Source organism: Phalangium opilio, unplaced genomic scaffold (assembly GCF_054372755.1).
Source record: "Phalangium opilio isolate 3A_F unplaced genomic scaffold, DU_Popi_V2 ptg000041l_1, whole genome shotgun sequence".
Lineage (NCBI taxonomy): Eukaryota > Metazoa > Arthropoda > Arachnida > Opiliones > Phalangiidae > Phalangium > Phalangium opilio.
Genome location: NW_028324165.1, coordinates 2,417,037 through 2,551,556, shown reverse-complemented (window position 1 = coordinate 2,551,556; position 134,520 = coordinate 2,417,037). Strand labels below are relative to the sequence as shown.

The window sequence follows — 134,520 nt, the reverse complement described above, 5'->3', positions numbered from 1 at the left end:
AAAAAATATTCCGCAATATCTTAGCACCAAAAAAAATAAACGTCTCTTCGTTTTGAAGCTTTTACAAGAATGAAAGGAAAGGAATGCTGCCCCAAGCTAGTACCTTCTTTTAAAACTCTTCTCGATTTTTATAGAAACGACGTAACTTCTAGTAATAAACACCACCTTTCCAAATATAACGTCGGTATATAGTTCCTTTTGCTTTTTAAAAATCCCCCTCGATTTCTTTGAATTTTGAAATCGGGGGGTGAGATGAAAAGCGTGAAACCCTTATTGTTGACGGGTGACAGGAATTTTAAAGGGAGTATTAAACCTTCCATTTAAATTAAGCCAATACTAAATTCCTCTCTCTCTCTCTCTAGCTTTAAATATATGGAGCAAACGTAAACCACATTTCACAAAGCTTAACCTTACCTGTACAATTAAATGTATGCTTGCACTTACTATTATAATCCCCATCCTTTTAAAATACACGAACGAAAAATATCACCTCACCACAATTCTCTCACATTCACTCTCCCTTCAATGTCGAACGAAACGTTTTATACTGCCAAAGCAATAAAATAACCATTTCTTCGGTTAGCTCTGACTAACTATTTCCTTGGGTAACTCTGACCACATTCCAAATCGCGAAAAACTACTACGACCACCACCACTCTCACAGGCTCGCGGGACAAACTAATAGCCTCATCGTATATATAAGATGTGGCTAAAAACCAATGAGAACTTGTCAACGAGGGCGGAGCTAAAACTAGCCTTTGCTTATGCTAAGCTTAGCAGGGCTGTCAACTCCATCCCCTCGACTATGGGAGCATCTAGTGTCATTTGTTTGAACTAAACCATGGCCAAGTCTCGGCTATGGTTAAGTTTAAGCTCAAGTATAATTTTTTATTTGACTGTCTAATTGTCGTCAATAAAACTTGATTCGTTAAGCCTTGCCCTGAGAATCGTGAATAAAATCAGAAGTATATAATGCTTCGAGAGAGAAGTGGGGTAATTGTAACATGACTCTTCCCAACATCATTTTATATTTGGAACAAGGTTACTATTAAACCAAATCACACGCGTTAAATAGTTCCCTCATCATTACTCTATTAGCGCTGCTTAACTATTTGCCAAGGCGCATGCGCTTGTGGTCATTTTTGTCCCACGTCAAGACAATCAAGGTTTGTGCAGAGTTGATTGCTGAGGATTTAGCAAATTCCAAACAATTATAGAATTCACCCCCAAGTTGCGATGCCCATCTGAAGTTTGTTGAGCAGGAAAGCAAATGTTCAAAAAGGGGTCCTTCGCCTGGGAAGAATCATGTTACATATAACTAAAGAGTGTCATCCTTTTTCTATTATCCCCTTCTGATAAAATGTATTAATCTTTTATTGTTGTTGCTATATCAGTTTTTAACGATTTTTTATTTGGATAGTTCGCAAAGTATACCAGCTGAGATTACCAACAACATTTACCAAAGTCTGCTTAAAGTGGAAGCCACGAACCTCGAGCAATTTGGGATAGGTATGGTGTCACATTATCGTGATTCTGACACGCAACCTGATGTAGTTCCAGTTTGATGAAACTATTAGGGTTATTTTTTCGTTTTGATCATCAAGGTTCGTTGGTAAAAGCCGAAGGTGCTTGCAATATCGAAGGCACGCTGACTGAAGAAGACATTAATGAAGAATCACCTGAATGTGATGCGGAGATTGGCAAAGGAAACACGTCCCAAACTAAAACTACCTCAAAAAATGCGCGAATTACAACGCGAATTATGAAACTATGTATTCCTAAACTCAAATGCCGTGACGGTGTTCCTTTACTTAACCTTGAAGGCGAAGCGCAGTTCGAAATGTCTCCTGTCCCAACGACAGATTCGCCTCCCGAGAACAATCTTAGCGTTAACGATTCTTATCCCAAATCACGAATTTCTTCGACCAAGAGAGGAAATGAGAGAATAGCAACTCGATCCAAGAAATTGTGCCTTGAAAAACATGGGGAATTGTCGTCGCTTGACGCAAATAAGGAAAGCAATTCTCAGGAAGAAGCCCTTGAGGAGAATCTTGATGATAACCAGTCCAAAATCACCTTGACCGATTCAAAGAAAACTGATAATAGACAAAATCAAACTATGAAACTGTGCTTGCCAAGCGATTTACCAAAAGTACCGATTGAAGTTGAAGATAATACTTCAGTGTCCAGCTCTGATACACCCGAAAGTAGCTCGTCAAGTAGTTCCGAAAGTAATACAACTTCTGCCAGTTCGGAAATTGGTAAGTCATTTCACGTTTAGGGTCAACAACGATTTTAAGGACTTAAAAATCGTCAAAATTGAGCCACTTACAGTAGAATTTAGAAACCTCACCAAAAACAGGGGATGTTTCGGAATTTTCTAGTGGTAGTTCCCCTAATAGGTTTTTTAACCCCGTCCTTTCTAACTCTCATTACTTTCTGTCTTCCCTGGGATTTTTCAACCTCATCCTCAATCCTTAGCATGTTAAATCTTAAGTTTCTAAAAATTTTGTCTCATTTTAATTAATACGTTTTTAACTTTAAATTTAAACGCAAAATTGTCCCTGCGAATAATACTAAGGTCAAAATTTGATTGCCTAAATTCAGCGGTTCAGACTGAGCTCCGTGGCCACCGGAGGAGACAAAATTCTCTTTTAAAAATACAGGTACCCGGCCGTCCTTGGTGTTGGTGTCTTAAGGAGCCCAAGCAAACGTTGCTCAGATTGATAAGACCTTATTGCTTTACTCCCAATGGTCTTTGAAACTGTTTATAATTTCACCTAAAGAATATTTTAGAGACCTTATTCCGTCTCTATAGCAGTTCTCGAATCTATGCAAGCAAAGAGAATATACCAAGAGGAGCAGAAAGTCTAGCCTTTCACAAGGCTTTTGAAAGGCCCGGCCACAGTTTTGGTCGTAACTAGATCCGGTTTGTGTTGATTGGCTAAGCAGCGACGCCTTGCAAGTGGCCAATCGGTTCTTGAGGTAGTGTCGAAGGAACAGTGTCACCGAATAATTGTCCTTCGCGTGCTAGGAGGTTCTATAGGAGGCGTTTCGAATGTATCGTGTAGCTCACCTATGGCCCAAGATGCATACTTTGTGTGTGAAGCCTTACCGCTTTTGGTTTTACTGATAATGAAAGATGAAACTATCTATTATTGAAAACGTAATGGATACCATTTCTTATGTATTGAAAGTGACTTAATGTATGGGAAAAAAGGGTTTTAAAGAGAAAATGGTGTTAAGGTAAACATCCTTGAGATTTGGGTTGAGCCTTTCGGAAAAATGATGTTATAGTCGTTGCAAACTATCCAAGACGTTTTCTTTTCTTCTGACTCAATCGTTGCAATAAGTAAATCACGATTTTGTCACATACACCGCTTACGCCTCGGAGAAGTGGCCATCATATCCTAAAATTATGATGATATCCGACTTATCGAAAATTTTAAGCTTTCTCTACCATCATATTCAGTTCATAAGGGTAACGCCAGGGCCAAATGTTTCCCACACAGTCTTGAGTTAATTTGGTGTTACGTGTTAACGAATTGCAGTTACTTCCATTTAAACTCGATCACCTAGAACCAAAAAAGAGGAGAGGACATTATAACGCCTTTCAATAACGACAGTCATACCATTTTACCTTCCAATTTATTTTATAAGCATATTTATATTGCAATAGACTAAAACCTTAAATATTTTCTTAATAATTAACAACCATTAGTTTCCACTTTCTGATGGGTAAAATCTCGATTCGGAGTGGTATTAATTTTGCTTTCCAAACTTTGTTTTCTTTAACTTTGTGCCATTTTTGTCCTCGGCATGACCGGTTTTATCAAGTGCTATTGAACATAGTAATGTGTTTGATTCAAATTGTAAGGAAGTTTCAGTTTGTTTGCTTTCTGAAGGAAAATCCGAGAAGCAGCGTTCAACTCTTTGCAAATATTCTCCTGAATATAAAATTGATCTTGAACGTCACATTACAAATGGCACTGAAGAAAAACGCTTCAAACGTGATCAGTGCGACTATACTAGCTTTGAGAACAGTTCTTTGATCAGACGTGAACATTATTTAACTGCTCTGTGATCGACCTTGTTTGGCTTTCATCTTCCAAAAATCGCGAATGTGGGAGACACAGACTCCCTGCCGGAAAATCAGGCCGAAAAATTCCGCTTTAAAGTTAGATGAAAACTAATCTTGGGCAAAAGCCGCTAATCTATGCTAATTTTCAGTCGTTGTGGTTGTAACATATTTAATTGTGTTGGACAAAACGTTCACACTTTTTATGTTATTTTCAAGATTCTCCATAATTTGAACTGTAGCACTTGAATAATGACACAAACCCTTAAAATGATCCCTTTCCCAAGGATCTTCACTCTTATCTTATCATCACTGGTGCTTATTTCGGCCCAAAATACTTTTGCAATAGAGAGGGGGTGCAGTGGCGGGTTTAACGGTAAGCTGACTAAGCGGCAGCTTGGGGCCCCGGGATGCCGTGGGGTCCCGAATTGAGCAGAATTAATTGTCTTCCATTAACAATTTTTTTTTATTTTCGAAGTAAAAAATGGAAGAGACTTATAGTTTTAAAAGGAAATAAATGACGAATATTTTCCCTTTCAGTATTACCAAGAAGGGATTTATATAAGACTAGCTGTTACCCGCGGCGTCGCTCGCGTGTAATAAGAACTTCCATCAAAATGATATAAAGAATGGGTAGATTTTACTGATGACTAATACTTTTGTCGCACCCTAGGAGCGAAGGCACTCGGCGTTGCCCGTCAGCCCGTCGGGACATTTTTTATTACTTTCCACGCGGACACTATTCCATAAAGAAGGGTTTTTAAGTTTAAAGCAAGTAGTCCACTTAGCCTTGCGAAACCGTATCGTTACCGTTTTAAGTTCGTAAATCATCCAAAAGAGGGCGCCCATTACCTGAGTCCGAAAGCATTGTTTAAGAAACGTTACCAGATGACGTTCTGTTCGTATTTGGATACGTGACGTTACGGTAACGATACGGTTTCGCAAGGCTTAGTGGACTATTTGCTTAAGATGGCAACAAATCGAACCCAAAAGACCTTTCAGCCCGTCTATATTTTAAAGGAAACCAGTGTACTAAATCGGTTGAAACGCGCGGACTTTGTTGCATAGAGAAGATTTTTTACATTTCTGGTCGCCATTTTTTAAGATGGCTCGGATTGGAAAAATCTTTCTTAGTACGCGCCTACTACTTATGAGTAACGTTCCGGCAAATTTTCAGCCTTCTAGGCCAAGTGGTTTGGGCCGGGCGTTGATTATCAGTCAGTCAGTCAGTCAGGACTTTGATTTATATAGATATAGAAGACCTAAGTTGCGAGATTATACGCTTCTACTCTTACGCCGGTGTCAGTGCACAAGTAAGCCCCACCCCTTTCATGCCCGTCATTGCTCTGCGCTTTCCCATTGGATCCCATGGGGATAGGGCATACGGACGCGAATGACGTATTCCACCTAGAGAAAAAGCAAGCCTCGAGCAAAGGAAACAAAAAATGCAGTGCTGAAACGGTACGACGGTTGCTTTTAATTGCCATGAACAAGTTGGTTAAAGGTCTTGAACATATATAACTTGATGGATTTTGAATATGTGTCTCTACGTGAAAATCGTTCGTTCTGTAATTGTTTCTAAATTGAATCAAGTGTACTATTCCAATGATTTCATGAGTTCCAAAAACCAAAACAAGGCTAGCGTTTTGCTTTGCGGTAAAAACGAGCTGCTCCGAGACGGCGGCGCGTACAATGACCCAGTCGCTCCCTCCCGGTTTCCTCCCGGATTGATCCCAACCGCTCCAACTCTAGAGACGGAGCGCCTGAAAAAAACAGCTCTGAAAAAACTTTTGGCTTTCATTCGGAGCAACTACATTCGGTCCTCCGAGCTAGAGCGATGACGTTACACGTAATTTTGGAGCGATCTCGGAGCGCTCTCAGGCGACCCCAAAGAAAAACGGTATAAGATAAAATATTAAGTCCCGGCTCATTTTCAACCCCCTCCCACCCATCAAGGGAGGATTGTCGACTATCACGCGCGCACCGGACGCTATTTTAGGCCTTCTTATATAAATTTCTTCTTACAACTCCTATTTAATTTTAATATCTTGAGTTTGGGGGCCCAAAAATGGTTCCCGCTTGGGGCCTCCACTTGCCTTGAGCCGCCACTGAGGGGGTGCCAGAATAAATTGGAAATTGGTAACGATTTGATCATCCATCGACGTATTCACAGCGGTGAAAAACCCTTCAAGTGTGATCAATGTGAATATGCCAGCTCGCAGAGCTGTCATTTGAACGTCCATCAACGCATTCACCGTGGTGAAAAACCATTCAAATGTGACCAGTGTAATTAGGCCAGCACGCACAAGAGTAGTTTAATAATATATCAACGAGTTCACAGTGGTGAAAAACCCTTCAAATGTGATCAGTGCGACTATGGTAGTAATCGTGTGAGTAATTTGATCATACATAAACGCATTCACAATCGTATTGACAGTGCTGAAAAACCATTCAAATGTGATCAGTGTAGTTAGGCCAGCACAATGAAAAATCATTTGATCTGTCATCAACGCATTCACAGTGGCGAAAAACCCTTCAAATGTGATCAATGTGACTTTGGAAGCACTCAGAAGAGTAGTTTGATTGCACATATACACATTCATAGCGGTGATAAGTCCTAAATTGGTACATATCGGGCGGTTTAACAAAGTTTCTTCAGATAATGTAATGTGCAAAGCACATTAATGTCTAGTCACAATTATCTCTGCAAAGATTTAAGATGTGCGTTGTCTCTAAATAGAGACTCAGATGGTTCTATAAGTTCAACTAATCGAATCAGGGGGAAAGCTTCCATTCCTCCTTCCTGATCGAACCCGGTGACATCACTGCAAATATATTCAACAGTCAGATTTGTGCACCTCCTAGGTTCACGTGGGATATCATTCAAATAAATAATATAGAATGTGTTTTATAAGTATATTTTTATTACCCTACAATATTTTTTCAAGTTTCCACAATCTCAAAGCATATGTTGGGTTAGGTAAGTCTTTGGAGACACATGGATTATTTCTGTTTCCAAACTCGTTTTTTTATGATAATACATTCAGTGTGTGATCGGTGTGATTATTGTAGTACCCGTAAGAGTACTTTATCGCACATCAAGGCATTCATAGCGGTGAAAAACCCTTCAAACGTGATCCGTGTGATTTTCCACCACATTGAAGAATAATTTGATCAAACATCGACGCATTCGTAGTGGCGAAGGACCATTCAAAAATGTGATCAGTTGATTATGTCAGCACCCAAAAGAATAATTTGATCAAACATCGACACATTCGTAGTGGCGAAAGACCATTCAAATGTGATCAGTTTGATTATGTCAGCACCCAAAAGAATAATTTGATCAAACATCGACGCATTCGTAGTGGCGAAAGACCATTCAAATGTGATCAGTTTGATTATGTCAGCACCCAAAAGAATATTTTGATCAGATATCAACGTAACAATCACAATATATATAATATTGTATATAACCCTTTATTTAACTATAATAAACCATATTTGATATAACAAATGGTATAAAAGTAATTATATCTTCGCTATTAAAGAATAAAAATTTTACCATAATAATTGATTAATATGTTTTTGCTTTGAATATTAATTTGCTTCTTTAATAACTTTATCGTTGTCATCACTTCTTGTGCTAGTTGGTTTCAACAGAAACAGGAAAGACTGCAAAATTGTCTCTAACTTTACCCTTGACTTCATACTTGTTTTTTTCACTACATTGTACGTGTTATCATGCACCTACGGAGCTTTAATGGCAGAATATGGCTGTTCATATTGTCACGTGTATTTTATTATACGTTGATTATGCGAAAGTTTGCGTTCAGTCTTACCTAGGGTTCGAAAATTACGGTAATTTTGGAAAATGGTAAATTACGCCGTAATTTACCGCGTAAATTACCATTCACGGTAATTTACGAAATTCAAAAATTAAATTATGTTGATCGTTTATAAGCTTAATAATGAAAAATATCACTTGAACACAGCTATTATTTTTATAGCATAGTATCGTACATAATTTAAACACCGAGTTTTGATGTTTGCAGCTCCAAAATACTTTTGAACAGCAAGATCCACTTGCTTCTTCTTACCAATTTGGCGAATTATTGCTATTTCACGATTTTAGAATAAAATTCTAGAGAAGGGCCGAAACCAGTTTAAACTGATACCGATATATCGGTTTAGTCAAATTTCGGTACCGATATTGGTATTGGCCCATCTCTAGAAATTTCTAACAACTACAGCTTTCCAGCTGACGTAAACGAACTCGACAACAAGAATAGACGAGAAAATCAATTTTCATTTCCTTAATCAAATTTTTCCCACGCTTGCTGTTCGACCTTTTATGACTTACTCATGTCTCATGGGAAGAAATGTGTGCTTGCACGGGTAGAGCAAAATATGGAGCTTTTAGACCGTTTTCAAAGTGAAAGAATTGAAAATTCGGTGGTAAATTACCATCGTGGTAATTTACCAGCGTAAATTACCACGGTAATTACCAGGGTAATTACCGTTTTCGTAATTTACCCGAGAAATTCGTAAATTACAGTTACCGTGGTAAATTACCGTGTAAATTACCATGGTAATTTACCGATTTAGAACCCTAGTCTTACCTTATCCAAATTTCTAACGTATATATCAAAAACGGATTTATGGGATAAGAACGTCGGAGTTAGCGAATCCACTCCCCATCCTCGCATACTTTATTGAGAAACTTCGTCTGCTTATATTTTGACTCCACCCACAAATTCTGTATATAGCTACTTCTAGAGATCGAATTTGTGGGTGGAGTCAAAATATAAGCAGACGAAGTTTCTCAATAAAGTATGCGAGGATGGTACTAGAGGCTAAAGCTATGATCCGACGTTCTTATCCCATAAATCCGTTTTTGTATATATATATATATATATATATATATATATACATATATTTGAGAAAGTTGTTTGTTAGTTCTTTATGACATACACACGATTAGTTAATTTCCAAATTCGACCAAGCTGCGGAGTTGATATCAATGATCAGGAATTAAAAAATCTTTCACGTTCCAATGTTATCCCAAAGCGTAAGGTCAAACCTTTGGAAACCGCTATTTCGACTCGGACATCGGTTATTGTTTCTGAACTTGTTTTGTTTGCCTTTGTGTCTTTTTAAGCCTAGGCATAACCTGTTATAACAATTGCCTTTGAACATTGAAATGTTTGTGACGCGAGTTGTTTGATATCATATGAAGTTTTGATTTATTTCCTTTCTGTAGGAAAATCCAAGAAAAAATGTTCAACTCGATACAAATGTTCACCTGAAAATGAAAGGGAGCTTGAAATTGACAACCGAAAGGATACCAAGGAAAAACGCTTCAAATGTGATCAGTGTGACTTTGCAAGTACGCGGAAGAGTAATTTGGTCAAACATCAACTCATTCACAGTGGTGAAAAACCCTTCAAATGTGATCAGTGTGACTATGCAAGTACGCGGAAGGATAGTTTGATCAGACATCAACGCATTCATAGTGGTGAAAAACCCTTCAAATGTGATCAGTGTGACTATGCTGGTACGCGGAAGGATGATTTGAGCAGCCATCAACGCATTCACAGTGGTGAAAAACCGTTCAAATGTCATCAGTGTGACTTTGCAAGTACGCAGAAGAGTACATTGATCACACATGAACTTCTTCACAGTGATGAAAAACCCTTCGTATGTGATCAGTGTGACTTTGCAAGTACGCGGAAGAACGATTTGAACGTCCATCAGCACATTCACACTGGAGAAAAACCCTTCAAATGTGATCAGTGTGACTATGCAAGTACGCGGAAGTATCGTTTGATCATCCATCAACGAATTCACAGTGGTGACAAACCCTTCAAATGTGATCAGTGTGACTATTCAAGTGCGACCAAGAATGGTTTGATCATACATCAACGCATTCACACTGGTGAAAAACCCTTCAAATGTGATCAGTGTGACTATGCAAGTGCGACGAATGATTTGATCAGACATCAACGCATTCACACTGGTGATAAACCCTTCAAATGTGATCAGTGTGACTATGGATCCACGCAGAAGGGTAATTTGATCGCTCATCAACGAATTCATAGCGGCGAAAAACCCTTCAAATGTGCTCGGTGTGACTATAAATCTACACGGAAGATCAGTTTGATTACACATCAACGCGTTCATAGCGGTGAAAAGCCCTTCAAGTGTGAACAGCGTGACTATGGTAGCAAGAACAGGAGTACTTTGATCAAACACAAACGAATTCACAGTCGTGAAACACCCTTCAAGTGTGATCAGTGTGACTATGCAAGTGCGCGGAAGAGTAATTTGATCACACATCAACGCATTCACACTGGAGAAAAACCCTTCAAATGTGATCAGTGCGACTATAAATGTACACATAAGCATAATTTGATCAAACATCAACGCATTCATAGCGTTGAAAAACCCTTCAAATGTGATCGGTGTGACTATAAAGGTACGCAGAAGGCTCATTTGATCATACATCAACGAATTCATAGCGGCGAAAAACCCTTCATATGTGCTCGGTGTGACTATAAATGTACACAGAAGATTAGTTTGATCGCACATCAACGCATTCATAGCATTGAAAAAACCCTTCATAAGTGATCAGTGTGATTATGGCAGCACGCAGAAGATTAGTTTGATCAGACATCGACGTTATATTCACATGGACTAATTAAAGGATTGTAGTTAAGCATACTCAGCAATTTAAAACTTGGAAAGAACTATTTCAAAAAGTGTTAATTGCGCAACGTGTTTTCATTTTCGTTTCACACATTACCGTTCTTGACAACTGTAGTAGATGCTCACTAACAAAATGTTTTCGATCATAGAAAAACTATAAAAAACTAAAAAACCTGTCGTGACGGAATTGTCACCGGACAGGCTACACGGTTTTACAAAATTGTGGAATGTAACAAGCCTAACTTCTTTTAACGGAAAACTGGTAGTAATACGATGTTTGTGTTAGTTATTTATAAAACCTTCACGACGATATTTAATGTAAACTTTTTTTAAAAAATATAATTAACAATATTTAATATGACAAATGGTGTATCAGTAATTATATCTTCGCTATTAAAGAATGATATTTTTACCATAATAATTGATTAATCATATTTGCTTCTTTCCTTTCTTTAACTTCGTCATCACTTCTTGTTCTTGTTGGTTTCAGCAGAAACGAGAGACTGCAAAATTGTCGCTAAGCTTAACTTTGCCGTTGAATTCATGGTTGCGTTTTTTCACTTCTTAGTAGGTGTTATCATGCACCTACAGAGGTTTAATGGCAGAATATGGCTGTTCATATTGTCACGTATATTTTATTGTACGTTTATTATGGGGAAGTTTGCATTCTGTATTACGCGAGTGTCTTACGTGGGATCAAGTTTGAATCTTCCACGTTCTCAACGCGTATATTAGATTTGGTAAGGTCAAACCTTTGGAAACCGCTGTTTCGACTCGGACATCGGTTATTGTTTCTGAGCTTGTTTTGTTTGCCTTTGTGTCTTTTTAAGCCTAAGCATAACCTGTTATAACAATTGCCTTTGGATAGTGAAATGTTTGTGATGCGAGTTGTATGATATAATTTGAGGTTTTAATCTATTTCCTTTCTGTAGGAAAATCCGAGAAAAAATGTTCAGCTCGATACAAATGTTCACCTGAAAATGAAAGGGAGCTTGAACTTGACGACCGAAAGGATACCAAAGAAAAACGCTTCAAATGTGATCAGTGTTGCTATGCAAGTACGTGGAAGAATCGCTTGATCAGACATCAACGCATTCACAGTGGTAAAAAACCCTTCAAATGTGAACACTGTGACTATGGTAGCAAGAACAAGAGTAAGTTGAACAAACATCAACGCATTCACACTGGAGAAAAACCCTTCAAATGTGATCAGTGTGACTATGGTAGCAAGAACAAGAGTAATTTGAATAAACATCAACGCATTCACACTGGAGAAAAACCCTTCAAATGTGATCAGTGTGACTATGCAAGTGTGTGTAAGAGTGGTTTGATCAGACATCAACGCAATCACAGTGGTGAAAAATTCTTCAAATGCGATCAGTGTGATTATAGAGGTACGCAGAAGTATCATTTGATCGAACATCAACGCATTCACAGTGGTGAAAAACCCTTCAAATGCGATCAGTGTGATTATAGAGGTACGCAGAAGTATCATTTGATCGAACATCAACGCATTCACAGTGGTGAAATACCCTTCAAATGTGATCAGTGTGACTATGCAAGTCCGTGGAAGAGTGGTTTGATCAGACATCAACGCATTCACAGTGGTGAAAAATTCTTCAAATGCGATCAGTGTGATTATAAAGGCACACGGAAGAGTAATTTGATCACTCATCAACGCATTCACGGTGGTGAAAAACTCTTCAAATGTGATCAGTGTGACTGTGTAAGTACGCGGAAGAAAGATTTGATCAAACATCAACGCATTCACAGTGGTGACAAACCCTTCAAATGTGATCAGTGTGACTTTGCAAGCACGCACAAGGGTAATTTGGTCGCTCATCAACGAATTCATAGCGGCGAAAAACCCTTCAATTGTGCTCGGTGTGACTATAAATGTACACAGAAGATTAGTTTGATCGCACATCAACGCACTCACAGTGGTGAAAAACCCTTCAAATGTGATCAGTGTGACTATGCAAGTCCGTGGAAGAGTGGTTTGATCAGACATCAACGCATTCACAGTGGTGAAAAATTCTTCAAATGCGATCAGTGTGACTATGTAAGTACACGGAAGAACGATTTGAACAAACATCAACGCATTCACAGTGGTGACAAACCCTTCAAATGTGATCAGTGTGACTTTGCAAGCACGCACAAGGGTAATTTGGTCGCTCATCAACGAATTCATAGCGGCGAAAGACCCTTCAATTGTGCTCGGTGTGACTATAAATGTACACAGAAGCATAATTTGATCAAACGTCAACGCATTCAAAGCGTTGAAAAAACTCTTCATATGTGATCAGTGTGATTATGGCAGCACGCAGAGGATTATTTTGATCAGACATCGACTAATAAAATAGATTGTAGTTAAACATACTCAGCAATTTAAAACTTGGAAAGAACCATTTCAAAAAGTGTTAATTGCGCAACGTGTTTTCACTTTCGTTTCACACATTACCGTTCTTGACAACTGTAGTAGATGCTCACTAACAAAATGTTTTCGATCATAGAAAAATTATAAAAAACTAAAAAACCATTCGTGACGGAATTGTCACCGGACAGGCTACACGGTTTTACAAAATTGTGGAGTGTAACAAGCCTAACTTCTTTTAACGGAAAACTGGTAGTAATACGATGTTTGTATTAGTTATTTTTAAAACCTTCACGACAATATTTAATGTAACCTTTTTTTTAAACTATAATTAACAATATTTAATATGACAAATAGTTTATCAGTAATTATATCTTCGCTATTAAAGAATGATATTTATACCATAATAATTGACTAATCTTAATTTGCTTCATTCCTTACTTTAACTTCGTCATCACTTCTTGTTCTTGTTGGTTTCAGCAGAAACGAGAGACTGCAAAATTGTCGCTAAGCTTAACTTTACCGTTGAATTCATGGTTGCGTTTTTTCACTTCTTAGTAGGTGTTATCATGCACCTACAGAGGTTTAATGGCAGAACATGGTTGTTCATATTGTCACGTACGTTTATTATGGGGAAGTTTGCATTCTGTATTACGCTAGTGTCTAACGTGGGATCAAGTTTGAATCTTCCACGTTCTCAACGCATGTATTAGATTTGGTAAGGTCAAACCTTTGGAAACCGCTGTTTCGGCTCGGACATCGATTATTGTTTCTGAACTTGTTTCGTTTGCCTTTGTGTTTTTAAGCCTAAGCATAACCTGTTATATCAATTGCCTTTGAACATTGAAATGTTTGTGATGCGAGTTGTTTGATATCATATGAGATTCTAATCTATTTTTTTCTGTAGGAAAATCCAAGAAAAAATGTTGAACTCGATACAAATGTTCACCTGAAAATGAAAGGGAGCTTGAACTTCACAACCGAAAGGATACCAAGGAAAAACCCTTCGAGTGTGAACAGGGTGATTATGCCAGCGCGTGGAAGACTAGTTTGATCAGACATCAAGGCATTCACAGTAGTGAAAAACCTTTCAAATGCGATCAGTGCGACTGTGCTAGTACAGTACCTTGAAGAGTACTTTAATCAAACATGAGCGCATTCATAGCGGTGAAAAACCCTTCAAATGTGATCAGTGCGACTATGTTAGTGCCCGTAAAAGTACTTTAATCAAACATCAACGCATTCATAGCGGTGAAAAACCCTTCAAATGTGATCAGTGCGACTATAAATGTACGCATAAGTGGACTTTAATCAAACATCAACGCATTCATAGCGGTGAAAAACCCGTCAAATGTGATCAGTGCGACTATGCTAGTACCTGTAAGTGGACTTTAATCGCACATCAACGCCTTCATAGCGGTGAAAAACCCTTCAAATGTGATCAGTGCGACTATGCTAGTACCTCGAAGAGTACTTTAATCAAACATCAACGCATTCACAGTGGTGAAAAACCCTTCAAATGTGATCAGTGTGACTATGGATTCACGCAAAAGAGTAATTTGATCAGACATCGACGTTATAATCACATGGACTAATAAAATGGATTGTATTTAAGCATACTCACTAATTTAAATTTGGAAAGAACCATTTCAAAATGTGTCAATTGCTCAACGCTTTTTCATTTTCGTTTCACGCATTGCTGTTCTTGACAACTGTAGTAGATGCTCACTAAGAAAAAAGTTTTTGTTCGTCGGAAATTACAGTTTTGTTTTGCAAATTTATTTTTATTTATCAACTTTAAGACTTCGAAACCTTTTTAGTAAAATCTATTGCCAGGAATAAATTCAATTTTAGAAGTAGGAATGGAGAACGGTTAGTATTTACTTCCGTCCGACTCATAGCCCAGTATAGACTCCTCCCTCCAACACGAAACGAAAATTTTAAATTATCCTATTTGTTCACTTAAACTATGTTTTACCTCTATCACTATACGGGACTTACGAGGTTACCGCCCCCTTTTCGGAGAGTTGTTCTGCCAAGGCTACGGAGCGTGTTCGACGACAGGGAATGTCAGCCACTAACTAAAGGCCGCCGACAGGTTATGAGCCGACTCTTCTTTCATACCCCCCTTCCCGGGGAAGGGGGTCTGGGGCTTTGACGCGCGCCCATATTACTCTGTTCTCCATTCCTACTTCTAAAATTAAATCTATCCCTGCTATGGCAAAATTGAATGTATTGCAACACGTGTCTCAATGAAATTTCTGGTCATTCAAATCAATAGAATCGTCCGTGGGCGTATGATCGAGTGGGCTATGACTTTCCTACTTAGAGAAGAGAATGGGATGGAGACTTCATCTCTTTAGTAGCCTCTATATACACATCTTATTTATTTATTTGCTATTAATAGTACATATAAGCCACTAGGGCTCGGTTAGTACCTCAGAAAAAAAAAGAAAAAAAAAATAGTTAAATTTAAATATCAGTTTCTATGGCAACTACGTTCTCCGAGCATCCTCGCTGTTTCGGTATGGGGTATTAAGGTACGAAAACGTCAAAGATGCCCATTATGTCTTAAAAATAGAAACTACTCTCATACAAAGTACAATGGTGCTACGCGGCAGAACTAATTAATAATCAACTATGTGTTGTGTATTGACCGCACGCTTGTACGGTAGTTTCGATCGCTCTATCCAGATTTGGCCACCATACATAACTACGGGCTAGACCCTTCAGTCGAACGATTCCTGGATGGGAACCGTGTAAGATTGTAAGAACGTCGCACCGCAGATCCTCGGGAACAATGACTCGACAACCCCAAAGGACGCAATCACGATGGACGCTTATTTAGTGGCGTCTACGGTAGTAGGGAAGAAATCGCTCCTCTGGTACGGTAGGTGGCCATCCATTGAGAGACCACAAGGCCACGCGAGATAAGGTGGGGTCGGACTTGGTCGAGCGGGCTATGGTAAGCGCGTCGATGCGGTCGACAGGGACGTTCTCCAAGAGTAGGACTTCGGAGAGTTGCGGGACCTCAACGTCTGGCGTCGCGGCCGGCAACCGACTAAGAGCGTCAGCATTAGCAATTTTGGTTCCCGGACGGTAAAAAAGTTCATAATTGTAAGCCGATAAGAGGAGACTCCATCTTATAACCCGTGGTGAAACCATGGGCGGAAGCGGTTTAGTGGGAGTTAACAACCCCAATAGTGGCTTGTGATCAGTGTAGATTCGAAAGTGTCGACCATAAAGGAATTGATGGAACTTCTTTACGGCAGCCACTATGGCCAAAGCTTCCTTGTCGACTTGACTGTAGTTCCGTTCCGTGGGTGTCATGGTGCGCGAATAGTAAGCGATCGGCGCGTCCGAGCCAGTGGGAAGTATATGGCCCAAAACGGCACCCACTCCATAGGAGGATGCGTCGCAGGTAACAGTCAACGGCAGGACTGGATCGTAATGAACGAGTAAATCATCTTCTTGTTGAAGGGCTTTAGCTGCCTCGAAAGCTTTACTATGGCTGTCTGTCCATGACCAGGGCGTCTCCTTTTGCAGGAGCCGGTGTAGCGGTTCAAGGGTCTCAGCTCGATTTTTTAGGAAACAGCCGTAGAAATTCAACAACCCCAAGAACGCTTGCAAGGTCGTCTTATCGTAAGTTATGTATGGCGGACACCTTTTCCGGGGTAGGCTGTATGCCATTCGCATTGACTTTGAACCCTAATAGTTCTAATTCGGTTACGGCGAAATTACATTTCGAACGGCGAAGCTGAATACCCGCGCCATCGAAACGCTGAAGAACCTGTTCGAGTCGGTTATTGTGATCTTCCATTCCCCTTCCCTGGACGAACACGTCATCCAGGTATGGTATGACCCCGTCAATACCAGATAAAAGTTCTTCCATTCTTTTCTGGAAAATGGCCACAGCAACCGAGATGCCAAAAGGTAGTCGCAGGACGTTAAATAACCCTTTGAGTGTTCAAGGTCAGCATTTGCGATGTAGGTTCATCGACTGGGAGTTGTAAGTAGGCGTCCGTTAGGTCCAGTTTTGAGAAAACTGTTCCGCCATTGACAGTGCTCAATGTGTCCGTTACCGTGGGTAGCGGGTAAACAAATTGAATTATAGCCTGATTAACCGTGCTACGGTAATCACCACAGACCCGGATACTTCCGTCCGGTTTAATTACGGGAACTTATGGTGTAGCCCAGTCGGAATATGAAACCGGGGCTAGGATACCCTTTTTTGTCATCTCATCCAGTTTATCCGAAATTCGATCTCGCAACGCGAAGGGCACTGGGCGGGCCTTTAGAAACCGTGGCGGACACCTCTTCTCCACTTTTATGGAAATAGGTGGCCCCTTGAAGGTACCCAGCTTGTTTTGGGATAAGTGGTCGTACTTTTTTAGGATTGACTCGGTAGAGACCATCTCAAGTCGGTTAAGTTGTGGGTCCTGGATAACAGATATTCCAAGGCGTTTGAACCAACTTCTGCCGATGGGAGATTTACCTTTGCCTTGTATGACAACCAGAGGTAACTTAGCTTCCACCGACTTATAGGATACTGAAACGTCAGTATAGCCTATAATTTCCAGCTTCTCAAGAGTCCAAGTGCGCAGCAGCTGATCGTTTACAGGTAATAATGCAGGTGGTGTGACAGGCCAAAGCTTTACATAAGTGGCAGAGCTGATAATCGAGTGCATTGAGCCACTATCGACTTCCATACAATGAGCTAAGCCATTTAGTTTGACTGTGAGATCGTACGGTGGCGTGTCTTCATAAGATGATAGACTGTATATATTATGAAAACAGCTAGGTGTATCATATTCAGGTGCATGGGAAGTAATGGAAGTAGAACCAGTGACTTCTGGGGTAGTTGGAGTAGCTTCAACGTTATGCAACTTGCGGTTATGTTTAGGCTTTGGTTTCTTCATATCATGAGCTTTACTGTGGCATACTTTAGCGATATGACCCGTTTTCCTACAGTAGTCGCAAGTTACCGATTTGAATTTGCAATGGTCAGCCTCGTGATTATCGCCACATCGATAACAAGTGAACTTTCGAGTGGGCGCTTGTTTCTTTCGGGAAGAATTTGACTCGTTAGGTTTGAAATAATTCGTGTTACTTGCTTGATGTTGAAGTCCGCGAATTTCCAGGGTATTGTGCGTAGCGGCTTCCCCCGCTAAAGCCTGAGCAGTAGCAGTGGTTAAGGTGAGCGTAGCATCAGCCAAAAGGCGTCGTTGAATCGCGTCATCGCGGAGGCCGCAAACCAAGCGATCACGGAGCATCGAGTCCAAGTGTGTGCCGAAATTACAGTGTTCCGAGAGACGACGAAGGTCGGCGATAAATGTGGCCACAGTCTCATTAGGGAGCTGATCCCGTTTGTGAAACTTGAAACGAGAAAGGATCTCGCTAGGGACAGGAGCAAAATGACCGGAGACCGTAGCGATTAAGTCGGTGTAAGACACGGCACTCGGAAGGGCCGGCGAACGGAGAGAGCGATCGAAACTACCGTACAAGCGTGCAACACGTGTCAAGAAACGCGTAGGAACCCTCCGAAGGCACCAATTCACCCTTGGGAATGGACTGAAAAACCATGGTCTCGATTACACATAGACTTTGCCGGTCCCTACCAAGGCCAGACGTTCTTCTTAGTCGTGGACTCTCACTCTAAATGGCTCGAAGTTATGCCCTTGACTTCTTTGTCCGCCAAGACCACTATAGCGAAACTACGAACTCTCTTCGCTACGCATGGTTTACCAGACACCATTGCTTCAGATAACGGAACCACATTTTCTTCGGAAGAATTCCGCACGTTCCTACAATCGAACCTAATTCGACAAGTATTCGTCGCGCCATATCACCCATCGTCGAATGGACAGGCCGAACGCATGGTGGCAACTACCAAAGAGTCTCTCAAACGAATTATAAGTGGCGACTGGCAAACCAGATTAGCCCGTTTCCTATACTCACAGCACACACTTCCATGCACTACGACAGGGAAATCACCGGCCGAATTATTAATGAATCGCCGCTTAACTTCGCTATTGGATCGTCTTCACCCTGATTTAAATAAAGCTATGCGTGAGAAACAACAGGAGGTAACCTCTGCGGCACAGACCCACACAAAGATTCGGACGTTTTCACCAAACGATCCAGTATATGTTCGTAACTATACGACCGGCCCTCGTTGGACCCCAGCTACCGTAGTAGACGCCACGGGTCCTCTCTCATATCGGGCCGCCACTATGGACGGTACCGTTATTCGACGACACGCGGACCAGATTAGACAACGGGTTGACTCAACCGCGCATGAAATGCCTTCCATGCCCCCAACTACCGCACGATCACCATCACCTTCGCAACAGGTCGACTCACCCCGCGATACTCAACCTGCTCAATCCGACGCGTCAACAAATGCCGAATCTTCCGCGTCAACCGCCGTTACTCCTCGCCGTTCCCTACTTCCCCGGGTCCCTCCGAAATATCTTGCTGACTTTGTCCATCAATTATTGGGGGAAGGAGTGTTGTGTATTGACCGCAAGGCGGCGCCCCAAGAGGAACATCACGTGATAGAGTGATGTAGAGAGACAGAGCGAATGGAGAGACTATGCTACATAGACGTTTTTCTAAGTCGTGAAATAATCATTCTCAATATCTTTTGTTGTAACTCAATCAGTATTAAAGTATGTTCGTTAATTAAGTACCTGTGACTTTACTAAACACGAAACATAACACTATGGAAGGGTAGTGGTGTCCGCAAGGTACTCCTGGAGACTTTCATTTCTGCACATGTCCCACCAACATTTTACTCCAGCCCACCATCTCCTCCAAGTTAACTCATTGAGCTTCCATGGAGCAATGAAAATGGGAGAAGTATTTGAGGTCATCAGTTAAAGACCGTTTCTGTAGAATCAAGGTCTGCAATTTTTATTTTTCCTTGATAGCGCTCATTCGCCTTGAAAAGTTCATATTTAGAATTGAATTATTCACTCTTTGAAGCACTTTATTTAAAGGGAGCCATCGGAGGGTTTGCATTTCCCTCCCGCGGATTTCCGAGCCCTCTTCTAGCTACGAGGGGAGTGAATAGAAAGTATCCCCCCCATGGCCACCTAGAACCAGGCTTCTCCCACAGAAAACTGAAACAAAGTTGGACGTGCAGATTCAGCGCCAAAAAAGTGCAGCGTCGAAATTTGAAACGAATAGGCAGACTGGCTAGCATACCCTCCGGTGGCTCCCTTTAAAATTTCAAAGGGGAAATTAGGGAATGCCCGATTGCCCGTGCCAGGCTGCCAGCCCAGCCCAGCGTGGCAGCGTGCCGCCCTTATACCATCGTCTGCTACCTAGGGCCGTGCAGACTATTCGTTACTATTTGGTCGGACCAAATAATTTGGTCAAAATTGACGTTTACTATTCGCACCGACGAATCGAATAATGGTTTTCAAAATTCTAGAATACCAAATAATGAGCCTCGAAAAACCGACTATTCTATAGCGGATAAAACAATGTGAAAGTGAATGTTTTTAACAGTCTATTGTCCAAATTATTTGGTATTCGCAACCAGTTTTCGAATTTTTCTGTTGATTTTGTGAATTTGAGGACGCTGTCATAGAGATAGGAACATAAATGTTATGCTCCTATCCCTATGGGCGCTGTGATAGTGTCCGCTGGACCGTGGCCTCATAGATGACGCGACCTGGCAGACACAGCCTTAAAATTCTGACGTGGCTACTGGCTGTTAAGTATTACTCGCGTTCACCGAGTCGCGTGGCTATTGCTAGAATCAGCCACTCAGTCTTTAGAAGTTCATAGACAAGGATAAACCATTAAATGTTTTAAATGGTAATGGTTATTATCAACTTCTCGCTACGAAGCTAACTATATTTAACTTCCTAATAATATGTCACTACAGTATAACTATTAAAAAAAAATAGTATCATGGACATTGAAGAGGTCATACATTGCAAAGCGAGATGGGATATATTGACAGCTAACCTAATTTTGATTAAAATAAAACCTTTGATTCGTTCAAAAATAAGTTTTCAGCTGTTCAAAAGTACCATTCCGTGTAGGGCCGTGCAGACTATTCGTTACTATTTGGTCGGACCAAATAATTGGGTCAAAATTGACGTTTACTATTCGCACCGACGAATCGAATAATGATTTTCAAAATTCTAGAATACCAAATAATGAGCTTCGAAAAACCGACTATTCTATAGCGGATAAAACATTTTGAAAGTGAATGTTTTTAACAGTCTCTTGACCAAATTATTTGGTATTCGCAACCAGTTTTTGAACTTTTCTGTTGATTTTGTGAATTTGAGGGCGCTGTCATAGAGAGATAGAAACATAAATGTTATGCTCCTATCCCTATGGGCGCTGTGATAGTGTCCGCTGGACCGTGGCCTCATAGATGACGCGACTCGGCAGACACAGCCTTAAAATTCTGACTTGGCTACTGTTAAGTATTACCCGCGTTCACCGAGTCGCGTGATCTAGGAGGCTATAGCTGGAATCAGCCACTCAGTCTTTAGAAGTTCATAGACAAGGATAAATCATTAAAGGTTTTAACTTAACCTTTTATGAACTTCTCGCTGCGGAGCTAACTATATTGAACTTTCTAATAATATGTCACTATTTTATACCTATTAAAAAATATAGTATCATGGGAGAGGTCATGCATTGCAAAGCGAGTAGGGATATATTGACAACTAACCTAATTTTGATTAAAATAAAACCTTTGATTCGTTCAAAAATAAGTTTTCAGCTGTTCAAAAGTACCTTTCTGTGTCCCATTATTTATAAATTTGAAATTTGGTAGAATAGTTTTATAGAAATTTAAATTTGGTCGAATTTTTGAACTTCACACTATTTGGTCATTTTCCTATTCCGAGCCGAGAGATGGCTCCCAAAAACACTGTTATTTGGTATTCGACGAATACCTTAAAAAGTACTATTCGCACAGCCCTACAGTGCTACCATGACTGCTACACAATTTAAACCGAAATTGGGCCCAACATCAAGGGGTTCTGAATTTTCGCATTAAATTTTATTATTCTATAACTTGTAGCCTTTCTGTCTTCTCTCTCAATTTGTTTGGCAACTTTGGGGGAATGATTTTCGTAAAGGAAAAGTTATGTCTTTAGAGTCAGACATTTCGGAAATGAGTTTAATAAGTCTTCAAAGTGTGGCGCTTAAAGAGGTACTTGAGAAATTGTCCGTGGTTTGCACAGAAATTTTAAATTTCGAAAAACTGGACTTTATAGGAAATGGAGGCGAATGATTGTAACTGTGATCATGTAAGCAAAGATGATGAAATAAAGCAACTAAAAGCCAAGGTGAGTTTTAAAGCCTGTAGCGTTTTGGCCAGTACAGCATGAGCCATCCAATCTAGTATCCCTTTAAAGCGAGTCTCTGCTCTGACTGTGGTTTAGTGTAAAAAAACGGCACTAGATGCTCCCATAGTCGAGGGGTGGAGTTGACTGACCCAATAAGCTTATCAAAGGCTAGGTCTAGCTCCGCCCCTTGAGGATGATTTCTGATTGGTTCCTTCCTTTGGCTACGTAAAATTGGTGTGTAGAAGGTTGATCAGTGTGTTACGGGCGCCACAGTAGCTGATATTTGCTTTAAAGCATAAATCGCAATAGAAAAACCTCAAGTAAACCAATGTTTATTAGAAACACCATAAGCCTATGGTGATAGGCTTATGGAAACACATCCCTCGACCATGGACCAACCAATACTGAAGGACCGATGGCAGCCCATAGAGTCCCATACTAAGCGACTCAACAACCAATGATGTTAAGCTTACTTCCTCCCTTTCAGCCCCAAAATGTTGGAGGGTTATGAAAAATACTGAGTCAAATCCCGGAAAAAGCTAGCGCCATCTAGACAAAATAAGACGTAAGCTGCTTCCCTCTTTAGAACGTTTATTCCCCCATAACCCCCCCCTATCCGGTTTGCTACTATCTGCCGCTAGAAGGCGAATTAACAAGTATTTTCAACTTTCTCCCTCTGCCATCCGTCCTTCAGTATTGGTTCGTCCATCCCTCGACCATTTATAGCGTTATTAAAGGGCACCACAAAAGCCTAGTGGGAGCTGTATGCCCACACACACAAACTGCAGCCTTGCTTATAGTTCTTGCAAAGCTACCGCGCCCCCAAACCTCTGGTGGCGCCCTTGACGAAAAAACCCCTTTGTTGACGTCACTGGTTTCTCTGTTTTCTTTCTGGACGCTTTAAAAGACATTCTGCATAAAAGAAAGTCCTATTTTGAAATGCAGTCTATTTCCTTTTCAGTGTAATGGTTTAATATCAAACATGAAAGAAGTGAGAATGACAATTTTATTTGCGATAAATAAGAAACTGGAAGAAATTGAGCGGCTCAATGGGGTCATTAAGGAGTTGGAAAGTGAAATCAAGCATCTGATGGTTTGTAACATTCTTCATTTTCATAGTCGATGTGAAAGAGAATCAGGTTAAAAGTATTAGTTCAATTATTGTTAATTGTTTATAACATAGGAGGAAAGTGGAATACACGAAAGAGCCGACATTGAACGCGTGAAATTAGAACCTGTTGAAAATGATTCAGGACTGAATGAACAGGAATTATCTCATCCTGTTCTGATAAATCAACAAACAGAAGAACAAATACAAAGGTATTTAAAGCAAAAAACCAATGAGAACTTGTCAACGAGGGCGGAACTAAAACTAGTCTTTGCTAAGCTCAGCGGGGCTGTCAACTTCATCCCTCGACTATGAGAGCATCTAGTGTCATTTGTTTGAACTAAACCATGGCCAAGTCTCGGCTATGGTTAAGTTTAAGCTCAAGCATAATTTTTATTTGACTGACTAATTCGCGTCCATAAAATTTGATTCGTTAAGCCTTGCCCTGAGAATCGTGAATAAAACCAGAAGTATGTAATGCTTCGAGAGAGAAGTGGGATAATTGTAACATGATTCTTCCCAACATCATTTTATATTTGGAGCAAGGTTACTATTAAACCAAATCACACGCGTTAAATAGTTCCCTCATCATTACTCTATTAGTGCTTAACTATTTGCCAAGGCGCATTCATACGCTTGTGGTCATTTTTGTCCCACGTCAAGACAATCATGGTTTGTGCAGAGTTGGTCGCTGAGGATTTAGCAAATTCCAAACAGTTATAGACTTCACCCCACGTTGCGATGCCCATCTGTAGTTTGTTGGGCAGGAAAGCAAATGTTCAAAAAGGGGTCCTTCGCCTGGGAAGAATCATGTTACATGATATAACTAAAGAGTGCCATCCTTTTTCTATTATCCCCTTCTGATAAAATGTATTAATCTTTCATTGTTGTTGCTATATCAGTTTTTAACGATTTTTTATTTGGATAGTTCGCAAAGTATAACAGCTGAGATTACCAACAACATTTACCAAAGTCTGCTTAAAGTGGAAGCCACGAACCTCGAGCAATTTGGGATAGGTATGGTGTCACATTATCGTGATTCTGACACGCAACCTGATGTAGTTCCAGTTTTTTTGTTTTGATCATCAAGGTTCGTTGGTAAAAGCCGAAGGTGCTTGCAATATCGAAGGCACGCTGACTGAAGAAGACATTAAGGAAGAATCACCTGAATGTGATGCGGAGATTGGCAAAGGAAACACGTCCCAAACTAAAACTACCTCAAAAAATGCGCGTTTTACAACGCGAATTATGAAACTATGTATTTCTAAACTCAAATGCCGTGACGGTGTTCCTTTACTTAACCTTGAAGGCGAAGCGCAGTTCGAAATGTCTCCTGTCCCAACGACAGATTCGCCTCCCGAGAACAATCTTAGCGTTAACGATTCTTATCCCAAATCACGAATTTCTTCGACCAAGAGAGGAAATGAGAGAATAGCAACTCGATCCAAGAAATTGTGCCTTGAAAAACACGAGGAATTGTCGTCGCTTGACGCAAATAAGGAAAGAGATTCTCAGGAAGAAACCCTAGAGGAGAATCTTGATGATAACCAGTCCAAAAACACCTCGACCGATTCAAAGAAAACTGATAATAGACAAAATCAAACTATTAAACTGTGCTTGCCAAGCGATTTACCAAAAGTACCGATTGAAGTTGAAGATAATACTTCAGTGTCCAGCTCTGATACACCCGAAAGTAGCTCGTCAAGTAGTTCCGAAAGTAATACAACTTCTGCCAGTTCGGAAATTGGTAAGTCATTTTACGCTTAGGGTCAGCAATGATTTTCGGGACTGGAACATAAGACTCAAAAATCGTCAAATTTGACCCACTTACGGTAGAAACCTCACCAAAAACAGAGGATGTTTCGGAGTTTTCTAGTGGTAGTTTCTCTAACAGGTTTTTTAACCCCGTCCTTTCTAACCCTCATTACTTTCTGTCGTCCCTGGGATTTTTCAACCTCATCCTCAATGTTTAGCATGTTAAATCTTAAGTTTCTAAAAATTTTGTCTCATTTAAATTAATACGTTTTTAACTTTAAATTTAAACGGAAAATTGTCCCTGTGAATAATATTAAACTCAATACTTGATTACCCAAATTCAGCTGGTTGAGCCTGAGCTCCGTGGCCACCGGAGGAGAAAAAAATTCCCTTTTAAAAATGCAGGTACCCGGCCGTCCTTGGTGTCTTAAGGAGCCCAAGCAAACGTTGCTCAGATTGATAAGACCTTAGTGCTTTACTCCCAATGGTCTTTGAAACTGTGAATAATTTCATCTAAAGAATATTTAAGAGAACTTACTCCGTCTTTATAGCAGTTCTCGAATATTTGTGATTGGTTAATCGGTTCTTCAGAATAATTGTCCTTCGCGTGCTAGGAGGTTCTATAGGAGGCGTTTCGAATATATCGTGTAGCTCACCTATGGCCCAAGATGCATACTTTGTGTTGAAATTACTTAATGTATGGGGAAACAAGGATTTTAAAGAGAAAATGGTGTTAAGGTAAACATCCTTGAGATTTGGGTTGAGCCTTTCGGAAAAATAATGTTATAGTCGTTGCAAACTATCCAAGACGATTTCATGTGACTCAATTGCTGCAATAAGTAAATCACGATTTTGTCACATACACCGCTTACACTGAGTGTCTACCTTCCTCGGAGAAGTGGCCATCATATCCTAAAATTATGATATCGAAAATTTTCCACTTTCTCCACCATCATATTCTGCTCACAAGGGTAACGCCAGTCCAAATGCTTAATTTGGTGTTCCGTGTTAACGAATTGCAGTTCCTTGCATTTTAACTCTATCACCTAGAAACAAACCAGAATAGAGGACATTATAACGTCTTTCAATAATGGCAGTCATATCATTTTCCCTTCCAATTTATTTTATAAGCATATTTTTATTGCAATAGACTAAAACCTTAAATATTTTCTTAATAATTAATAACCATTAGTTTCCACTCTCTGATGGGTAAAATCTTCGGAGATAGTCATCTCGATTCGGAGCGGTATTAATTTTGTTTTCCGAACTTGTGTTTTCTTTAACTTTGTGCCATTTTTGTCCTCGGCATGACCGGTTTTATCAAGTGCTATTGAACATAGTAATGTGTTTGATTCAAATTGTAAGGAAGTTTCAGTTTGTTTGCTTTCTGAAGGGAAAATCCGAGAAGCAGCGTTCAACTCTTTGCAAATATTCTCCTGAATATAACAGTGATCTTGAACGTCACATGGTACTAAAGAAATACGCTTCAAACTTGATCAGTGTGAATAGTCACTAGCTCCGAGAATGGTTCTTTGATCAGACACGAACATGATTTAACTGCTCTGAGATCGACCTTGTTTGGCTTTCATCTTCCAAAAATCGCGAATGTGGGAGACACAGACTCCCTGCCGGAAAATCAGACCGAAAAATTCCGCTTTAAAGTTAGATGAAAACTAATCTTGGGCAAAAGCCGCTAATCTATGCTAATTTTAAGTCGTTGTGGTTGTAACATATTTAAATGTGTTGGACGAAACGTTCACACTTTTTATGTTATTTTTAAGATTCTCCATAATTTGAACTGTAGAACTTGAATAATGAAACAAACCCTTAAAATGCTCCCATTCCCAAGGATCTTCACTCTTATCTTATCATCACTGGTGCTTATTTTGGCCCAAAATACTTTGGCAATAGAGAGGGGGTGCCAGAATAAATTGGAAATTGGTAACGATTTGAACGTCCATCAGCGCATTCACAGTGGTGAAAAACCCTTCAAATGTGATCAGTGTGACTATGCTACTGCCCGTAAGTGTACTTTAATCGCACATCAATGCATTCATAGCGGTGAAAAACCCTTCAAATGTGATCATTGTGAATATGCCAGCTCACAGAGCTGTCATTTGAACGTCCATCAACGCATTCACCGTGGTGAAAAACCATTCAAATGTGATCAGTGTAATTATGCCAGCACGATGAAGAATCATTTGATCTGTCATCAACGCATTCACAGTGGAGAAAAACCCTTCAAATGTGATCAGTGTGATTAGGCCAGCACGATGAAGAATCATTTGATCTGTCATCAACGCATTCACAGTGGAGAAAAACCATTCAAATGTGATCAGTGTGACTTTGGAAGCACTCGGAAGAGTAGCTTGATTGCACATAAACACATTCATAGGATAGGTACATATCGGGCTGTTTAACAAAGTTTCTTTAGATAATGTAATGCGCAATGCACATTAATGTTTAATTACAATCGTCTGCAAAGATTAACGGCTCGGGCCGGATCGAAATTAAAATTCACACTAAGGCATAAAGCAGACTGTGCATTGTCTCTAAATAGAGACTCAGATGGTTCTATAAGTTTAATAAATCGAATTAGGGGGAAAGCTTCCATTCCCGCTCCTTGATCGAACCCGGTGACATCACTGCAAATATATTCAACCGTCATAGGTTTGTGCACCTCCTAGGTTCACGTGGGATATCATTGAAACAAATAATATAGAATCTGTTTATAAGTCTATTTTTATTACCATAGAATATTTTTTTTTTTGAAGTTTCCACAATTTCAAAGCATATATTAGGTTAGGAATCATCAAAATTGTCGCTAAGCTTTACTTTACCCTTGAATTCGTACTTGTGTTTTATCACTACTTTGTAGGTGTTATCATGCACCTACAGAGGTTTAATGGCAGAACATGGCTGTTCATATTGTCACGTATATTTTATTGTACGTTTATTATGGGGAAGTTTGCATTCTGTATTACGCGAGTGTCTAACGTGGGATCAAGTTTGAATCTTCCACGTTCTCAACGCATATATTAGATTTGGTAAGGTCAAACCTTTGGAAACCGCTGTTTCGACTCGGACATCGGTTATTGTTTCTGAGCTTGTTTTGTTTGCCTTTGTGTCTTTTTAAGCCTAAGCATAACCTGTTATATCAATTGCCTTTGGATAGTGAAATGTTTGTGATGCGAGTTGTATGATATAATTTGAGGTTTTAATCTATTTCCTTTCTGTAGGAAAATCCAAGAAAAAATGTTCAACTCGATACAAATGTTCACCTGAAAATGAAAGGGAGCTTGAACTTGACATTCGAAAGGATATCAAAGAAAAACGCTTCAAATGTGATCAGTGTGACTATGCTAGTACTCGTAAGAGTAATGTAATCGCACATCAACGCGTTCATAGCGGTGAAAAACCCTTCAAATGCGGTCAGTGTGCCTATGCTAGTACGCGGAAGTATCATTTGATCTAACATCAAGGCATTCACTGTGGTGAAAAACCCTTCAAGTGTGAACAGTGTGATTATGCCAGCGCGTGGAAGACTAGTTTGATCAGACATCAAGGCATTCACAGTAGTGAAAAACCTTTCAAATGCGATCAGTGTGATTATGCTTGCACCCGGAATTATGATTTGTTCAGACATCAACGCATTCACAGGGGTGAAAAACCCTTCAAATGTGATCAGTGCGACTATGCTAGTACCTTGAAGAGTACTTTGATCAAACATCAACGCATTCACAGTGGTGAAAAACCCTTCAAATGTGATCAGTGCGACTATAAATGTACGCATAAGATTAGTTTGATCTTACATCAACGCAGTCATAGCGGTGAAAAACCCTTCAAATGTGATCGGTGTGATTATGGCAGCACGCAGAAGATTAGTTTGATCAGACATCGACGTTATAATCACATGGACTAATAAAATAGATTGTAGTTAAGCATGCTCAGCAATTTAAAACTTGGAAAGAACCATTTCAAAAGTGTTAATTGCGCAACGTGTTTTCATTTTCGTTTCACACATTACCGTTCTTGACAACTGTAGTAGATGCTCACTAACAAAATGTTTTCGATCATAGAAAAATTATTAAAAACTAAAAAAATCTATCCTGACAGAATAGTCACAGGGCAGGCTACACGGTTTTACAAAATTGTGGAATGTAACAAGCCTAATGATAATCTAATTAATAACTTAGAGTCTGATATAATTTCATTGAAATCAATTTTGGAAAAACGTAACCTCATTTTTAACGAAACTAAAACTGTATTTATGATATTAGAACCAAAGAAATTTCAAGGTATGACAACTGAAAAAACCAAGCTCGGGTCTTTAGGTATCAAACGTGTCAGCTCATATTGTTATATAGCGACGAAAATTGATGATAGTTTCACATTTATGGATCATATCAGAAGTGGCCCAATAAACTAATTTAGCGAGGCGTCACTTTCTGGAAAATTTCGCGTCGTCCTAACTAGGTGATTTTGGCGGGAAAACGCGGATGAATACATGGATTTCCAGGATTGGTAGTAGTCGTCTGCTTCATTCCCAACCATACCATAGGGTTATTTTCACGCATATATTTCAGAGGAGTTGCACATTCATCAGACAAATCGGTACCTCATAGTTTTCTTTTAACAATCTGTGCCGCTGAATGTTGTTTAGCGCCAGAACACCAATTTCCAAATTAGTTCCAGGATTTTTCAAATTATTATCCTTAATTTCAACCCCTTCCCTATCTGCAAGCTCGCCAAGGCTTAAGTCTTCCGTAGAGATATTCTTAGTTTTCACATCTGGTTTGGTTTGACTTGCTTTAATTTTTCCTTTAAATACAGTTTGTGTCTTCTTCTCACTTTGATCTTTGTATGTAAGATCACATACATTGAAATATTCATATTTAGATTTGACGCACGGCACGCGAGTTCTCTAAGTATAGAATTTCACGACAGACGACTGAAATAGTTGAGAAGCTTATCACCAGGTAGCGATAAAATGAAAATGAAAACTACTTTCTGGGCTCCTCCTGATTGGTTTATTTAAAATATTGAGCGCGGGAACCGTTTTTGAGGGGTTTCGCGACGCCTTGCACTAGCCAAAGGTACAAAGGGCCACTTCTGCTATTTACTTCTGATCATATTGATTATACCCTTAATAAGGTCAACAAAAGATTATGGCTTGTCAACCCATTATATAAATGTCTTAATATTCATAGCAGAATCATCTTGCACAAGGCAATTATCCAGCCCATATTTAATTTCAGTGATATATTTTATAATGTGGGATCTAAGAAACATCTAAAAAGATTACAAGTAATTCATAATAAATGTACAAAAACATTGTTGCAAAGAGGGAAGAGGTCTTCTGCCACAGAGGCTAGAAATCATCTAGGTTGGATGACTCTGCTGCAAGAATATAAAATAAACTTGTTGATACTAATGCATAAGATATATTACAAACAAGATGACCCAGTCATATAGTTTTCACCGCCTTCTAGTGACAAGAATTAGTATTACTATATGCATTATAAGATGACCCCAGCTAATTTAGCATTTCGGGTTTTTTTTTTTCATTGTTTGTAAAATAGCATTCCTATTATGAATAAAATCAATCTAGTAATAAACTACAGTAACTTACTCATTAGGTTCATTTTAAACTTAACCTACAGAACTTTATCTTAATTAAATTACAGAATAATATTTTTTAAACTAGGGTCGGTACTGGTAAATGTGAACGATTCTATTTTTTCTTTAACATTTTGTAGCTAATTTTTGGGCGGCTTAAATTCCTTTTAAAAGGGCTCTATTTGTAGATTGAATATTGAGGATTACGATAAAAATGGTATGAACATTGTAGGAATACGTGGATGAAAGATACGAACCTATATACACACCAACTCGGACTAATCAACTTAAGTTGATGCCAATTTTAGGTGTTGCTTAATACAATACCATCGGGGAATAAGCTCTAGGAAGAGTTAAAATAATCCCACGATAACAAACCTTTAATCGTTAGATAGATCACGTTTTTCACTATAAAATTGATATTAATATCTGTGGTTTCGATTCGGAATTCGATTTTAGAGTTGGAAAAAACCAGGTAAAAATTCAATTGTTTCAAGGTTAATTAGAATCCTTTTTAAGCTATTTTACTAAAAAATAAAAGTAAAAGTTATAATATTAACTTTAAAATACATCATTGACCCAAAAAAGACTCAAATTTCGCGCCATTAGTAAGTTTATCAATTTAGCGGTAAGAGGGCGGTAGCTACGACTACTTATTGGGCGGGAAAGCGAGAAAATGAGACAGCTGTTATGCGAGGTATCGAAATAAATAGGACTTCTCAACAAATTATTGAACATTTTGACTCGGGTATTGATTTAACTATATTATCCTATTATCACTTATCACATCTGCGTAAACTTTAATCTAGGTGCATGGATTTAGGCCCTACGTAATGGTAGCTCCTTCAGGGTTGCCACGGAATTTTCAGAACCAAATTCCCTGACCTTTTTCTCAGATTTTCCCTGACCTTTTAGGCCGAAAAAGTGAATGTTTACTGCACGTTTCAAGTGGTTATAATTAAATAAACTCTCAACATTAAATTTTCCCATGTATTTGTTGCACCAATACAAATAAGAAACATTTTAACTATAAATAACAGTCTAAGAGAGCATTTACTTTACAAAAACAATTCTAGACATTTTTAAGGATTAATCTAGAGTTTTCTGTGTTGAGAGAGCATGAGGAGAAACCTTCATTACTCTTTCAATAAAGACTTATTCCCAGAAGTTTTACCCACTAAATCAAATTCCCTGACTTTTCCCTGACCTTTTCGGCCCATTTTTAAATTCCCTGACTTTTCCAGATTTTCCATTATTTCCAGGTACTGTGGCAACCCTGTCCTTTCCTAGGGCCTTTTTTATTCCTCCCATTTGATTATCATTGTTGTTCACATTTGGGTCCAGTGTTCATTCACTACCTCCTTCAGTATTTAGGGTCAGGGTGTTTACATTTACCAGTGATTGTTCACAATTGGGGTCCTCCGAGGGGATTGGGAAATAGGATATTGTGCAAAATTTAAGAGAGTTAAAAAGCTGAAAACAGCGAATTGTGTATAAAGAATCATATTTCATATCCTGAAAGTTTCTGGTGTCTAACGTTAGCTCCACGGAAGTTATTCAAATATTTGCAAAAAGTGTCCATAATTACCAGTACCAACCCTATAGTAACTTCCTCAATCGGTTAGTTTTAAACTTAACTAAACTACATCATTATTTGTAAAGTTATCATAAACTATAGTATCATGATAATATTAATTAAATTAAAGTATAATATTAATTAAATTAAAGTATAATATTAATTAAATTAAAGTAAATTCCTCAATTAACTTACTTGAAACATCATTATTTATAATTATCATTAATCTCACTCGTGAATTTATATTTATTTTAATCTTAATTAAATTACAGAATAATATATATTGAACTATTGTAACTTCCTCAATTTTAATTAAATTAAAGTATAATATTAATTAAATTAAAGTATAATATTTATTAAATTAAAGTATAATATTAATTAATCTACAGTGAATTCCTCAATTAACTTACTTGAAACATCATTATCTACCATTATGATCATTAATCTCACTCGTGAATATATATTTATTTTAATCTTAATTAAATTACAGAATAATATATATTGAACTATTGTAACTTCCTCAATCGGTTAATTTTAAACATCATTATTTATAAAGTTATCATTAATCTCACTTGTAAACGTGGACTGCTCGCTTAACTAAGTAGAGTAGCAGACGAGTTTTCAAGAGACGATATCATTGGTTAACTCATGGTGAACTTTGCCTGCTAATTCGTTTCTCTCTACATTCAAGACTGATAAGGTTTTAGGAAAAGAACTCTAAGCTTCAGACGTGACTTTGAGGCCGACTTAACGTCATATTAACGTGGTAGTGGGCGATTATTTAATTTCTCTCTCTTAGCGCGAAACGCCGCAAACGCGCCTAGACTCGAGATGGATTTCTATCCCAGCTTATATCTCATGAAAGCAAAGGTTTATATAAGCATTCTGTGGCTCAGTTCTAGCGTACCGGGTTTCCGAACTGTAGCGTTAACGTTGGTACGTTCGAATCCCGTCGGGGATTTGGAAATTTGCGAAATAAAATCATATGAAGCTTAGCTACCCTAGGTCCATCTGTTAGCGTTTTAGAGCATTATTTATAAATTATGAATAAATTTGAATAAATTAACGCGAAAAGGCGGGGTTAAGACGCCCAACCAGCCGTAACATAGGATATAATGGGGGAAAAAAGGGGGTAATATAGGGGGGAAAGGCACTAATAAAAGGGGGAAATGGGGGGGAAAGAGGGAGGAAAGGGGGAAAAAGTGGGGGTGAAAGGGGTAAAAGTGGGGGTAGTAAATCTTCGGTATAAATGCATTAGTTTTTAGCCCATCAATAGATGGCGCTAAAAACTAAAAAGCCCCAGCCTATATTTTGGACATGTTTGAAACTGTGACAAATACATACAGTACACGTGCCTGTCACACCTCTTTCTTACATCAACGCAGTCATAGCGGTGAAAAACCCTTCAAATGTGATCGGTGCGACTATGCTAGTACCCGTAAGAGTGCTTTAATCGCACATCAATGCATTCATGGCGGCGAAAAACCCTTTTCATGTGATAAGTGTGACTTTGCTATAGTCTGTCAAACGAAAGAAGAGCCCTGAGAAATTTGTCCAAATTGGTGTCGCCACCATCGACCCCATAGTGCTTTATCAACTTGTTTTGTCTTGTCAATAGTCGGCTGTAATATAGTCTGCTATAAACAGATAGGCTTAATCGCAATAGAACCAATACATTTTGCTATATTTTTTTTTTTTTTTTTTTTGTTCCTTTTCAGCGACGAGCTAGGGCTAAAACAGCCTTACAGCTCCAAAAATTTTTTATATATTTATACACATATTTATATGCTAGTTTAGGTAATTAATTGACAATAGAAGGTAATTATATATATTTAATATGTTTATGTTTCGTGATTTTTTACGATCATCGAGTATTAAAGAATAAAAAACAAAATTAACGACAAGACACCAGTTTTACCTTTGTTGAACTAGCATTGCAAAAATATTTTAATGACATAAGTTAAAGTACTTGTCCATAAGTAGTTCAGCATCAAAGCGTCTTCAGTCCACGTCTTCATCAGAGTCTTCGCTGTCTTCTTGCATATTAATTTTAAGAGGTTCAATTGTGGTTTCGATGATGGGATCTTTTTCCCAATACTCATGCATTATATTCTCGACGTGAACTTTATGAAATAATGAAGCGTCACAAGTCCAGAACCCTGAAGTACGAAATTGACGAGGTTGCTAAAAGTAGAGGTCACACGGTAGTGAGGATTCCACCGTACCATTGCCAATTTAACCCGATTGAACTAATATGGGCACAAGTGAAGAACGACGTTGAGAAGCAGAATTCTGGTTTCAAACTCTCGACGGTCAAAGATGCAACATTGAGGGCCATTGAACGTGTGACACCAGAGAATTGGCGTAAGGCAATAGAGCACGTCGAGAATATAATGCATGAGTATTGGGAAAAAGATCCCATCATCGAAACCACAATTGAACCTCTCAAAATTAATATGCAAGAAGACAGCGAAGACTCTGATGAAGACGTGGACTGAAGACGCTTTGATGCTGAACTACTTATGGACAAGTACTTTAACTTATGTCATTAAAATATATTGCAATGCTAGTTCAACGAAGGTAAAACTGGTGTCTTGTCGTTAATTTTGTTTTATATTCTTTAATACTCGATGATCGTAAAAAACCATGAAACATAAACATATTAAATATATATTGCAAAATGTATTGGTTCTATTGCGATTAAGCCTATCTGTTTATAGCAGACTATATTACAGCCGACTATTGACAAGACAAAACAAGTTGATAAAGTACTATGGGGTCGATGGTGGCGACACCAATTTGGACAAATTTCTCAGGGCTCTTCTTTCGTTTGACAGACTATAGTACCAGTAAGAGTGCTTTAATCGTACATCAACGCATTCATTGCGGTGAGAAACCCTTCAAATGTGATCAGTGCAACTATGCTTGTACCCATAAGTGGACTTTAATCAAACATCAACGCATTCATAGCGGTGAAAAACCCTTCAAATGCGATCGGTGCGACTATGCTAGTGCCCGTAAGTGGACTTTGATCGCACATCAACGCATTCATAGCGGCGAAAAACCCTTTTCATGTGATCAGTGCGACTTTTGCTAGTACCCGTAAGAGTACTGTAATCGAACATCAACGCATTCATAGCGGTGAAAAACCCTTCAAATGTGATCAGTGCGACTATGCTAGTACCTCGAAGAGTACTTTAATCAAACATCAACGCATTCACAGTGGTGAAAAACCCTTCAAATGTGATCAGTGTGACTATGGATTCACGCAAAAGAGTAATTTGATCAGACATCGACGTTATAATCACAAGGACTAATAAAATGGATTGTATTTAAAGGGTCTAACCGGCGCTGTTGGGGTGAAGTCCGCCCTTAGTTCAAGGGGAAAACACCCAGCTCTTTGGCCATAAGGAATGGCGCCACCGTCGCGGTGGGCGGGTAAGCAATATGCTAACAAACAGTTTGACCCCCCCTTCACCCCAACAGCTCCGGCCAGCCCCTTTAAGCATACTCACTAATTTAAAACTTGGAAAGAACCATGATTTCGAATTGTGTCAATTGCGCAACGCTTTTTCATTTTCGTTTCACACATTGCTGTTCTTGTCAATTGTAGTAGATTCTCACTAAAAAAAAAGTTTTCGTTCGTGGAAAAATTGTAAAAGCCTATCGTTACGGATTAATCACCGGACAGGCTATATCGTATTATAAAATTGTGGAATATAACTAGCCTAACGTCTTAACGGGAAACTGGTAGTAATACGATAGTGTTAGTTATTTATAAAACCTTCACCACAATATTTAATGTAACCCTTTTTTCAAAAAAATATAATTAACAATATTTAATATGACAAATGGTATATTAGTAATTATAACTTCGCTATTAAAGAATGATATTTTTACCATAATAATTGATTAATCGTAATTTGCTTCTTTCCTTACTTTAACTTCTTCATCACTTCTTGTTCTAGTTGATTTCGGCAGAAACAGGAGAGACAGCAAGATTGTCGCTAAGCTTAACTTTACCGTTGAATTCATGGTTGTGTTTTTTCACTTCTTTGTTATCATGCACCTACAGAGGTTTAAAGGCAGAACATGGCTGTTCATATTGTCACGTATATTTTATTGTACGTTTATTATGGGGAAGTTTGCATTCTGTATTACGCGAGTGTCTAATGTGGGATCAAGTTTGAATCTTCCACGTTCTCAACGCATGTATTAGATTTGGTAAGGTCAAACCTTTGGAAACCGCTTTTTCGATTCGGACATCGATTATTGTTTCTGAACTTTTTTCGTTTGCCTTTGTGTCTTTTTAAGCCTAAGCATAACCTGTTATTCAATTGCCTTTGAACATTGAAATGTTTGTGATGCGAGTTGTTTGATATCATATGAAGTTTTAATTTATTTCCTTTCTGTAGGAAAATCGAAGAAAAAATGTTCAACTCGATACAAATGTTCACCTGAAAATGAAAGGGAGCTTGAACTTGGCATTCGAAGGGATACCAAGGAAAAATGCTTCAAATGTCATCAGTGTGACTATGCAAGTGCGTGGAAGATTAATTTGATCAGACATCAACGAATTCACAGTGGAGAAAAACCCTTCAAATGTCATCAGTGTGACTATGCATGTAAGCGGAAGTATGTTTTGATAACACATCAACGCGTTCATAGCGGTGAAAAACCCTTCAAGTGTGAACTGTGTGACTATGGTAGCAAGAACAGGAGTAGTTTGATCAAACACAAACGCATTCACAGCGGCCAAAAACTCTTCAGATGTAATCAGTGTGACTTTGCAAGCACGCGGAAGGATAATTTGATCGTGCATCAACTCATTCATAGCGACGAAAAACCCTTCAAATGTACTCGTTGTGACTATAAATGTACACAGAAGATTAGTTTGATCGCACATCAACGCATTCACAGTGGTGAAAAACCCTTCAAATGTGATCAGTGCGACTTTTCAAGCACGCAGAAGATTAATTTGATCAGACATCAACGCATTCACAGAGGTGAAAAACCCTTCAAATGTGATCTGTGTGACTATGCAAGTACGTGGAAGAATGCTTTGAAAAGACATCAACTCATTCACAGTGGTGAAAGTCAAATGTGATCATTGTGATTATGGCAGCGCACGGAAGAGCCATTTAATCCGACATTAACGTAGGAATAATAAAATGGATTATAGTTAAGGATACTCAGCAAACTTGGAAAGAACATTTACTAAATGTATTGTACGACAAAATGTTTTTATTTTCTGAATAAATATTGTTCTTTACAATTGTATTAGGTAATCTCTAAGAAAACTTTCCATTCTTAGAAATGATGTAAGCACCCTTATTTACCGAATAATTACCATGCCGGCTCTATGGTTGTGTGCTTTATATATATATATATATAATATATATTATGGAGGGTCCTGGCAAGGAGAATGAATAAGGCGTTAAACACATGTATTCTTCAAAATTCCCCAGGTTAGGTTAGGTTGGGTTAGGTTAGGATAGGTTAGATCACTTGGTAAACATGTCAAATTTGAATTTCCTGCTATTTTTACACGATTTTTGAAATTTGATTTTCTACCATTAATAATCATTTGCGCCAAAAAATTTTAGCACCATATTTTTTTTCACGGTCTAACGAGTCTAAAACAAAACAAAAAAAAATATTGGCGGTGCAGGTACTATTTTTCAAAATTCCCGCGTTCGCAAGGTACTCCTGGCCTGGAGACTTTCATTGCCGCACATGTTCCACCCACATTTTACTCCAGTCCACCATCTCCTCCAAGTTAACTCATCGAGCTTCCATGGAGCAATGAAAATGGAAGTATTTGAGGTCATCAGTTAAAGACCGTTTCTGCAGAATCAAGGTCTGCAATTTTTATTGCTCCTTGATAGCGCTCATTCGCCTTGAAAAGTTCATATTTAGAAATGAATGAAAGAAAAAAGTTTTCGTTCGTGGAAAAATTGTAAAAGCCTATCGTTACGGATTAATCACCGGACAGGCTATATCGTATTATAAAATTGTGGAATATAACTAGCCTAACGTCTTAACGGGAAACTGGTAGTAATACGATAGTGTTAGTTATTTATAAAACCTTCACCACATTATTTAATGTAACCCTTTTTTTAAAAAAATATAATTAACAATATTTAATATGACAAATGGTGTATCAGTAATTATATCTTCGCTATTAAAGAATGATATTTTTACCATAATAATTGATTAATCGTAATTTGCTTCTTTTCTTACTTTAACTTCGTCATCACTTCTTGTGCTAGTTAATTTCAGCAGAAACAGAAGAGACACCAAGATTGTCGCTAAGCTTAACTTTACCGTTGAATTCATGGTTGTGTTTTTTCACTTCTTAGTAGGTGTTATCAAAAGTAGATAGGGAAAAAGTAAAGCACTTGGAAGATCCCCCGCGCCATGAAAACCTAGAAACCCCCTTTCCTCTCTCACACAGTTCCTACCCCATCGCGTAGGAGAGGCATTGCACATTGCCAGTGCCTATTTGCAACTGAAAAATAGGTCTGTAAACAGTTTTAAAAGGACTCCTACTAGCTAAGGCTTAACAAGATTGCATACGGATATACGGACGATACTGGAAGTAGATTAGTAGAATTAGAATATTTATCTGTATGAAAGGTAATGGATCCATGAATGAACTGTTATATGATATGATTTGCCCGTGTGATCTTCTTAAGTCAAAACATGAAGAAGATAGTGGTGGTTATTCTGCATTTCTTTTTGCCTGGACTAGGTGGATTAGTCAACTAAAATGGGCCCGACCCTGTAATTATATGTGACATAGGGAAATACAAAAATTAAAGGATAAAAATCAGCGCCCGAATTTTTAAACGATGTAACACTTGGTCGATTTAAATTTTCCTTTAGAGCAGATAATTTCACCGGCTACTGTCCCGGGGCGCTGCCGTCGCTATGAACTACCTCTCAAAAAAAAATCGATAAGGGGTTGGGGTGTTTTCTCAAACGTCATTGGCTAACTCGCATAGGGGGTAAGGGAGAGGAGATCACACATGAACTTATTCACAGTGATGAAAAACCCTTCAAATGTCATCAGTGTGACTATGCATGTAAGCGGAAATATGTTTTGATCACACATCAACGCGTTCATAGCGGTGAAAAACCCTTCAAGTGTGAACAGTGTGACTATGGTAGCAAGAACAGGAGTAGTTTGATCAAACACAAACGCATTCACAGCGGCGAAAACTCTTCAGATGTAATCAGTGTGACTTTGCAAGCACGCGGAAGGATAATTTGATCGTGCATCAACTCATTCATAGCGACGGAAAACCCTTCAAATGTACTCGTTGTGACTATAAATGTACACAGAAGATTAGTTTGATCGCACATCAACGCATTCACAGAGGTGAAAAACCCTTCAAATGTGATCTGTGTGACTATGCAAGTACGTGGAAGAATGCTTTGAAAAGACATCAACTCATTCACAGTGGTGAAAGTCAAATGTGATCATTGTGATTATGGCAGCGCACGGAAGAGCTATTTAATCCGCCATTAACGTAGTAATCACTAGGAATAATAAAATGGATTATAGTTAAGGATACTCAGCAAACTTGGAAAGAACATTTACTAAATGTATTGTACGACAAAATGTTTTTATTTTCTGAATAAATATTGTTCTTTACAATTGTATTAGGTAATCTCTAAGAAAACTTTCCATTCTTAGAAATGATGTAAGCACCCTTATTTACCGAATAATTACCATGCCGGCTCTATGGTTGTGTGCTTTAAATATACTGCAGTATATTAAAATGGCGGCCGGAACTAACCAAATGTCTTAACGGTCAACGCCGAACCTTTTTTTCTAAAAGTAGTAATAATAATATGATTTTGCTAGTTATTCATAAAACCATTACGAACTGATAGTAAAATTTATTTGTAACAATATTGTCTCAAAGGCTTTATTTAACATCAATTAATATTACAACTGAAATTACAGTAATTATATCTTCCCTTACCGTAATAATTGACTAATTTTATTGTTCATCTCCCTTTTAAATTTCTCCAAGGTATTATTTAGTTTCGTTGCTTCCATGGCAAAACTGACCCTCATACCGGAAAGTTGTTTTAAATTACGTTCAATATTTTTCTCAATTCTTGCCAATCTCTTCTCAAATTTTTTCATAACCTTTTCCTGTCGATTTTGGATACGTTTTTCGAATTGTTCCAAGCTCTTTTCCAAACGTTTGAGCTTTTCTTCTTTCGAACGAGTTCCATTTTTGCCCCCAGACTCCTCGGAACTTTCATTACCGCTTAAATTGTCTGAAGTTTCTTCAGGTTTTGGCGTAGTGCTTGCTAAAGGTCCTGGATCGTCATTTGCTTCTTTAATTACTTTAACTTCGTCATCAGCTCTGGTAGTAGATGGTTTCAAAAGAAACAAGAGAGACAGGAAAATTGTGACTAACCCTAACTTTACCGTTAGCTCTTGCTTTTTCAGTACTTAGTAGGTGTATCACGTATAGAGGTTTAATGGCTGAATATTACTGTTTGTTCATATTGTCACGTATATTTTATCATACGTTTATTAGGATAAGTTTGCATTCTGTATAATGGCTTAGGACCGTTTCAGAGATGAAATTTTAATCTAAACAAAGCTGTGTGGTTTAGAGTGGTTTGATTGAGTTGCAGGAGGTACTGTTTGGAACGTTTCCGTGTCTGTCTGTCTTTTATTACACTAGAGCGCGTTCGCAGATTGCATATGGAAGTAGAAGTGTTCACGTTTTCCGATGGTTGATAAAAATTGTATTTCACCATGTTAATTTTTCTACTTGAGTACCAATCCACACTATTCCTTCATCTGCCTAGTCTCTCGTACATTCCACATAAACCGAATCTGTTGCATTGGCTTCTGAATCCACCACCTTTTGGCGTCCATCTACTTCGTATATTTGAGATAAGCTTCTACTTCATCACCATCGTTAGGGGTACTAGGAACGTCTAGCCTCCAAGGGGCGGGGCTTACGCAAAATGTTCACGGAATTTCGCTATTCATCATCAAATGATTGCCTGCAAGTCTGCAACTCCATTATAATAGTTAGGGGTAAGATTACGGGAACTGTCTAACCACCACACGGAGGAACTTACGACAAATTTCGCGCATCTGTTCTTATCATGCTCTTTAATGATTCATAACTATTATGAACCTCGTATTTTTGGTATTAAATCAGTCCTACATACTTCAACATAAGTTTCATCTTGGAATAAGTTCTGATGAACCTGTCTTAAAACTATTGAATGAAAATTAATTTGAGAGCAAAGAAAAGTTGAAAGTACAACCTTTCTGTTTTCGAGCCAAGGTTTCCCCTCCATTTACGTTGATCTTGTCCCCTTTTTGTTGATATGCTCGTTTACTCATCGGCTAAGGCCTTAATCAACACTGTTTCAACACAAGGTTAGTGGAAAAAGCAAAAATTGCTATAATGGTTTCAACACACCTTTTTTATTCTGTAACACTGCGTTTTCGTACGCACTACTATGAAGTTCGCTTGAACGTTATTGTTTTTAAGCTGTTTGCCCATAGCAAAAAAAGCTTTATACGGCGACCCCTGGAAGCAGGCTTGCTGGCAGGCAGGCTGGCTGTTTCGCGTTCGCGTTCATTTTCGTAAATTTAAATTTCGCGGCAGAGCTCGCCGGAATTTGATTCTCCACCGCACTAGCGACATTTATACTAAATTCGATCATATTTTCGACGAGAAAATGCTGACACTCCGAGGCAGCGGGATACGAACTTACGAGTGAGTGACGACGCCGGTGTGGGGTGCGGATACTCAACGTCTGCGCCACTACGGATTGTTGTTAAGCTATCGATATTTTTCCTATACCTTTCCACGCCTTGCTTATTGGTAGCGGGAATCCCTAATTTCGGGTTTTGTTAAAGACAATATCACACTGCAAACAGCGTTAATATGCCTTGGGGCATATCTTGTTTTGATATTAAATTGTAAATGATGTTTGTGATTTTATATTTTCTGTAGGGAAATTGAAGAAGAAACGCACAACTGGGTTCAAAGTTTCAACTGAATATAAAAAGGGCCTACAACGTCGCATTAGAAAGGGTAAAGAAGAAAAACGATTCAAATGTGATCAGTGTGACTATTCATGCAAGTATGACTACGATTTCATCAAACATCAACGAAGGCATAGCGGTGACAAACCGTTCAAATGTGATCAGTGCGATTATGCATGTAAGCGGAAGTATGTTTTGATCACACATCAACGCGTTCACAGTGGTGAAAAACCCTTCAAATGTCATCAGTGTGACTATGGATTCACGCAGAAGAGTTCATTGATCAGACATGAACTTATTCACAATGGTGAAAAACCCTTCAAATGTCATCAGTGTGACTTCGCAAGTACGCGGAAGAGTGATTTGATCAGACACGAACGCATTCACAGTGGTGAAAAACCCCTCAAAAGTGATCAGTGTGATAGATATATGGTTTTTGGGTTTTGAAATCGCGGTCATCTTGGAAAATGGCTGCCATAAAAGTAATGAAATCGTCGTAGCGGGGTAACGTCTGTATATTTTAGCCTCTTTTACCGCTGTTTCTGGTTTGTGTAAAATCTTGTTAACTATGTAATAGAGATACATCGGTTTTTTTTCTGGTTTTGTTTTAATCCACGACCATCTTGGGAATTGGCGGCCAAAAGTAAGTAAAACGTAAAGGCATAACGTACCTATATTTTAACCAAATAGCTTTACACATGTAACGCGGGGGAACCTTTTCTTCTAGCTTCATAAAATTACACAACTATTTCCCTTCTTCAAGTTATGAACTTCTGGTTTTCTACATAAATTATATGGAAAATGAAATAGATTTTATACCACAAAAATTTAATATTTGATTAGGCCCACATTCAGCCTCGAACCACTCAACATGGCTGACGGAAATACGTGACTAGTCGATTCGTTAATCACGTGTTTTAATTATAATCAATAATTGAGACAAATTATGTTTAAAATGATAATTAGGGCCAGGGGCGTCGGAAGTGTTTTTAAGTTGGGGGGGGGGGCTTGGGCTCCGATGAAGACCAAGGAGGATGTATGGGTCCTGGGATGGCGCCCCAAACCTGCTCCGGAGCGTCTTTTGAAAGCTGTTGTCGTAATTTACACAAGTATAATTTTAAATAGTATAATTATAGATATACACCGGGGATGAGGCATGAGAGTGTAAGGGGATATTCACCGGGGATGAGGCATGAGACTGTAAGACGATATTAACCTGGACTGAGACTATGCATAAGGTATTCAGGGCTGATACTCACTCATACGCTCAATTTTAGTTGAATAAGTGACTAATTAATTTAGAAATAGTAAGCAAAAAGTGACTAAATAGGGGCAAATCAAGCTATAAAAAAGGGCCACTTGAAATGAAATGTTTTCAGAGATGACCGATTTAAAAGATATTTTAAAGGTCGGAGTCGTAATTAAGCCCAATCTATGGTCTTAGATATTTCCAGTCAAAGGAAAGGTCACCTCATAAAACGTCTACGGCGAAATTCAATTACAGAATGCAAAGCATTCAAAAATAAAACAAACATTCATTTGAATTGGATTAATTTAAAATAATAAGTTAAAAATTTGCTGAGCGAGCGAAGCGAGCTCCACGATTTTGGACTTTGATCAACTGTGATCTCGCTATTTTTGCGTTTAAACCGTCATAAGACAAATATATTACGTTTGTGGTCGAGAAGATAAATAACACCGAAATACTCAAAAATCCAAAAATAGTGACAAATAGTAACTAATTTTTGGAAAAGTGACTTTTAGTGAAAAAAGTGACTTAGTATCAGCCCTGGACCGTATTTCTCAAAGAAATTCAGAAAGTATAGCTAAAGTATACTTTACAATTTTTTGTAATGCAGTAGGTCTTAAAATATAGAAATTTTTTATTTTTAATCTAAAATTTAATACCTCACATTTCGTTATAGCAGGGGCTTGAGCCCTCCCTCCCTGCCCCCCCCCGGTTCCGACGCCACTGATTAGGGTTAAGAAAACGAACCTTGGATTGTTTATATTGTTCGTCGTTATAAGTGTGGCGTTTTACTTCACTTGCGGTCGTGATTACGTCATGATGAAATTTCAACCAATGACCGAAGAGGAAGATTTTGAATCTGATGATGTGGTTTATTATTCTATGGAGAATGATGATGATTATTTGCCTGTAAATTTTCCCACGGAAATTATTGAATATGAAGAAGAATTTAAAGTTCAAAAGGATGTTTTGTATCAGGTGTTTTTTTTAGTCAGTTTAATGACGTGGAACATTTTGAATTATACGAATATGTACGCGTTCGACAAGTGTATTTAATCAGAATTAGTAAACTTTAGGTGTACTATAATAATAATAATCTTGATTTTACTTTAACACACAAGAAATCAGAGCAGTGTAACTATCTATTGAATTTAAAGTTTTGTTTTGCAAATTAATTTTCATTTATCAACTTTAACACTTCGAAACCTTTTTAGTATAATCTATGGCCAGGGATAAATTCAATTTTAGAAGTAGGAATGGAGAACGGTTAGTATTTAGTTCAGTCCGACTAATAGCCCAGGATAGACCCCTCCCTCCAACACGTAACGAAAATTTTAAATTATTCTATTGGTTCACTTAAACTACGTTTTGATGACGTTGCTGATGGGGGCGTCGAAAAATACGTAATTCCTTTTTACCTCTATCGCTATGACCCGACTCTTCTTCGGGGCTTTGACGCGCGCCCACATTACTCTGTTCTCCATTCCTACTTCTAAAATTAAATCTATCCCTGATATGGCAAAATATAATCATGAATCTATATAACTATGAATATACAGCTCTATCATATGCCCCTTCTATCATGTCGTTTTGGTTTGGGTGTTACCCTTCCAGCTCAAATAGCCAATCACGAGACAAGAGGAAGTGACGTTTCGAATTTACACACCCCCGGACTCCTCCTCCCTTCTCCCGCTCCTAACACTAGCAGACACGTGACTGATGTCTCCTTTCGCTAAGCCCCGCCCAAACCTTATCGAGAGGTTAGACAGCGTAACGCAGCTGTATATTCATAGTTATATAGATTCATGATATAATGTATTGCTACACATGTCTCAATGAAATTTCTGGTCATTCGAATCAACAGAATCGTCCGTGGGCGTATGATCGAGTGGGCTATGACTTTCCTACTTGGAGAAGAGAGTGGGATGGGGACCTCATCTCTTTTCCTATAAAGTAGCCTCTATAAACAAATCTATGGCAACTACGTTCTCCGAGCATCCTCGATTCCTCGCTGTGTCGGTATGGGGTAATACGGTACGAAAACGTCAAAGATGCCCATTATGTCTTAAAAATAGAAACTACTCTCATACAAATACAATGGTGCTACACGTCATCAACTATGGAAGGGTAGTGGCGTCCGCAAGGTACTCCTGGAGACTTTCATTGCCGCACATGTTCCACCAACATTTTACTCCAGCCCACTATCTCCTCCAAGTCAGGGCCGGAAATAAGCACAGGACACTGGACATTGTCCAATAAAATTTAAAAATGTCCCATAATTTTTTTAAAAACTAAGGGGGTCACTGGACATTTTGACCAATAAATTTTCCGAAGTTTTGATAGCTTGACTATGAAGATGCAACACTATTTTAGCACACTCCAGTGGACAATGTCCAATAAATTTTCCAGTCAAATAGGGGGTCACTGGACACATGTCCTATAAGATTTTTTTCTTATTTCCGGCCCTGCTCCAAGTTAAATCATTGAGCTTCCATGGAGCAATGAAAATGGGAGAAGAATTTGAGGCCATCAGTTAAAGACCGTTTCTGCAGAATCAAGGTCTGCAATTTTTATTGTTCCTTGATAGCGCTCATTCGCCTTGAAAAGTTCATATTTAGAATTGAATAATTCTCTCTTTGAAGCACTTTATTTAAAATTTCAAAAGGGAAATTAGGGAATGCCCGATTGCCCGTGCCAGGCTGCCAGCCCAGCGTGGTAGCGTGCCCCCTTATACCATCGTCTGCTACCATGACTGCTACACAATTTAAACCGAAACTGGCCCCAACATGAAGGGGTTCTGAATTTTCGCATTAAATTTTATTATTCTATAACTTATAGCCTTTTTGTCTTCTCTCTCAATTTATTTGGCAACATTGGGGGAATGATTTTCGTAAAGGATTCGTTGTTTGTTTTTGATAAAATAGCTCTAGTTTGAAAAGTTACGTCTTTAGAGTCAGACATTTCGGAAATGAGTTTAATAAGTCTTCAAAGTGTGGCGCTTAAAGAGGTACTTGAGAAATTATCCGTGGTTTGCGCAGGAATTTTAAATTTCGAAAAACTGGACTTTGTTTATAGGAAATGGAGGCGAATGATTGTAACTGTGATCATTTAAGCAAAGATGATGAAATAAAGCAACTAAAAGCCAAGGTGAGTTTCAAAGCCTATAGTGTTTTGGCCAGTACAGCATGAGCCATCCAATCCAGTATCCCTTTAAAGCGAGTCTCAGCTGTGACTGTGGTTTAGTGTAAAAAAACGGCACTAGATGCTCCCATAGTCGAGGGGTGGAGTTGACTGACCCAATAGGGACTTGGCAATTCGGGCTTAACTCCGTCCCTGCGCCATTATGGTATGTTTTTTTAACAGAAGCTATATAAGCCCCTCCTCCTGGTATGTTTTTTAGCACTAATGGAAGGTAGCCTGACGTTGCATGACGTAGTACTGCCAAGTCCCAATAAGCTTATTTCTGATTGGTTCCTACCTTTGGCTACATAAAATTGGTGTGTAGAAGGTTAATCAGTGTGTTACGGGCGCCACAGTAGCTGATATTTGCTTTAAAGTATAAATTGCAATAGAAAAACCTTAAGTAAACCAATGTTTATTTGTGGGTGATTAGAAACATCATAAGCCTATGGTGATAGGCTTATGGAAACACATCCCTGGACCATTTATAGCGTTATTAAAGGGCTCCCACAAGGTGGGAGCTGTATGCCCACACACTTACAAACTGCAGCCTTGCTTATAGTTCTTGCAAAGCTACCGCGCCCCCAAACCATGGATTAACTAACGCTAGGGATTGTTCACTAACTTAGTTTTCCATGTAATGCTATCGCCAACTACATGTTCTGAATCATTCCTTGATTCCCCTCTTCATTCCCCCAATTTATTGAACCAAAACGGATGTAGACAGCGCCATCTCTCGGCAAAATAAATCGGTTTTTTTCCCAATTTAGGCAGTATTTCAATTTTGACGTCATGGACCACGTGATACTTGGTCCAATTTTCTTATATAACTTCTTGTTAAGGATAGTAGTTGTTGCTAGGGGGCGTTTGGAACATGCATGCGTTATCTTTTTGGGGGAGCGACATATCCCTAGCATTAGTTAATCCATGCCCAAGCCTCTGGTGGCGCCCTTGACGAAAAAACCCCTTCTGATCCCCCCTTTGTTGACGTCACTGGTTTCTCTGTTTTCTTTCTGGACACTTTAAAAGACATTCTGCATAAAGGAAAGTCCTATTTTGTAACGCAGTCTATTTTTTTCAGTGTAATGGTTTAATATCAAACATGAAAGAAGTGAGAATGACAATTTTATTTACGATAAATAAGAAACTGGACGAAATTGAAAGGCTCAATGGGGTCATTGAGGAGTTGGAAAGTGAAATCAAGGATCTGATGGTTTGTAACATTCTTCATTTTCATTGTCGATGTGAAAGAGAATCAGGTTAGAAGTATTAGTTCAATTATTGTTATTTGTTTGTAACATAGGAGGAAAGTGGAATACACGAAAGAGCCGACATTGAACGCGTGAAATCAGAACCTGTTGAAAATGATTTAGGACTGAATGAACAGGAATTATCTCATCCTGTTCTGATAAATCAACAAACGGAAGAACAAATACAAAGGTATATAAAGCAAAAAACCAATGAGAACTTGTCAACGAGGGCGGAGCTAAAACTAGCCTTTGCTTATGCTAAGCTTAGCAGGCCTGTCAACTCCACCCCTCGACTATGGGAGCATCTTGTGTCACTTGTTTAAACTAAACCATAGTCAAGTCTCGGCTATGGTTGAGTTTAAGCTCAAGCATAATATTTTATTTGACTGACTAATTCACGTCCATAAAACTTGATTCGTTAAGCCTTGCCCTGAGAATCGTGAATAAAATCAGAAGTATGTAATGCTTCGAGAGAGAAGTGGGATAATTGTAACATGATTCTTCCCAACATCATTTTATATTTGGAGCAAGGTTACTGTTAAACCGAATCACAGATGCGATAAATAGTTCCCTCATTATTACTCTATTAGTGCTTAACTATTTGCCAAGGCGCATGCATGCGCTTGTGGTCATTTTTGTCCCACGTCAAGACAACCAAGGTTTGTGCAGGGATTTAGCAAATACCATACAGTTCTAGACTTCACCCCACGTTGGGATGCCCATCTGAAGTTTGTTGAGCAGGAAAGCAAATGTTCAAAAAGGGGTCCTTCGCCTGGGAAGAATCATGTTACATGATGTAACTAAAGAGTGTCATCCTTTTTCTATTATCCCCTTCTGATAAAATGTATTAATCTTTTATTACTGTTGCTATATCAGTTTTGACGATTTTTTATTTGTATAGTTCGCAAAGTATACCAGCTGAGATTACCAACGACATTTCCCAAAGTCTGCTTAAAGTGGAAGCCACGAACCTCGAGCAATTTGGGATAGGTATGGTGTCGCATTATTGTAATTCTGACACGCAACCTGATGTAGTTCCAGTTTGATGAAACTATTTGGTTTATTTTTTCGTTTTGATCATTAAGGTTGTAACCGATTTGCTTAAAAAGCTGAGGTTTACAGAGTAAGAAATAATGAGACAAAATTAGGTGGCAAAATTCTATCTCGTTTATTATACCAGATCCTGGTTAGGTTAGTGTTATACATCAAAAAGATTATTTATGGGGTTAGTTAAATTTAGTAATAATTTATGATAATGCTATTTACAATGTGATACTTAAATTGGGAAGCGCCAGTAGGGAATGTCCGTACTAAAATAACATAACACTTACAGTGATAAGTAGAGCCATGTGAACTGTGTCTTTTGGTCTTGAAAACGGTACGCGACTAGTGTGAGAGCGCTATAATACAATAAACCGTTAGAGGGTCGGAAGGGGCGACCGTCTATTACTGCCGGCGACAGATCTTAGCCACTCGGGTGTTGAAGAGGAATCCCACTGACTAACTTACTAACCAAAGTACCACGGACTAACTAACCACCTACTAATAACTCAGCTCCTAAAAACAAACAATAAAAGATAGAACATTACATCTCCCTTTTCTTTAGAAAAATGTACATAACGTTTATAAGAACTAAATCTCATCGATGAGGCGTTTCGGAGCAAATCGATGAGAGCGAAGATTATACCGGGGTTGAGGTTGAGGTACCGGTGAGTTATCTTCGTTAGGCACTGATGGTGAGGTAGCAACTGCTAATGCTTCCGTTTGGAGGTGCGGTGGTGTGTTAGTGAGATCAGAATTATCACATGGTATGAGAGGTGTGTGAGTTGGTAACAGTTTATAGTACGACGCGTTTCGTGTGACTGATTGTCCATTCCGTTCCGCAGTTATCATTGATCCTTTGATTGCTGTGATGGAATAGGGTTCAGGGTCAAAATACGGTGACATTTTGTTGGTGTGAGAAGCTTTAACTAGAACTTGGTCGTGCAGCTTGAATTGATGGGGTCGTGCGTTCTTTTTGATATCATGATAAACCTTTATTTTGGTTTTCTCTAAACGATCGGAATCGGCAACCTTCATTGAGCGAGGTGTAGGTTGAGCTGGGGATGGTAGTTTCGTTCGTAGAGAACGTCCAAACATGAGCTCTGATGGTGGTACTCCGGTCGTACTGTGAGGGGTATTGCGATAGTTGAACAGGAAACGTTGGAGTTCATCGCGCCAATCGGTGCCTGCAACATCAGCAGCACGGATCGTTTTGTTAAGTGAGGCCATGAATCTTTCGGCCGTGCCATTGGCTTGAGGCCAATATGGTGTGATCTTTCGATGGTGTACTCCAAGTATTGACAAATAATCAGCGAATACGTGCGAGCTGAACGGCGGGCCGTTATCCGTTTTAATAACATCTGGTAACCCGCATATGGCGAATATTCTAGACAGAATCTTGACGTTGGCTTCCGCCGAGGTAGACGATACAATTTCTGCTAGAGGATAACGAGAATGTTCATCCATTATGACGAGTAGGTAATGTCCTTTAAAGGACCTAGATGATCCAATGCAATTTGTGACCAAGGTTTGGCTGGAAGTGTGGTCATTTGTAGTGGTTCCTTGACGGAGTGTGGAACAGAAGACAAACAAGGTACACAAGCTCGAATCACTTGCTCCACTAGTACATCCATTCTCGGAAACCATACTTTCGTACGAAGAAGTTGCTTGGTTTTAACCAGGCCAAGGTGTCCTTCGTGGGCTATCGCGATGACGCGGTTCTGTAGAGCGTGTGGTATATAAATACGATGATGTTTTAAGAGTATGCCGTCCACGACAGCGAGTTCCGATTTGATGGATTCAAAAACCTTTAAGTGGTCGCTGCGATCGGCATCAATAGATGAGCTTCGCCATTGGTTGGTACTAAGACAGTGGATTACTGCTTGAACGAGTTTATCTTCATTGGAAGCTGCTTTGATTTCTTCGTAAGTTACTGCCTTTGGTACTGCGTGATGAGCGATATGACGAATGTGAGCTTCGGTCGTTACGGACAGACACTTGTTTGGTTCTGACGTGTTTCGCGCTGGATGTCGCGACAGATAGTCTGCAGGATTGAATTTTCCTGGTTGGTATTCTAACTTCATGTCATATGGTGCAAGGCGGAGATTCCATCGTTCGATTCTTGCAGATGTTCTTGCCTTGGGATTTCCCAGTAATGTTAGCAGTGGTAAGTGATCAGTAATGACGGTGAACTGAGATCCATAGATGTACAAGTGATAGTGCTCGCAACTCCAAACAACGGCTAACGCTTCCCTTTCAGTTTGCGAGTAACGAGTTTCCACATCTGTTAGAGCTTTGCTAGCAAAAGCGATAATGTGGATTGTGTCTTTATCCTTTTGCGTCAAAATAGCTCCGAGCCCGGTCGGACTAGCATCAACATAAATGGTTGTGCATTTGGTTGGGTCAAAATATGACAGAATCGAGGCATTGGCAAGGTGTTGACGTAAGACGTGTAAGGCAGTGTCCTGTTCGTCGGTCCAATTCCAGGTTGCTTCTTTTTTCGTGAGTTGGCGCAAAGGACGTGTAACATCTGAGAAGTTGGGTATGAAACGAGAACAATACGTTGCCAAACCCAAGAGACTACGGATCTCGTCTGGTGTTGTCGGTGTGTCAATGGTTTGCAATGACTGGATTTTCGACTGATGGACGGAAACACCATACCGTCCAAAAACATGACCATAAAAGTCTATTTCCGACTGGCGGAAAGCGCATTTTTCTGAATTAAGCGTGACGTTGTGGTCGGACAGCCTTTGGAGGACTTTGTCCAGTGCCTCGTCATGGTCAGTCAAGTTTTTTCCAAAAACTAAAAGATCATCCGAGACATTTAGAGCGCCGTCGATGTTCTGGATGATGCAATGGATAACGTGATGAAAGATTTCGGCTGCCGAGCTTATTCCAAAACTCAGTCTTTTGTACCGAAAGAGGCCGCGATGCGTACTGAAGGTGGTGATATCTCGGGACGATTCATCTAGTAGTAACTGATGGTAACCTTTGTTAAGGTCTAATTTTGAGAAGACTGTGGATCCATTCAGTTTGTGAATCACATCTTCGATTGTGGGCATTACGTGACAGACTCGAATGATTGCGGTATTCGGGATTCTCATGTCGACACAGAGTCGTAATGGGATATTGCTGTCAGAGTTCTGTTCTGACGGTGGTCGCTTGACAATCAAAACTGCTGGAGTAACCCATGTACTTTGTCCGGTGACGGGTTCAATGATATCGTCTTGCTGGAGCTGGGTTAACTCTGCTTCTAGAGCTTCTCTCAGGTGAAAAGGAATCCTTCGATGCGGTTGGGTTACTGGTGTAATAGACTCATCTATGGCCAGCTTAATCTTGACATTTTTTATGAGTCCAATGCCGTGAAATAGCTTTGGGTATTTGTCGATAATATCTCTCGCAATCATGGAGTTGAGAGTGTGCTTCACTCTACCAGGTGGATTGATAAGTTGTAGATCACGCAGGCTATGATAACCTAGGATGGAGGGTGAGGAGCTTCCTTGATCACTGGTAACGTGAAAGCATCCGTGGGCCTGTCGGTTTAACATCTTAATGTCGGTGTGAAATTTGCCGATTAATTTGAGAGGCGTGTCTGAGCCATACGGAAATATCTGTAGCGAAGATGGAGACAATGATGGCTTGTCTTTCAGCGTGTGATAGCTTTGTAGGTTTAACAGGTTTACACTGGCACCTGTGTCCATCAGGAGGGTGACAGCCGTATTTCCGAGCGTAACGTCGACCAGTGGTAACGAGGCTGCTGATTCGTAACCATCAAATAAGGTGAATAAAAATTCAGTTTCGTCAGCTGTCTCAGTGGTAGGTTCTGCATCACCGGATTCGGTATATGTAGTTAACGTCGTGACTCGTGGTTGTTGATGACGTTTGTTTCCAGACGTTGTCCCTTGCTTGGTGAAGCGAGATGGTGTGAAACTTGAGGTAGAGCGACAGACTTTACTAAAATGATTCGGTATTCCACACTTATTGCAGGTTTTGCCTTTTGCGGGACAAGGGAACTTGGTATGAGGGTAAACTTCTCCACACAGACCACAAGTGGTGTGTTGATCAGATTTCTTTAAGTTATTGTCAAATTGACGATGTTGAGGTTGATTAACCCTTGGTTTATTTTGGTGATCCAATCGATGTGATTGTTTTCCTAAGTAGTGTGTTACTTCTTGGTGCGAAGTGACTTTCTTACTTGTATTCTCGATGGTTGACGCCTGTGATTCTGATATCTCCATCAGACGACCTTTCTCTAGGATTTGGTAAAGAGTTAAGGATGGATTCTCAAAAGCAGCTCGTCTCAGCTTCTTTGATATGCAGGTTTGCACAATATGACGTTTTAACTCCAAATCTAGATCAGCGAAGGTACAATAACTAGATAATGAACGTAAACGAACATGGTAATCATCGATTGATTCGTCTTCTCTTTGCCGAGATTTTCTGAATTTGAAGACCTCAAAATCTGCATTTTGTTTCGGTGCGAAGTGTGTGGTTAAAAGGATCTTGGCATCCTCATATGTTGCGGTATTTTCATTGCCAGGTAAAGCATAAAAAACATCTTGAACTTCATCACCCACACAATGCAAAAATAGAGCTTTTTGCCTCTGATCATCTCTAACGCCAGAAGCTACTAGATAGTTATCAAATTTGGTGGTCCATTTCTTCCAAGCAGCGTTAAGATTAGCGGTATCATTGTGCAGCGCAAAAGGTAGAAGTACAGGTAACGATAAAGCCATATTATTGTAGGATGACACAACGCATGTGATGTAAAGCAAATAAGCCTTGGCGGTACATTAAGAGACGACAATCGAAGATTTTGGCAAGTTAATTTTGATTAAAGCTTGCCTGAGCATTCCTCGGAGGTTCGAAAAAAGACTCCGTCGCCAATGTAGTGTTTGGTGATGATTATTAGATTAAATAATGACACATTATGTTAGAACGTAGGAAAACATATATTGCGTAGTTCGCTCCGCGAATCTCTCTTAGCTATATATCTTTTACTAGCCTAGATGGCGTTACAGACAATACAGTTTGTGGCGGGAAATATGATAGTGATAAAACAAACAATAAAAGATAGAACATTACAGCGAAGCGCAGTTCGAAATGTCTCCTGTCCCAACGACAGATTCGCCTCCCGAGAACAATCTTAACGTTAACGATTCTTATCCCAAATCACGAATTTCTTCGACCAAGAGAGGAAATGAGAGTATAGCAACTCGATCCAAGAAATTGTGCCTTGAAAAACATGGGGAATTGTCGTCGCTTGACGCAGATAAGGAAAGCAATTCTCTAGAAGAAGCTCTAGAGAAGAATCTTGATGATGACCAGTCCAAAATCACCTTGACCGATTCAAAGAAAACTGATAATAGACAAAATCAAACTATGAAACTGTGTTTGCCAAGCGATTTACCAAAAGTACCGATTGAAGTTGAAGATAATACTTCAGTGTCCGGCTCTGATACATCCGAAAGTAGCTCGTCAAGTAGTTCCGAAAGTAGCTCGTCAAGTAGTTCCGAAAGCAATACAACTTCTGCCAGTTCGGAAATTGGTAAGTCATTTTACGCTTAAGGTCAGCAACGTATTTCAGGACGTAAAAATCGTCAAAATTGAGCCACTTACAGTAGAATTTAGAAACCTCACCAAAAACAGAGGATGTTTCGGAATTTTCTAGTGGTAGTTCCCCTAACAGGTTTTTTAACCCCGTCCTTTCTAACCCTCATTACTTTCTGTCTTCCCTGGGATTTTTCAACCTCATCCTCAATCCTTTGCATTTTAAAGCTTCCAAAAATTTTGTGTCATTTAAATTAATACGTTTTTAACTTTAAATTTAAACGGAAAATCGTCCCGGCGAATAATATTAAGCTCAAAACTTGGTTACCTAAATTCAGCGGTTGAGCCTGAGCTCCCTTTTAAAATGCAGGTACCCGGCCGTACTTGGTGTCTTAAGGAGCCCAAGCAAACGTTGCTCAGATTGATAAGACCTTAGTGCTTTACTCCCAATGGTCTTTGAAACTGTGAATAATTTCATCTAAAGAATATTTAAGAGAACTTACTCCGTCTTTACAGCAGTCCTCGAATATTTGCAAGTGGTTAATCGGTTCTTGAGAATAATTGTCCTTCGCGTGCTAGGAGGTTCTATACGAGGCGTTTCGAATATATCGTGTAGCTCACCTATGGCCCAAGATGCATACTTTGTGTGTGGACTGTGAAGCCTTACCGCTTTTGGTCTTACTGATAATGAAATATGAAACGATCTATTATTGAAAATGTAATGGACACAATTTGAATGCATTGAAAATAACTTAATGAATGGGGAAACAAGGATTTTAAAGAGAAAATGGTGTTAATGTAAAGAGCCTTGCGATTTGAGTAGAGCCTTTCGGCAAAATAAGGTTATAGTCGTTGCAAACTATCCAAGACGATTTCATGTGACTCAATTGTTGCAATAAGTAAATCACGATTTTGTCACATACACCGCTTATGCTGAGTGACTACCTTCGTGGGAGAAGTGGCCATCATATCCTAAAATTATGATATCCGACTTATCGAAAATTTTCCACTTTCTCCACCATCATATTCTGCTCAAAAGGGTAACGCCAGTCCAAGTGCTTAATTTGGTGTTACGTGTTAACGAATTGCAATTACTTGCATTTAAACTCGATCACCTAGAAACAAAAAAGAAGAGAGGAAATTATAACGCCTTTCAATAACGGCAGTCATATCAATTTCCCTTCCAATTTATTTTATAAGCATATTTATATTGCAATAGACTAAAACCTTAAATATTTTCTTAATAATTAACAACCATTAGTTTCCACTTTCTGATGGGTAAAATCTTCGGAGATAGTCATATCGATTCGGAGCGGTATTAATTTTGTTTTCCGAACCTTGTTTTCTTTAACTTGGTGTCATTTTTGTCCTCGGCATGACCGGTTTTAGCAAGTGCTATTGAACAGTTTGATTCAAAGTGTGACAAATTTCAAATTGCTTGCTTTCTGAAGTAAAATTCGAGAAGCAGCGTTCAACTCTTTGCAAATATTCTCCTGAATATAACAGTGATCTTGAACGTCACATTAAAAATGGCACTGAAGAAAAACGCTTCAAACTTGATCAGTGTGACTATACTAGCTCTGAGAACAGTTCTTTGAAAAAGGGAAAGCTTTCATTCCCCCTCCCTGATCGAACCCGGTGACATCACTGCAAATATATTCAGTCAGATTTGTGCACCTCCTAGGTTCACATGGGTTATCATTCAAACAAATAATATAGAATGTGTTTTATAAGTATATTTTATTACCCTACAATTCTTTTTTCAAGTTTCCACAATCTCAAAGCATATATTGGGTTAGGTAAGATCAAGTCTTTGGGGACCGCTGTTTCGACTCGGACATGGATTATTTCTGTTTCCAAACTCGTTTTCTTTGATAATACATTCAGTGTATGATCGGTGTGATTATGCTAGTACCCGTAAGAGTACTATAATCGCACATCAAGGCATTCGTAGCTGTGAAAAACCCTTCAAACGTGATCAGTGTGAGTTTCCAGCACATTGAAGAATAATTTGATCAAACATCGACGCATTCATAGTGGCGAAAGACGATTCAAATGTTGTCAGTGTGATTATGTCTGCACTCAAAAGAATATTTTGATCAGACATCAACGTAACAATCACAATATATATAATATTGAATATAACCCTTTATTTAACTATAATAAACCATATTTGATATAACAAATGGTATATAAGTAATTATATCTTCGCTATTAAAGAATAAAAATTTTACCATAATAATTGATTAATATGTTTTTGCTTTGAATCTTAATTTGCTTGTTTAATAACTTTATCGTTGTCATCACTTCTTGTGCTAGTTGGTTTCAGCAGAAACAGGAAAGACTGCAAAATTGTCGCTAACTTTACCCTTGACTTCATACTTGTGTTTCTTCACTACTTGTAGCAGAAGTTTATGACTTCTTATCCTGGGAAGTATTGGACTCTAACCATATCCGGAACCATCTCTGTTAGCCAACTTCTTATTAGGTCCGATCACCGCGCCACCTACGGCGCTTCTCTCATTTTGTGCTGGCAGGCTGATTTGCGTGCCAGCAGCGGGCAAGTAACGAAACTTTAAGGTGTGTCCTGTGGTTTGAGGTAACGAATCAGAAACGGTGACAAGAACAGCTGTTAATAGAGTTTGCTCGAAATTCCGGTCAAACTAGTGTGGGGTCCTAGGCCCACGGATTGTAATGGATTTTCTAGCCAGACGGCTTTTCAACGATTGGCGCTGAAGAAGTTTTGAACACGCCCCAAAGTTTGAGAGCCACAGCCTCGCGGCGTGGGATTTTTTAAGTAGACTAGATCGTTTTCCTAGTGGGGAGGAAACTTTCGACCCTCTTTTACGAATGCCATAGGCAATTTTGACTAGCAGGGATGGATACTATATAAAGCCTTAGTGTCCAATACTTCCCAGGATAAGAAGTCATTAACTTTTGCTTGTAGGTGTTATCATGCACCTACGGAGATTTAATGGCAAAATATGACTTCATATTGTCAGTTTTACCCAAATTTCTAACGTGGGATCAAGTTTGAAATTTGAATCATATATATATATATAAGTTGTTTGTTAGTTCTTTATGACATACACAGTCACGATTAGTTAATTTCCAAATTCGACCAAGCTGCGGGGTTGATATCAGTGATACCATAAGAAAATAATAAATAACTCCCTATAAGTATGAAACGTAGTACATTTTCATACTACAGCATTTGCTTCCAAATTTCGCGCTTACGCTTTTACGCCCCGTGGGAGAAGTTACGGTACTACGAGTAAGGTGTCCGCGAAAGGCACGATGGGCCGGGGAAATATCGCCGCGCCCGTAGAGACACACGTAAACTCCTTACCTCGTACCAGTGTGGGCGCTAACCTCGTTCGTCAAAATCTCGCGCCATCTATTAATTTATTATGATAATTTTGACATGTACTTAATCAGTTATAATTATCATAATAATAACGTCTAGACCTTTAACTATTTAATTACAATATAAAATTTGAAAATTTTCTAAACAAATATTTCATCTTTTTTAACGCCAAAAACTCTTAATAGGTGGCATTAGAAACTTTTTACAAATTTCAATGGAAGAAAATGCTGTTTACATGGCTTAAATGTAGAGTTTCATACTTATAGGGAGCTATATATTATTTTCTTATGGTGATACCAGGAATTAAAAAATCTTCCACGTTCCCATGTTATCCCAAAGCGTAAGGTCAAACCTTTGGAAACCGCTGTTTCGACTCGGACATCGTTTATTGTTTCTGAACTTGTTTCGTTTGCCTTTGTGTCTTTTTAAGCCTAAGCATAATCAATTGCCTTTGAACAGTGAGATGTTTGTGACGGGAGTTGTATGATATCATATGAAGGTTTAATTTATTTCCTTTCTGTAGGAAAATCCGAGAAAAAATGTTCAACTCGATACAAATGTTCACCTGAATATGAAAGAGATCTTGAACTTGACATTCGAAAGGATACCAAGGAAAAACGCTTCAAATTAGATCAGTGTGACTATGGTAGCAAGAATAAGAGTAATTTGATCACACATCAACGCATTCACACTGGAGAAAAACCCTTCAAATGTGATCAGTGTGACTATGCTAGTATGCGGATGGTTTATTTGATCACACATCAACGCATTCACACTGGAGAAAAACCCTTCAAATGTGATCAGTGTGACTATGTAAGTACGCGGAAGAAAGATTTGAACAAACATCAACGCATTCACAGTGGTGGCAAACCCTTCAAATGTGATCAGTGTGACTACGCAAGTGCGCGGAAGAGAAATTTGATCACACATCAACGCATTCACACTGGAGAAAAACCCTTCAAATGTGATCAGTGTGACTATGCAAGTGCGCGGAAGAGTAATTTGATCAAACATCAACGCATTCATAGCGTTGAAAAAACTCTTCATATGTGATCAGTGTGATTATGGCAGCACGCAGAAGATTAGTTTGATCAGACATCGACGTTATAATCACATGGACTAATAAAATAGATTGTAGTTAAGCATACTCATCAATTTAAAACTTGGAAAGAACCATTTCAAAATGTGTTAATTGCGCAACGTGTTTTCATTTTCGTTTCACACATTACCGTTCTTGACAACTGTAGTAGACGCTCACTAACAAAATATTTTCGTTCATAGCAAAATTATAAAATACTAAAAAACCAATCGTGACGGAATAGTCACAGGGCAGGCTACACGGTTTTACAAAATTGTGGAATGTAACAAGCCTAACGTCTTAACGGAAAACTGGTAGTTATACGATGTTTGTGTTAGTTATTTATAAAACCTTCACGACAATATTTAATGTAACCCTTTTTTGAAAACTATAATTAACAATATTTGAAATGACAAATGGTGTATCAGTAATTATATCTTCGCTATTAAAGAATGATATTTTTACCATAATAATTGATTAATCATAATTTGCTTCTTTCCTTACTTTAACTTCTTCATCAGCTCTGGTAGTAGATGGTTTCAAAAGAAACAAGAGAGACAGGAAAATTGTCGCTAACCCTAACTTTACCGTTGAATTCATGCTCTTGCTTTTTCAGTACTTAGTAGGTGTATCACGTAGAGGTTTAATGGCTGAATATTTCTGTTTGTTCATATTGTCACGTATATTTTATCATACGTTTATTAGGATAAGTTTGCATTCTGTATAATGTCTTAGGACCGTTTCAGAGATGAAATTTTAATCTAAACAAAGTTGTCTGGTTTAGAGTGGTTTGATTGAGTTGCAGGAGGTACTGTTTGGAACGTTTCCGTGTCTGTCTGTCTTTTATTACACTAGAGCGCGTTCGCAGATTGCATATGGAAGTAGAAGTGTTCACGTTTTCCGATGGTCGAGAAAAATTGTACTTCACCATGTTAATTTTTCTACTTGTGTACCAATCCACACTATTCCTTCATCTGCCTAGTCTCTCGTACATTCCACATAAACCGAATCTGTTGCATTGGCTTCTGAATCCACCACCTTCTGGCGTCCATCTACTTCGTATATTTGAGATAAGCTTCTACTTCATCACCATCGTTAGGGGTACTATAGTCTGTCAAACGAAAGAAGAGCCCTGAGAAATTTGTCCAAATTGGTGTCGCCACCATCGACCCCATAGTACTTTATCAACTTGTTTTGTTTTGTCAATAGTCGTCTGTAATATAGTCTGCTATAAACAGATAGGCTTAATCGCAATAGAACCAATAAATTTTGCTATATATATTTAATATGTTTATGTTTCATGGTTTTTTACGATCATCGAGTATTAAAGAATAAAAAAAAAAATAAACGACAAGACACCAGTTTTATCTTTGTTGAACTAGCATTGCAATATATTTTAATGCCATAAGTTAAAGTACTTGTCCATAAGTCTAAGTAGTAAGTAGTTCAGCATCAAAGCGTCTTCAGTCCACATCTTCATCAGAGTCTTCGCTGTCTTCTTGCATGGCTGCGTTCAGTAACCGGCATCAAAAACATCGATGACTAAAAGATGACATCGATGTCTTACTGAACGGTTTTTCGCGTCTTTGGGCGTGACGTCATGATGCTCATCGGATGCCCATCAGAAAAATCAGCTGTGAGAGGAGGTTTTTTTGATGAGCATCGGATTCATGACGTAAATTTCGTCATTTTGCGCGGCGGAATAAAAAAAAATGGGGGGAACTACATCCCAATCTCCAATTTTAAATAATATTATGGATAATAATACTAAAAAGCAATATATTATTTCGGTAAAAAAATGGATTCTGACAGAATTTTGATTTAATTGATAACTTTAAGTATAATATCTTTGTAAATAGTTCGGATTTATTATTTAAGCCTCTGCCATAACGTTATCATAATATCGTCGCCATTATGAAAAGCATCGATTACACAAAATTGTGCCGTTCAACAACTGCAACGTCATCATGACGTCAAAAGAACATCGATTTCATTTTCCCAAACATCGATGTTTTTCCTGATGAGTGTTACTGAACGCAGCCATATTAATTATATGCATGAGTATTGGGAAAAAGATCCCATCATCGAAACCACAATTGAACCTCTTAAAATTAATATGCAAGAAGACAGCGAAGACTCTGATGAAGATGTGGACTGAAGACGCTTTGATGCTGAACTACTTATGGACAAGTACTTTAACTTATGTCATTAAAATATATTGCAAAGCTAGTTCAACAAAGATAAAACTGGTGTCTTGTCGTTAATTTTGTTTTTTATTCTTTAATACTCGATGATCGCAAAAAATCATGAAACATAAACATATTAAATATATATAGCAAAATTTATTGGTTCTATTGCGATTAAGCCTATCTGTTTATAGCAGACTATATTACAGACGACTATTGACAAAACAAAACAAGTTGATAAAGTACTATGGGGTCGATGGTGGCGACACCAATTTGGACAAATTTCTCAGGGCTCTTCTTTCGTTTGACAGACTATAGGAACGTCTAGCCTCCAAGTGCGGGGCTTACGCAAAATGTTCACGCAATTTCGCTATTCATCATCAAATGATTGCCTGCAAGTCTGCAACTCCATTATAATAGTTAGGGGTAAGATTACGGGAACTGTCTAACCACCACACGGAGGAACTTACGACAAATGTTCGCGCATCTGTTCTTATCATGCTCTTTAATGATTCATAACTATTATGAACCTCGTATTTTTGTTATTAAATCAGTCCTACATACTTCAACATAAGTTTCATCTTGGAATAAGTTCTGATGAACCTGTCTTAAAACTATTGAATGAAAATTAATTTGAGAGCAAAGAAAAGTTGAAAGTACAACCTTTCTGTTTTCGAGCCAAGGTTTCTCCTCCATTTAAGTTGATCTTGTCCCCTTTTTGTTGATATGCTCGTTTACTCATCGGCTAAGGCCTTAATCAACACTGTTTCAACACAAGGTTAGTGGAAAAAGCAAAAATTGCTATAATGGTTTCAACACACCTTTTTACCTCTCCGTGTGACGTAGTCCAGGAGAGGTTCTGTAACGGCCGGTTCTGTCTGTCTGTCTGTCTGTGTGCCTGTCTGTCCGTTGTTACACCCACGTGACCGCGTTCGCAGTTTGCGTATCAAAGCAAACGTGTTCGCCATTTCCGAACTGCTTTCACAGTCACGGAAACGGCTCCTCTACTTGAGTTCTCACACCACCATCTTCTGATCTTTGTCCATCCCACACGAACACCAGTCTGTACTTACTGGCTTCTAATCACCACCATCTTCTGCTGGTCTTTGTCCATCCCACTTGGACACCAGTCTGTACATACTGGCTCCTAAACACCACCATCAACTGGTCTTCCGTCTATTCCACATAGACACCAATCTGTATCATTGTCTTCTACTCCATTATCATCGTTTGGTTTTAGGATATACGCGGCGATCAGCTAGGGTTACGAGAAACGTCTAGCCTCCCTAAGGTGGGATCGCCACCAAAGGTTTTCGCAATTGCGCTTTTTCCTTACTATTATAATGGAAACGAATCGTATATATACCCCAAAATCTGAAGAAAGCGGGCAAGAGGGGTACCCTTCACTTTAAACGTCAATATTAGCAAAGTTTGAGATGATAATAGGCATAACTTTATTTTAAACGATTTAACTATTATTAATGTTAATTATTGAAGATTAAAATAATTAAAAATAATTATATTTATTTAATTATTAAAGATAAACCTCTCGTGCAAAGGGAGAGATTATCATTGCCTCCTATATCTACCAAGGCCCGTGCATGCGATATATTTCCTTCATTGCCTCCTATATCTTTCAAGGCCCGTGCATTGTGATATATTTCATTCATTGCCTCCTATATCTATCAAGGCGCGTGCATTGTGATATATTTCATTTATTGCCTCCTTTATCTATCAAGGCCCGTGCATTGCGATATATTTTTCAAAACAACAACAAAAATGGGAAGCTCCTCTCAGAAACATAATCATTTCTTTTCTCTGTATATGAAATGAAAATATGGATAATATTGCGCTCCTTCTTTAACGGTATGAATCCTTGCCTGTCTATTAATATTTTACGTAGGAGTAATACGTTTTTAGCGAAGTCTAGAGAGGATAAACATAAGCGAAATTGTTTCGAAAAAAAAACTACTGCTTCCACTAATGGGTTTATACTCCTTGTTACTGTTGTATAGAGTAATCATGATAAAAGCTTAAAAAATACGAGAGGACAGACCTTTTTTATCCTCTTGTTTTATTCTTAATAAGAATATAAAACATTTATTTTTTGATGCTAAGATTGCTTTAAAAAAATCCAAACGGTTAGGCATTGGTAAAAAAGACAAATGATATTTTTCAAATCTAATGAGATAACGCCCACCTAGTTGAAAATTGGCCTTTTTTATCCGCGGGAGCCATTCTTAATGAGAATTTCGATGCTAGTAGGTTGTCAATTAAACTACCGGTATATTATTGTTGTTGGAAATTGGATATTAAGTCAAATTAAGTGGTTGTAAAGAGCCAGCAGGTTTTTGCCACTTCTTTTTGTGAGTATTTGATTTTTGTATGTAAAATGGAGGAAGATAATGTTGAGAGTAAGGATGAAATGCGGAAGCGCAAAGCGCGGGAAAGGAAGAGGGAAAAAAGGTCGACGTTTTCATTGGATACTTAAGTTTATATAATCTTCTCAACACGGAGAGGTAATATTTTGGTTTTCCCAACTTGTTTATTCTGTAACACTGCGATTTCGTACTCACTACTATGAAGTTCGCTTGAACGTTATTGTTTTTTTAGCCATATCGTAGTATACGATAGGCTCTTAGTTTGACCCGAGCTGTCGTAGTAGTAGTAGTAGTAGTAGTAGTAGTAGTGGCCGGGGTTGTCGCTTCGTTATCGTCAGATTTTAGCTTAAAAGCAGAGGTGGATTAGGGGAAGTTACGAAAGAGGCCGAATTTCTGGATGGGCAAATGCTTTATAAAAGCGATGGGGGAACATAGAGCTACTCTTTATTTTTAAGCCCCCCCCCAAAAATGAGAGAGAATTCGCGAGGATAGCAGGGTAACGATATCGCCACCTAACGGATGGAAAATAGCGTCTGCTTTAGTGTATGATGTACAAGGCTTGCTCAGTCAAGAGTCGTTTATAGTTAGAAATGGAACAATCGTCGGGAGGCGCGGACTTTCCCATTATTAAGAAGTTAATAGAACAATTAAAAAATGATCTCAGCTATTTTGTGACTTCCTCTGAAACTAGAGTAGCGTTGGTGGCCCATTTTTTAAGTTTCAAAGCAGGGTAAATACCTTTCCGTTTAACATCCGATTTCTTTGGTGGTATTGTGACGGGGTTTATTAATATCAAGCACTGGGTTGAAACTGATTTAAAGCGCGGCAAAGGCTTAGCTATATTTTTCGATTTTTCGCTACTTTTTGTGGGTTTTTTATCTATGTTACAACCTACAGACTTATTTCTCATATTTTGTTTGACCATTAAATAAAAATTACATTGAGTTGATACTTCTTAATAACTTTTAGAGCTGTTAATACTCATAATAGGTCGCGAAGAGTTTTGAAGCTTAACTTCGGAGGCCATTTTCTCAATTTCCCGTGTTACTTCTCTTAACATCCACCAGGTAGAGACCTTAATCTTACTCCGTTGATAGAGGGGAGGAATTTTAACCCACCCTGCCGTTCCTCTTCCTCTCTCTCGTAAATAAAATGCCCCCACAGTGAGCCCTATGGCTCGTTCATAACTTCCCCTAATCCACCTCTGTTAAAAGGAACGTTATATTACCACAACCCACCCATGGGGGTTACTGGGCTCGGTTAGAGATTTAATTTTAATTAAAATTTTTTCAGGTCAGACCCTGGTTTCGAACCCGGGCCGCTGGTGTAGAAGACAAACACTCTACCCACTCAACCATAGAGACTTGATAGAAATCCCGAGTTTTTTATTATTTATTCTTATCTCTAAAATGTCGGGGTGATGTGGGGTGGGGTACCTCTTAATCTGTGGGGTCGGAAACTTTTGAATTTTTATCTGTGGGGTCGGATACTTATGAATTTGTATGTTTGGGGTTTTTATATATATATTTTTTTTATGTATGTGCTAACATGAGTTAATAATATGTTAGCTCCCTATAAGTTACTCAGGCAATTCATTTTTATACTCCAGCGTTTTCTCCCGCGCCGCCGGCTTCCCAATTATATGCGACGCTCTGCGGCCGCCACGTGAACGAAAATCTTATTTACTCTTCTTTCCGGGATTTCCCCTGAAGCGCGTGTAGTGGAAGCTAGTCAATGATATCGGAGCTATTTAAGCAGCCTAATATTTCGCTCGGTTAAGAAAGCAGTTAAGTGGATTGGATTTAGCTTAGTTGTATAATTTTCTGGTTTCAAGTCACAATAACAACTCATATCTTTAGAATTCTTTATCAATATCGGTATATTGCATTGAGTTCTTGCATTTTTTTGTCTCAGTACTGACACAAACGCCATGATTTAATGTTAAATTGTTAAAACATAAACATTCACGACTAAAACACTCGCTTGTTGAAAAAGCAGCCGACGACTCGAGGTCGAGGAGCCGTACGAGCGGGATTTTTTTCGACAAGAGAGAGCGCAACATTCGGATTTTTTCCCGCGCTGGCGAAATGAGAAGAAGTCGCTGGATACATTACGCCTATGGAGCCTGAGTAACTTATAGGGAGCTAACATATTATTCACTCATGGTGCTAATTAAATAGATAACGATTTTCCCCGTTTCCTACCTCGCTCCTCATGTGTTTCGTTCTCGTTCGGTAGCTATCGTCATCTATGTTATGTTTGACTGGAACGTTTTGGCGGTTAATTCAAATGTGGGTTTAGATAGAGCTAACATAGTGTTAAATGGGCGTTATGCGTCTGATCATTTTAGCATTGCTAAAGGTAATTCGAGGGGATAATCACTAAAATGCGTAATCACTATAACTAAACTTTCTCTTTCAAAAGTTTCTGGGCATAAGTCTTTGTCAGAAATTTATAAGATGCGATAAGTGTGCATCGGCATAAGTCTGTTGTAAACTCATCGAGGGGATTATCACTAAAAACTATCTGTTCTTCGATTCGCCGGAATATTAGAATTACAGCATAAGTAAATTTATACGGTTATAATTTAATCACTGTTTAGAGTAGGGAATCGAGGGGCTATTCACTCTGATTTTATGCACGGTAAATCATTTTAGCATTGAAAAAGATAGCGCTATTCACTCATTAGGGTAAGGTATAGAGGGGTTATCCACTCGTTAGGGTAGGGTATAGAGGGGCTATTCACTCGTACGATATGGCTACTATTACGAGCCCTTGGGCCGTCTTGTTTTATATTAAATTGTAAATGATGTTTGTGATTTTATATTTTCTGTAGGGAAATTGAAGAAGAACCATACAACCTGGTTCAAATATTCAACTGAATATAAAAAGGGCCTACAACGTCGCATTAGAAAGGGTAAAGAATAGGGGTGTGCGGGTAGTGATTTTTCAATTTCGAATCGGGTTCGGGTAATCAAAAATATTGTTTTCGGGTATCGGGGCGGGTACCCGAATTTTTGTCGGGTATTCGGGTAATTAGGCTTAGCCGAAAAATGGTTGTCGGGTAATAGTCGGGTATTAAAAGTTAAGACTAATAGTTATCGTGGTGGGTACCCAAATGTTTTTCGGATAATTAGGGTTAAATAAATAGATACTCCTTCAAAAATTCCCTTCAGTACAATATTTTTACAGTTATATCTGAATTGAAGTCAATTCTAGGTGTTATAGGGACTTGGCAATTGGGGCTTAACTCCGCCCCCAGCGCCATTATGGTATGTTTTTAAGCATTAGTGGAAGGTAGCCTGACGTTTCATGACGTAGTAATGCCAAGTCCCAGAATACTGGCAAGGGGATGATATAGGTGTGTCGCGCTGTGTGCGGTGATTCTAGTCTTTCTCGGAAAGAAACTATCACCTTATGTGAACCATATTTCACCTTGAAACAGTGTTTCTGGGCATTTCGTCATTCTTAAAAATTCCGATTATTTTAAACTGGACCTCTGATTCCTATTTTTCTACCCGCGAATAACCTGTTTCGGCTTGACACGGGTAATGGGGGGAGTATTTTTTACTACCCGAGTAGTTTCGAATTGTTGGAAAAGTCATTGTCGGGTATCGGGGCGGGTACCCGACCCGATACCCGAACGGGTAATCTTCGGGTATCGGGTACCCGCACACCCCTAGTAAAGAAGAAAAACGATTCAAATGTGATCAGTGTGACTATTCATGCAAGTATGAGTACGATTTCATCAAACATCAACGAAGGCATATCGGTGACAAACCGTTCAAATGTGATCAGTGCGATTATGCATGTAAGCGGGAGTATGTTTTGATCACACATCAACGCGTTCACAGTGGTGAAAACCCCTTCAAATGTGATCAATGTGACTATGGATTCACGCAGAAGAGTTCATTGATCAGACATCAACTTATTCACAATGGTGAAAAACCCTTCAAATGTGATCAGTGTGATAGATATATGGTTTTTGGGCTTTGAAATCGCGGTCATCTTGGAAAATGGCAGCCATAAAAGTAATGAAATCGTCGTAGCGGGGTAACGTCTGTATATTTTAGCCTCTTTTACCGCTGTTTCTGGTTTGTGTAAAATCTTGTTAACTATATAATAGATATATATGGGGTTTTTTTTTTGTTTTGTTTTGTTTTAATCCACGACCATCTTGGGAATTGGCGGCCAAAAAGTAAGTAAAACCAGGAGTACATAATAACCCCCCCTTCGGGGGGAAGTATGAAAGCAGCTATACTTATAACGTTAAATTTCGCGTCCAACAAGATTCTTCTGCTGACTATATAAGGGTGTGGGACTTGTAAACTGTTGTACTTTAATCGTTAGTCCGTGTTTTAATAAACCGGAAGTTTTCTCCCACGTCAATGAGGTCATGTTTTTTTGGCGCCAGCCGCGCCACTCTCACGAGAATAAAATGGCGACGATGAGGCATGTACAAACTCAATGCGACTTTACTATTAAAGATACGGCAAATAAATTTGTTCAGACAGTCTTAAAATTAGAAAAAAGAGAAAAGAGAAGTCACGGATGTTTAGACTATAGTCTTGAAGGTTCTAGTTTAACGGTTAAAAAGCCCAAAGTGGAAGAAAACGAAGCGGTAAGTTAAGCCTTTGCCTACTCTGCTTAACTGTATGAATACGAATTTTCAATTTCGGTCTGCCAAAGAAAGTGAATTATTTCTTGACTTTATGTAATTAAAGGCTGTCAATTTCCAAATAGCTTGCACCTGAGTATTTTAGATCCCTCAATGGAAAGAGTATGTTTCAGTCTGTGAAATCGTGGTTGTTTTCTGAAGATATGAACAGAAATCTTATTAACTGTTTGGAACTAGTTGAATATCGTTCGTCAAAGGTATGGAAAACTTTTTAGAATTGGAGAATAGAGTTAGAACGATGTTATTTATTACGCTATTTGTAGGTTTATTTGGAAGTTACTAGGAAAGATCACTTTATGCCTGAATGTGGAATGCAGCCGATTAAAGTGGTTATTGATGAAGATGGTTTTGCGTCTACTTTCTTAATCTTTAAGGGCCTTGTTTCAAAGCAACAGCTATTTCAAGAAGGTTGTTTTATGGAAGAAATTGCGTCCACAGTTTTCCAGGGAATTCTGCAAAGATGTTACATGCTTTGTCCCGGTTTATCAGAAGAAGCGGTTTTGAACGTCAAAAAGCTTCCGTTTACACCGGTAAATGTTGTGATCGTTCATAATCCTATAGAAAGATACGCATCTACGGACTGTTTAATCTGGTTTAAGCCTCCAGATAATGCACCTATAGCAGAAATAGAAACCGCGAAATATCCGTGCACAAAATGTAGATATGTTTCCCGATATACCAATGGGCTAATTACCAGGCGTGAAAACAAGTCAGAAATACGTTTAAACTCACGAACATTAACTACTAAATACAAAACTTCACCATCATCAACTCACAAGTTGAAGTATCTATCACCAAGATCCCTTAGAGTGCGACAGCAGAAGTTAAGAGTTAGAAGAACTCGATTATATAAAGTTAATGAAAAACTTTCAAATAAATGTGCGAAACTTCAGCTATATCTCAGTGATAAAAAGAATGAGCAAATGATCTCAATAACAGGAATTATAAATAAAGACTTTAAGGATGAAGTAGATAAGGTGCTATCTGAACTCCCTTCGGCAAATCAGAATGATGCTGAAATTAAAAGTTCCCTTAAAGAAGCATGGATTAATGATAGCAGACAGCAAGAACAAAAGGATAAGTTGAATTTTCAAAAGGACCAAGACCGTAATTGTAAGTCCTATTGCTAATATTTTGAAATTAAACAGTTTTATTACATAAAGCGTTTTACTAGCACCCGGAAGGAAAGCAAATCGTTGGAGCGCGATAACTTACAGAATGGCACAAGCAATTGCGTGTAGAAGCAAGGCTGCATATTTAGCACTACAAAACTTTAAGATTTTAAATCTTCCGAGCTGGAGAAGTGTACAGACAAAAATGGAGCACAACTATGAAGAACCGGGAGTGAATTTAGAAAGGTTAAAGCGTCAAAAAGAAGTGTATGACGATTATGTGAAAGAGCAAGTGGCGAAGGGATTGAAAAAACCATTAGCAGACGGTGTACTGATTTTTGATGAAGTCAATGTAGCACCGAAAGTCGCCTGGAACAGCAAAAGCCACAAATTAATTGGTTTAGCCATGTCACCTCATCAACTGGGGACGTTAGATGATATTTACGAGCAAATGAGTAGTGAGGAAACAATTCCCAAGGCTGGCTACATGTTGCAGTTCTTGTGGCGTGATCTAACATCAGATTATGATATCATCGGCCCGTATTTTGCGTCTGAAGGTTCTACCAATAGCCATTTTATTTCAGCCTGCCTCTTTGATGTTCTGAGGGCGTTTCACAATGTTGGATTTAAAGTTTCTGTCATATTGTGCGACGGTGCAAGCTCCAACTTAAGCCTCATGAAACTAACACAAAATTATTCTGGAGCATATGGCGTCAAAATAAACCCCGTGTCTGAGAATATAGATGTTGAAATAAAGCCTTGGTTCAAGAACCCATTTTGCCTGAATTACAACATCTTTTGGATGATGTGTCCGTCACATGAGGTGAGTTTTGTTTTCCAACATGCAGTGCCAACACCGAATACGCTACATGAATTGTCTGAAATTTCCATTTTATTTCCAGCTTAAAAATTTGATTAACGCCCTCTTTGCGTCTAAGGAAAATGGGAGTCGGTGTTTCAAAAACAATGGTGTAACATTTGGTTGGAAATCTATTATCAAAATGAAGAGAAGGGAAGATAAGAGAAGAGATGAAGACATTCCCCGTTATATTCCCAAGTTGCTTGAATCGTATATTACTAGAGACGCTTGGACGAAATTGAATGTTAAACCGGCAAAAATCATGCAGGTAGAGTTTTAAAACTGTATTGAAGTTTAAATATGTAATAATAAGACATTTTGTACTTAAAGCAGCAAGATGATGTGTTAGCTGAATTATATGAACATGCAAATCCTGACCATGAGGAACTACCAGGCGATGCCTTAGAAACTATGGAAACGCACAATTACTTGAAGGCTTGCAACTTGTTGTTCGAAAATGGCATGTTGTCAAAATCAAAAGTATATTCCTCAAGTGACCCTATCATGAAAAACATTGATGATGGCTTGGAATATTTCAAGATGTGGCTAGTAGATCTCAAGAGTGAGTAAACATCTAATGGTTTTACGCTTACAATTAAAGTAAAATGTCACTCATTTCTAGGCAGAGACGCAAAGTTCAATTGCATGTACCCTGGTAAGGAATTTCTGTCGTGGCAAGTATGTTGAAAAACTTGAAATATCTGAATCTGATTGTTTCAATAACTAAATTTGTTGCCGTTAATTAATTTAAGACATGGGATCTTTTGAGGGTGATGGTGTTTGGATTCAAAGGTCTTGTAAACTACTACACAAAGGAATATCCAGGATATTATCTCATGCCAATTAGGCTGAATGGCAGCGCTGTGGAAAGCCTTTTTTCACAGTATAAATTCAACGCAAATGGAAAAATTACAAGTATCAATTTCGCCTATGCAAGAAAAGCCTTATTAACTAAGGAAGACGTACATGGGCATCATCATTCGGGAAAAGGGTATAGAGATGCGGCGCTGTATGTGAAGCAAAACTTTGCTAAAGACTTGTAAATTTGACTAAATGATTCATACTTCTGAATTTTGCTGGAAAAAAGATTATTAAACTATATGGACAAAATGTTCACTATTTAAAAATTAAACCTACCATGTGGTCTTACATTTTAATTTTTAAAACAACAATTTATTGACAGATCAGGTACAAAAACTAAATTTGGTAATCACAAACATATTTGGTATTTGGCCAGTGTGCTTTAAGGAACATTTACGTTGGAAGTAAAATAATAAATTTGACAAAAATATTTGAACGGTTTCCCTTTCACTTTAAGGAATATTAATACTGAAACTAGGATATTTTTAATTTGTACTTCCTTTGCCGTGAGTGACATTGAAATTCGCAATTATATTGTTACTGATTGACTAATATTTGGGTTGAGGTATTTGGTTTAGGCGTACAATGTGCGAATTTAAACTTTAACAACTATATTTCATAATCGCGTAAGTGCCTTGGCATGACTCGCCTTCTTTTGTTGGACTTAATTTCAGTTTCTGGGTTAGAAGTTGAGATACTGTCAACCACTGTTTTCACTTTCTTATCTAGGGTTGCAGCTGTAGTTTCCTGTTTGGGTGAAACTGTCTTGGTGTCCATTTCATCACAGTTCTTTTTATCACAGCTCATTCTTTTGTGATCAATAGGATGATGTTTATTATTTGGTTTTTTCAAAATCTTGAAATTGTTTGCTTTCTCATCCTTATTGAGATGTTTTAATTTATTGGATTTTTCTTTGTTTTTCACGACTTCTGGGCTTTCTCTTTCCTTGTTTTTGTTTTTAGCGTTATCATTTCGTTTCAGTATTTTTGTAGGTTCTTTTGAGGTTTTATGATTTTGTTTTTCAAATTTTCCACATTAGGTTTTTGGCACAGTTTTCATTTCTCCTTTGCATTTGGTTGACTCAACAAATAATGTGTCTCTAAGAGACGCGCATCCTTTCTGCGCCTTGTTGCCTTTTTCTGAGAGTTTTGCGTCCCATGCTGTTAGCACTTCATTGGTTGTTGCGTGCAACAATTTTCGTTGCCATTCCTTATGAAACAGAAGTTGATTCGTTTTTGTTAGATGTGGACTTAAGGCATGAGAAGCTGTTAAGAAATCTCTTTCAAGGTTTTCATCTTCGTTCACAGCCTTTGCTGCTGCCTAAATCATGACAGTAACGGAATTGGTTACCATTTTTATTAATAATGAAATACTTTTGGCATGCACACTTACTTTAGCTATATTTCTTCCATGAATCTTAATACCATCAAGAGTCAAAACCTCCCTCATTCGCTTGTTAAGATTTCTTAAATATGTTTGAAATTCATATTTAGGTATAAAAAAGCCGCCACGATCTCTTTTTCTGATCCCAGAAAACCGTATTTTCTTCTTTTCACTTTGATTCATCCGATACTTCATGCAACACCAATATAATACCCTAGACTTCCTCAGTTGTGCCTTTGAGAGCTTTCGTCGTTTGTACATTAGCCGTTGTTTGGATACTTTCCAAATTTCTCCAATACAACCCCCTCCAATGCTTAAGAGTGACTGTTATATAAAGAATGTTAAATCTCAAATTCTTATGAGTTCAAATTGTTCAAACTAGATGGCGCCTAGTAAGGTATAAAATCAATACAGAGAATAAACGGAGTTACAGGTTTTTAGGATAAGCAGATATAGAACGAACCTTACTAGTCATGTCATGTATTTTTTCTCTTGTGTGAGTTGGAATGATTCAAATATGTCGTCCGCTTGCGGTCCCATGAAATATATCAATGCGTTGACTTGTTCCTTGTCTTCACTACGACTAAGTCCTGAGGCTTGTCGAAACCTTTCAAATCGCCTAATCCATTTAGGCCACTCTCCTGCATTTGGTAATGCATCTGGAGGGGTAATTTGAAATGGAGGAGCAGTCATAGGTCCTCTTTCTATAATGGAAGCAGCATCATCATTTTCCTGAATTTCCTCTTGTAGTGACATTCCAACGAGGGGTGTGGTGCCGACTTTCTAGCCAAGGCTTAGTTTGTGCAATATATGTCAAAGTAAAAGTTTTAAGCATGCGAAACTAACACTACCACTCCACACGCTCTTCTCTGAAAAGTGAAGACGAGGATGCGAGTTCTGACACCATGTTACAATAATCGATTGTACGAGCTTAAAAGTTTAATACTGTTTATTTAGTCTTAATAGAAAAAATACATGACATGACTAGTAAGGTTCGTTCTATATCTAGTCAACGCATTGATATATTTCATGGGACCGCAAGCGGACGACATATTTGAATCATTCCAACTCACACAAGAGGAAGAATCAGACTACAAGACAGTAAAGGATCGTTTTGAAGGCCACTTCGTGGTTCGAAGAAATCGTACTTTTGAACGCGCGAAATTTAACAATCGTCAACAACATGAAGGTGAGACCATAGAAGAATATATAACAGCTTTATACGCGTTATCGGAGCATTGCGAATATGGGAAAATGCGAGACGACCTCATGTGTGACAGATTAGTCGTTGGTATAAGGGATAAAGCCCTTTCGGAGCGTCTACAACTTGATAAGGAGCTTACTTTAGAGGGCGCGATTACAAAAGCGAGACAAAATGAGCAAGTTAAGCTGCAACAACAAGAGTTATATCCTGAAAAGCAAGCACATAATCTGGACAGAATTCGCACAGCTAAACCTAATCCGAAACCTGTCCAGCAGTACAAGAATAGAGCAAAGGGTCCTGTTCATTCTCAGGCTCCGCCAAAGCCATTCTGGAAAAATGAGCCAAATGTACCACAACAGTACAGTCAGCAAGAAGGTTGCAAACGATGTGGACATGGAAGATTTCATCCTCGTGAGAGATGCCCAGCCACAAATGCAATTTGTCACAAGTGTCGTAGAAGAGGCCATTTTGCCAAGAAATGTCTAAATAACTCCATTAGGGAAGTTACAAGTGATGAAACGAGAGCTGATGTTTTTTTGGGTTCGGTGGAGAGCTATCCTACTAAACCTTGGTATGTGACAGTGAAGATTAACAAACAAAGAATCAAATTCAAAGTAGACACAGGCGCTGATGTAAGCGTCCTTCCTGAAGCCACTTTTCGAGCAATGCACATACCAGAAAGCCTCCAGAAAACCGATCGTACCTTATACGGTCCAGGACATAGAAGAATAGAATGCAAGGGTCAAATATCGGCGAGAGTAACATATCGAGATATTGAGATCACTGAGAAGATCTACATAATACCTAATTTAGAAACTCCTTTGTTGGGATTACATGCGTGTGAACAATTACAAATTGTTGCGAGAGTCGATAGCATGGAGGAAGTCAATAAGAAGAGCGTCCCTTTAATGGATGATTATCCTCAGCTCTTCACTGGTCTTGGAAAGTTGCGCCAACCATTTACCATAAAACTGGCGCCAAATGCGAATCCTTCAGCATTACATACTCCGAGAAGAGTGCCTCTCCCCTTAATGCAGCAAACCAAAGAAGAGTTACATCGCATGGTGGAAGAGGGTATTATAACGCCGATTGACGAGCCCACGGATTTCTGCGCTCCTATGGTCATTGTCCCTAAACCAAACCAAGGAATCCGGATTTGTGTCGATCTGACGGACTTAAACAAATATGTTAAGCGAGAGCGGTTCCAGTTGCCGTCAGTCGATCATACATTGGGACAATTGGCGGGTGCAAAATATTTCTCGAAACTCGATGCCAACAGCGGTTACTGGCAGGTACCGTTGGATCCCAAATCAGCCAAACTGACTACTTTCATCACGCCATTTGGAAGATATAACTTCAATAGGATGCCCTTTGGTCTGAGCTCAGCGTCCGAGCATTTTCAAAGAGAAATAAGCTTATGCATAGAAGGTATCACGGGCACGGTAAATCTACAGGATGACATCCTGGTATGGGGTTGTACCCAGAGGGAACATGACGAAAGGCTAAAGGAGGTTTTCCATCGTTTATACAAAGCCGGAATTACATTAAACCGAGACAAGTGCGAGTTTTCAGTAAAACGGGTCAAGTTTCTAGGACACGTACTGGATGAAACAGGCATACATCCCGATGAATCGAAAATTGAAGCCATAACAAAGTTGCCGCCGCCAGAAACACTTACAGACCTAAAACGATTCTTAGGCATGGTTAATTACCTTGCTAAGTTTGTACCAAACTTGTCTGGCGTACTCAAGCCTTTACATGACTTGCTGAGTACAAAGAATGAATGGTCGTGGGGACCTTCGCAAGAACAAGCCTTCCTACTGATCAAGAAGCTCTTGACCGATCACCCTGTATTAGCAGTCTATGATCCTTGCTTGAAGACCATCGTAACGGCCGATTCATCTTCCTTTGGGATAGGAGCTGTATTGAGTCAAGTCCACAAAGATGGTCAGCGTCGAGTCGTAGCTTACGCCTCGACTACATTGTCCGACGCTGAAAAGCGCTACGCGCAGATTGAAAAGGAAGCCACTGCGTTAGCATGGGCGTGTAACCGATTCCGCGATTATATAACCGGAATTCAGGTGGAACTAGAAACAGACCATAAGCCCTTGATAGCGGTACTACAAACGAAACAAATCGATGACTTGTCTCCACGGTTACAAAGGATAAGGTTGCGCATGATGCGCTATGACTATCACATTACCTTCGTTCCAGGAAAGGACTTAAATGCAGCCGACACCCTTTCCCGTAGTCCGCTCAGAGAAGGCCAAGTCACTTCCGAATTGGAAGAAGAAATCTTAGCTCATGTCCAGTTTATCAGATCTACGTTCCCTGCTTCGGATCAGCGCTTGCTGGAAATAATGGCAGCGCAACGGAATGATCCTATTTGCACGCAACTATCGAAGTATATTGAGCAGGGTTGGCCGTTGAAAAATCATATACCCTTGCAGTGCAAGATATACTACGCATATAGAGCCGATCTATCCCTGCAAGATGGACTTCTTATGAAAGGTCCTCGGATACTAATTCCAATGTCTTTACGCGGAGAAGTTTTAGACCAAATACACCAAGGACATCAAGGTATTTCGAAATGTAGGGCCCGCGCACAATGTGCAGTTTGGTGGCCTGGATTGTCGAAGGATATCGAAGACAAAGCTAAACGTTGTTTGGCTTGTATTCATGAATCACGTAACAGGAACGAACCGTTGCTTCCCTCAGACTTTCCTGAACGTCCTTGGCAGACAGTCGCCATGGACTTATTTTACCTTGAGAAACAATGGTATATTGTAGTCACTGACTACTATTCGCGTTATTTCGAAATACGTCCTCTAACGGATTTGAAGGCTGATGCTGTAATTACGAAAATAAAGTCAATCTTCGCCACTCATGGCATACCCGTCACAGTCAAGTCTGACAATGGACCGCAATTCGCTCCCACTCAAACGTCGGCATTTCGACAGTTCGCAAAGGACTATGGATTCTGTCACATAACGTCCAGTCCCCGCTTTCCGCAGAGCAATGGTTTCGTGGAAGCGGCGGTGAAAGTGGTAAAGAAACAATTGAAGAAGTCAGACGATGCGTACAAAGCTTTGCTAGCCTATCGCACGACTCCACTGGCCAATGGGTATAGCCCTGCAGAGTTATTGATGGGAAGGAAACTACGTTCTACGGTACCATTAGCACCAGCACAACTGACACCGTCCATTCCTCCACGTGACCAAGTAGCAAAAGTAGAAGAAGACCATAAGGCGAAACAGAAACGCTATTACGATATTCGCCATAATGTCACGTCGCTCCGAAGCCTTGAGAATGGGGAATCGGTGTGGATTACAGACATGCATCTTCAAGGGAAAATTGCTGACAAAGCACCTGAGCCCCGCTCGTATTATATAACGACACCACGAGGAACCGTTAGACGGAATAGAGTACATCTAATACCCATATCACCTGAAGTACAAACCCAAGTGGAACGTCCTCCAGATACTTATACTTTCACGGAGTCAGAAAGTCCTACTGCCGCGTCTCAAGAAGCAAGCAGAACAGAAGCAACAACACCACTCAAACAACAACATATTTAATTTAAAACGGTTGCAGAACCATATCGCACAAGAGCAGGACGCATCATTCATCCACCTAAGAGATTAGATTTATAAACTAAAGAGAAGGATGTTATATAAAGAATGTTAAATCTCAAATTCTTATGAGTTCAAATTGTTCAAACTAGATGGCGCCTAGTAAGGTATAAAATCAATACAGAGAATAAACGGAGTTACAGGTTTTTAGGATAAGCAGATATAGAACGAACCTTACTAGTCATGTCATGTATTTTTTCTATTAAGACTAAATAAACAGTATTAAACTTTTAAGCTCGTACAATCGATTATTGTAACAGTGACCTCTCATATTTTTTAAAATCTTCAGTAGGTTTTAAGTTGTTAAGGTTGAATTCTTTTGGAGGTATTCTTTTCGGTAGATGATCTTTAATGGTACTATAGACAGCTCTACCGTATGCGTGCAATATCTGTAGTTTCGTGTTGTTATCAACATCAGCTTCGGCACAATCATTATAGTTGAAATAAGATGATAGGCAATTAAAATCATTTGCTATTGAATTATGCCAATCAATCACGGTTTTCGTGTTCTTCTCAACATTCTTTTTAAGTTTACATTGACTAATATTTTGATAAATATTTAAAAAGTTATTGCACAACCTTTTCACGAGCCCTGTTACTCCAAAGTTTGGTCGTTCTCCCGCTGCTGCAGGATAATTATTTGTAAATCTTAAGTGGAACTCTCTTTGAGATTCATTTCCAAAGTTTTTATCAAAATTGCGGTCGCTTAATTCTAATACAATTTTATGAACAACCTCGTTTAGCTTAAATTGTTCCATCTAGCCGGTAATCAGAAAAAATATCACAGTTAACGCCACAATTCCACTAATCTATAAGCCTTTGCATTAGTGAGTCTAGCAGACTACGTACAATAACACTAAAAGCAGTGCCGGAACTGTACATGGGTCTTCTTGAACTATTTTTTAAAGAGTAAAGCGGCCAGGTTTATTGTCTGAATCCGCGGAGTTTCACGACGAATCTTTGTTGGCACACGATTTTTAACGGCTTTCATACTTCCCCCCCGAAGGGGGGTTATTATGTACTCCTGGTAAAACGTAAAGGCATAACGTACCTATATTTTAACCAAATAGCTTTACACATGTAACGCGGGGGAACATTTTCTACTAGGTTCATATAATTACACAACTATTTCCCTTCTTCAAGTTACGAACTTCTGGTTTTTGTACATAAATTATATGGAAAATGAAATAGAGTTTATACCGCAAAAATTTAATATTTGATTAGGCCCACATTCAGCCTCGAACCACTCAACATGGCTGACGGAAATACGTGACTAGTCGATTCGTTAATCACGTGTTTTAATTATAATCAATAATTGAGACAGAAATTATGTTTAAAATGATAATTAGGGTTAAGAAAACGAACCTTGGATTGTTTATATATTGTTCGTTGTTATAAGTGTGGCGTTTTACTTCACTTGCGGTCGTGATTACGTCATGGCGAAATTTCAACCAATGACCGAAGAGGATGATTTTGAATCTGATGTTGTGGTTTATTACTCTATGGAGAATGATGATGATTATTTGGCTGTAAATTTTCCCACGGAAATTATTGAATATGAAGAAGAATTTAAAGTTCAAAAGGATGTTTTGTATCAGGTGATTTTGGAGTCAGTTTAATGACGTGGAACATTTTGAATTATACGAATATGTACGCGTTCGACAAGTGTATTTAATCAGAATTAGTAAACTTTAGTTGTACTATAATAATAATCTTGATTTTACTTTAACACACAAGAAATCAGACCAGTGTAACTATCTATTGAATTTACAGTTTTGTTTTGCAAATTAATTTTTATTTATCAACTTTAAGACTTCGAAACCTTTTTAGTAAAATCTAAGGCCAGGGATAAATTAAATTTTAGAAGTAGGAATGGAGAACGGTTAGTATTTACTTCAGTCCGACCATCCGACTCATAGCCCAGTATAGACCCCTCCCTCCAACACGTAACGAAAATTTTAAATTATCCTATTGGTTCACTTAAACTACGTTTTGATGACGTTGAGACGTTGCTGATGGGGGCGTCGAAAAATACGTAATTCCTTTTTACCTCTATCGCTATGACCCGACTCTTCTTTCATACCTCCCGTCCCGGGGAAGGGGGTCCGGGGCTTTGACGCGCGCCCACATTACTCTGTTCTCCATATCTACTTCTAAAATTAAATCTATCCCTGCTATGGCAAAATAGAATGTATTGCAACACATGTCTCAATGAAATTTCTGGTCATTCGAATCATTAGAATCGTCCGTGGGCGTATGATCGAGTGGGCTATGACTTTCCTACTTGGAGAAGAGAATGGGATGGAGACTTCATCTCTTTACCTATAAAGTAGCCTCTATAAACACATCTATGGCCACTACGTTCTCCGAGCATCCTCGCTGTTTCGGTATGGGGTAATACGGTACGAAAACGTCAAAGATGACCATTATGTCTTAAAAATAGAAACTACTCTCATACAAATAAAATGATGCTACGCGGCAGAACTTAATAATCAACTATGGAAGGGTAGTGGCGTCCGCAAGGTACTCCTGGAGACTTTCATTGCCGCAGATGTTCCACCAACATTTTACTCCAGCCCACCGTTTCCTCCAAGTTAACTCATTGAGCTTCCATGGAGCAATGAAAATGGGAGAAGTATTTAAGGTCATTAGTTAAAACCGTTTCTGCAGAATCAAGGTCTGCAATTTTTGTTGTTCCTTGATAGCGCTCATTCGCCTTGAAAAGTTCATATTTAGAATTGAATAATTCTCTCTTTGAAGCACTTTATTTAAAATTTCAAAAGGGAAATTAGGGAATGTTGGCAGCGTGCCCAGGGCCGGAAATAAGCACAGGACACTGGACATTGTCCAATAAAATTTAAAAATGTCCCATAATTTTTTCAAAAACTAAGGGGGTCACTGGACAGTTGACCAATAAATTTTCCCAAGTTTTGATAGCTTGACTAAGGAGATGCAACACTATTTTTGTACACTCCAGTGGACAATGTCCTATAAATTTTCAAGTCAAACAGGGGGTCACTGGACACATGTCCTATAAGAAATTTTTCTTATTTCTGGCCCTGAGCTGCGTGCCGCCCTTAAACCATCGTCTGCTACCATGACTGCTACACAATTTAAACCGAAATTGGCCCCAACATGAAGGGGTTTCTGTATTTTCGCATTAAATATTGGTATTCTATAACTTATAGCCTTTATGTCTTCTGTCTCAATTTATTTGGCAACATTGGGGGAATGATTTTCGTAAAGGATTCGTTGTTTGTTTTTGATAAAATAGCTCTAGTTTGAAAAGTTATGTCTTTAGAGTCAGACATTTCGGAAATGAGTTTAATAAGTCTTCAAAGTGTGGCGCTTAAAGAGGTACCTGAGAAATTATCCGTGGTTTGCACAGGAATTTTAAATTTCAAAAAAACTGGACTTTGTTTATAGGAAATGGAGGCGAATGATTGCAACTGTGATCAGTTAAGCAAAGATGATCAAATAAAGCAACTAAAAGCCAAGGTGAGTTTCAAAGCCTATAGCGTTTTGGCCAGTACAGCATGAGCCATCCATTCCAGTATCCCTTTAAAGCGAGTCTCAGCTGTGACTGTGGTTTAGTATAAAATAACGGCACTAGATGCTCCCATAGTCGAGGGGTGGAGTTGACTGACCCAATAAGCTTATCAAAGGCTAGGTCTAGCTCCGCCTTTCAGGACGATTTCTGATTGGTTCCTGCCTTTGGCTACATAAAATTGGTGTGTAGAAGGTTAATCAGTGTGTTAAGCCCTGTTTTCATCAAAGCTAGAAGCGAGAAAAATTCGCGCTAGAGCGAGAAGAGTTTGCTAGAACTTTGTCTGGCTTCTAGCAAAGGTGTTTTCATTGCCGCGGGAACCCCTCGCTAGACGCGAGAAAACGCAAAACTAGAGCGAGAAAATGACGCTAGCTCCGATCTGTCAGAGACAGATATTTTCTAGCGTCCCGCTTAGCGAGAAGCGAGATGTAGCGGTCACGTGACATGGAACCACGAATCAGAAAGCAGTGGGGGGGTCAACATTTCGGTTTTTTAAAATGGATGGCAAAACCTCGAAGAAAGAACTTAAAGAAAAGTTAAAACAGGAAAGGGAAAGAAATAAAAAGAATGAATTTGCTAAAAGGGAGCAAATTATTAACAGTATTAGAATTAATTAGGGATGGGTTGTGGAACCGCAAATTAAAAGAAAATAGAAATAGGGAAATTAATGAAACATTATGGGAAGAAGTAGCCACAGAAAACAACATGACAAGTAAGTTGAACAGTTTCTATTGTTTGAAAATTGACAGCGAAGGCATGGTGAAGGTATTAAAAGTATCCTTCTAGCTTCCTGCGTTGCCATATGGGATGAACCCACCACCGTTTCTTCTAATATCGAGTTGATTTTATAGCCGAGTTTTTTAAATAAAGCCCCTTTAAAATGATTTTTTCCTTAAAAGCCGCTTTCTTCTACTGACCGCCATTTTAATGCAATAATTATTTGGAATCGCGCCAGATGACGCCACTTTCTCGCTTCGATGAAAACACCCCAGGGGGATACCACGAGCGAGAAAGCTTCTAGCATTTCTGGCGCGGGATTTGAAACTCGCGGAAGCAACACGCTCCAAGCTTCTCGCTTAGCGAGAAGTGATTTTCTAGCTTTGATGAAAACGGGGCTTTAGGGGCGCCACAGTAGCTGATATTTGCTTTAAAGTATAAATCGCAATAGAAAAACCTTAAGTAAACCAATATTCATTGGTGGCTGATTAGAAACACCATAAGCCTATGGTGATAGGCTTATGGAAACACATCCCTGGACCATTTATAGCGTTATTAAAGGGCTCCCACAAGGTGGGAGCTGTATGCCCACACACTTACAAACTGCAGCCTTGCTTGTAGTTCTTGCAAAGCTACCGCGCCCCCAAACCATGGATTAACTAACGCTAGGGATTGTTCACTAATTTAGTTTTACATGTAATGCTATCGCCAACTACATGTTCTGAATCATTCCTTGTGTAACGGAAGAGATTTTACTTTGTCCCTTCTTTCATTCCGTTAACAAGGCGTTCAGTCAATCCTTATAAAAGGAGGACCGTCGTCACAACGCTAAGTGTTAAAATCATATTACCCAGGCTCTTCTTGGTTGTGCCGCTTTTCTGAGATCCGTGATGGGAGACTAACTTTTTAAACCGTAATAAATTCAAACGACATATTGATAATCAAAAACTCTTTGACTTTTATTAACATAATAAAAATAAATTAGAAAAAGAAATGAGTCTGAACCATGCGGTTCAGAAAACTGGAAACGACTACATTCTACCCGGGTGTGAATGAGAATGTTTTATACAACATAAAATCTTTCTTTTAATTAAGAGCAGTATGAAGTCATATCTAAGAGAGCTACCGCTCTCTCAGAATATAATCCCAGAGGGATGCTAACTCCTATCCGAAAAAGGGGGAAGGGTGGCAATCGGAATTAATTGGATATTTGGGGTTAAGGTAGTTACAAGACGGCAGTGGACTGAGCATAAACCAGCGGTTTGAAAATTTGACGCTTCCGTCCACTGTCGTCTGCAACGGTAGGCCTAAACCGTTGCACTTGATTCCCCTCTTCATTCCCTCAATTTATTGAACCAAAACGGATGTAGAAAGCGCCATCTCTCGGCAAAATAAATCGTTTTTTTCCCAATTTAGGCAGTATTTCAATTTTGACGTCATGGACCACGTGATATTTGGTCCAATTTTCTTATAACTTCCTGTTAAGGATAGTAGTTGCTGCTAGGGGGCGTTTGGAACATGCTTGCGTTATCTTTTTGGGGGAGCGAAATATTCCTAGCATTAGTTAATCCATGCCCAAACCTCTGGTGGCGCCCATGACGAAAAAACCCCTTCTGATCCCCCCCCCACCCTTTGTTGACGTCACTAGTTTCTCTGTTTTCTTTCTGGACACTTTAAAAGACATTCTGCATTTAAGAAAGTCCTATTTTGTAATGCAGTCTCTTTTTTTCAGTGTAATGGTTTAATATCAAACATGAAAGAAGTGAGAATGACAATTTTATTTACGATAAATAAGAAACTGGACGAAATTGAGCGGCTCAATGGGGTCATTAAGGAGTTGGAAAGTGAAATCAAGGATCTGATGGTTTGTAACATTCTTCATTTTCATAGTCGATGTGAAAGAGAATCAGGTTAAAAGTATTAGTTCAATTATTGTTAATTGTTTATAACATAGGAGGAAAGTGGAATACATGAAAGAGCCAACATTGAATGCGTGAAATCAGAACCTGTTGAAAATGGTTTAGGACTGAATGAACAGGAATTATCTCATCCAATTCTGATAAATCAACAAACAGAAGAACAAATACAAAGGTATATAAAGCAAAAACCAATGAGAACTTGTCAACGAGGGCGGAGCTAAAACTAGTCTTTGCTAAGCTCAGCGGGGCTGTCAGCTCCACCCCTCGACTATGGGAGCATCTAGTGTCATTTGTTTGAACTAAACCATAGTCAAGTCTCGGCTCTGGTTAAGTTTAAGCTCAAGTATAATATTTTACTTGACTGACTAATTCGCGTCCATAAAACTTGATTCGTTAAGCCTTGCCCTGAGAATCGTGAATAAAATCAGAAGTATGTAATGCTTCGAGAGAGAAGTGGGGTAATTGTAACATGATTCTTCCCAACATCATTTTATATTTGGAGCAAGGTTACTATTGAACCGAATCACACGCGTTAAATAGTTCCCCCTCATTATTACTCAGTTAGGTGCTTAACTATTTGCCAAGGGGCATGCGCTTGTGGTCATTTTTGTCCCACGTCAAGACAATCAAGGTTTGTGCAGGGTTCGTTGCTGAGGATTTAGCAAATACCAAACAGTTCTAGACTTCACCCCACGTTGCGATGCCCATCTGAAGTTTGTTGAGCAGGAAAGCAAATGTTCAAAAAGGGGTCCTTCGCCTGGGAAGAATCATGTTACATGATATAACTAAAGAGTGTCATCCTTTTTCCATTATCCCCTTCTGATAAAATATATTAATCTTTTATTACTGTTGCTATATCAGTTTTGACGATTTTTTATTTGGATAGTTCGCAAAGTATACCAGCTGAGATTACCAACAACATTTACCAAAGTCTGCTTAAAGTGGAAGCCACGAACCTCGAGCAATTTGGGATAGGTATGGTGTCGCATTATTGTAATTCTGACACGCAACCTGATGTAGTTCCAGTTTAATGAAACTATTAGGGTTATTTTTTCGTTTTGATCATCAAGGTTCGTTGGTAAAAGCCGAAGGTGCTTGCAATATCGAAGGAATTCTGACTGAAGAAGACATTAAGGAAGAATCACCTGAATGTGATGCGGAGATTGGCAAAGAAAACATGTCCCAAACTAAAACTACCTCAAAATATGCGCGAATTATGAAACTATGTATTCCTAAACTCAAATGCTGTGACGGTGTTCCTTTACTTAACCTTGAAGGCGAAGCGCAGTTCGAAATGTCTCCTGTCCCAACGACAGATTCGCCTCCCGAGAACAATCTTAGCGTTAACGATTCTTATCCCAAATCACGAATTTCTTCGACCAAGAGAGGAAATGAGAGTATAGCAACTCGATCCAAGAAATTGTGCCTTGAAAAACATGGGGAATTGTCGTCGCTTGACGCAGATAAGGAAAGCAATTCTCTAGAAGAAGCTCTAGAGAAGAATCTTGATGATGACCAGTCCAAAAACACTTCGACCGATTCAAAGAAAACTGATAATAGACAAAATGAAACTATGAAACTGTGCTTGCCAAGCGATTTAGCAAAAGTACCGATTGAAGTTGAAGATAATACTTCAGTGTCCAGCTCTGATACATCCGAAAGTAGCTCGTCAAGTAGTTCCGAAAGTAATACAACTTCTGCCAGTTCGGAAATTGGTAAGTCATTTTACGCTTAGGGTCAGCAATGATTTTCGGGACTGGAACATAAGACTCAAAAATCGTCAAATTGACCCACTTACAGTAGAATTTAGAAACCTCACCAAAAACAGAGGATGTTTCGGAATTTTCTAGTGGTAGTTCCCCTAACAGGCTTTTTAACCCCGTCCTTTCTAACCCTCATTACTTTCTGTCTTCCCTGGGATTTTTCAACCTCATCCTCAATCCTTAGCATTTTAAAGCTTCTAAAAATTTTGTGTCATTTAAATTAATACGTTTTTAACTTTAAATTTAAACGGAAAATTGTCCCTGCGAATAATATTAAGCTCAAAACTTGATTGCCTAAATTCAGCGGTTGAGCCTGAGCTCCGTGGCCACCGGAGGAGACAAAATTCCCTTTTAAAAATGCAGGTACCCGGCCGTCCTTGGTGTCTTAAGGAGCCCAAGCAAACGTTGCTCAGATTGATAAGACCTTAGTGCTTTACTCCCAATGGTCTTTGAAACTGTGAATAATTTCATCTAAAGAATATTTTAGAGACCCTACTCCGTCTCTATAGCAGTTCTCGAATCTATGCAAGCAAAGAGAATATACCAAGAGGAGCAGAAAGTCTAGCCTTTCACAAGGCTTTTGAAAGGCCCGGCCACAGTTTTGGTCGTAACTAGATCCGGTTTGTGTTGATTGGCTAAGCAGCGACGCCTTGCAAGTGGCCAATCGGTTCTTGAGGTAGTGTCGAAGGAACAGTGTCACCGAATAATTGTCCTTCGCGTGCTAGGAGGTTCTATAGGAGGCGTTTCGAATGTATCGTGTAGCTCACCTATGGCCCAAGATGCATACTTTGTGTGTGAAGCCTTACCGCTTTTGGTTTTACTGATAATGAAAGATGAAACTATCTATTATTGAAAACGTAATGGATACCATTTCTTATGTATTGAAAGTGACTTAATGTATGGGAAAAAAGGGTTTTAAAGAGAAAATGGTGTTAAGGTAAACATCCTTGCGATTTGGGTTGAGCCTTTCGGAAAAATAATGTTAAAGTCGTTGCAAACTATCCAAGACGATTTCTTTTCTTCTGACTCAATCGTTGCAATAAGTAAATCACGATTTTGTCACATACACCGCTTACGCCTCGGAGAAGTCGCCATCATATCCTAAAATTATGATGATATCCGACTTATCGAAAATTTTAAGCTTTCTCTACCATCATATTCAGTTCATAAGGGTAACGCCAGGGCCAAATGTTTCCCACACAGTCTTGAGTTAATTTGGTGTTACGTGTTAACGAATTGCAGTTACTTCCGTTTAAACTCGATCACCTAGAACCAAAAAAGAGGAGAGGACATTACAATGCCTTTCAATAACGACAGTCATACCATTTTCCCTTCCAATTTATTTTATAAGCATATTTATATTGCAATAGACTAAAACCTTAAATATTTTCTTAATAATTAACAACCATTAGTTTCCACTTTCTGATGGGTAAAATCTCGATTCGGAGTGGTATTAATTTTGTTTTCCAAACTTTGTTTTCTTTAACTTTGTGCCATTTTTGTCCTCGGCATGACCGGTTTTATCAAGTGCTATTGAACATAGTAATGTGTTTGATTCAAATTGTAAGGAAGTTTCAGTTTGTTTGCTTTCCGAAGGGAAAGTCCGAGAAGCAGCGTTCAACTCTTTGCAAATATTCTCCTGAATATAAAATTGATCTTGAACGTCACATTACAAATGGCACTGAAGAAAAACGCTTCAAACGTGATCAGTGCGACTATACTAGCTTTGAGAACAGTTCTTTGATCAGACGTGAACATTATTTAACTGCTCTGTGATCGACCTTGTTTGGCTTTCATCTTCCAAAAATCGCGAATGTGGGAGACACAGACTCCCTGCCGGAAAATCAGGCCGAAAAATTCCGCTTTAAAGTTAGATGATAACTAATCTTGGGCAAAAAGCCGCTAATCTATGCTAATTTTCAGTCGTTGTGGTTGTAACATATTTAATTGTGTTGGACAAAACGTTCACACTTTTTATGTTATTTTCAAGATTCTCCATAATTTGAACTGTAGCACTTGAATAATGACACAAACCCTTAAAATGAACCCTTTCCCAAGGATCTTCACTCTTATCTTATCATCACTGGTGCTTATTTCGGCCCAAAATACTTTTGCAATAGAGAGGGGGTGCAGTGGCGGGTTTAACGGTAAGCTGACTAAGCGGCAGCTTGGGGCCCCGGGATGCCGTGGGGTCCCGAATTGAGCAGAATTAATTGTCTTCCATTAACAATTTTTTTTTATTTTCGAAGTAAAAAATGGAAGAGACTTATAGTTTTAAAAGGAAATAAATGACGAATATTTTCCCTTTCAGTATTACCAAGAAGGGATTTATATAAGACTAGCTGTTACCCGCGGCGTCGCTCGCGTGTAATAAGAACTTCCATCAAAATGATATAAAGAATGGGTAGATTTTACTGATGACTAATACTTTTGTAGCACCCTAGGAGCGAAGGCACTCGGCGTTGCCCGTCAGCCCGTCGGGACATTTTTTTATTACTTTCCACGCGGACACTATTCCATAAAGAAGGGTTTTTAAGTTTAAAGCAAGTAGTCCACTTAGCCTTGCGAAACCGTATCGTTACCGTTTTAAGTTCGTAAATCATCCAAAAGAGGGCGCCCATTACCTAAGTCCGAAAGCATTGTTTAAGAAACGTTACCAGATGACGTTCTGTTCGTATTTGGATACGTGACGTTACGGTAACGATACGGTTTCGCAAGGCTTAGTGGACTATTTGCTTAAGATGGCAACAAATCGAACCCAAAAGACCTTTCAGCCCGTCTATATTTTAAAGGAAACCAGTGTACTAAATATTTGCGAAATCGGTTGAAACGCCCGGACTTTGTTGCATAGAGAAGATTTTTTACATTTCTGGTCGCCATTTTTTAAGATGGGGCGGATTGGAAAAATCTTTCTTAGTACGCGCCTACTACTTATGAGTAACGTTCCGGCAAATTTTCAGCCTTCTAGGCCAAGTGGTTTGGGCCGGGCGTTGATTATCAGTCAGTCAGTCAGTCAGTCAGGACTTTGATTTATATAGATATAGAAGACCTAAGTTGCGAGATTATACGCTTCTACTCTTACGCCGGTGTCAGTGGACAAGTAAGCCCCACCCCTTTCATGCCCGTCATTGCTCTGCGCTTTCCCATTGGATCCCATGGGGATAGGGCATACGGACGCGAATGACGTATTCCACCTAGAGAAAAAGCAAGCCTCGAGCAAAGGAAACAGAAAATGCAGTGCTGAAACGGTACGACGGTTGCTTTTAATTGCCATGAACAAGTTGGTTAAAGGTCTTGAACATATATAACTTGATGGATTTTGAATATGTGTCTCTACGTGAAAATCGTTCGTTCTGTAATTGTTTCTAAATTGAATCAAGTGTACTATTCCAATGATTTCATGAGTTCCAAAAACCAAACCAAGCCTAGCGTTTTGCTTTGCGGTAAAAACGAGCTGCTCCAAGACGGCGGCGCGTACAATGACCCAGTCGCTCCCTCCCGGTTTCCTCCCGGATTGATCCCAACCGCTCCAACTCTAGAGACGGAGCGCCTGAAGACGTCACAAAACAGCTCTGAAAAAACTTTTGGCTTTCATTCGGAGCAACTACATTCGGTCCTCCGAGCTAGAGCGATGACGTTACACGTAAATTTGGAGCGATCTCGGAGCGCTCTCAGGCGACCCCAAAGAAAAACGGTATAAGATAAAATATTAAGTCCCGGCTCATTTTCAACCCCCTCCCACCCATCAAGGGAGGATTGTCGACTATCACGCGCGCACCGGACGCTATTTTAGGCCTTCTTATATAAATTTCTTCTTACAACTCCTATTTAATTTTAATATCTTGAGTTTGGGGGCCCAAAAATGGTTCTCCGCTTGCCTTGAGCCGCCACTGAGGGGGTGCCAGAATAAATTGGAAATTGGTAACGATTTGATCATCCATCGACGTATTCACAGCGGTGAAAAACCCTTCAAGTGTGATCAATGTGAATATGCCAGCTCGCAGAGCCGTCATTTGAACGTCCATCAACGCATTCACCGTGGTGAAAAACCATTCAAATGTGATCAGTGTAATTAGGCCAGCACGCACAAGAGTAGTTTAATAATATATCAACGAGTTCACAGTGGTGAAAAACCCTTCAAATGTGATCAGTGCGACTATGGTAGTAATCCTGTGAGTAATTTGATCATACATAAACGCATTCACAATCGTATTGACAGTGCTGAAAAACCATTGAAATGTGATCAGTGTAATTAGGCCAGCACAATGAAAAATCATTTGATCTGTCATCAACGCATTCACAGTGGCGAAAAACCCTTCAAATGTGATCAATGTGACTTTGGAAGCACTCAGAAGAGTAGTTTGATTGCACATATACACATTCATAGCGGTGATAAGTCCTAAATTGGTACATATCGGGCGGTTTAACAAAGTTTCTTCAGATAATGTAATGTGCAAAGCACATTAATGTCTAGTCACAATTATCTCTGCAAAGATTTAACGGCTCGTACTGGATCGAAAATAAAATTCTCACTAAGGCCTAGCTAAACATCTGAAGGTATAAAGCAGACTGTGCGTTGTCTCTAAATAGAGACTCAGATGGTTCTATAAGTTCAACTAATCGAATCAGGGGAAAAGCTTCCATTCCCCCTCCCTGATCGAACTCGGTTACATCACTGCAAATATATTCAACAGTCATAGATTTGTGCACCTCCTAGATTCACGTGGAATATCATTCAAACAAATAATATAGAATGTTTTGTATATTTTTATTACCCTACAATTTTTTTTTTCAAGTTTCCACAATTAGGTAAGATCAAGTCTTTGGAGACACATGGATTATTTCTGTTTCCAAACTCGTTTTTTTTATGATAATACATTCAGTGTGTGATCGGTGTGATTATTGTAGTACCCGTAAGAGTACTTTATCGCACATCAAGGCATTCATAGCGGTGAAAAACCCTTCAAACGTGATCCGTGTGATTTTCCACCACATTGAAGAATAATTTGATCAAACATCGACGCATTCGTAGTGGCGAAGGACCATTCAAAAATGTGATCAGTTGATTATGTCAGCACCCAAAAGAATAATTTGATCAAACATCGACACATTCGTAGTGGCGAAAGACCATTCAAATGTGATCAGTTTGATTATGTCAGCACCCAAAAGAATAATTTGATCAAACATCGACGCATTCGTAGTGGCGAAAGACCATTCAAATGTGATCAGTTTGATTATGTCAGCACCCAAAAGAATATTTTGATCAGATATCAACGTAACAATCACAATATATATAATATTGTATATAACCCTTTATTTAACTATAATAAACCATATTTGATATAACAAATGGTATAAAAGTAATTATATCTTCGCTATTAAAGAATAAAAATTTTACCATAATAATTGATTAATATGTTTTTGCTTTGAATATTAATTTGCTTCTTTAATAACTTTATCGTTGTCATCACTTCTTGTGCTAGTTGGTTTCAACAGAAACAGGAAAGACTGCAAAATTGTCTCTAACTTTACCCTTGACTTCATACTTGTTTTTTTCACTACATTGTACGTGTTATCATGCACCTACGGAGCTTTAATGGCAGAATATGGCTGTTCATATTGTCACGTGTATTTTATTATACGTTGATTATGCGAAAGTTTGCGTTCAGTCTTACCCAAATTTCTAACGTGGGATCAAGTTTGAAATTTGAATATATATATTTGAGAAAGTTGTTTGTTAGTTCTTATGACATACACAGTCACGATTAGTTAATTTCCAAATTCGACCAAGCTGCGGGGTTGATATCAATGATCAGGAATTAAAAAATCTTTCACGTTCCCATGTTATCCCAAAGCGTAAGGTCAAACCTTTGGAAACCGCTATTTCGACTCGGACATTGGTTATTGTTTCTGAACTTGTTTTGTTTGCCTTTGTGTCTTTTTAAGCCTAAGAATAACCTGTTATAACAATTGCCTTTGAACATTGAAATGTTTGTGACGCGAGTTGTTTGATATCATATGAAGTTTTGATTTATTTCCTTTCTGTAGGAAAATCCAAGAAAAAATGTTCAACTCGATACAAATGTTTACCTGAAAATGACAGGGAGCTTGAACTTGACAACCGAAAGCATACCAAGAAAAAACGCTTCAAATGTGATCAGTGTGACTATGGTAGCAATAACAAGAGCAATTTGATCACACATCAACGCATTCACAGTGATGAAAAACCCTTCGTATGTGATCAGTGTGACTATGCAAGTACGCGGAAGTATCATTTGATCATCCATCAACGAATTCACAGTGGTGACAAACCCTTCAAATGTGATCAGTGTGACTATGCAAGTACGCGGAAGTATCATTTGATCATCCATCAACGAATTCACAGTGGTGACAAACCCTTCAAATGTGATCATTGTGACTATTCAAGTGCGACCAAGAATGGTTTGATCATACATAAACGCATTCACACCGGTGAAAAACCCTTCAAATGTGATCAGTGTGACTATGCAAGTGCGACGAAGAATGTTTTGCTCAGACATCAACGTATTCACACTGGTGATAAACCCTTCAAATGTGATCAGTGTGACTATGGATCCACGCAGAAGGGTAATTTGATCGCTCATCAACGCATTCACAGTGGTGAAAAACCGTTCAAATGTCATCAGTGTGACTTTGCAAGTACGCAGAAGAGTACATTGATCACACATGAACTTCTTCACAGTGATGAAAAACCCTTCGTATGTGATCAGTGTGACTTTGCAAGTGCGCGGAAGAACGATTTGAACGTCCATCAGCACATTCACACTGGAGAAAAACCCTTCAAATGTGATCAGTGTGACTATGCAAGTACGCGGAAGTATCGTTTGATCATCCATCAACGAATTCACAGTGGTGACAAACCCTTCAAATGTGATCAGTGTGACTATTCAAGTGCGACCAAGAATGGTTTGATCATACATCAACGCATTCACACTGGTGAAAAACCCTTCAAATGTGATCAGTGTGACTATGCAAGTGCGACGAATGATTTGATCAGACATCAACGCATTCACACTGGTGATAAACCCTTCAAATGTGATCAGTGTGACTATGGATCCACGCAGAAGGGTAATTTGATCGCTCATCAACGAATTCATAGCGGCGAAAAACCCTTCAAATGTGCTCGGTGTGACTATAAATCTACACGGAAGATCAGTTTGATTACACATCAACGCGTTCATAGCGGTGAAAAGCCCTTCAAGTGTGAACAGCGTGACTATGGTAGCAAGAACAGGAGTACTTTGATCAAACACAAACGAATTCACAGTCGTGAAACACCCTTCAAGTGTGATCAGTGTGACTATGCAAGTGCGCGGAAGAGTAATTTGATCACACATCAACGCATTCACACTGGAGAAAAACCCTTCAAATGTGATCAGTGCGACTATAAATGTACACATAAGCATAATTTGATCAAACATCAACGCATTCATAGCGTTGAAAAACCCTTCAAATGTGATCGGTGTGACTATAAAGGTACGCAGAAGGCTCATTTGATCATACATCAACGAATTCATAGCGGCGAAAAACCCTTCATATGTGCTCGGTGTGACTATAAATGTACACAGAAGATTAGTTTGATCGCACATCAACGCATTCATAGCATTGAAAAAACCCTTCATAAGTGATCAGTGTGATTATGGCAGCACGCAGAAGATTAGTTTGATCAGACATCGACGTTATAATCACATGGACTAATTAAAGGATTGTAGTTAAGCATACTCAGCAATTTAAAACTTGGAAAGAACCATTTCAAAAAGTGTTAATTGCGCAACGTGTTTTCATTTTCGTTTCACACATTACCGTTCTTGACAACTGTAGTAGACGCTCAGTAACAAAATGTTTTCGATCATAGAAAAACTATAAAAAACTAAAAAACCATTCGTGACGGAATAGTTACCGGACAGGCTACACGGTTTTAAAAAATTGTGGAATGTAACAAGCCTAACTTCTTTTAACGGAAATCTGGTAGTAATACGATGTTTGTGTTAATTATTTATAAAACCTTCACGACAAAATTTAATGTAACCCTTTTTTTTAAAAAAATATAATTAACAATATATAACAAATGGTATATCAGTAATTATATCTTCACTATTAAAGAATGATATTTATACCATAATAATTGACTAATCGTAATTTGCTTCTTTCCTTTCTTTAACTTCGTCATCACTTCTTGTTCTAGTTGATTTCGGCAGAAACTGGAGAGACAGCAAAATTTAACTTTACCGTTGAATTCATGGTTGTGTTTTTTCACTTCTTAGTAGGTGTTATCATGCACCTACAGAGGTTTAATGGCAGAACATGGCTGTTCATATTGCCACGTATATTTTATTGTACGTTTATAATGGGAAAGTTTCCATTCTGTATTACGCGAGTGTCTAACGTGGGATCCAGTTTGAATCTTCCACGTTCTCAACGCATGTATTAGATTTGGTAAGGTCAAACCTTTGGAAACCGCTGTTTCGGCTCGGACATCGATTATTGTTTCTGAACTTGTTTCGTTTGCCTTTGTGTTTTTAAGCCTAAGCATAACCTGTTATTACAATTGCCTTTGAACAGTGAAATGTTTGTGATGCGAGTTGTTTGATATCAAATGAAGTTTTAATCTATTTCCTTTCTGTAGGAAAATCCAAGAAAAAATGTTCAGCTCGATACAAATGTTCACCTGAAAATGAAAGGGAGCTCGAACTTGACATTCGAAAGGATACCAAGGAAAAACGCTTCAAATGTGATCAGTGTGGCTATGCAAGTACGTGGAAGAATCACTTGATCAGACATCAACGCATTCACAGTGGTGAAAAACGCTTCAAATGTGATCAGTGTGGCTATGCAAGTACGACGAAGAATCGCTTGATCAGACATCAACACATTCACAGTGGTGAAAAACCCGTCAAATGTGAACAGTGTGACTATGGTAGCAAGAACAAGAGTAATTTGAACAAACATCAACGCATTCACACTGGAGAAAAACCCTTCAAATGTGATCAGTGTGACTATGCAAGTGCGTGTAAGAGTGGTTTTATCAGACATGAACGCTTTCACAGTGGTGAAAAATTCTTCAAATGCGATCAGTGTGATTATAAAGGCACACGGTAGAGTAATTTGATCACTCATCAACGCATTCACGGTGGTGAAAAACTCTTCAAATGTGATCAGTGTGACTATGTGAGTACGCGGAAGAAAGATTTGAACAAACATCAACGCATTCACAGTGGTGAAAAACCCTTCAAATGTGATCAGTGTGACTATGCAAGTGCGACGAAGGGTAGTTTGACCAGACATTAATGCATTCATACTGGTGAAAAACCCTTTCAATGCGATCAGTGTGATTATTCTTACACACGGAATAGTGATTTGTTCAGACATCAACGCATTCACAGTGGTGAAAAACCCTTCAAATGTGATCAGTTTGACTATGCAAGCACGCAGAAGGTTAATTTTATCAGACATCAATTTATTCACAGTGGTGAAAAACCCACATAATTTAATTAGTGCGAATATGCTAGTAATCGTATGAGTAATTTGATCATACAATGTTGAAAAACGCCTCAATAGTGATCAGTGGGACTATGTATATGCAGACAGAAGTGTCATTTGATAGTACATAAACGTAGAAGTCACATGAATGAATAGATGGATTTACATTTTAAATGTGTAGGACAATAACCATGTTTCATCGGCTTGTGTAATGAATGGTCCGAAACTGTGTATGTAACAGTCCATTAAATTTCTCCATTATAAATTGTATTAACGGAAGCGCCGCTCATTTTCAGAGACAAGACTCTTGGGGCACTATACCCAGTTGTAACACCGCCATTTTCAGAACTAATTTTATATTAAATGTAATAAAATTCACATAGACGATGCAAAAATAAGCCATAATAAATTTTGGATACGTTTTTCGAATTGTTCCAAACTTGTTTCCAAACGTTTGAGGTGTTTTCTTTCGAGCGATTTCCATTTCCGTTATCAGTCCCCTCGGAGCTTTCATTAGCACATAAATTGTAGGAAGTTTCTTCAGGTTTTGGCGTAGTACTTGCTAAATGTCCTTGATCGTCATTTGCGTCTTTAATTACTTTAACTTCGTCATCAGCTCAGGTACTAGATGGTTTCAAAAGCAACAAGAGAAACAGGAAATTTATCGCTAACCCTGACTTTACCGTTGAAATCAGGCTTGTTGTGTTTTCAGTATTTAGTAGGTTTATCACGTATAGAGGTTTAATGGCTGAATTTTACTGTTTGTTCATATTGTCACGTATATTTTATTATGCGTTCATTAGGATACGTTTGTATTCCGTATATTGTTTGAGGACCGTTTCAGTGATCAAATTTTAATCTAAATATATTTTCGGAAGTTGTTTCTTTCTTTATGTTTATTTTTTCCGAATTTGACCGAGCTGCCTGGTTTATATCGGTAACACTATTGGGAAGTTTTAAAACTGGTTTGATTGAGTTCTTCTATAGACTGGTAAGAACATACTCTTCTGGATCCGTAACATCTGAGCTTAAAAAAAAAATAGAAACAATGGGGGCAATTCTTTAACTTTTTAAGCGAGTTATCTCAAGTGATAACTTTCGTCTAAAGGGTTTATGCCAACCTCGTGCCGTCTGTGAGAGCGCGAAATCTAAATAGGTGATTAGTCATAGGCAGGCTTGGAAATAAGGTTTATTTCTGAACTAGTCCTCTGGACCAGTGACCCCTGATGTCTTAAATATGAAACAGGTCCCGGAACCAGTGACCCTTCCCCAATTTATTTTTCTACTGGTCCCAAGACTTGTGGTCGTTCTCTCTTCCAAAAAAATCTCTCTCGGCTTAGGGTTGTATACACAACTGAACTCCTGGAATCGAAATTTATGTTAAAATGAAAATAATTAAAGAGGTCCCCATACCAATTTTTCATAAAAGTAGGAATTAATTAACTAGTCATTGGGACCAGTGACCCTCGCGTTTTGAATAAAAGAAGTGGTCCAAGCTATTAATAAACTGGTTTTTGACCTGTAAACCTGTCTTATTTCCTAGCCTGGTCATAGGTGTCGTCAAACCTTGAAAAACAAGATGGCCCAAGGGCTGGGCCTTAATAGTAATTTTACACGGCTCACGTGACCCCCCGTATAGTTGATCTCCAATAAATCGTACAACTAAAAACATTTCTGAAACACAATCGTGTATCCCCTTAATTTCTAATAACGTCACATTTCAAATAATATTAATGAAACTAAATTGTGCACCCCACTTAAGACTTAAGTATAATTTTTAAAAACCATACGAATCAAATAATGTATCTAAAACAAAATCCTGGATCCCCTAAGCCAGAAATCACTATGACCGTAAACCGTCCCCTCTATTTTACGAAACCTAACTTAACCATCCAGCATAATTTCTGATGTATCACGCGCACAAAGTGCAGTAGTGCACGAAAATTATCATCTTGTTTCCCTTCACTCAAAAAAGCCCGCGAGATTTAAACTACATTTCTTTCCTCTCTCTCCTCTCCGAGCGGAATGCCCCTCTCCCTCTTCCCCCTCTCACTAATATACCAGGCAGGCAGTTCTCTCTCAACGCGGAGCTTCGTATCGCCATCGCGTACGCCAGCGATCTCTCTCTCTCTCCCCACCCCGGACACTTTCGTTTTTCCCTCTCTCTCTCATCGTAAGCGTTCGTTTCGTGGACGCGGCTCCCTCTCTCTCTCCCCCATCGTAAGCGTTCGTTTCGAAACCGGTTTCGCGGACGCGTCCGGCACAGGGACAGGGGTTTGGTGCCGTTTCTTAAATTTTAACGGAATAAAATTCCGTGTAAAATTAAAAAGTGGCGGATGTTTCGTGAATTCCCCTCGTGCTAATAAAAAAAAAGGTGGTCAAGTTAAAATTTCACGGTCTTTAGTTATAAAGCAAGCGAAAACTTATGGACCAGTTTAACACTTTCGATAAGTTACCACTCTCTCTGGTTTCGAGCCAAGGTTTCTCCTCGCCATTTAAGTTAATCTTCATCACCTTTTTGTTGATATGCTCGTTCACTCATCAGCACTGTTTCTTTTCTTTAACACTGAGTTTTCGTAGAGGCCTCAGCATTACGTTTTTTTTCTTTTAAGTTCGCTTAAATGTTACTGTATTTTTGATACTAAATTATAAGTTATGTCGTTTTTATATTTCTTTTATATAGGTAAATTCAAGAAGGAACTTCGGGTAACGTGTTCTACTGAATATAAAAGGGATCTGCAACGTCACGTTAGAAAGAGTAACGAAAAAAAACACAAATGTGTTCAGTGTGACTATGCACACAAGTATAAGAGAAATTTGATCAGACATCAACTTGTTCACAGTGGTGAAAAACCTTTCAGATGTAATCAGTGTGACTTTGCAAGCACGCGGAAGGGTAATTTGATCGTGCATCAACGCATTCATAGCGGCGAAAAACCCTTCAAATGTACTCGTTGTGACTATAAAGGTACACTGAAGATTAGTTTGATCGCACATCAACGCATTCACAGTGGTGATAAATCCTTCAGATGTAATCAGTGTGACTTTGCAAGCACGCGGAAGGGTGATTTGATCGTGCATCAACGCATTCACAATGTTGAAAAACCCTTCAAATGTGATCAGTGTGACTTTTCAAGCACGCAGAAGGGTAATTTGATCGTGCATCAACGCATTCACAGTGGTGATAAACCCTTCGTATGTGATCAGTGTGACTTTTCAAGCACGCAGAAGGGTAATTTGATCGCGCATCAACGCATTCACAGTGGTGATAAATCCTTCAGATGTAATCAGTGTGACTTTGCAAGCACGCGGAAGGGTGATTTGATCGCGCATCAACGCATTCACAGTGGTGATAAACCCTTCAAATGTGATCAATGTGACTTTTCAAGCACGCAGAAGGGTAATTTGATCGTGCATCAACGCATTCACAGTGAAGATAAACCCTTCAAATGTGATCAATGTGACTTTTCAAGCACGCAGAAGGGTAATTTGATCGCGCATCAACGCATTCACAGTGAAGATAAACCCTTCAAATGTGATCAATGTGACTTTTCATGCACGCAGAAGGGTAATTTGATCGTGCATCAACGCATTCATAGCGGCGAAAAACCCTTCAAATGTACTCGTTGTGACTATAAATGTACACAGAAGATTAGTTTGACCAGACATCAACGCATTCACAGTGGTGGAAAACCCTTCAAATGTGATCAGTGTGACTATGCAAGCACGCAGAAGAATAATTTTATCAGACATCAATTTATTCACAGTGGTGACACAGTGGTGAAAAACCCCATGGAATTTAATTAGTGCGAATATGCTTGTAATCGTTTTAGTAATTTGATCATACAATGGTGAAAAACGCCTCAAGTGTGATCGGTGGGACCAGGGAGGAGGAATGTAGAGGAGTGGCCAAAGGTATTACGGAGAGGTCTCCATTTAGCGGTCTGGAGAGAGAGATCTACCCGAGGCCGACTAGTAGCTACTACCAAAAGTAATATAAGAAACCTCCCTTCGGGAGGAAAGTATACAAAGGCGAATTTTTCCCGATACATCCTCGTACCGTGAATGTCCCCGCGCACTTATACGGCCGTAAACAAAGTTTAAAAAATAGGGCCGCGCCGCGTAGAGCGTAGGAATACATTCTCTGATCTCGCGATTGCGTCGGCTGCTTAAGTTAAGTCAATTTCACAGACTCATAGTAATTTTAAACTTTTCCAGTAAAATAATTCATGCAGCATTTTTAGATTTTGATGATAATCAATCGTTAATAAACAGGCAGTGACTCTATTATAGGATTTTCATAGGTCTTTGCATAAAATTTGAATTAAACCCTTACCTTGCCAAGGTATGTGACTAACACTATACATAGATAGATTTTAAAATGGTGTTATCATGGATGAAGGATGCGAGTGAAAAACATTCGACGCTCAACAGGATGTGCAACTCCCTATACTAAAAAGTAGACAAGTCGATACTAGCGCCGCCTGGCTATCAGCGCTGGAAACCCTCGTGGGAAAAATGAAAAATACTGGACACGAGAAAAAAACACGCGCTACCGTTGATTTTTTCCTTAGCGTCGTCTGCTAGAAGCAAAACAGTGACTTTTTTCTTATGTCCAGTATTTTTTATTTTTCCCGCGAGGGTTCCAGCGCTGGTAGCCAGGCGGCGCTAGTATCGACTTGTCTACTTTTTAGTATAGGGAGTTGCACATCCTGTAGAGCGTCGAATGTTTTTCACGCGCATCCTTCATCCATGGTGTTATTATCTATATCGAAATTTTGTCTTGTATTCATAATTTTCTTCTTCTTGGCTTCACAACAAACTAGATTTTCGTTTCGAAATAACCGTATGTGAATATTTATTAGCAAAATCAGGAATCTTCTATTTCTTTACGACAGACGGCTAAGCAGACTACACTAGTTTGAAGCGCTTTTTCCTCTTTCCCTTTCCAACGACCATATCAAAGGTCCGACTAGGATCTACCGTACCTTGTCCATGAGCAATAGTGTCTGAATATGGTATTTGGCGGTTCGAGGATGTCTCGCGTGTTATAACGTTATGCCTATGGCGTCTTGTATACTTCCCTCCCGTAGGGAGGTTTCTTATAGCGAATTCCACTTACTGCTCTCGGAGCGCTCCCATGGAGCAATAAATATAGGAGACCCTGATTTAGCAAAAACAGTCTTTAACGAAGCCGAGAACTACTTCTCCCATTTATATGGCTCCATGGGAGCGCTCCGCGAGCAGTCAGTGGAAATCGCTATTATACAGGGTGATTCTAAAATGGTGGTATAACCGAACTACTGCGGGTTCTATGAGCGATTTTAAGTCGAAAATGTTCTATGGCATTTTGTCATCCAGGCCACCGTTTAAAAGTTATGATAAGGATCATTCACGGATGACCCCTTAAAATTAATTAAATTCGAAAACAAAAGCCCAGCGGGTTGAATACATTTTTAAGGGGACTCACTTGTTTAGTAATCGCGCTCGCGATTTACTTCCCCGTGAACTCCATAAAGAAGTCCTCCACCAATGTAAGCTTGAAAATGGGTTCAAATGGGAAGATTCATGCCAAATTGAGAAAAACCTAACCCAATGGGGAAATGCATTGAAAATTTAATAAAAAAGGACCAAATGGGAAGATTCTTGCCGGATTGAGAAAAACCTAACAAACAATCAACAAAGGTTTAATGTTTTATTTCCACTCTCTTCTGAGAATCGTGTTTTGTTATGCTCTTCTGTCTACTTTGTTTATATAACTTTCTCGTTACTTATGCCTTAAATGAGGGTCAGTATTAACGATTAACAAATATCTTTATTGAGGTAGTGGGTATCTACATTTTTACTACTTCCTAATCCTGACCTACTCCACTGAGTAGTGGTTAGTCCTGTCACGGACGGAGAGGGAACTTCCTTCCCCTCAAGTACTGTAAAGGCCCTCAGGAAACGTAGACACTATTTGTCCATAAAAAGGGGCACATTTTTAATCCCCCCCTCGGTTTTCACTGGTAAAAAATTGGAGCCTATGTAAACAACAAAGATGGCCGCCTTCACTCGTTCGTAGAAAGACATAAGCCTCGGACTTTTTAATGTTTAATTGCTATAATAATTGGTATAATTTTAAAAATTAAAATGGATTGCGATTACAATCAGTTAGTTTGTAAAAAGGGGAAGAAGAAGAAATGTGTTTACGGAAGCTGTAGAAGCGATTCACGATATAAATCGTCCTTTTATGGCCAGGAATTAAAGTTTATAGTCCGTACCTTTTTAGTCTTAGCAGGGAGAGAGGCTTTTGTCTCCATTTGTATAGTCACAAAACCTTTATTTTCAACATAATCACGGAGCTTAATATAATCTGGAGTTGTTCAGAGCACAACGGAGCTACACGACCACGTTCAACGTCTTCAAACTTTCAACGGCGGTCGCGTAAGCCTTGTCTACAAGCAGGCGTCGCGTTCCTCCAACTTCCTTACGACAAGAAAATGACGTCAGACTTTGTTTACTTCGGCTCAGGGTGCGCGCGAGGAATGAAAACGGTGCGCAGAACCGAGGTACGCTAAGAGCGAGGGGGAAGAGACCGAGTTTCCTCTCCCTGTAATAGAAGCTCCGTGGTCCTGTTGCTCTCTCTCTAGTCTTATAGAGAGAGATTACTAGTTCGGTTCAGTTCAGTTTTGTTAAATATCAGATATTGGAACATCCCGTTTGTTTAAACGACAATTAATACAAGTACAAAATATCACTATTACTGTAACAATAAAAAATAGCTTCTCATTAAATAGCTTCTCACTAAATATAGTTATAGTTAATTAACCTTAACTACAATTTTAATTTGTAGCATAGTCTTTCAGATAGGATGGTTTCTTTAACATACGGCCAGATCTGGATTGTCTTAGTGTTGAAAGTGCAGACGGAGATCGTGAGATTTGGTTCTGGTTGTCGGTGTTGATGAGATCGGGTGTAACAGATCCATTATCTGATTCTGTGGTTGACCTCTCCGTATCTCGACAGATAGGAGGTCTCTCCGGTATTCTCGTATCCGTTTGAGTGTGGGGAGACGGTGGTTGAGTCGTGTGGTCGGGTGTGCGTTGGTTGTGATCATGGGCGAACGCAGTTCCAGGTATGATGCGAGGTGCTGGTCCAGCCAAAGGCATTGGTTTGCTAAAAGAACGATTTGCAGGTCGCAGATCGATTCTATTGCGGCGATAAAGACTTCCTTTGATGTCCACAACGTACGAGCGATTATCGAGTTTTTCATGAACAAAACCCATAGTCCACGTCGACTTGGTTTCGTGTGGATAAACTTTGACCCAAACGGGCTCTGCGGGCCTTAGTTCACACAAAGATTTTGCATGTTGATCATATCCCTCTTTACAGTGATCTCGTTTCTGTTCTAGCGTAGTCTTGACATTCTTAATGACTTTTGGTGTCAGGAGACTCTGGTTAACTGGCAGTGTGGTCCTTGTTCGTTGAGACATGAGTCTCTGTACTGGACTTGCTTTGACAGCGTCAGTTGGGGTGTTACGCCACTCCAATAGAGCAAGATAGAGATCATCCTTCGATTTGTCAAGTTTCTTTAACATAGTTTTGGCTATTTTAACGGCAGACTCTGCTTTGCCGTTGCCTTGAGGATGGTAGGGAGACGATGTTAAGTGGGTGAATCCCCATAAATCAGCAAACTCGCGAAATTCAAAGCTTTGAAAAGGTGGTCCGTTGTCTGTAATAACGGTTTCCGGAATTCCAAACCGTGAGAAATGTTTCTTACACACCTCAACGACAGCGGCAGCAGTAGTAGTTGGCATCAGATCCATTTCCCAATAGTCAGAATAAAAATCAACCATAATCAAATACTTTTTCTTATTGGCTTCCATGGTGAAAAGATCCATGGCGATTTTCTGCCAAGGGAGAGAGGGAAGAGGCACCGATATCATTGGTTCTCTTGTTTGGGATTTTTGATATTCATTACAAGCATGACATTGTCCGACGGTATTCTTTATATCTTCGGAGATTCCAGGCCAGAAGACTACATCTCGAGCCTTCCGTAAACACGCTTGTATGCCTAAATGGCTTGTATGGAGAATTTTTAAGATGTCTTCTCGCATGCTTGTGGGGATAACAACCCGTTGACCCTTATAAAGAACTCCGTTGTCCACTGTGAGTTCATCTCGGTATGTCCATAAGGGACGAACGTTACTAGGCGTGGCTGATCTATGTGGAGGCCAGCCGCGCTTCACCATGTGGATGACGGCTTGCAAGGACGAGTCCGTGTCAGTGCCGACTTTAATCTTTGCCAGTCTGCGATCCGAGACGCGTAAATAGGTAGAATGGTCTATTGTTTCCAACAAAGTTTGGTGACTGGTCTCCGAGGTGAGTTAGTACATGGGACGATCTTCATGTGCTTCGTGGGCATTCGGGAGATGTGCCACAAAATTACGAGATAAGCAGTCAGCCACAAACATCTGTGAGCCTTTTATGTATGTGACATCCAAATTATAATTTTGCAGTTTGAGCAGCATGCACTGAAGTCGTTTCGGTGCGTTGAGTAAGGGTTTTTTCCAAATGGTTTCCAGGGGTTTATGATCTGTTTCCACAGTGATTTTGTCGCGACCTCCAAGATATTGATGAAAACGCCCGCATCCAAAAACAATTGCGAGGCATTCTTTCTCAATTTGAGCGTATCTCTGTTCTGTGGGGGTCAGCGCTCGGGAGGCAAAAGCAACGGGTTTGCCCTCCTGAAGTAAAGTAGCTCCGAGACCCACATCACTTGCGTCACATTGGAGAGTGACTGGTTTGTGTACGTCATAATATCGCAGGACCGGAACACAAGTGACGAGTTTTTTAATGGTCTCAAACGCTTGTTGTTGGTCTGTTGACCAAACCCATGGAACACCTTTATGGATAAGTCTTCTCATCGGCTCGAGACTTTCCGAGAGATGCGGCAAGAATTTCGCTAAGTAGGTCGTGAACCCGATAAAACTTTGTAGTTGTTGTACATTGGTCGGGGTTGGCATATCGACAACAGCTTGCACCTTTTTAGGGTCAGGTGAGACTCCTTCAGCGGATAAGATATGACCAATATACGGACTTCAGTCAGCCGAAGACGCATTTTCTCTTTGTTGAATTTCATATTTATCTGGCGAGCTCGATCCAACACTTTGATCAGTTTCCTGTCGTGATCTACAATAGCTTCAGCCATAGTGGTTCCACTACCAAAAACAACGTCATCATCTGCGATGACTGCTACTCCTTCAAGCCCCTCAAAAGCTTCATGTTGGCGGCGCTGGTACTCCTCGGGTGCAGTGGCAATTCCGAAAGGCATTCTTAACCAACGGTAACGACCAAAAGGGGTCCAAAAAGTCGTCAACATACTGCTATCGTGATCTAATTTGACTTGCCAAAACCCATCTTTAGCATCCAAGATTGTGAAGACTTTTGCGTTGTTGAGTTTCGGAAGTATATCTTCAATGGTAGGAAGTGGGTACTTTGGTATTTCAAGTGCCTTGTTTAAATCTTTAGGATCGATACATATTCTTAGATCCTTGGGCTTGACTGGTAGATGTTGTGCTTCTAACGGCTGTTTAGGGTCTACTTGCTTAGTAGGTTTCTTTACTAATACCATGCTGGAAATTCATTCCGTAGGTTCGGTGACTTTCGCTATGACTCCTACTTGTTCCAGTTCAGTTAGCCTTTGTTTTAATGGTTCTTGTAATGCAATTGGTACGTTACGAGGACGGTGCTGGACTGGTGTAACATCTTTATTAAGGACAAGATGACATTCTCCAGGAAGGCGACCCAACCCTTCAAAAACATCAGCATAGTCAGTTAAAATTCGCTCTTTAGTGAGAGTACTGGGAACTGATTGTCTTGGGGTGGTGATTGCATGAACATCAGCAGCAGGAACATGCATGGTAATTAAGCCAAGTTGGATACAGGTAGAGCCTGATAGCAATGATGGTTTCGGTCCTTTTACCACTTGAAACTCAATGTCATATGGCTTATTGTTGCAGAGGCATCTAACAATGGCGATTCCCGTAGATGTCATGAGTGAGCCATCATAGCATCTGAGTGAAGTTTTGACCTTTCTGAATGTCTTCTGGTCTGATGGTAGCCGTTTGAAGTCAGCTTCACGTAGACAGTTACACGTTGATCCATTATCCAGTTGACATATTAGGTCTGAATCGCTATTTTGGCCAGAAACCTTTAACGTGACAGACCATTGTTGACCACGGCAATTTATCGCAGGAATGATGTTCACTTGTTCAAGGGCGTAAACTTCATCCATCTCATCAGCCTGAGGAGTGCCATCCGAGTCTGTAGCTTCAACTTCCTCGGAGTAACTGGTTTGATTGACTTGTGGAGGTTTACGTTTTTTATAGCTTTGCGCCTTGTTTTTAGTTGAAGAAGGTGTGCCTCGATTTGGTTGACGGCAAACAGTTGCAAAATGATTTGGCTTACCGCAGACATTACAAATCTTTCCATTAGCAGGACATTGATTCTTATCACGAGCGTGTATCAAAGCGCAGTAGTTGCAAGGACGTGATAGCATTTCTTGTTGTTTCTTGACTGGTGGTACCTTTTTTCTTTAAGTGTGATAGGACTTATTCTCTACCCGATGAACTTGTGCAGAGGCTGATTCTCCAGGAGTTGTAAATTGTCGCTCAGCTAACTCATTTGTACGACAAATGTCGATAGCAGAGGCTAGTGTCAGTTTTTGATCTTTGACCAATTGAGCGCGAGTACTTGGATCTTTGTTTCCAACGACAATTCGATCGCGGATAAGTTCATCTTCAAAAGTTTTGTAGTTGCAAGACCGAGAGAGATGCCGGAGTCTATTGACATACTGATCAATAGTTTCATGAGGTTCTTGAGTTGTTGAATTGAAGATCATTCGGTCATAGATAACATTCGAGAGAGGTTCAAAGTAGACATCGAGAGCATCTAAGATATCCTTAAGCTGACCTTTTTGTGCTGTAGTTAGCGGAAGATTCTGATAAATTTTGAAACATTCATCACCCATGAGAGAGAGAACAGAGGCGATGCGAATGGCTTCATCCTTTTTATCCAGACCAGTGGCTATTTCATAGTTAGCCCATTGAGCTCGGAAAAACTTCCATTTTTCGACAGCTTGCCCATCCGAAAGTGAGACGGGAGTCGGAGGCGGGATGTGTAAAGACATGTCCGGGACGAGAGAAAGGGCGGACACAAAGAGCAGCGAAAGATCCCAACAAAGAAAGGCAGGTAAGGCTTAGCAGGAACAGGGTACGGCAGCAAAAAGGCCGCGTTCTGACACCATGTTTTGTTATGCTCTTCTGTCTACTTGTTTATATAACTTTCGTGTTACTTATGCCTTAAATGAGGGTCAGTATTAACGATTAACAAATATCTTTATTGAGGTAGTGGGTATCTACATTTTTACTACTTCCTAATCCTGACCTACTCTACTGAGTAGTGAGTAGTGGTTAGTTCTTTTGCTCGCTCTCTAGTCTTATAGACAGAGATGTCTAGTTCGGTTCAGTTCAGTTTTGTTAGATATCAGATATTGGAACAGTGGCCAGTCCAGAAATAGTTTATTATTTCGGACACTAAGGGGGTCACTGGTCCCAAGCAGCGTGGGAAATAAGGCGGTGGCATAGGGCGAATGACCAGTTTAAAAATTGCCTGGACCCGTTTAAAAATTAAATCGGAGGGGGGCCAGTAGTGTACTTCACCACTAATAAAATTCAAGGGTAACTGGGTAACCAGAGTCCAGATGTTATCTCAACTATTTTAATTATCCGCTAAGTGGATTCCACTTCTTCATCATGGTCATGGATCAATTTATTTATTCCAGACCAGGGAGGTGGCTGGCCCAATGTCCAGTTTTAAAAAATCATTATTTCCCAAACTGTACTCCCAATTAGGGTGAGAAATAAGGCGGTGGCACTGGGCAAATGACCAGTTAAAAAATTGCTTTTACCAGATTATTTATTAAATTTCAGGGGGTCCAGTGGTCACCGTGACCACTTTTTAAATTCCCCATCTTTAGTAAAAAATAAATTCCCAGTAGGCTTAGTGGGTTATAGGAATTAATACATATAAAACAAATAGACAGTATATAAAACCTAGAACCATTTCAGGGCAGCTCTGACTTTATGTAAAAACATCAAGTGGTCATTGACCAGTATTTTAATTGAAACCCTTAGGCTCTACTGGGAAAATGACCAGTTTAAAAATTTCCTTATTTCTCACCCTGCTCCCAAGTATTAGTTTAAAAAATATCCTTATTTCCCAGACTGATTGACGGCGGTTAGGAAAGCTGTCTGCTAGCCGTTCCCTTTTTTTGGCGTTTGTACTTTGTAGTGATTAGTGAACAGGGTGAGAAATAAGGAAAATTTTTAAACTGGTCATTTGACCAGTAGAGCCCAAGGGTTTTAATTAAAAAACTGGTCAATGACCACTTAATATTTCTATATACTGTCAGAGCTGCACTGAAATGGCTCTAGGGATGGTTTTATTATACTGTTTATGTGTTTTATAAGCATTAATTTCTATAACCCACTTCTGGGAATTATTTTTTACTAAAGAAGGGGAATTTAAAAAGTGGTCGCGGTGACCACTGGACCCCCAGGCATATAATAAATAAACTGGTCAAAGCAATTTTTAAACTGGTCATTTGCCCAGTGCCACCGCCTTATTTCTCACCCTGTTAGTGAATCCCTTCCTTTGTTACGGTAACGGTTCCTCCTTTAAAGGCTTTAATGTATTTTTATTGATTATAAATAGCAACGGCCATTATAAAATTGTGAAATGTAACTAGCCTAACGTCTTAACGGGAAACTGGTAGTAATACTATGTTTGTGTTAGTTATTTATAAATCCTTCACCAACAATATTGAATATAGCCCTTTATTTGACTATAATTAACAATATTTTATATTAAAAATGGAATATAATCTTCGCTATTAAAGAATAAAAAGGTTACCCTAATATTTGATTAATATGTTATTGCATTGAATCTTAATTTGCTTCTTTAATAACTTCGTCTTTGTCATCACTTCTGGTGCTAGTTGGTTTCAGCAGAAACATCAGGAGAGACAGCAAAATTGACGCTAAGCTTAACTTTACCGTTGAATTCATGATTGTGTTTTTTCACTTCTTAGTAGGTGTTATCATGCACCTACAGAGGTTTTATGGCAGAACATGGCTGTTCATATTGTCACGTATATTTTATTGTACGTTTATTATGGGGAAGTTTGCATTCTGTATTACGCGAGTGTCTAATGTGGGATCAAGTTTGAATCGTCCACGTTCTCAACGCATATTTTAGGTTTGGTAAGGTCAAATCTTTGGAAACCGCTATTTCGACTCGGACATCGATTATTGTTTCTGAACTTGTTTTGTTTGCCTATGTGTTTTTTTAAGCCTAAGCATAACTTGTTATATCAATTGCCTTTGAACATTGAAATGTTTGTGATGCGAGTTGTTTGATATCGTATGAAGTTTTAATTTATTTCCTTTCTGTAGGAAAATCCAAGAAAAAATGTTCAACTCGATACAAATGTTCACCTGGATATAAAAGAGATCTTGAACTTGACATTCGAAAGGATACCAAGGAAAAACGCTTCAAATGTGATCAGTGTGACTATGGTAGCAAGCGCAAGAGTACTTTGATCACACATCAACGCATTCACACTGGAGAAAAACCCTTCAAATGTGATAAGTGTGGCTATGCTGGTGCGTGGAAGAGTGATTTGATCAGCCATCAGCGCATTCACAGTGGTGAAAAACCTTTCAAGTGTGGACAGTGTGATTATGCCAGCGCGTGGAAGACTAGTTTGATCAGACATCAAGGCATTCACAGTAGTGAAAAACCCTTCAAATGCGATCAGTGTGATTATGCTTGCACGCGGAATTGTGATTTGTTCAGACATCAACGCATTCACAGTGGTGAAAAACCCTTCAAATGTGATCAGTGCGACTATGCTAGTACCTTGAAGAGTACTTTAATCAAACATCAACGCATTCACAGTGGTGAAAAACCCTTCAAATGTGATCAGTGTGACTATGGATTCACGCAGAAGAGTAATTTGATCAGACATCGACGTTATAATCACATGGACTAATAAAATGGATTGTATTTAAGCATACTCACTAATTTAAAACTTGCAAAGAACCATTTCAAAATGTGTCAATTGCTCAACGCTTTTTCATTTTCGTTTCACACATTGCTGTTCTTGACAACTGTAGTAGATTCTCACTAAGAGAAAAGTTTTTGTTCGTGGGAAAATTGTAAAAGCCTATCGTTACGGATTAATCACCGGACAGGCTATTTCGTATTATAAAATTGTCAAATGTAACTAGCCTAACGTCTTAACGGAAAACTGGTAGTAATACGATGTTTGTGTTAGTTAATTTTAAAACCTTCACGACAATATTTAATGTAACCCTTCTTTTAAACTATAATTAACAATATTTAATATTAAAAATGGAATATCAGTAGTTATATCTTCGCTATTAAAGAATGATATTTTTACCATAATAGTTGATTAATCATAATTTGCTTCTTTCCTTACTTCTTCATTACTTCTGGTGCTAGTTGGTTTCAGCAGAAACGAGAGACTGCAAAATTGTCGCTAAGCTTAGCTATACCGTTGAATTCATGATTGTGTTTTTTCACTTCTTAGTAGTTTTATCATGCACCTACAGAGGTTTAATGGCAGAATATGGCTGTTCATATTGTCACGTATATTTTATTGTACGTTTATTATGGGGAAGTTTGCATTCTGTATTACGCAAGTGTCTAACGTGGGATCAAGTTTGACTCTTCCACGTTCTCAACGCGTATATTAGGTTTGGTAAGGTCAAATCTTTGGAAACCGCTGTTTCGACTCGGACATCGATTATTGTTTCTGAACTTGTTTTGTTAGCCTTTGTGTTTTTTTAAGCCTAAGCATAACCTGTTATATCAATTGGCTTTGAACATTGAAATGTTTGTGATGCGATTTGTTTGATATCATATGAGATTTTAATCTATTTCCTTTCTCTAGGAAAATCCAAGAAAAAATGTTCAACTCGATACAAATGTTCACCTGAAAATGAAAGGGAGCTCGAACTTGACATTCGAAAGGATATCAAAGAAAAACGCTTCAAATGTGATCAGTGTGACTATGCTAGTACGCGGAAGGATGATTTGATCAGACATCAACGCATTCACAGTGGTGAAACACCCTTCAAGTGTGAACAGTGTGACTATGGTAGCAAGAACAAGAGTAATTTGATCAAACACAAACGCATTCACAGCGGCGAAAGACTATTCAAATGTGATCAGTGTGATTATGCCTTCACGCAGAAGATTAATTTGATCACACATCAACTCATTCACAGTGGTGACAAACCCTTCAAATGTGATCAGTGTGACTATGCAAGTACGACGAAGAATGGGTTGATCAGACATCAACGCATTCACAGTGGTGACAAACCCTTCAAATGTGATCAGTGTGACTATGCAGGTGCGCGGAAGGATGATTTGACCAGACATCAATGCATTCACACTGGTGAAAAACCCTTTAAATGCGATCAGTGTGATTATGCCAGCACAAAGAAGAATGTTTTGAACAAACATGAACGCATTCTTAGCGGTGAAAAACCCTTCATATGTGATCAGTGAGATTATGGCAGTATGCAGAGGTGTCATTTGATAGTACATAAACGCATTCCCAATAAAATGGAATACTCGGCAATTTACAACTTGGAAAGAACCAATTCTGAATTTGGTAATTGCGCAACATGTTTTCATTTTCGCTTCACACATTACTGTTTTTTACCACTGTATTAGATACTAAGAAAAAAGTTTTCGTTCGTTGAAAAATTGTAAAAACCAGAAGGGAATAAGTAAAAACCTATCGTCACGGAATACTCACCGGACGGGCTATATGGTATTACAAAATTGTGGTATGTAACTAGCCTAACGTCTTAAGGGGAAACTGGTAGTGACACTATGTTTGTGTTATTGAATATAAGCATGAATTTAATCATTAACAATATTTAATATTAAAAATGGAATATGAGTAATTATATCTTCGCTTCTAAAGAATGATGTTTTTACCATAATAATTGATTAATATGTTTTTGCTTTGAATCTTAATTTGCTTCTTTTCTTACTTTAACTTCGTCATCACTTCTTGTGCCAGTTGGTTTCAACAGAAACAGGAGAGGGACCGTCCATAAACTACGTCACACTCTTATGGGGGGGAGGGGGTTTGTAAGTTTGTGACGGTCCGTGACGAGGGGGGAGGGAGGGGTCCTTCGATGTGTGACGTCACATTTCAATTTAATTTTATTACGATGTCAGTAAGAGGTCGATTGACCCATTTGTTTTGGAAGAAAAAAACGCAACGTTTCAAAGTCCACCGTGAGAACGACCTCTACTATAATTTAACACAAATTTTTATTCCATCATCGCCTAAATAGTAGAAATTGTATGCAATGATCACCTACTTACACGTACGTGTAGCCAATTTAAACAGCGCATTTAAAATAAAGTGACCCGTTCTCTGCAGAACTAGCTACACGTACGCATAAGGACTGCTAAATGTAGTGTCAGCTTTAACGCTCAAATGTCACTGTTAATTCGCCACTAGCATTAGCGAGAATGAATCGGATCCTCCATCCGATATAAATGGTTTCGTTTCTTTCGCACATTTTTAAAATCTGAATCGCAAGCTCGATTAGCCTAGGTTTTCAAGTGACAATGTCGAAAACTATTAAGTGTGCTAAGTGGAAAATAATGTTCTAAAGCTCAATCAGAGGCAAACGATGTTTGTAAAAGCTTAAAACGGAAAAGAACTTTGACTTTCAAGTCGAGCAAAAAATGTCTGAGCGGAAAAGAAGAAAGAATCTCTTTTTAAATTAATCAAATTAAATTGGTAAATTAAGACAAATAATAGTCCGTTGAGGGGGGGGGTCAAAGAAATGTGACGTGGTTTTCAGGGGAGGGGTCTTAGAAAACGTGACCAAGTGTGATCAGGGGGGACGGGGGGGTCAGAAAATGACATTTTTTGCGTGACGTAGCTTATGGACGGTCCCAGAGACTGTAAAATTGTCGCTAGGCTTAACTTTACCGTTGCTTGTGTTTTGTCACTACTTTGTAGGTGTTATCATGCACCTACAGAGGTTTTATGGTTGTCACGCATATTTCACTATACTATATATATATGTATATTCAAACTTCATTCCACGTTAGAACTTTACGTAATGCAGAATGCGAACTTTCCCATAATAAACGTATTGTATATATATATTTGAGAACGTTGTTTGTTTTTTCTTTATGACATACACAGTCACAATTAGTTAATTTCCAAATTCGACCAAGCTGCAGGGTTGATATCAGTGACATGTGGAATTCAAAAAATCTTCAACTCGCCATTTTCTGGGCCCTTCTGATTGAATTAAAGGGGAGGAGATGTAGAAACACTCACGTCACACCTAATGTATTTGATGTTAGAAGCTAAGTGACATACGTAGCTATAGACCCGATTGTAAACAAGTTATCTTTGCCTTGTGTGAACGAGTAAAAGAAGGATAAAAAGCCAATGAAACGCGAGGAAGAAGGAGCGGGCGGTTTAGCAATGTTTTAAGCCCTTCCCCTTCCCCTATTTACTTCTGCTTCTATCAGATATTTATATGCAGTCTATGTCCTCTTAAAGATCCCAAGTGAACCGATGGTGGAAGCCCTGCCATTGGGAGGCTAGACGTTTCTCGTAACCCTAGCCGATCGCCGCGTATATCTTAAAACCAAACGATAACGATGGAGAAGAAGCCGGAATGGACAAAGACCTGAATATGGTGGTGCATAGAAGCTGGTGTCAATGTGGGATTGACGAAGAACAGAAGATGGTGGTGCTTACGAGCCAGCAAGTATAGGCTAGTGTCCATGTGGGATGGACAAAGACTAGCAGATTATGGTCCTTAGAAGCCAGTTAGTAAAGACTGGAGTTGGCAGATGAATGGCCAAATTTCCGTGAACCGCGAACGCGTTCCGGAAATCGGGTATTTGTTTGCTCCGATTTGTAAACTGCGAACGCGGTCACGTGGAGTCTGACAGACAGACACACAGACAGACAGACACGGCCGGTGTAATACCTCTCCGTGACATACGTCACTCGGAGAGGTAAAAAGGATAAATAGCCAATGAAACGCGAGGAAGAAGGAGCGGGCGGTTTAGCAATGTTTTAAGCCCTTCCCCTTATACCTTCTATCAGGAGCAGATGACAAAGGAGTCTCGGACGCTAGCTTCCACAATATAGAGGGCAATGGCACCCGCGTACGTCACAGCTGTAGCGGTATCGTTTGCCCTAGAGGCGCTATCAGACATTATAGCAGACGATGTTTTTGGTGGACTATATCTGGCACCAAAGTCTGCTGGGAATTTTTTTTTTGTAATAACGGACTAACGGTGGCTACTGAGGTTCGTCTTATCCGATCGCGACATAAATATACACAATATAATTACTTTATTCAAACAGCTGTAACCGTTGGTATTAAGATAAAAGATAAGACTACATTTTGTGACTTCAACCTACTAAATAGTCAAATTAAGTCCAAACTAGCTGAGAAACCCAGGTAAGCCAATGCTTAATTAACAATCTGTGCCCACTGGAATGATTGGGTTTGGGTTTTCAAAAGATAAAAGCAAGGTTTTAAAAGATGCCGAAACACAATGTTATATATGTGTTTTGGGGCCAAAATATTCCGTATTTCTTTTGAATTAATTGACTGCTACAAGAGGTTGGAAACGAAATCACTGTCTCTTACTTTTTGGGTTTTAAAAGATCGTGAGTGATTTCTTTTCCCAACCTCTTGTAGCTATCATTTAATTCAAGAAGAAATTTAGAAAAAATGGCACTGAAACACATTTTAGTTTTTTAATAGTGTACATACGTTACTCGCTGGGTTTTTGATTATGAATTTTAGTCCCAAAAAAGATTAAAAAGCCGTTGAAATCCATATTTTAACTCTAATACTCGCTAAGCCTAGGCTAATTATAAGCAGACGATACGCATTTTTAAAGAGAGGCTCCAGACGCGATTTCCCAGATCTCCTTTCGAGACTTTGCAGCCACGCTATTGGTTGGAAAATAAAGCTCAAATTTCCTACGAGTGGTGGCACTGGAATAATGATTTTGGTTAATAACCGTGACGTTCGCGGATCCCATTGCCCTCTACATTATGGAAGCTGGCGTCCGAGACTCCTTTGTCATCTGCTCCTGCTTCTATCAGATATTTATATGCAGTCTATGTCCTCTTAAAGATCCCAAGTGGATGAAATTTTATGTATTTCTGTTTATTTTTTAGATAATGTAATGTACAAAGCTCATTAATGTTTAATTGTCTCTGCAGAGGGGATTTGATCGAAATTAAAATTGGCACATGCTAAACATCTAAAGGCAAAAGCAGACTAGCGTTGTCTCTAAATAGAGACCCTGACGGTTCTTTAAGTTTAATTAATCGAATCAGGAGGAAAACATCCATGCCTCCTCCTTGATCGAAACCGGTGTCATCACTGCAAATATTTTTAACAGTCATAGATTTGTGCACCTCCTAGGTTTACGTGGAATATAAATCAAACAAATCAATATAGAATCTGTTTTATAAGTCTATTTTTAATACCTTACAATTTTTTTTATTATTTTTTTTCCACTTTCTCAAGGTATGTATTAGGTTAGGTAAGGTTAAGTCTTTGGAGACCGCTGTTCGACTCGGACATGGATTATTTTTGTTTACGAACTTGTTTTCTTTGTCTTTGTGTCTTTTTAAGCCTAAGCATAACCTGTTTTATCAATTGCCCTTCAACAGTACAATGTTTTTGAAGCGTGTTGTATGATATCATCTGAGGTTTTAATTTATTTCTTTTCTGTAGGAAAATCCAAGAAAAAATGTTCAACTCGATACAAATGTTCACCTGAAAATGAAAGGGATCTTGAACTTGACAACCGAAAGGATACCAAGGAAAAACGCTTTAAATGTGATCAGTGTGACTATGCAAGTACGCGGAAGGATGATTTTATCAGACATCAACGCATTCACAGTGGTGAAAAACCCTTCAAGTGTGATCAGTGTGTTTATGGCAGCAAGGAGAGGTATAATTTGATCAGACATCAACGCATTCACAGTGGTGAAAAACCCTTCAAGTGTGATCAGTGTGATTATGGCAGCAAGGAGAGGTATAATTTGATCAGACATCAACGCATTCACAGTGGTGAAAAACCCTTCAAATGTGATCAGTGTGACTATGCATGCACGCAGAAGAATGCTTTGATCAGACATCAACTCATTCACAGTGGTGAAAAATCTTTCAAATGCAATCAGTGTGATTACTCTTTCACTCGGAACAATGATTTGTTCAGACATCAACGCAATCACAGTGGAGAAAAACCCTTCAAATGTGATCAGTGTGACTATGCATGCACGCAGAAGAATAATTTGATCACTCATCGACGCATTCACAGTGGTGAAAAACCCTTCAAATGTGATCAGTGTGACTATGCATGCACGCAGAAGAATAATTTGGTCATTCATCAACGCATTCACAGTGGTGAAAAACCCTTCATATGTGATCAGTGTGATTATGGCAGCAAGGTGAGGTGTAATTTGATCTGTCATCAACGCATTCACAGTGGTGAAAAACCCTTCAAATGTGATCAGTGTGACTATGCAAGCACGCAGAAGATTGATTTGATCAGACATCAACTCATTCACAGTGGTGAAAAACCCTTCAAATGTGATCATTGTGATTATGGCAGCGCACGGAAGAGTCATACATCAACGTAGTAATCACTAGGAATAATAAAAGGGATTATAGTTAATGGTACTCAGCAAACTTGGAAAGAACATTTACTAAATGTGTTGTACTACAAAATGTTTTCATTTTCCGAATAAATATTACTAGAGAGAGTAGAGGCCAGTTGACCGAATTAATTCGGTCAACTGGCCTCCTTTACGTAGCCCCATTTGTTGCCCCCCCTTTTCTATCTATCTCTTTCCTCTGGATGGTACAGGACCTGAAGGGGGAAAATATTGTTAAGGGGGGGGGTTGATGACGTCACGTATCACGTGATTTTGTTGGCGGGAAATTTGAATTTATAGAGGATTTTTGGTGTATCGGTATGACGTCACGTAATTTATTGGTGTTGAAGGTATTCAGTGTCACTTAACTCTAGTGGTATTTTAGGATATTGTGTACATTTAGGGGATGATTTATTGGTAATTCTATAGGTTCTGTAGGCCCTTTCTACACCCACCTTTCCCGTAATGCTATTCTCTGTATGATTTTAAGGTATCTCCATGGATTCTTATGTTATTAGTATATTACAAGAACTAGATTTAATTGAGATAAGGTTTACACTGCAAAAGGTACCCATTAAGCTACGACTAGGTTCTAGGTGTACTCATGTTTTGTATTGTTATTATTTGATATATCTTTATGATATTGTATACATTTATGGTGTGATTTATATAGATTCAGTAGGCCCTTTCTACACCTACCCTTCCCTTGTTGTTATTATTTGTATGATTTTGAGGTCTCTCCATGTATGCTTATGTTATACTAAAGAACTAGTTTTAATTGAGATAGGGTTTACATAGTTTATTGAAGAAGGTTCGAATACGACGCGGTTCTAGGTGTACTCCTTTTGTGTATTGGTTATTGAGTTACAGGGTTAAAACAATAGCGCATTTTAATATCATAAAAGGGGAATTACGGCAGTTTTTACACAACTTGGTAGCTGGCAATCAGTTAAAATGAACAAATATTACTATAAAACATCATAAAATGCTGATCCTAACTAAAGTATACACGAATATAGCTAGACTGCTTCATATATTTTCTAATTAGCACACATTTTAAGCGACATTTTAATCAAAAAAGAATTACATATACCGCAACACATGATTTCCTACTAACCTTGTCAACAACCTTTCTCTCCAGAGTTCGGAAGTGAAATGACTCTCTATAGTTTACAAAATCCCCTTTTGGCCACCCAGGTGTGTGTTATATGACATTAACGGGGATGAGGGGGTCGAACATGGTTCATAACAAAAGAATTTATCCCAATCTGTTTTTTTTTACTTATAGGTAAACACGTTCAGACGTGTTGTAATGGCTTTGAGGGGGGGGCAGTGCCACTAGATTCCTTGCATTGCTATCAATGGAATTTATATTTAGAGTGATTTATGAATCACTACCAACGTGTTAAGACATTCCATCTGTTTTTTAGTTATACGTAAACATGTCCAGGCGTGTCTTAATGGCTTTGGGGGGAGGGGGTTGAACCATTTGTATTGAATCAATGGAATTTATATTTAGAGTGATCTATTGCTTTATTAATAGGGGCTGGTGATTCATCCTACGAGGGGGTTTCAAGCATTTAATTGATTACAGGTGTTTGCCCCGAGGGCATTATTAGGACGAGTCTCAACAAGTTTGAGATGTTTCCGTTGCGTCAACAGAAAGGCAATATATCATTAGACCGAAGCATTGACCTAAACGTACTATATTTATCAAAATTATCGGCAGCGTAAATCAAAAATTTGTGGAAAACGTAAAAACGGTATTGAAAGAAGCATCATTCACAACGCATTTCGTGTTAAAAGTAAAAAACAATCGAAACGTTTTTGATCAACCACGTTACATTTTTTCGCAACGAAATTGAGCATTTAAAATTCTTAAAAACCCATAGGAATACATGGTAAATTGAATAGACCACCGACACGAAATCAGTCATGCACGTGACAATTGACTGACACGGAACGAGTCATTTGAAAAACATTTCAAATTAATTAAAACGTTTCGATAAATTTTAGCAAAATTTATCAAAATTACTCTATGTTTCACCATAAACACTTTTGATTAGGAAAATTTCACCAATTTTTTTCTATTTAAATAAAAATTTAATACCTCTTAACCCCCCCCCTCTTCGCAGTAAATAGTATAGCAATGTTTTACTATACAGAGACTAAGTTAATTAAACAAAGTATTTCTTAGGAAACGTCCATCCATTCGAGCACGAGTATTAAAATACCCAAAGTATATGTTTACAATGTCGAATCATCTACATAGTTTCACACTAGAATATCACTGTTATTTACACTGTTCTAGGGAAAAACACAGATTTTAACTAACACCTTTAGAAAAAACATACTTCCCTTTTTACTAAAGCAGAATATAGCACCAGCGAAAAGTTCAAAGTACAACACAGAGTGTCATTTAGCTAATGTCAGTGCATGAATCGTGGATCTCTAGCAATAGAAGGAAAAATTGTTCGCAACATTTTTCTATAAAAAATGCTTATTTGGGTTTCCTAAATTCCCCAAAGAAGTGCATACAAAGTTTGAAAAAGTACTGACTTCAGTTAATCCAACTCACTTTGTTTCTTTAGTTGCCTTAAAATGACGAAACGAGTCATTTGAAAAAGAGTTCACATGACTAAAAACGTTGCGATGATTTTCGCAATATATTTATCAAAATGATTCGATGAAAAGCATATTTTCATTAATTTCAGAATCATTAATTTCAATACATAACGCGATGGTGTTGCAGACTTAAGGAATTTAATTTTCTATACCTCAAAACTAACTTTACTCTTATCGTTGCAATTTATTTATTTATTTAAGAAGGCTCGAGGGATAGGGTCGTGAAGCCTGCAGGGCTTGGGTACGACCCCCTCCATGGCACAAGAGTCTAGATACAATACGAGAGTATACAAACGGGGGAATATTACAAACCGAAACGTACAAACGGACTAACAAAAGAGAGAAATCTTACGAAATGGTTAAGTTTAAACATTCAGTTATGTCATTAAAATTGTTCCTTACTAGTAAATTTGAATATCATGAAAAATACGGGTTTTGACACCAATAGTTACAAAATTTGACGACTGCTTTGATTAAATTTAAGATGATAACACTAGTATTAGTGGTTAGGGTCGCTCATTCTTGATATGTTCAGACTTTAGGGTGGTGCTTCCCTCGATTGTTGTCTGATGCTCATAGCTTTTTTTAGATACATTGGAATTTATTGTCCTTTCTTTAATTGGACCACCCACCTGGTTTTATGACATTAAAGGGGGAAGAGGTCGAACTTGATCCATAACAAAAGGATTTATCCCCATCAGTTTTTTATTTATACGTAACCTCGTTCAGACGTGATGGCTTTTAGGGGCATGGTCGAACCATTTGTATTGTTAGGAATGGAATTTATTTTTTGATTTATTGTTTTGTTAGTTGATGACTCTTCCTACCACGAAACATTTAATTCAAGGGGTTTGCCCCGCAGTCATTATCCTGACAAGTTTAAAAGGCCTTTTTGGTGCGTTAACCGAAACCATGAAAATATATGAGTATTTTTCCAGAACTATAGACTAGGAGACTAATTTCGTTCTTTTTTTAAAGATGCCCGAAATAACGCTCTTTTATCATCTTTAACATAGCAAATAATGTAACAAAGCTATCCTAAATACCCCATTTTACCTTCAATCTGTCAGCTAAATCAAAAACTTTCAGTGCTTACATCTCAAGTAAATGATGTATCAATCTAGGATTAATCAAAACATTTGTTAAAAAACAGTACATTTTTTAACCTTTTTATCGCAAACCATACAATATATTGTGATTTTCCCGCTCGACGAAGTCTCTTAATCCGATATTAAATAATTGGGGGTTCAACATTGTTAACAAGTTGGGTCGAGTAAAACATTTCTTGTCAGATATTTACGCCTATACAGAACTTTGATGAGATTAAGATTGATTTTGCAGAAAAATCATGCTCAAATCCTTTTGTTTCTCACAAAGTCTTTGATCTTTTTAGTGGGATTAACAGGTGTATTCAATTAGGGTTTACAAATAAACGTTAGAAGAAGAAACATTGTTCTGTGCTGTTTTTATTACAGAATGATAAACTATACGTCCACATGATACGAATGCGTTAACATTTTTAAAATTTGGTGTTCCAAAGTCTTAACCCCTTTTCAGGGTTAATTAATAACTAGAATTCTTTGTACATATAGGACCAAATTGCTCTGGGTTTAGCTTTCTTTATTTACAAACCTTTCACAATCAATTGTGTCCCTTTTAAAGGTACTACAGTCTATCACTACACTAGCCAGTAGCTAAAATTATCTTTGTACTCTGAAATCATCCCAATCAACCTCAATTATTATACACATTTACGCCTTTTGTTATACGAGTTTTGTATACACATCGGTGGAGAAAGGAAAGGTCTTTTGTTCTAATCCATGCGAAAGACGCCTAATGTTTGCTATTCGACTTGTTTTGAGAATTTCATTCCTTTGATAAACCTTTTCATAACGAATACTAGCTCAGTGGCCACTGTCTCTTCTTAAAAAGTTTAGAAATTTAGCCTCTTAAGGAATTAAATACGTTATATTTAAATGTCTAGTTGCTAGCTGGTTAATGAAATATTTTATTACCTATTCTGTAAACACGTTCAGGCAATGTCTTTAGGAGGTGGTTGACCCGTGCTATTGCATTGTTATGAACGGAATTTATTTTGGGGATTTAATGCTTTTTTTAATTGTGTAGGCTGACTTCTCTCCTCCACATTCATAGTGTTATTCATGACCGTGGGAAACTATAGGGTCATAGGTTAGCTTAAGGTAGAGTTGAAAGTAACATTTTGAAATATGTACAATGGTTTTATGACCTGTTAGAGAAATTCGGAATGTTGTTATTTAACAGACTTGAAGATAACAAAGGATATTATCAGATTTGAGAATCTCTAGACACACCATGTTTTTTAATTGATTTATTACAAGTATTGTCCCTTATTTGCGGTGTTTGTAAGAAAAATCTATTTATATCCCACTCTTTTGTTGACATTTTATTTGACATAAAGCAAATCCATCGTTCTTTTGTTATAAAAATGGTAAACTGTTGACAGTTGTGTGTCAAAAATGCACAGTTAGAAAACATCTGGTGACTGATAAGATCAAGCAATAAATCATGCTATTGTTAAATGATTGAGGAATGTGGGCGTGTCTATTATGAAATTTCGTTAGCTTAAGGTAGCATTTTTTTTTGAAAAATGTACAATGGTTTTTATGACCTGTTAGAGAAATTCGGAACGTTATTATTATTTATCAGACGTGAAGATGCCAAAGGATATTTTCACAATTGAGAATCACTAGAAACTTTTTTACACACCATGTTTTTTATTTATTACCCCAATAAAATCGTCCCTTATTTGCAGTGTTTATAACAAAATTCTATTTAGAGGCCACTCTTTTGTTGTTAATTTATTTGACAAAAAAGCAAATCCAGCGTTTTATTTTATTATAAAATCGGTAAAATATTAACAGGCTTGTGTCAGAAATGCATTGTGAGAAAACATCTGGTGTCTGCTAAGCAATAAATCAGGCTATTGTTAAACGATTGAGGAATGTGGGCTTGTCTATTAAGAAATTTAGTATAAAAGGGGCCGAGGAAATGATCAAAATACACAGTCGATCTTCAAACACCGAAAGCTAAACATGGATCCTGAAACTCTTCGTAGAACGTTGAACGAACTGACTATAAATAGACCCTGGCCGTTACGTTTAATATATGAGTTTTATTTCTACCTATGCGCTTATCTGCGAATAGATCCGTTGTACGGACCGCAGACTCCACCACAACTCGTAGTACAGGATGACTTAAATGCTATTGAAGCTTGCCTCGACTTACTCGAGTATATGAAAACAGTTGCTCGAGTACCAGAGGACTGTAATACTATAGATGAATTGGAAAACCTAAGGAATCTGATTCCGAGTCCCTTAATAACAGAATACGTAGATCGCATGGCTAAACGACAAGAAGAAATTGAGCTTGGTATACAAGAAGCTCAAATCGTCGACTTCAACAACTCGCAACATGATAGAGATATAGCCGCATTTTTAGACGGAAAAGATCAAGGACCACCCGCAAAGGAGATAGTATTGAACGATACCTTACCGAGGGAGCACGGATCTGAAGAGACGCTTTCTGACGATGATATCGACGTACAATGGGGAGGAGGAGAAACGGACCAGCCCATACCTATTGACAACGTGCCCTCTTGCGAGATAATGGGACAAAGTGAGAAATTTTACAAGCATTTTAACATGTATGGTCGGGAGGTAGTTCTTAGAATTACTGAAGACCCCGTAGCTAGTGTATGTACCGTAACCAAATGCATCCTTAGTAAGTACCTACCCACCGATTACGTTCAAATTACTTTAAAGAGTGCGGCAAATATTTGTAGGTCCGAACTAGAATTATCTTTTAGAAGAGCAGATCAAGTCGACCCTAATATTCTTTTTGACCAGCTTAGTGTTATGCTCTATGATGACGAAATGGAATCATTTTTCCTTGGTCCCGTTAAAATGTTTTTTAGCATTGTAAGATTGCCTGAGGGCCAAGGGCGCTCTGTAGCCCGAGGGATTAAACCCTTCAATCTATTCTGCAAAGATAGACGTGGTATTGTACGCATAGTCAGTTCTGATAACCTGTGTTTAGCCAAATCCCTTTGTGTAGCTATAGCGCATAGAGCTTACGCCGACGATACATCGGGTGACAAGACGCTAAAAACGCGATATGCAACTATATCTAAAATAGACCCAAAAGGCACACTACAAAGAAATGAGGCTTTAGATTTATGTTATAAGGCCGACGTAAGGGTTAGTGAGTGTGGGACTGTCGAATCGTTTGAAAGGTTCAAGTCTTATTTAAATCAATATTCGATTTTCGTATACAAATTCGAAAATAGCGTCCCTGTTTTGATTTTAGGCGAAAATGATCCTGATGATACTAGGCCCCGCCTCTTTTTATTGAATGAAAATAACCATTATAATGTTATTACAAATTTAAAGCCCCTTTTTAATCACGATCGATTCTGCGAAAAATGCCTCATCCCCTATAGGCGAATACAATCGCATAAATGTAACGACTTTTGTTTTAGATGCATGAGACCCACTATCTGCCAAGGCCCCAAGATAGCTTGTAGATTTTGTTTACGAAAATTCTTAGGCGATGACTGCTATCAAAGCCACTTAGCATCTTCCAGCATTAAAAGCCGCTATGTGAGCGCCTTTTTCACTGTAAAGACTGTTTAAAAATTATTGATTTTTCCCGAAGAACTGAGTTGCATACGTGTGATGAGATATTGCCATGTCTGTAAGAAATATCAGCCGAGCAATCACTTATGTTTTATTCAAATTATCACAGACAAACCTCTGAAAGTGCCATCCGTTAAAAAGCCTAGACCTAATCAGCCAAACCTTATGTATATTTTCTTTGACGTAGAATGTATACAAACGAAGGCATGTCAGGAAAAGTTAGGAGCCTATGAACACCAGGCTATCCTGTTAGTCAGTATAACCGTGTGTGAGTTTTGTATAGATGAAACATCCCTAAATTTTAACTGTATTATGTGCGGGCAATTCGGACCTCGTAAACAACATTTCTCGGGTGGAAATCCTATATCTCTATTTCTAGATTACTTAATGCAATTGCATGCCGTTAAGAACGTCATCATACTGTCACATTTTGGCAGTAATTATGATAATCAGTTACTAATTAGGGAAATCATTAATAGAGATGAAAAATTCGTTCCGTCTTTGAAAATTAATGGAACTCGAATTTTAGAAATGAAATTGTTTAACTTGCTATTTCTGGATTCTTATAATTTCATCCCTGTAGCTTTAGCAAAGTTTCCCGCTACTTTTGGTATATCAGACGCCGCTAAAGGGTATTTTCCACATTTTTTATTCAACGTAATAGAACATAATTTTGATGTTAATAGACAAAACGAAACCAATTATGTTATAGAAACTAATCTCCCCCCTATCGAAGCTTATGGTTGTCAATATTTCACAAGGAAAAATCTAGATGCCTTCTTAAAATGGCATAGCTCCGAAGATAGTAATGGTAAAGGTTTCGACTTCGTGAAGGAACTCAATTATTATTGTGAGAACGACACGGTTTTACTATTCCTAGGATGTTTAACTTTTCGTACACTACTCTTAAAGTAACAAGCGTAGATCCATTTAATTGTGGCGCAATTACTCTTCCTGGCGTTTGCTCTTACGTATTTCGCAGGAATTATCTTAAACCCGATACTATAGGTATCATACCCGCTAATTATTATAGACTTAGCGAAAATCAGTCAATAGGAGCTATAGAATGGCTAGAGTGGACCGCACACAAACGAAATATATCTATCCAATCTTCCTTTAGAGGGAGAGAAACCAGAATACAAAAACTCAAAGTAGACGGTTTTTGTGAAACCAACAAGGAAATATTCGAGTACTGGGGGTGTTTCTATCATGGGTGTAAAATACACTTTCCTTTAAACAGAAACAAGGCTTTGCATGGAGACCCTGCTCAAACTCTGAATTCCAGATATTTTAGTAGTATGAACGTGTTAGCCAAATTTGAATCCCTCAATTATAGAGTAAATGTCAAGTGGGAGTGTGAATGGCAGCAAGAAAAAGCAAATAAACCAGAAGTAATAGAGTTTTTAAAATGTAATGACATTATGCCTAAAATAGCGAAAAGGTTGGACTCTCGTGATGCATTCTTCGGAGGAAGATGTTGCGCCACAAAACTATACCATAAAACAACAGGATCAGAGCGAATTCATTACGTCGATTTCACAAGTTTACACCCTTTCATTAACAAAACATCCAAGATACCTATAGGACATCCTGAAATCATATTAAATAACTTTCCTGACATATCTTCGTTTGATGGACTTCTTAAATGTGACGTCTTACCGGCGCAAAACCTAATTCATCCTGTTTTGCCTGCTCGTATTAATGGAAAATTAACGTTTCCATTATGTTACACATGTTGTAAAACCCAGTTTCAAGGCGATTGCGAACATACTACAGAACAAAGAGAATTGCGTGGTACATGGGTAGTAGACGAGTTACGTCATGCAGTAGAGAATGGCTACAAAATCACACGAATGTACGAGGCTTGGTCATACAAAGTTACACAGTACGACCCCAAAACAAAACAGGGAGGGCTGTTTAAAGATTATGTTAATACCTTTTTAGAGTATAAAACCCTAGCTAGCGGCTTTCCAGCAGATTGCCAGACTCAAGAAGATAAAGAGAAATACGTTAAAAGCTTCAAAGACGAAGAGGGCGTCGAACTAGATATCACGAAAGTAGAGAAAAATGAAGGCCTGAGGTGCCTTAGCAAACTCATGCTTAACTCTTTTTGGGGTAAATTCGGCCAAAAAACAAGACACACCTCCACCGAACTAATCAAAGATGCCTACAAATTATACGCACTAATATTAAATCCGGATATAGAGGTTAAAAGTCTATTAACAATTAACGAAAGCACAGTACTTGTAAAGTACGAACACATTATCGAAAACGAGATTGTGCACAAACACACAAACGTAGTTATCGCTTGTTTCACAACAGCTATGGCCCGATTACATTTATTAAAACATCTTGAAAAGGTCGGAGAGCTTTGTTTTTATTATGACACGGATAGTCTAGTGTACCTCTCGCCAGACGGCGCTCATTTGCTACCGACAGGCGATTATTTAGGGGAGCTCAAAAATGAATTAGAGTCCTATGGACCGGATGCCTATATTTGTGAATGGGGGAGTGGTGGACCCAAGAACTATTCTATGGACATTCTAGACCCTAAAACCGGCAAAATAACTAACATTATCAAAGTTAAAGGATTTTATTTAAACGCCTCTACAGAAAATTATATAAATTTTGAAACAATGAAGAAACTACTGGGGGTAAACAATGAAAGTGAGCCTCTAATGAACTCGGTTCAAGTCCCTATTGGCCCTCAAATCAGACGTCTGCAAGATCACACTCTGATCACGATCAACCAGACCAAAACATATCAGGTCGTAGTGGATAAAGTTAGAATAATATCTGATAATAAAACTGCCCCATACGGTTATATTAAATAGAATCATTGACATTTTCAACATAAGTTACTTGTATATATTTTAGATACCCAGTATCAGTATTTTAATTAGTATCTCAAGTATTATTTATAGTAATATTAACGTATTTCAACTAGTAACATGTAACAATATTTTAACGAATACGCAACGTTTTTGGTCCTATTTTTTTGCATTTAGTAAGCTTTTTTAATTAATATATATTAGCACTTTAGTCAATAAGTATTGAATTGTTTTGTATACGTGTAATTTTTATTTTTCGATGATAATTATAGTAACGTTTTTAGCCATATCGTAGTATACGATAGGCTCTTAGTTTGACCCGAGCCGTCGTAGGTTTTTTAGTAATATTTCGATATTTTTATCAGTAATCGTATATCAATATTTTAGCGTGTATAGAAAAATATATTTTTTCGTCAATCCTGTGAACCTATTAGTTTAATGACTAGCCTAATATTTGTACTAAAATCGTATAATAACCATTGTAGCCTTTAAATCCTATTAAAAGTAGTATTGCTATATTTTCTATGAAGGTACAAGGGTATATATGCACTTAATAATCTCGCATGCAGTAATATTGTTCTATTTTCTATGATTGTATATATGTGCTTAATCAGCTTGTTCTACGATTTTTTGAAGCTGTATTAATTTTGCATTTTAGTGAATTCGTTTGTTATCAAAACCATTGTAATTCGTATTTTCTAATGATGTTTTTCAGTAATGATTGCGTATTTTAACTGTATATCAATATTTTAGCGCGTATGAAAAAAATATAATTTTCAGTCAATCCTATAGAGGATTTTTAGTTTAATAATAATTAGTATTGTGCTTATGTGTTGTGTGTTTGTACGACTACACAGGAGTTGATACTTTTAAAACTATGGTTTTATTTACAATGATTTATACATGATCGAGGTCCGAGATAGACTGAATTTTTAACACAGAGAGGGGGCCTTTTTATACACGAGAGATTAGATAAATAATAGACATTAAGCTAATATGGGGCTGTTCATAAACTGGCCTACTAATAATACAAAGCATAATGTCACATCCCTTTTTTTTATACAAATAAGAATGAGTTTTATAAATTTAACTTAGTCGATGGCTTTGAGATTCTTCCGGATCGTGTTACTGTCCCTTTGTCGTCTTTTGGCAATTTGCTTCTTGTCTTTCTCTTATTCGTACATTCCGGTGACCTCGTGGTATTGGACTCAGATGGATCAGCTCGCAAGTTCTCTCTGTCGGTCTCTTGAATGTTTTCAGCATTGCATGGATGATTGTCGTGGGCTGGCTCAGAGACAGGTTCCTCTCGATCAATGATGTTTGGTGGATCTATGACGTCCTCTGGGCCAATACTTGATTCCGGAGTGAAAGACTTGATTCCGTGATTTTGATGACTGTCCGGTAGGGGAACTATATGGAACCGGTTTCTTCGAATCCTTCCTTTAGACGTCTCGATTATATATGATCGGGGCTCCTCTGCTTTCTCGACAACGGTTCCTTCTTTGCGTAAATCGGTTATCCATACCCTTTTCCCAGGATCTAATTCGTGTAGCTCTCTGACTCTATGGCGTTGGTCGTAATTTCGTTTCTGAGTTTGTTTCTGCGTTAGTGATGTTTCTTTGATACGTTCTGCTGATAAGATCGTCGGGACAAGCATGTTTGACGGTAATGGGAGCGTTGTTCGGAGATGGCGACTCATAAGCATTTGTGCTGGACTGAAACCATTGGACGTCGGTGTAGATCGGTACGCCAAAAGTGCCAAAGGGATGTTGTCAGATTTCTTTAAAATGGATTTCGCTGTCTTTACTGCTGCTTCTGCGAACCCATTACTTTGAGGATATCTTGGGCTGCCCGTGATAGATCGAAATCCATATTTCTTGGAGAATGCGATGAATTCCAAGGTTCTTGTCGCTGATAAATTAGTGCCATTATCGCTGCGGACCACCTCTGGAATTCCGTGTCGTGCAAATATATCTTCGATGATCTCGATGACAGTTTTTGTAGTTTGATCTTTCATTCGAGCCAATTCCAGATATTTTGAGTAGTAGTCCATCATGACCAGGTACCATTTTCCCCCATGATGTAGCATATCTATGGCAACTGCTTGCCATGGTCGTTCGGGTAAGCTTGTTGGCTTTAAGGGCTCATGAAAGTTGACTGATTCTTTGAGACATCGTTCGCATCTTTTCACCTTATCTTCGATTTCCCGTGAAATTCCAGGCCACCAGACGGATTGTTTGGCTCTTTCTCGACATTTGACGATTCCCATGTGGCCTTGATGAATTCGATGATTCCGTCTTGGATGGTGATTTCATGCCTGTAGCTGAAATATTCATTACAACTACTGTGTACGTGTTTTTTCTCGGGCCATCCATGTTCGAGGTAACGTTGCAATGTTCTGCATGTAGCATCTTCCTGTTGTTTATGAAGAATTTCCGCAAGCTTTGAATCTGTAATGGGTAGGTTCATCATTACTAACTGTACGTGAGCAGAAATTTCTTGTTGTAGCTCGTTGTCGTCAACGTCTATCAACGGAGCTCTAGACAATGTATCAGCGGCAACTAAGGATTTTCCAGGCACGTAGGAGACCTTGTACGAGTATCGCATCATGCGTAGACGTAGCCTTTGCAGTCTCGGAGATAAATCGTCCAGTTGTTTCGAATGCAATATGGAAACAAGGGGCTGATGATCAGTTTCTAGCTTTATTGTTATACCCGTTATGAAATCCTCAAATCGCTGGCATGCCCACGTTAATGCATACGCCTCCTTCTCGATCTGCGCATAGCGTTGTTCTGTCGAGGATAACGTCTTCGAGGCATAGGCAATGACTTTGTAAGTTCCATTGGCTTGTTCTTGTCGAAGTATTGCTCCAATCCCATAGCTTGACGCATCGGCGGATACTACTGTTGGCTTCCTCGGATCGAAGACACCCAAAACAGGCTTGCTTGTGAGCGTCGTCTTTAGGTATTTGAAGGCCATTTCTTGACTTGGGCCCCAAATCCAGCTGTTCTTGGTGCTCAATAGACTACTTAGTGGTTTAAGCTGCTCGGCCATTCGGGGAATGAACTTTCCAAGATAATTTACCATTCCTAATAGACGACGTAGCTCTGCGACATCAGATGGTGATTTCATCTCGACTATGGCTCGAACCTTCTCCTTTGGTCTTATACTCGTCTCCGTGAGTTGCAGCTCATCGATTCTTTGAACTATTTTCAGGTCTTCACTTGCTCTGAGGCTTAGAAGTAGAACTTGCAATTGGTCGATGACATAGACCTTGTCATGGATGGTGGTATCTTTACTTGACAGGTAGGCTTCAATGAAACCTTTGCAGTTAATCAAGGTCTTCCCTGGTCCAAACAGACGTCGGTCAGATTTATTCAGTGCCAAGTCTTGAAATTTCGCCTTGTACAGCGAGTCTGGTATTACGCAAACGTCCGCGCCGGTATCTATCTTGAATTGAACTTGTTTTGCATTAATCCTAATGTTTACCATCCAACGATCTTGTATCTCGTCGCTGCTGACTTTTCCCAAGAACGTATCCATTGGCGTTGAGTCATCATCATCCACAGAGATCATTTGCGATGTGACCTCACGATTGTAGTTGGTGGTTGACCTTTGACACACACGCTCGTAGTGGCCAATCTTCTTACACTTCCGGCAAACTGCTTTATATGCTGGGCATCGCTCTCGGTTATGTTTCTCGAACATTCCGCATTTCCTGCAGGAATCGGAAGTAACTGTTGAAATATGAGTTAAGAAATGATGTATTATAGTTTCCAATCCAGTATTACTACTCCTAGTACTTTAGGCTCGTTAAATATCCACTCCAGTATTAAGTACTCCTTGTACCACTTACTTAGAAAATTGCCAACGTGCTAGCCAACACTCCTCATGATGTAGTCTAAGAGATTAGACGTCCGTAACTTCTTATTTGTACCTCTCTTAATTAATAATAAACAACTGTTATCTTTAAGTGTAGTTATTACGTGAATTGAATAGAATCCTACGAGCAGATTATACAAGAGCTACGATAAACGTAACATGGTGTCAGAAGTCCTACATTCTTTCACGTAAGGAACACGCCGCCTGTTTGCTAAGCCTTGGTTCTCTTTGTTATGCCGGTGGAAGAAAGAAGAAGAGATTCGGTCGCCGCCCATGATAGTGAGGCTGAGAGTACTGCGTCTTCACCACGTACTACATTAGCTCCACCACGCCGAGGAATGGATAACCTCAAACAGCCCGCACCTTTGGTGCTTGAAGGGAACTTAGCCGAAAATTGGCGCCGCTTTAAGTCCAGATTCATGACTTATTTACGGGCTTCCGCATTGGATGACCTGGAAGAGGAAAGACAGGCCTCTATCCTGCTCCACGTGATTGGCGAAGCCGCCGTAGAGGTTTATGACACTTTTACGGTTAATGAAGACGAAGGCGCCGGTTCTCTCACCGGAATTCTAAAGCAGTTTGAAGATTACTGTATGCCGGGGAAGAATATCAACTTTGAAAGACATCGCCTCTTCACATACAGACAAGGTACGCAAAACATTGATCAATACGTTACGGAATTAAAAAGACGAGCAAAGTCTTGCGAGCTGGGAAGCTTAGAAGCGTCCCTTCTCACTACATGCCTCATTCTGGGCATTCGAAAGGAAAGTCTTCAGGATAGACTATTACAAATAAGCGAGTTGGACCTAGATAGGGCCGTACAAATTTGCCGCACAGATGAAACATCTCGCCAGCAGCTGAAAGAACTCCAAGGCGAGAGTGCCACCAAATCGCTTCACGCCGTCCACAAGCAACAGAATCAGCGGAAGGTCGAAGACAAAAGATCTCTACCCTCGCAGAAGCAGCGTCCTCCTGCTCAGGATTTTAAGAAAGACTGTTCTTACTGTGGTTATAATCATCCACCTAGAAAATGTCCGGCGTTCCGGCATCTGTGTAAGAAATGCCAGAAGCCAAATCACTTTGAACGTGTATGCCTGAATACCGTTTATCGAGTCGGCATGTTAGAACAGGACAATCAGAATGAACAGATGAATGAAACAGCACCAGACGTGACCGTTAGCGGTAACCAGCCCGATACTACATTCTTTCTACAAGCAGTCGAAACGGATGGTCACGAAACAACGACTGAGTGGACCGAAGAAATACTAGTTGAAACTGTTCCTATACGATTCAAATTAGACTCGGGGGCGGAAGTTAGCACCATTCCGTTGAAGATGTATCAAGAAACATTCAGCCATCTTCAAGTTCATCCTCCCGTAGCTCACATTAAAGATTATTCAGGCTCCAGGCTTAAGGTTCATGGACTCATGACTGTCAAGGTTTTCCTGCCTGACAGGAATTTCAACGGTAACATAACGCTATGGGTAGTCGACACAGATGCCACTCCCTTATTGTCGTTAAAAGACTGTTTAACGTTGAATCTAATGAAGCGAGTATACGATGTGTCCAGTACCAAACCAAAGTCAGTAGAAGAAGTTCTGGAAAAATATCACGACGTGTTTTCCGGACTGGGATGCATGACGGGTAAGAAACACAAAATAGTTTTGGATCCCGAAGCAATACCTAAGATACACTCGGCGAGAAAAGTACCACTAGCGCTTCAAGAGAAGCTGAAAGCCGAGTTAGATAAAATGACCGCCCAAGAGGTTATAGAAAAGGTCACGGAACCTACTGAATGGGTACATCCCATGCTGATTGTTGAAAAACCCAATGGCGATCTCCGAATATGCCTAGATCCTAAAGAACTTAATGCAAACATCAAGCGCGCTCATCACCCAATCCCGACGTTGGAAGATTTAATTTCCAGACTCCACACTTGTCAATATTTCTCGGTTTTGGATGCCAATTCAGGGTTTTGGCAACTTCCCTTAGACGATGCTAGCTCACGTATTTGCACGTTCGCAACGCCGTTCGGGCGCTACCGATTTAAAAGAGTTCCCTTTGGAATCTCGAGCGCCCCAGAAGTCTTCCAAAAAGAAGTCGAAGACGTGTTTGAGGGTGAGTCGAAAATAATGAACTACTTTGACGACATACTAGTCGCTGGAACTACGTTGGAGGAGCACAACCTAAATCTCGAACTAGCGCTACAGAAAGCAAGAGAAAGGCACATAACCTTTAACCGGAGCAAATGCAAGTTCGGGTTGACGGAAGTCTCATACGTAGGTCACATCTTGACAGCGGAGGGAGTCAAACCCGACCCCGTCAAGGTGCAGGCTATACAAGATATTCCCACTCCAACCTCCAAGGAGGATCTCCATCGCCTTTTAGGAATGGCCACCTATCTGGGTAAATTCATTCCCAACCTTTCTGAGTTGACGGCACCCCTTCGCGATCTCCTAAAAGATACCTCTGCATGGGTATGGGATGCCAATCATGATGTGGTCTTGCAAGATCTGAAAAATGTAATAGCCGAATTACCAACTCTCCAGTATTTTAATATACGCAAGCCCGTCAAGCTTTCAGTCGATGCCTCTCAGTCAGGCCTAGGGGGAGTTCTATTACAAGACGAACGCCCTGTTGCGTACATGTCTAAGGCAATGACAGATACTGAAAAGCGCTACTCCCAAATTGAAAAAGAATTGTTGGCTATTGTTGTGGGATTAGAAAGGTTTAACCAATTCACCTACGGACGTGAGATATTGGTGGAATCAGACCACAAACCCCTTGAAGCCATTTTTAAGAAACCGCTAGTCACCGCGCCACCAAGACTACAACGTTTGTTACTACGAACTCAGAAATACAAGATCTCTGTCATGTATACGCCGGGAAAGAATCTCAAAGTCGCTGATACTTTGTCACGAGCATACCCTGCTCTTGATCCTCGAGAAATTGAAGACCTACAGGCTAGAGAAGACGTCCAAGTACACAGTATAGTAGCCCAGTTTCCAATGTCACCAGCTAGAAGAGCTCAGTTCGCGGAAGAAACAAGAAAAGACGAAAACCTGACGCTACTTATGAAATATATGAGACATGGTCGTCCCGCAAAACTCCATACGGTACCTGAAGAGGTCAAGAAATTGCTATCTGTACTGCCAGAACTTAGCCAAGTTGAAGGAATCATATTAAAGGGTCAGCAAATAGTCGTTCCCTATACGTTGCGTCAGTACGTCATGAAGCTCGCTCACCAAAGCCACCTAGGTGAAGAACGCACAGTGGGCCTAGCCAAAGAAGCTGTCTACTGGCCAGGAATGGTTCGTGAGATACAAGCATTAGTTCAGTCATGTCCTACCTGCTTGCGCCACCGCAATGCCAATCAGAAAGAACCGTTGGTTCACCATGAAATACCGTCCAGACCTTGGTCCAAAGTCGGCACGGACATGTTTCACTACGATGACAAGGATTATCTGGTATGCGTTGACTACTACTCCAAATATTTTGAAGTTGTCAGAGTAACAGACACAACGAGTACAGGAGTGATTCTCAAGCTCAAAGATCTATTCTCACGTTACGGAATCCCCGACACCGTAATATCTGACAATGGACCACAGTATTCGTCTGCCGACTTCGCAAAGTTTGTCAAAGAATGGGCATTCCAGCACGTCACGTCAAGTCCCCGATACCCTCAGTCCAATGGGTTAGCGGAGCGCACAATCCAAACCGTCAAGAAGCTACTGAAGAAAGCCAAACATAGTGGTCAAGATGCTCACTTAGCACTTCTAGATTTTCGCAATTCTAAAAATCCTCAACTAGGATTTTCACCAGCCCAGATGATGTTAGGCAGAACTCTACGCTCAACACTGCCTATCGTAGAAGCTCACCTTCTTCCCCACACCGTCCCGCCTGAAGAAGTCATGTCAAAGCTTCAGCGTTATCAAGACAAGGCCAAAGAAAACTATGATCGCCACACTAAACTCCAATCTCAACTCCATCCGGGCGACTCAGTCTTCATATATGAAAATAACGAGAAAATCTGGAACCCTGCCACCGTCGTCGTTCAGCACGACCAACCACGGTCCTACGTAGTCAAGACGAACCAAGGTAGAACCTTACGAAGAAATCGAGTTCAACTGCTACAACCACGAAGGGCTCCCGCGATAGACGTCCCGAACTGTGATCTTCCCACTGATATACAAAACCCCTGTCCAGCGCCACCTACTAGTCCGTCCTCCTCTCCAGAAATTCCCAAGGATACAATGAAGAGTACACGAAGTGGTCGCCAAGTCAAGTTGCCTCGTCGTTTACAAGATTATGAACTTTAGATTAGTCAAAGTTTATTAAAAAAAAAACAAAAAAAAAAGGAAGATGTTGAAATATGAGTTAAGAAATGATGTATTATAGTTTCCAATCCAGTATTACTACTCCTAGTACTTTAGGCTAGTTAAATATCCACTCCAGTATTAAGTACTCCTTGTACCACTTACTTAGAAAATTGCCAACGTGCTAGCCACCACTCCTCATGATGTAGTCTAAGAGATTAGACGTCCGTAACTTCTTATTTGTACCTCTCTTAATTAATAATAAACAACTGTTATCTTTAAGTGTAGTTATTACGTGAATTGAATAGAACCCTAC

General features: G+C 39.0%; 14 protein-coding genes and 2 long non-coding RNA genes across 20 annotated transcripts in view; 11 read left to right on the top strand and 5 right to left on the bottom strand.

Annotated features, from left to right (window-relative positions):
- LOC149679324 (uncharacterized) overlaps positions 1–14,053 on the top strand; it is a 16,192-nt gene extending 2,139 nt beyond the window's left edge. Inside the window, exons 5-7 of one of the 2 annotated variants that reach the window (XM_089834986.1) lie at positions 1,421–1,509; positions 1,605–2,261; positions 11,716–14,053. In XM_089834986.1, the coding sequence (XP_089691112.1) occupies positions 1,421–1,509; positions 1,605–2,261; positions 11,716–13,085 (2,116 nt within the window). In that variant the 3' untranslated portion in view covers positions 13,086–14,053. Of the gene's footprint in view, positions 1–1,420; positions 1,510–1,604; positions 2,262–9,338; positions 11,665–11,715 lie in introns of those variants that run through there. The other variant, XM_089834987.1, reaches the window with a different exon arrangement.
- A 1,738-nt stretch (positions 14,054–15,791) lies between these two features.
- Positions 15,792–18,740, bottom strand: LOC149679323 (uncharacterized). The gene is made up of 6 exons (XM_089835827.1): positions 18,655–18,740; positions 17,383–18,554; positions 17,114–17,337; positions 16,865–17,055; positions 16,016–16,821; positions 15,792–15,961 (listed from the first exon to the last, which is right to left on the bottom strand). The coding sequence occupies exons 1-6, from the start codon at positions 18,738–18,740 to the stop codon at positions 15,792–15,794; spliced, it is 2,649 nt and encodes an 882-aa protein (XP_089691953.1).
- A 3,265-nt stretch (positions 18,741–22,005) lies between these two features.
- LOC149679320 (uncharacterized) lies at positions 22,006–40,459 on the top strand. Its single transcript, XM_089834992.1, has 7 exons — positions 22,006–22,344; positions 22,409–22,480; positions 23,442–23,573; positions 23,664–23,800; positions 24,517–24,605; positions 24,679–25,335; positions 36,954–40,459. Exons 1-7 carry the CDS (start codon positions 22,279–22,281, stop codon positions 37,643–37,645), a joined length of 1,845 nt encoding a protein of 614 aa, XP_089691118.1. The 5' UTR covers positions 22,006–22,278; the 3' UTR covers positions 37,646–40,459.
- Positions 25,363–28,647, top strand: LOC149679322 (uncharacterized). Its single transcript, XM_089835015.1, has one exon. It carries the CDS (start codon positions 27,158–27,160, stop codon positions 27,605–27,607), a length of 450 nt encoding a protein of 149 aa, XP_089691141.1. The 5' UTR covers positions 25,363–27,157; the 3' UTR covers positions 27,608–28,647.
- LOC149679321 (uncharacterized) lies at positions 27,617–37,040 on the top strand. Its single transcript, XM_089835777.1, has 7 exons — positions 27,617–27,653; positions 28,386–28,390; positions 28,696–28,774; positions 28,817–29,264; positions 33,924–33,976; positions 35,376–35,535; positions 35,579–37,040. The coding sequence occupies exons 1-7, from the start codon at positions 27,617–27,619 to the stop codon at positions 35,853–35,855; spliced, it is 1,059 nt and encodes a 352-aa protein (XP_089691903.1). The 3' UTR covers positions 35,856–37,040.
- A 547-nt stretch (positions 40,460–41,006) lies between the features above and the next one.
- Positions 41,007–62,827, bottom strand: LOC149679318 (uncharacterized). 2 transcript variants are annotated; one of them, XR_016365736.1, is made up of 4 exons: positions 62,303–62,827; positions 62,145–62,244; positions 61,952–62,095; positions 41,007–41,588 (listed from the first exon to the last, which is right to left on the bottom strand). It is a non-coding gene; the product is annotated as an uncharacterized LOC149679318 (long non-coding RNA). The 2 variants fall into 2 exon arrangements; XR_016365735.1 differs by lacking the exon at positions 41,007–41,588 and having other exon boundaries at positions 61,619–62,095.
- LOC149679315 (uncharacterized) lies at positions 44,058–79,257 on the top strand. Its single transcript, XR_016365728.1, has 2 exons — positions 44,058–44,807; positions 79,190–79,257. It is a non-coding gene; the product is annotated as an uncharacterized LOC149679315 (long non-coding RNA).
- On the top strand, positions 46,406–59,768 carry LOC149679319 (uncharacterized). 2 transcript variants are annotated; one of them, XM_089834999.1, is made up of 6 exons: positions 46,406–46,836; positions 46,905–46,976; positions 48,091–48,222; positions 48,313–48,449; positions 49,161–49,249; positions 58,741–59,768. In XM_089834999.1, exons 1-6 carry the CDS (start codon positions 46,798–46,800, stop codon positions 59,268–59,270), a joined length of 999 nt encoding a protein of 332 aa, XP_089691125.1. In that variant the 5' UTR covers positions 46,406–46,797; the 3' UTR covers positions 59,271–59,768. The 2 variants fall into 2 exon arrangements, with proteins under 2 accessions (XP_089691125.1, XP_089691126.1); XM_089835000.1 differs by lacking the exons at positions 46,406–46,836; positions 46,905–46,976; positions 48,091–48,222; positions 48,313–48,449; positions 49,161–49,249 and adding an exon at positions 54,404–54,848.
- LOC149679317 (uncharacterized) lies at positions 64,197–71,643 on the top strand. The gene is made up of 8 exons (XM_089834985.1): positions 64,197–68,483; positions 68,606–68,737; positions 68,804–69,653; positions 69,715–70,475; positions 70,555–70,779; positions 70,845–71,073; positions 71,134–71,189; positions 71,264–71,643. The coding sequence occupies exons 1-8, from the start codon at positions 68,259–68,261 to the stop codon at positions 71,552–71,554; spliced, it is 2,769 nt and encodes a 922-aa protein (XP_089691111.1). The 5' UTR covers positions 64,197–68,258; the 3' UTR covers positions 71,555–71,643.
- On the bottom strand, positions 71,711–73,839 carry LOC149679316 (uncharacterized). 2 transcript variants are annotated; one of them, XM_089835011.1, is made up of 3 exons: positions 73,219–73,839; positions 72,765–73,079; positions 71,711–72,692 (listed from the first exon to the last, which is right to left on the bottom strand). In XM_089835011.1, the coding sequence occupies exons 1-3, from the start codon at positions 73,228–73,230 to the stop codon at positions 72,408–72,410; spliced, it is 612 nt and encodes a 203-aa protein (XP_089691137.1). In that variant the 5' UTR covers positions 73,231–73,839; the 3' UTR covers positions 71,711–72,407. The 2 variants fall into 2 exon arrangements, with proteins under 2 accessions (XP_089691137.1, XP_089691138.1); XM_089835012.1 differs by having other exon boundaries at positions 73,224–73,839.
- LOC149679314 (uncharacterized) lies at positions 77,840–79,933 on the bottom strand. The gene is made up of 2 exons (XM_089835013.1): positions 78,441–79,933; positions 77,840–78,349 (listed from the first exon to the last, which is right to left on the bottom strand). Exons 1-2 carry the CDS (start codon positions 78,471–78,473, stop codon positions 77,840–77,842), a joined length of 543 nt encoding a protein of 180 aa, XP_089691139.1. The 5' UTR covers positions 78,474–79,933.
- Positions 79,934–80,696: 763 nt separating this feature from the next.
- On the top strand, positions 80,697–101,847 carry LOC149679313 (uncharacterized). The gene is made up of 11 exons (XM_089835825.1): positions 80,697–80,948; positions 81,018–81,089; positions 83,588–83,719; positions 83,810–83,946; positions 84,661–84,749; positions 84,845–85,489; positions 91,586–93,201; positions 94,400–94,508; positions 94,606–94,676; positions 94,736–94,793; positions 97,740–101,847. The coding sequence occupies exons 1-11, from the start codon at positions 80,883–80,885 to the stop codon at positions 98,861–98,863; spliced, it is 4,119 nt and encodes a 1,372-aa protein (XP_089691951.1). The 5' UTR covers positions 80,697–80,882; the 3' UTR covers positions 98,864–101,847.
- Positions 101,848–104,681: 2,834 nt separating this feature from the next.
- LOC149679312 (uncharacterized) lies at positions 104,682–106,070 on the bottom strand. The gene is made up of 2 exons (XM_089835824.1): positions 105,672–106,070; positions 104,682–105,626 (listed from the first exon to the last, which is right to left on the bottom strand). Exons 1-2 carry the CDS (start codon positions 106,068–106,070, stop codon positions 104,682–104,684), a joined length of 1,344 nt encoding a protein of 447 aa, XP_089691950.1.
- Positions 106,071–106,186: 116 nt separating this feature from the next.
- Positions 106,187–109,570, top strand: LOC149679311 (uncharacterized). Its single transcript, XM_089835008.1, has 2 exons — positions 106,187–106,291; positions 108,556–109,570. Exons 1-2 carry the CDS (start codon positions 106,216–106,218, stop codon positions 109,152–109,154), a joined length of 675 nt encoding a protein of 224 aa, XP_089691134.1. The 5' UTR covers positions 106,187–106,215; the 3' UTR covers positions 109,155–109,570.
- Positions 109,571–110,700: 1,130 nt separating this feature from the next.
- LOC149679310 (uncharacterized) lies at positions 110,701–118,669 on the top strand. Its single transcript, XM_089835001.1, has 2 exons — positions 110,701–110,982; positions 114,949–118,669. The coding sequence occupies exons 1-2, from the start codon at positions 110,964–110,966 to the stop codon at positions 115,857–115,859; spliced, it is 930 nt and encodes a 309-aa protein (XP_089691127.1). The 5' UTR covers positions 110,701–110,963; the 3' UTR covers positions 115,860–118,669.
- A 2,904-nt stretch (positions 118,670–121,573) lies between these two features.
- On the top strand, positions 121,574–126,727 carry LOC149679309 (uncharacterized). The gene is made up of 2 exons (XM_089835822.1): positions 121,574–122,156; positions 125,120–126,727. Exons 1-2 carry the CDS (start codon positions 121,574–121,576, stop codon positions 126,007–126,009), a joined length of 1,473 nt encoding a protein of 490 aa, XP_089691948.1. The 3' UTR covers positions 126,010–126,727.
- Positions 126,728–134,520: the final 7,793 nt, after the last annotated feature.

Coding starts and splice junctions, on each gene's coding strand:
- LOC149679311 (XM_089835008.1), top strand. CDS start 106,216: ATGTGTAAAGACATGTCCGGGACGAGAGAAAGGGCGGACACAAAGAGC. Junction 106,292..108,555: donor ATCCCAACAAAGAAAGGCAG/GTAAGGCTTAGC, acceptor TCCTTTCTGTAG/GAAAATCCAAGAAAAAATGT.
- LOC149679320 (XM_089834992.1), top strand. CDS start 22,279: ATGTCTTTAGAGTCAGACATTTCGGAAATGAGTTTAATAAGTCTTCAA. Junction 22,481..23,441: donor TAAAGCAACTAAAAGCCAAG/GTGAGTTTTAAA, acceptor TTTCCTTTTCAG/TGTAATGGTTTAATATCAAA. Junction 23,801..24,516: donor ACAGAAGAACAAATACAAAG/GTATTTAAAGCA, acceptor TTATTTGGATAG/TTCGCAAAGTATAACAGCTG.
- LOC149679312 (XM_089835824.1), bottom strand. CDS start 106,070: ATGGGTGATGAATGTTTCAAAATTTATCAGAATCTTCCGCTAACTACA. Junction 105,627..105,671: donor GAGAATCAGCCTCTGCACAA/GTTCATCGGGTA, acceptor TAAAGAAAAAAG/GTACCACCAGTCAAGAAACA.
- LOC149679313 (XM_089835825.1), top strand. CDS start 80,883: ATGTCTTTAGAGTCAGACATTTCGGAAATGAGTTTAATAAGTCTTCAA. Junction 80,949..81,017: donor AAAGTGTGGCGCTTAAAGAG/GTACCTGAGAAA, acceptor CTTTGTTTATAG/GAAATGGAGGCGAATGATTG. Junction 94,509..94,605: donor CTATGGTAGCAAGAACAAGA/GTAATTTGAACA, acceptor TGGTTTTATCAG/ACATGAACGCTTTCACAGTG.
- LOC149679309 (XM_089835822.1), top strand. CDS start 121,574: ATGGATCCTGAAACTCTTCGTAGAACGTTGAACGAACTGACTATAAAT. Junction 122,157..125,119: donor TTGCGAGATAATGGGACAAA/GTGAGAAATTTT, acceptor ATACCTTTTTAG/AGTATAAAACCCTAGCTAGC.
- LOC149679317 (XM_089834985.1), top strand. CDS start 68,259: ATGTTTTTTTGGCGCCAGCCGCGCCACTCTCACGAGAATAAAATGGCG. Junction 71,074..71,133: donor GTGGCTAGTAGATCTCAAGA/GTGAGTAAACAT, acceptor ACTCATTTCTAG/GCAGAGACGCAAAGTTCAAT. Junction 71,190..71,263: donor AGGAATTTCTGTCGTGGCAA/GTATGTTGAAAA, acceptor AATTAATTTAAG/ACATGGGATCTTTTGAGGGT.
- LOC149679323 (XM_089835827.1), bottom strand. CDS start 18,740: ATGGTTTTTCAGTCCATTCCCAAGGGTGAATTGGTGCCTTCGGAGGGT. Junction 17,338..17,382: donor GGATGAGATGACAAAAAAGG/GTATCCTAGCCC, acceptor CTACACCATAAG/TTCCCGTAATTAAACCGGAC. Junction 17,056..17,113: donor TGACCTTGAACACTCAAAGG/GTTATTTAACGT, acceptor GCCATTTTCCAG/AAAAGAATGGAAGAACTTTT.
- LOC149679322 (XM_089835015.1), top strand. CDS start 27,158: ATGAAACAAACCCTTAAAATGCTCCCATTCCCAAGGATCTTCACTCTT.
- LOC149679316 (XM_089835011.1), bottom strand. Junction 72,693..72,764: donor ATGGAAGAAATATAGCTAAA/GTAAGTGTGCAT, acceptor GTCATGATTTAG/GCAGCAGCAAAGGCTGTGAA.
- LOC149679314 (XM_089835013.1), bottom strand. CDS start 78,473: ATGTACAGTTCCGGCACTGCTTTTAGTGTTATT. Junction 78,350..78,440: donor GCACTGCTTTTAGTGTTATT/GTACGTAGTCTG, acceptor ATTACCGGCTAG/ATGGAACAATTTAAGCTAAA.
- LOC149679319 (XM_089834999.1), top strand. CDS start 46,798: ATGAGTTTAATAAGTCTTCAAAGTGTGGCGCTTAAAGAG. Junction 46,837..46,904: donor AAAGTGTGGCGCTTAAAGAG/GTACTTGAGAAA, acceptor CTTTGTTTATAG/GAAATGGAGGCGAATGATTG. Junction 48,223..48,312: donor GTGAAATCAAGGATCTGATG/GTTTGTAACATT, acceptor TTTGTAACATAG/GAGGAAAGTGGAATACACGA.
- LOC149679321 (XM_089835777.1), top strand. CDS start 27,617: ATGAAGAATCATTTGATCTGTCATCAACGCATTCACA. Junction 29,265..33,923: donor CGTTATAATCACATGGACTA/ATAAAATAGATT, acceptor ACATCAACGCAG/TCATAGCGGTGAAAAACCCT. Junction 35,536..35,578: donor AAACCCTTCAAATGCGATCG/GTGCGACTATGC, acceptor TTGATCGCACAT/CAACGCATTCATAGCGGCGA.